Source organism: Spea bombifrons, chromosome 5 (assembly GCF_027358695.1).
Source record: "Spea bombifrons isolate aSpeBom1 chromosome 5, aSpeBom1.2.pri, whole genome shotgun sequence".
Classification (NCBI taxonomy): Eukaryota; Metazoa; Chordata; class Amphibia; order Anura; family Pelobatidae; genus Spea; species Spea bombifrons.
In genome coordinates, this window is record NC_071091.1 from 62800152 (window position 1) to 62902680 (window position 102529).

General features: G+C 39.6%; 2 protein-coding genes across 2 annotated transcripts; one reads left to right on the forward strand and one right to left on the reverse strand.

The window, feature by feature from the left end:
* Positions 1 to 523: 523 nt before the first annotated feature.
* On the forward strand, positions 524 to 63882 carry BMP6 (bone morphogenetic protein 6). Its single transcript, XM_053466563.1, has 7 exons — positions 524 to 1578; positions 45420 to 45612; positions 47754 to 47905; positions 49998 to 50195; positions 59928 to 60004; positions 62420 to 62530; positions 62715 to 63882. Exons 1-7 carry the CDS (start codon positions 1122 to 1124, stop codon positions 62862 to 62864), a joined length of 1338 nt encoding a protein of 445 aa, XP_053322538.1. The 5' UTR covers positions 524 to 1121; the 3' UTR covers positions 62865 to 63882.
* Positions 63883 to 65780: 1898 nt separating this feature from the next.
* TXNDC5 (thioredoxin domain containing 5) lies at positions 65781 to 75741 on the reverse strand. The gene is made up of 10 exons (XM_053466791.1): positions 75498 to 75741; positions 73194 to 73343; positions 72604 to 72709; positions 71634 to 71730; positions 69160 to 69275; positions 68816 to 68902; positions 68433 to 68564; positions 67792 to 67874; positions 66805 to 66934; positions 65781 to 66503 (listed from the first exon to the last, which is right to left on the reverse strand). The coding sequence occupies exons 1-10, from the start codon at positions 75668 to 75670 to the stop codon at positions 66381 to 66383; spliced, it is 1197 nt and encodes a 398-aa protein (XP_053322766.1). The 5' UTR covers positions 75671 to 75741; the 3' UTR covers positions 65781 to 66380.
* Positions 75742 to 102529: the final 26788 nt, after the last annotated feature.

Genomic DNA, 102529 nt, shown 5'->3' on the forward strand with positions numbered 1-102529 from the left:
TTGTAAGGTTATTTGTCCATATAAGTAGCCTCACATCTATCCTATATGCAAGTACAGTAGCTCAATTTTCTATCTTTGAATTTGCTTTATGGCAAACTTCTTACTTAAGGTTAATCTTCAGTGTTGATCATACTAGGCTGACAACCTAGTTCCCCTTACAGGCAAACTGCCAAGTGACTGGAAATCACTTCAGCTGAACAAATTTACCATTTTCCCTACAATACAGCTGTAGTTTCTTCTGTGCTAGGCATTTAGACCTTAGAATGCATGGCACAGCCTACATATTTGAGAACATGCATCTCAATTAAAACTTAATTAAACTACTTGTTAATAATTCTTGCAGCCCTTATATTAAACTACTAACTATTTGGAAGCTGAGCCATTTTGGTCTTGGTGAAAATTAAAGTTTACGAATTGTCATGTAAAAAAAAGCTGATAGTCATCCGTATAGAGCATCTATTTTTTTCATTTTAAATAGTTCTAGAGAAAGATTACACTATGCAGAATGGCCAGTAGGTGTCTCTAGCAGACTCCTACTTTGCCAGCTCCATAAATCTCTCTGCAGAAGAAGTGAGTCAGTAGATGCGATGGAAGGGAGTGTAAGTCACAGAAACATCTATGAAGTTTTCTCTTTCCACAGCAAGGGCTGTATGACACTGACAAGGAGAAGACAGCCTCTGTGATGATGAGGGCTCACTCCTGAGACTTCATCATCCACTTCTGTGCAACCCTGCCCTCAACCAGAAACTAAGCCTTGGTGACCTGCAAGGGTGACACACATGAATGTGTTGCTGTGCTGAAGAGATGATGAGTGTTTTGGGCAAAGGGGAAATTTGACATGCCCACATCTGAACTGGAATACAGACATACCATAAAGGTTGCTGGAAAAACTGGCTCACTGGGAGACTCCACAGGTATATCTATACAGGCTAACAAGAGACAGGTGGCATACTTATCATTTAAAGGTCTGATGAGACAACTCTATCAATCTGAAATCCATTGGTGGTGATTATTTTTGAGACATGTATGCTTAGGAATTCCACTTGTGCCCCTAGGAACCGAAGTGCGGCAGGGGTGGGACGTATCTTGGTGCTAGGTGCACGTGTTTTTTGGTAGGGAGTATGCAGAGGGCATCACTGCCTTTCCTAGGGTTGCTCTTGGTCTCCTGCTCCTTGCTGTTGTCCCTGACTCTGGGGACCCTTGTGGACAGCAGCAGGAGATCCAACATGGACAGTGGATTCGTGTACAGGCGCCTGAAGAGCCACGAAAAGAGGGAGATGCAGAAAGAGATTCTCTCCCTCCTTGGTCTGCCCCACAGACCTAGACCGGTGCATGGACTTAACCTCTCCAAACAGAACCAGGCAGGGAAACTCAACTCGGCTCCTCTATTCATGCTGGATCTGTACAATGCCATGTCTGGCCAGGAACAAGCAATAGACACTAAAGGTTGGATACAGAGATCAACACCATACAGTCACCAGCTGAAGGTCAAAAGCCTCCTGAGTTCTCCCCACAGCAGCTTTCAGGACAGTACATTCCTCAACGATGCGGACATGGTCATGAGCTTCGTCAACCTGGGTGAGTTACCTAGATGCACCTCTTGGGATGTTAGCATCTTTGGTTTCTAAGGGTTTATAAGAATGTTGAAGTTAGCTTAAAGTCTAACAATTATATTGAACTGATTTTCTGTAGTATTTCAGGCTTATATTTTGTGTTTTCCAGGTGTTTTATGTGAAGTTCTGTAGATATGGTCCATAGTTCTGTTGGGCTCTGTAGAAGTAAAACAATTTGGAAAAACAGAAAGTTACAACATAATTTGCATGGAGATGATACTGCAATCTTGGGTTGATGACCCTGAGGCAATTGTACACTATTACACAAGCAAATACAAGTTTATTTGGTGCCAAATGAAGATTGCAAAAGTTGGGTCATTCCTGAGGATTCCCTGCTTCAACTAGAATAATTATGTTGAAAAGGGTTAATCTTGAATGACTTAGAAAAGACAGGATGCATGTGTAAATACTGTTAATTGAAGGTTATGTCTTCCAGAAAAACTCTCAAATAGTGAATCTAGAGTTTGGATTATAGATATTAGAGGTTACAGGCGTGTAATTTGTTTTATTAATCTCAGCAGGGAACCTTTTTGGACATCTGTGGAAATAGAGTAGTTGGCTTTTTTCTTCATAGAAATTGTTGACTTTTTTAGCTCAGGCAGAAATATAAAGTTTCCAGAGAAATTGTGTAGTTAGTAATGTTTAAAAAATAATGATCTGAAACCTAAACACTTTTGGTACTTATAAATGTATCTGTGAGTTTCTTTCAGTTTAAATTAAAGAATGGTTAAGGGGATTAGAAGCAAATAAAATCCAAATGAGACAGTGGCTCATGCCCCTGTTTTCAGGGGAGAACAGGCAGGGGAGCAATTGGCCCCTGGGCTGATGTGATTCAAAGATTTTGGGGCACTTCCTGAAGCGTTATTGTGTCTTTTTTACTTGCTTTGCATAGAGCCACCAGGGTTTTTCCAGTAACAATGGCTTTAGGACATATGTATTATCATTGACCGAATCCTTTCTAAGTCCCTTTATGTGTTGAATGCATATCCTCCAAATGTACTTTAGCCTACTTTATGACTAGGCCACATTGAAGGAATTTCCCACCTTGGTAAATGGTACCAGCCCTTCCCTGCATGTACCTGAATTCTCATGTTTGTTGCCACCTTGCATCATTGCCGGTACTGACTTTGGTTTTTAAGTTTGTAGAACCATATTTGCGTCACTAAGGAACTCTAAATGTGACATAGTTTGAAAAACCTTTGGTTTTTTTTCCATGCAGAAACCTTAACATGGTTGACAGTTTTTAGAATTACTGTGTCACTGGTATATATATTCAAATTGATGCTAGATATTTACAGTGAAGGAAAAAATTAATTGATCCCCTGCTGATTTTGTAAGTTTGCCCACTGACAAAGACATGATCAGTCTGTAATATTAATGGTAGGTTTATTTGAACAGTGAGACAAAATAACAAAAAAAATTCATAAACATTCTTAAATAAGTTATAAATTGATTTGCATTTTACTTTGTGAAATAAGTATTTGATCCCCTATCAAGCAGCAAGATGTCTAGATCACAGGTGTCTTTTATACAGGTAACAAACTTATATTAGGAACACTCTCTTAAAGGGAGTGCTCTTAATCTCAGCTTGTTACCTGTATAAAAGACACCTGTCCACAGAAGCAATCAATCAATCAGATTCCAAACTCTCCACCATGGCCAAGAGAAAGAGCTGTACATGGATGTTAGGGACAAGATTGTAGACTTACACAAGGCTGGAATGGGCTACAAGACCATCACCAAGCAGCTTGGTGAGAAGGTGACAACAGTTGGTGCGATTATTCGCAAATGGAAGAAACACAAAATAACTGTCAATCTCCCTTGGTCTGGGGCTCCATGCAAGAACTTACCTCGTGGAGTTTCAATGATCATGAGAACGGTGAGGAATCAGCCCAGAACCATACAAGAGGATCTTGTCAGGGATCTCAAGGCATCTGGGATCATAGTCACCAAGAAAACAATTGGTAACACACTACACCGTGAAGGACTGAAATCCTGCAGCGCCCGCAAAGCACCCCTGTTCAAGAAAGCACGTACAGGCCCACCTGAAGTTTGCCAATGAACTTCTGGATGATTCAGAGGAGAACTGGGTAAAAGTGTTGTGGTCAGATGAGACCAAAATCAAGCTATTTGGCATCAACTCAACTTGCTGTGTTTGGAGGAGGAATGCTGCCTATGACCCCAAGAACACCATCCCCACCGTCAAACATGGAGGTGGAAACATTATGCTTTGGGAGTGTTTTTATGCTAAGGTGACAGGACAACTTCACCATATCAAAGGGACGATGGATGGGGTCATGTACAGTCAAATCTTGGGTGAGAACCTCCTTCCCTCAGCCGGGGCATTGAAAATCATTGAAAAATTGAACGTCAGCCTTGAAACCTTAATGACTTGGAGAGGATCTGTAAAGAAGAGTGGGACAAAATCCCGCCTGAGATGTGTGCAAACCTGGTGGCCAACTACAAGAAAGTCTGACCTCTGTAATTGACAACAAGGGTTTGCCACCAAATACTTAGTCATGTTTTGCAAAGCGGTCAAATACTTATTTCACAAAGTAAAATGCAAATAAATTTATAACTTTTTTGAAATGCGTTATTCTGGATTTTTTGTTGTCTCTTTATAGACTGATCATGTCAGTGGGCAAACGTACAAATTCAGCAGGGGATCAAATAATTTTTTCCTTCACTGTATATAAGAAATATTCCAAGGAAAACCCTGTATCCTGAGCAGGAAAGCAGTTGTGTTTGGGCACATAAGGTTTGGAAGGCTAGAATTGTCATATTTCCCCAGCAAATCCCAGTGCCTAGTGGTCAGTAAACATGACATAGCACACACACTCCACTTTACAGGTGTCTCCATGCTTATCTTGGGTTAGTCTCAATGAAAAGGATATTTTGTAAAAAGAAAAATCATTTTTATCAGAGCTTTATTAATCAAGATCTTACCTAGCAAATAGTGTGCTTAGTATTAAGTTTGGTCACCTGTGACGTATATTAAGAGTCGTCGTACATACAATGTTGTGAAAAAGTATTTGCCCCTGCTGCATAACCCAACTGCCCTTGAGCTTTGGGTCACAAACTGGTGGCCGAACATTCCCCTTCAGGATTTTCTGGTAGAGAGCAGGATTCACGGTTCCATCGATTATGGCAAGTCACCAGGTCCACCAGCTGCAAAGCAGCCTCAGACCATCACACTACCACCACCTATTGTTATTATTTCATTATTGTGGAATGTCGAGTTAGCTTTATCCGAGATGTCTTCCAAAAAGTTCCACTTTTCACTCATCAGTCCGCAGAATGTTATCCCAAATGTCTTGGGGTTCATCAAAATGTTTTTTTGGCAAATGCAAGAAGAGCCTTTAGTGTTCTTTTTGGACAGTTGTTGCCTTGCACCCCTCCCAGGTTCAGTGATACTAAAATGTACACTTATGTTTGATTTGAAACTTCAGAGAACCTCAGGGTGCTCCTGGATGGCTGATGATAGAAGATGGAACAGTAGTCCTACATACAATGGAAAACATGCAAGGCTAAGCTTATTAATTTCACCTCACTGGAGTTCTCCATAAAGTCATGTCTCACCTAAACCAAACTGTGTAGCACCATCCAAGTAACACATCAATTAGTCTAATCCTGTTTGACACATTGATGCATGACTCTCTGCTTCAACTGCATTTCAGTTTGACACATCATCAAATGAAAAAAGCCATGCAGTACTAATTCCAGTACTAATTCTATGCCATGCTGAAGTGATGTTTTTACAATATCACCATCACACCTGACTGTGAGTAGATTTATGCTCAGCATTCATGAGGTCTGAGGCAGAGTGTGGTTATTAGAGTCTGTTTTAGAAGTGTTTCAGTGAAACAGAGCCTTGAGAGTTGCCCCTGAAGTGATGGAAAGTTAGGTTTGTTTTTCACATACTAAATTTGGAAGAGGATTTCATCCTCATTGATTTGTCCTTAAAACAGATTAATCCTCCTCAAATCTGCATTGTTGTCAATAAGCTACTTATAATTATTTCACTAAGCCAAAGCAAAAACAATTGCATTGATAATAAAATAGCATCTACACATTATAGGTAGTTTATGTAAAATAACCTCTTTAATGGCTACCATGCAGTGGTGTAATCTGTTTTAGGCAGGCTAAATCCATATTAAGGAGAGTAGGTTGGAGGTCGGCAGCATCTTTGTAACGTAACCAGGGGCAGATCTCCCTATTGGGTAATTTAGCGAAATGCATTTCCTCCTTCCAGCCATCAAATGTCAGGGGAGTTTCTAGGTGCAAAATAATTAGAGAGACAAAAACCTTCTGTACATGGGTAAGTGGAAATGAGTGCCGGTACTTACTGATCTAGTATATAATGAACATATGGGTCGGTAACAGCTTAAACTGTTGCTTAATGTGTTATACATCACAGTATGTACATTCAGAAAATACTCTTTTATTGTGTTGCCATGTAAGTAAATATGTACTGTGAGTGAGGTGCAAGTCATATTTTATTCATTTATTTATCCATATTTCCTTGCAATCATCAGTGTTACATAAACATAAAATTACATTCCAGTATTGTTCTTCCACATCCTACTGATCTACTGGACCAGACCTATATGGGTCAAGTTATATTATTGTCATAGATTACTGGGATTATTGTAATTATGCCGATTAGAAATAAAGATTACAAGCAATTAGAGTCAATGTAATAATGATTCTGAATAGTGTTCACACCTGTAGGATTTTGGGATGCAGTGGCTGAGGAAAATGCATTTTCAAGGTGTAATGTAATTTTTTAAATGCCCACAGCTAAAGGGGTTAGGTGACAATAGTTATCTTTTACAGCCTAATTAAAGACTCTTCTTTTCAATATTTCACTGCATTCTCGAGGCATTTTTTTTCCAGGACACACATACGTTTCACATTTTGCTGACTTCCACATGAAATATGCTGCCATGCACATACATGGCAGCATATATGCTGCCATCACACATACTGCAGGGCAAATAGCAACAAATGAAATGTATAGAAAATGGGTGACTTGGCAACTCTTTGTTAGCACCTTAAAACGATGATCTATGAACACGCAAGGCTTAATAGTATGCCTGGTGGGCAGAGAATGGCTGATAGCGTAGTGCAGGCTTGCAAAATTATCCGACGTACTGAAGTACATTTTGGATCACACTGGAAGCAAGATCATCTCTCTCTGGGGGGAAAACATAATCTAAGTAGCTACTTAAAATCCTGTTCACTTTTGTTTACATAGAGATTTAACTGTAGGGTTCAACTTCAGCCTGCAGAAATCTGTAGAGTATGCTCCCACGGCCTCTGCAGTGCCTTCTGAGCAAGAACACCGGGAGCTGCGTGCTGATCTCTGCTGGCCGGAGTGGCATAGATTACAAGTTATTTGCCTCTAGCTCTGTAGAACAGGATATGAGGGAACAATTGTGTCATGAAAAAGGTCAGGGCATCCTTTTTAAATGCTATATTTAGCATGATAACTTTTTTTTATATAGTTTTATGTAGTTTTCATCATTTTAGGAAGATTGCTGTTTCTGGATTCTACATAAGTTCTCCATAGAGCATTTTGGAAAGCTTAAGAGTAACCTTAGATGTGGGAGAAATACTTAGGTCAGTCACAAATTAATTAGACAGATTTATGGGCACTATCCAGGTACAGACATACAGGAGTCAACCAGCCCTGCTGAGCAAATAGTTTGGGAACATTACAACTCATCTGCAAATAACACATCTTGGCTATCTTCTCTTTGGAGGATGGAAAAGCATAGTATGCTACATAGTAAATTAAGGTGTGAATCTTTATTGCAAAAGCTTCAAAGTGTTTGGACTACCCACATGTCCAAAATGATGATGTCATATACCTTTAACTTACAGTATCTGTGGTTATTAATTGCAGCCTATAATGCTGGAAAATAAGACTGCACATCTTGAAAAACCACATGCACGGCAATTTGACAATATCTCCATGTGTCTTTCATGCAGATATGGAAAGAGTATCGCAGACTGTAAACGGTATACCACACTTCACAGGGAAGCCACATGGAAAAAATCCCCTTACGCATAAAATACAGTGCTGTATAAAGTGGTTTTGCATTGATATAAATCCGGTGTACATTTAGCTTAAATAATTTTAGTTTGCCTTTGGGTAATTTTCCCTGCTCAAATACCACACTTCTTTATAATTGTTTATGGCAATGCTAATGAAGTCAGTTCCTCAATAGACTTTGCTTAGCCAGAGTGTCTGGCTGGGTGATTGAGACAGAGCCATTCTATTTGTTTCACCAAAACACTGTATAAAGATCAGGGCTAAGATAACACAACTTGAACACATACACACGGATTATATGCAGCTGCCTGAAAACATTATATTACAACATGAAATGCTGGGGCTTTTCCTTTCAGGAACCGATTCTAAATCTGTAATGTACAGCAATATGTATGTTTGAAAAATATAGGGATTTATAAAGAGTTGCAGACTGGATGGAGTGGCTCTCAATGTGATTCAAATTATATTCGGATTTGCACATACTATGCAGGCAATTTTTTCCCAGGTCCCTACTGATAAGAAAACTGCTGAACAGAAGACAGATGCTGACCTTCCTTTTCACTGGAGTATCAGAGGGTGATGACCTCTATGCCAGAGATTACATTATTGTAATGTTTCCTGCTTTATATATTAGATTTGGTTTCTGGTTTCAGATCGTATCACATCTTGCTCACACGATACCCATGTTGTTGACATCCTCAAGTAAAGCTAAATAATGCAGCTGCAGTTCTATATTTTAGAAAAGCTGGTCAATCAGACAGGCTGTCTGTTTTGTGCTCTATACTGTCGTTAACTCTTTGAGTGTCAAGGATTGAGTAAAATCAGACATAGTATTTAATGTTAACAACTGCCTGTTGCGTTTGATAGAATACCTACCTCTTGCGTTAGGCATAGCAGACATGCCCCAAATATGCACACTGGGGCATTGAAAAGAAGATAATGGCAAAGAGACATTCTAGTCTAGGCCCAGTTGTACTCCTATCATTAATGCGTGAACTAATACAGAGCTAAGTCATATCCCAGCACTCTGCGCAGGAAGATATGAAACAGTACCCATATGAGTGCTACTGAGCATGAGTTCGGTAGAAGGAAAACCAGGGAGAGAGGTCTCATTCTCCAACTCCAATAACTAAAGAATGCATGCGCCACTACACACAGAAAATATTTAGCTAATGCATGTGGCTTAATTTGGGGCTGATGAAAACAACATTAAGGACTCTAGCCTAACATGTGTTGCCCACAGTACTTACTATAGGGAAATGTGTTAAGTGTTGGCCATTCTTAATTCTGGCAGTTTGTTATTTACATTATTTGCATTTTGTTTTCACACACTCCCTAAGATGGACTTCCCTAAGATTAAATTGGCTGGCTGAGTGGGCAGGGGGGCGATTTTCCCCAGGCCAGTCAAACCCACGGAGATGGGAGTTCAATGGGGTCATCCACTGCAATATTAAATGAGCAGCTACAAGAAGAGCTTGGCAAGGAAAGGGTGTGGTGATGTGTGAAGTGAGGTATGGTAATGTGTGATAATATGTGGGTAAATTTGAGTGTGTGTAAGTGTGCATGTGCTCAAGTGTATGTTACGGGAGTGTTCAGGTGTACTTGAACCCCAGGCCAGAAAGCACCAGCACTATTCTGACTACAACAAACCATAAAATATTTTCCAGAGCGCAACAAAGCTACTTTAATCAAGTACAATAAATGTTGTTTTTATATATAGTGGAAAGCACGCTAGACAATTGTTACTGGAGTGTTCCAAGTACTCGTTACTTTTAACTCAATAAGCAGATTGCAAAAAACATATTTTCTAGGAAGATTCAAACATCCAAAAATAAATATAAAAACTAAAAACAAGCACAAAATATCTCTTGCAACACCAATACCAGATGTCTCAAAATGCTGATTAGTATTTTTGGACTCAGCTGCACCAACTTTATTGTTCTCATTTGCACGTTTTTTTCTTGCTGTCGCTGACAGCCTTACTAAGAAAGAATGTATATTAAAGTACTCTAATATACATTCTTCAAAAACAAAAAAAAACTTGCTTACTTGAGATAGAAGCTAGACTTTTGAATTTGGATTTATATGAATTTTAATTTTAACAAATTTTGTTAAATTCACAAATTCATACAAATGTTTGAAAACGAGGAGGGGCCCCAAAGAAACACATTAAAGGAAACAGAGAGCTTTGAATTTTCATTTGTATTTCATTTGGTTTTTACTCGCTCTCACATGCACTCTAACCTTCTCTGTCAATGTCTTACCACCTTCTCCACATCTCAGATTTTCTTTCACCCTGCTTCTTATTCTCTGCATTATCTTCTTTCTTTTGTTTCCGGTGTTCCACTTCTCCTGGCCTGGTATAGTTCCGTGACAGGGTGAAGCCCTCGTCCACGGTAGGCTAGAGTCCTTAATGTTGTTTTCATCAGCCCCAAATTAAGCCACTACACCAGGTGCAGACAGGTCCTAAGAGAAAAGGGAAGCGTTTATACACTTCTCTTTCCGAGAACAAGAAGTTGAGACACAGAAGCGGTTGTAGGAGTAGACCAAAAATGATTTGGACACATTTTTCCCTTAGTTTTTCCAGGCAACGAATTCAGTTTCCTGCTCATTTGTTCTCTATCACTCTCTCACACTCTTATTTACTCTCTAGTTCATGCTCTCTGAATGTCCCCCTACCTTCTCCAGCTGCTTTTGCTTCCATGTCTTGCAGTTATGCTTTTTCTCTAGCATTCTCTTCATCTTCTTGTTCTTCTATCTTCCGTGGACATGACTACCTTATGAACGTCCCCAAAAAAATGAGATGTTTCCAATGACATCCTCCAATTGGGAAGTGGATGTAACCAAAAGCTCCACCATTTTTGTGGATATTCACAAGAGGGCATTTTCAGGCAAAATGGCTGCGCTTCCATACCCTCCGCCTCATTCCTCAAATCGTTGGAAAAGATGTCACCGAAAGCTCCGCCATTTTTGCGGAAGTTCACTGGGAGGTCATCTCCACAGAGATGCAGACAATGCAAGAAGACGGAAGACAAAAGAGACAACAAGAAGAAGCAGAGCTGTGAGACGCGGAAGGGTTGGCGGAGAAGGTAGGGAGGCATTCAGAGAGAGTGAATGAGAGTGTGAGAGAATGTGAATGAGCCCATGAAATTTAAAAAAAAATGGTGAAGGGTTTGCTTCATTTTCAGACATTCCTACAGATATTGAGAGAGAGCGAGTGTGAGCGAGAGTGTAAGAGAGTGAGTTTGAGAGAGTGAATGAGTGAATTTCCAAATCAAGTGAGTGCTCAGAATTCATCTGAACTGAAATTGCAAGAAAGATAATTTGTGTTCTGAAAATGAATGGACCAAAACGGAACAGAAAATTTAGTTTTTGGTCTGTTTGCACAAGTCTAAAAGGCACACATAAGAATGGGTTAAATTCCATAAATAGGGTATTGAGAAACAAAGTTTAGGTAGAAAATAAACATTTCCATAAGTATGCTAACATTTTTCCCCACTTCTGGTGCACCCTCATCATCATTCAGTCTAAATATGTTTGAAGTTGAAGTTTGTTTCTTTTTAGTTTACATTATTTTATTGGGGAAAAGTGAAGGAGACACCTGTAACTTCACAATCACTGCATATCAGCAGGATCTAGGTTTTTTTCAAGGATGCCAGCCCGCTTAAACCCTTTTTTAAACCCTTTTTTTCCCCGATGTGCTAGATTTTCAGTGGTTATTTTTAAAACCCTTTCTTTTACTATGCTAGCAAAGAGGGGTTTTCTCTAATCAGTGGCATATTTACCATGACTAGGGAAATTATGCAGCCACCCTTCTGCAGACACAGTTCTCGCTGCAGAGCACCAGGGTATGACATCAAATACTGGCACTCTGTGTTTTAAAGATATACAGTGCCTTTTATTGCATGCTATGGAGGCTGCGCCAATTTGGCAACAGTCCTCTATAGTGTAATCGCTAAAGAGAACAGAGATCTTGTAGCTGACCTATTAAGCAGCAGTGCACCTACAGTCACCTAGGCTAGAATATGCTGCTGTTCCTAAATAGGCCTTAGGGGTTCATACCAGCAGAATTGCATTCATCTTCATTGGTGAAAACAACCAACTTTCTTGCAAAGTTAAAAAGGATCTTAATTTTGTAACATTTTTGCAAGTAGAAAAATCAAATTGGCTTTTCCGCTGCTAGCATGTAGCTCTGATGACAATTAAGGAAATACCCTTTTAGCTATTAGCTAGTACAGTAAATGATTTTCAACAGTAGCGTACCTAAAGGGGGGTGGTGCGCCCAGGGGGCTACTCATCAGAGGGGTGCCGCGTCGGTCACGCAGAGTGTATGAGGAAACTCTTTTCTTGCACAGGGGAAGAGTTTCTTCACACAGTGCGCGGGAGCCACAGCAGTAAGCTGCTGGTCCGCGTTAGGCGGCCATAGGGCCGCATAGATGTCCGCGCAGCCTCAGCGATGGTCGGCTGGCCCCCGGACCAGTGATCTGCAAGAGAGGTAAGGGGGGGCGGGAGAGTGAATGGGAGAATTAATGAATGAATTGAGTAAGTGTTTAGGGGAAGGAATGGGACAGGCAGGCTGTTTAGAGAGGCAGAGGTGGCACAGGCAGGTTGCGTCAGGGGCAAAGGTGGCACAAGCAGGCTGCTTCAGGGGGACAGAAATGGGACAGGCAGGTTGTTTATGGGGCAGAAATGGGACAAGCAGGCTGTTACGAGGGCAGAGGTGGCAGGAGCAGGCTGTTTCAGAGGCAGGTGTGGCACAACCAGGCTGCTTCAGGGGCACAGGTGACACAGCCAGGCTGCTTCAGGGGCACAGGTGGCTCAACCAGGCTGCTTCAGAGCAGATGGCACAGGCAGGCTGTTTTAGGGGCAGAGGTGGCACAGGCAGGCTGTTTTAGGGGCAGTGGTGGCACAGGCAGGCTGTTTTAGGGGCAGCTGCGGCACAGGCAGGCTGTTTTAGGGGCAGCAGTGGCACAGGCAGGCTGCTTCAGGGGCAGAGGTGGCACAGCCAGGCTGTTTTAGGTCCAGCGGTGGCATGAGGAGGCTGTTATAGGGAGAGAGGCCTACCACGTCAAAGTCTGACTTACCGTATTGTGAAAGGGAGGGTTCTACATACAGGTTCCACCCCAGTTGCCAAATACTCTAGGTACACCCCTGATTTTCAAATAAATCCTTGGAATGCTGTCACCACTGTATTTTATAAAATAAATCAAATGCAGACAATTATTAATTATAGGAATTACTATTTATATTATTTATATTTAATTAAATGATACACATATTTACTAAACTATACTATTCGGTAATGAACATCCTTTATGTGTTAAAGTGTATTTGGGCTCTTCTGCATATGTCCTGTGTTTTAGTTTTACATTTTTATTGAGTTATTGCCTGTCCCCAGTTTTCTAGATCCATTTTTTATCATCCAAAAATTTGCTATTTTTCTACAGATCTCACTGAATCTTTTTTTTAGCAGTCAGTGTCTAATTTCTATGCCTGAGTAGCTGATTTTAGACAGGTCATGCAATTGCAAGCAATGCATTAATCACCTTGATGGAAGCCAATTAGGGTTAGGTCGAATCATCGACTCTATGCTATATAGTATAATAAACAAATATTTACACCTAGTAGGGTTAATTTTATCCGGTTTCAAATGCCCCTATTTAGATTACAGTAAAAGGGTTAACGGTGTCTACACTTCTCAGTGGCCATTAGAAAACTCATACTAAGCAATGCATTCATGCCACTGAATGTAATACTGTAGCACCTATTCTGTGATACAGAAAAACAGAAGACATCCAAAGTAAATTATGTGCGAACACTGAGTGCTTTTCCAGAGTGCAGTCTATCACTCACTTAAATACCATCTCACTAGGATGCCATTTTATCTGGAAAAATCCAATGTGCCTGGATTTTACTCAAAGGGCCAAAATATATTTATGCACACCTTATATACTTTCTAGAACCAGTCTGGCGTTAAAGGAACACGTCTTATCCGTGTCACGCTTTGAGTCCCCTCAGCCTCTCTTCTATATTAAAAAAGTTGGGCAATGCTGGCTCATTGTGTGTGTGTGTATGTGTTTTGTATACACAAGTATTTTTATATTGATAGACTTCGTGTCAGACCAAATGACATCATGAAATATGGTGACATTCAAGTGATGTCAGACAATACTCTAGGTAGTAGGAGATTTGTGCAATATGAAGACAAAGAACAGGAAGTGCTTGAGACAAGTGTTCGTAACCTTAACGTGTATTATTTTTAGTCTCAGCACATGTATCATTATAAATTGAAAAAAAGAGGTTTGAGAGTTTACGTGCACGACCATTACTTACATGTTTCATTCATACAGCAACTCCACAAAGAGTTCACTCTTTAAATCTTCAAAACAGAATAGATCTGCAAAGACCATCAAGGATCCATATGACATCATAAATCACAGTTCCTCATCTTCCAGTGCTAGCTTTTGGCCATCATTCTTCTGTTTTATGTTTTTCTGTGGGTTTATGAAAAGGACAATTCTTTCTGTATGCCTTTCCTTTCCTATAACCATTTCGTCACCCAGAGGACCATTGGAACTTGTGTGATTCAATGCTTTACAAGACTTTGACTGCAGCAGGAAAACTCTGGAGTCTTTAGTCAAAGTTGATACCTTTTATTGGGCCAACATAGAAAAATATATAAGGTCACACAAGGTTTTGGGACCTCAAAGGTCTCTAAAATCAATCTGAGGAAGAGACCTCTGAGCTCCCAAAAGTTTATGTAACTATACAGCTTTTTCTGTGTTGAGCCAATAAATGGTATCAACCTTGAGGACAGACACTATTTTCTCTTGGGCTAGTAAGGTTGTATCCATTGCCAATATGAGCATAATAATCGTTAAGTGTAGTTAAACACAATCAGTGAGCAATTAAAGTTGTTTTTAGAAACATCCTAAAAGTACCAAAAACAGACATAAAACTGTTAAACAATAAGCTCATCTAAAACATGACGATTATGGTTGTTTAATATATCTGATATTACAGGGTCTGGCTATTTTTTTAGATTTATTGTTACAATTTATAGCAGACACGGAGGCTGTTAGTTTACTATCATCTATTCGTTTTCTAGCATGCCACCTTGATTGAGATTTTTGCTGTCCTCTGATTGGCTGAGTTTAAACATTAGTTTTGCTTTTTATAAGCAACTATATAAGCTATAGGCTTCCCCTTAACAGCAGCGGACCAGCTGGTGTTTCAAGTTTCCCATCGTGTAGTTGCATCATAACATATTAATACCATTCAAGGTACTATCTGGCATAGAGGTCTGTGCAGATCTCTGATGTAGCTTTTCTGCTTACATCATATCTTTGTGGTTTGCATGAAGAAGACTGGCACAGGACAGGCAGATGGGACTGCCTTTGGTTAGGCTTAGTTCAGTGATTCCCATAAATCCATCACTGGATATGGAGTCCTCTAACCACATAGTCATTCCTCTACTGTAGATGGTAGCACCTGAAAGGCCTGAGGTTGCCTATTTCTTTGGTTTTCATACTTTTTTTATCTTTGATAGTTGCTGATTGCTTTTGATAAATTGCTCAGATTTTATTTATCTTAAAGAAGATTAACAGCACATATGCATGCTGCCTCGTCTTTAATGTGTAAAGTAACGTGCCATTAAGGTACTCTGTTTTTTACTATGTATAGCTCAGACTGGATTTAGGGCAATGTTACACCTTCACTGGTTCACCACATGCCATATTTATGCTCTGGAATATTCTTTTCGAGAATGTTCTTTTGAGTGTTATATTTGAACTCTTTGAGTCTCATCAGATCAAAGGCTTTCATAAAGTCCAAATAAATAACGCCACCTAACTGCTACTTTATGCCTCCATTTAATAATTTGGTTCACTTGGCATGAGCTCTGTTCCCTAATGACTTGCTAGTGAGAGCTAAAGTTACTTCTCTGAAAAGGTTTGCTGTATATTGATTCAAGGCATCCCATGTGAGACAGACCAATATTCATGTTCTATATTTTCTAAGATATATTTCTGATGTCACATTTGCCAAGTAGTTTTTGGGTAGTGATAATAAACTGTATTTCTACTTTTTTTTTTTTTTTTTTTTACATATACTGAGATAACAATTGCTTCAAGCCCCTAAAGGCAGATAGTTGTTGACATGTAATGTAAACAGGGCTGGCCCTACAATGGAGCCGACTGGGGCAATTTTTTTTTTTTGAAGCGGAGGAGAGAGAGAGAGGGGCACCGAGTAGTTTTCGCTTACCCGCTCGGCGCCCCTCTCTCTCTCTCTTCTGCGGCGAGTCTCCCTGTTCGGTCAATTTATGGCGTCGGCGAAGTTTAAAATGTCGCCCCCCCCCCCGGCGGCGGCATTTTAAAATTCGCCCCAGGCGGCGTTAAGTCTTCGGCCGGCCCTGAATGTAAAGGAGTTGGGTGTATCTTAAAAGTTTTCTTCTTTAGGATGAAGGCTCCCTCTTTGGTCCTTTGATGTCCATTATTTCCAGGATCTCAGGTTGTTTTTGGCTTTGGATGTAATATCGTTGTGTTCTATAGCCTTGCCTACATCTATGTGTTTAGATATTGTATAAATTATATACAATATTCCTTCTATAAATGCATTAATTATGTACACAATAGGTCACAATGGCACAATACCCCTCTTTGGCCATCTGTAATGTTGGAATTATGGTTAGCCCGTGCTGTGCAAGGAAGTAACCAGGTATGCACCTCTTGGTCAACCCATTGAGTTGCAGTAGACAAAGCCCTTTTCTTCAAAATACTTTGCGCTCTGCATTACTGTCTACACAGGTATGACATTTATGGTTCAAATGGAGGGCATACATAATAGACATGTTTCTCTATTTCTATTCTATATCATAAGTGTCCGCTTGCAGTTTCAGAAGGATTGTTTTGCCTTACCTTTTATCACACAAATGCAACTCTCAGAGGAGGAGGCCCCTGCTGGCGACCAATAGAGTCGCTCTTATGGACATTTAACTCCTGACGGCGAACCTATGGAAATCCGTCAGGAAAACTCCTTTTAGTGAATAAACCCCAAGGAAAGCACAGTAAAAAAAAATCTCCAACTAACTTCATTATAACCTGAATGCAAAATTAACATTTACTGAAACAAAACTTTGATTAACCTTCAAATCCTTGTATATCATTCTAAAATTGTGTGTGTGTTTTCTCATCGCACATCTGCAAGGCATTTTCTCAGCTGCTATTCCCCTCAAATTAATCAAAATCTTTTTATATTTTCTTTTTTATTTGAACAGCAATAATGCATTTTGTTTTTGATTATCGCTCCATTTTTTAATATGCCTACTTTAAATTGAATAAATTGTTCTGAACATCTTGCCCTTCTTTGTGGAAAGTAAAAGCTGGATTGCATAATTTTTTAGCTCCCAAAAACAGCTGTATAAAACAGGGAGGAGCAGTAAATCGCACACATCTTGTCCACGTTCACCAGTTTGAATAATTCTTCCTGCAGGTGCAAAACTGTGTACTTATCTTGTCAACATTTGCATTACGCTTGCCTGGCACAAGTCAGTTAGGTGTTAGATATTATGTTTACTGGTGCCAAAGAGGTGACATAATGTCTATTGAAACATAGTCACTGGTGACTGACAGGGAACATTAAAAACATAAACCAGATCAAAGCCTGCAGAGCACTAGATTCCCTCAATTACTGTGTAGCAGCAGCAGCAGGGACGCAGGGGAGCCATATTTTGGTCTGTGAGTTAACATTAGACACAAATAAGCCAAATTTAAGTCGTATACTGATCTACTTGTTATGAGGAGCTCTCCAGTATAAGTGTTATGGCAAGCCTTTAGTCTTTCTATGGTGGACCTCCAGCAGACGTCTTTTCATAGGGACCCAATGGAAACTCATTTTCATCTGGATGCTCCGGAAATTAAAGCTTATTACCGGGCATTTGAGCATGTTTAATCATCAGGCGGTGGTGAGGTGGGCAACATCAAGACTCCCTGCATGATTCCACTCATTCCTCATTTCACGTTTTTTGGGGGCTAGCCTCATCCTTATGTGTGCAATGTTGTTCCTCCTTAGGCTCATACCTTTCCGGCCTCTTATAAGGCGCATGAGAGGAAGGGCTCAGGTATACTCATTGTTATTGACCATGAATGTGAAAACTCACTCCATAAGAGAATCCAGTTGGCCTGACTTGGACCTGTGAGCTAACTGTCGTATTTCTGTACATTAACTATATATAATACAGTACCGTACATGAGACTTTTCAGATATTTGTGTAAATGCAAATTATGTTTTTACAAAATGTTTATTGTATTCATGTCACAGCTTGTGTTGCCACCTGTCTCAGTTTCAGTGGGACAATCTCATAATAAAGATGTAAGCTTAACTCTTTATGTCCTGAAAACTGCTGGACTGGTGATAGAGACAGAGTTTAGTAGGGACACGTATCGGCACGCTATGTGACCCTGTGGTAGTAGTGCAGCAGCTTGCATTGTGTGCAATCTACATTGAAACCAAGCTGGGGTTTCAGGCAAACGTTAGGGTATTGTAAATGTCGGGCTGTGTTAGTGTAAGTGTCTGGGTGTGTTATGGATTGCTCATAAGCGTGCGTTGGTGTATTAGGTTGCATGCTTTAGTGTAAGTGACTGTGTTTGCGTGTGTTTCTGGGTGTGTGTGCATTAGTGTAAATGTGTGTGTTAATGTGAGTGTCTGGATGCGTTAGGGTGTGTGCATTAATGTGAGTGTCTGTGTGTTTCTGTGTGTTAGTGTGTGTTTCTGTGTGTGTGTGTTAGTGTGAATGGCTGGGTGTGTTAGGGTATGTGCATTAGAGTGGGTGTCTGGGTGTATTGATGTTAGTGTCCGTGTATGTTAGTATATATGCATTATTTTGGGTGTCTTGGTGTGTGTATTAGCATGGGTGTCTCTGTGTGTATGTGTCTTAATTTACTTGAAATTTTCTAATTTTTTTTTATATGACATTTTGATATGACATATCTTTTAGATATCTCTCCCCAGTTACTCCATGTTAACCTGACAGATTATTTCCTATGTGTATCCATGACACACATACAGTTTAGCTGAATATGTCATACCTATAGTGATTAATAAGGTTATTTCCTGTTATTATAATCTGTGGTAATTTCAGTATGGGATTGATTAGGACATAATGAGATTATTCTGAACATTGAAGAGACATAGAAGAGCAGACACAGACAGCAATAAAGTAAGCCAGAACAGGCAAGTTAAAAAAGATAGAGATGGAGAGTATGGAGTATGATGTTTGGGAGCAATAAATACAGGGATTTTTGAGGAGAAAGGTAGACACTGACAGGTAGAGGATGAACGGCATAAAGTGACAGACAAAGGGTGCAGACAATGTGTTAGAAAGAACAGAATAAAAGTGTAAACTCCTTACTTCCTCTCTTATTTTCTCATCCCACTCTTCTCATTTTATCTTCCCTTGTCTCTTTTCTTTCTTGTCTCCCTTCCATCTCATCTCACTCCTCATTACCCTCACCTCCCTTCTTTCTTTTTTCTCTTCTTTCTTTCATCTTCTTTTTTCTTTTTTTGTCTCCTCATTTCTTGTCGCCCTCCCTATCTCTCTGCCCTCTCAATTGTCTTTAATTTTTTTCTCTCTCCTTTCTCGCTAATGAACAAAACAGAATTTTTGGCTGTCAAGTATAAACCACACCCCTGAATGAAAATTTAGTGAATATGTTCTTTACGTATAGGCCACAGACCTTGGTAATAATTCCTCTCCTTAATGGAATAATCATACAAATCATAAGAAAGATAGTTATGATAGCTGACTACACTATTATACATATCATTTGGGTTTGTAATACAGTATATATGCATTGTCTTAGCACTGCTTATTCAGTTCTCTGTGTCGACAAATTAATCCTCCGGGTCGTGGGAGTGGGGTCCCGACACACCCCACTTCTCACCCATTTCCCCTTTAAATGAGGGTGTTTCCTGTAATGTCAGCAAGAATGTCCACCGACATCAGCAGGAGGGCCCACTGATGTCAGCGAAACCGCCCACCGACTTAAGCAGCACCGCCCACTGATCCGTCAGCGGGTAGTCCTGGCTGCGTCTCGCAAAGGTAGGCTCCAGGTAGCCGGAGTTCAAAATTTCCCAGGTATGTTTATTATTTAATATACCTTTCTGTAAAATGTAGGACTTGTCAAAGTGACAGCTTTAACCTTTGTAGTATATTGCTCACATGTGAGGCTATGCATACACTGTTTAAGCAGTTTTATAATCCAGTGACATTATTAAGAGTTTTGTCTTAAGACCAGAAACCTATTACCCTGATTATAGGCCGCACTCTTATATTTTGGTGCCATTTTTAAAGAACATTTTAGCATTCGTAGAAGGATGAAAGGTGCAGAAACGCTTCTCTTTCTCCCAAATCCAAAATTAGCCCTCTATGGAACACTAGAGCAAAGTTGGGTCACCCAACACAGGTTCCCGGTAATAGTACTTGTGTGAGAGGGAATGTGTATGCCAGAAGTATAGGCTTGGTGGCTACTTGGTTTTGCTTAACCCTAGGCCAAAAAGTACCAGCCTTTTCCTGATTCATACCTGCAACTAGCATACACCTTGAATTTTCAGTGATTTCGCTGTTTTTGCAAGTCCCAATAGAGTTCCCACTGTGCACCCCACAAATGTTACCGCACCCAAACGTTTCTGTAATTTCATTTACGTGTTTTTGATGCTCCATTCCTCCTCTGTTGCCACATGCTGGTTTTTACGAGGAATACATTCTTACAGTGGGATGTAGTCGGATTATGTCATTGCTGCAGGACTTTCCAGAGCTTTGACATTGTCTCTTCAACGTTTCCATCACGGTTAGCAAACGGGACCTCCCATTGTGTAAAGCAGGGCAAGCCAACTGGCAGACCCTCAGCCACACACTGCCCTTGAGAGTATTCAAAACTGCTCTTGACATTGACGATGAGTCAAAACAGGCAGGCGAGGAAATAAGTGGGGATTAAGTATAATGAAGAGTTTAACCTTGCGCATGCCAGCTGGCACAAAAGTTAAGAGTAAAGAAATGTTAACTGTATACAAAAAGAGAGCTAAAGGAGAATATTCTTTATAGGAGAATATCCTATATAGAAGAGTAGGTCTAGATGTGAAGCTCATTTTTGCGCATCATGGCTTTTTAGTTGTGAGTTTGAGTAATGATTTTAGCATTAAAAGTTATAACCAGCATTCAAAACTGTTGCTGTAAAGTAGTGAACTGTTATAACGGTTTGCTATTGCACTCTTCATCTGTTCTTGAAGTACAAATTGTGATTCTTATCCATTTGATAACCATCAAATCTGGGAACCCAAGCACTAACCTGACTCATGCTGTCATTGAGAGGTCCACACTGTGATGGCACTTACTGTACTTTCCTATTATTATCCTGTAAACTGTAAAGCACTAAATATATGTTTAAGTGCTAAATAAATACATTTACATGTAATACATTGCAAAAGGTTTAAATATTCCACATACTACAGGATAGCATTTTAAATGTTCTGGTCAACGACATGGGAAATGTAAATGCTGCATCCTGGAAAAAATGGCTATTATCAGGAAGTAGGATTCCAATGCATTTTTTACTGAGGGATCAGAAGAAAGGTGGAAGTCAGAAATGAAATGACATAGTAAGAGAAGAGTAAATTAAAATAATAAGAATATAGCAGAAACGTTATTTCCCTTTAAAGTGGAAAACATGTTGAGATTGCTAGAATCTGGATTAACCAAGGTGTACATGCAGCAATTGCCCCGGGGAGGACAAGAGCCCTGAGCCTCCATCCTATTGTAGACCTACTTGATTTGTAGTATCCTGAGCTGCCCCACTGCTGCCTGTGAGTTCTGGATTAATTTGAGAAAATGTCAGCAGATCTGAATATTATAGCATACAGCATGTCTGTATATTACATCATACAGCAAGTCTGTATATTACAGCATACTGCAGGGCTGTGTTTTATCTGATACATCAAGTGTGGAGCCAGCTCCTCTTTTCCTAGTGGAAGGAGTAGGAGGGCTTTAGGAGACAGTGTGTACTCTCTGCGTTACATTATTATTATTTTATATATGGCCATCATATTCCACGGCCCTGTACAATGGAAATAGGTTTTATTACCTGTAGCTACTCTAGATCAGTTTAGAGGAGCAAAACCTCTGTGTTGTGTGGTGTATTTAATGTTATGTTGTGCCCCACATTATATGTTTGGCAAATTGTAATGTTATAAATGGGACAGTCTTGAGCAAGAGTTATGTGCCAACAATCCTGTCCAATGTCCCAACCGATTGGCACTTCATTGACTGCACACGCGCAGTGCCTGGTTTACACATGTGCATATATACGCAAATGCCAATGCTTAGTATAAACAGGGTGTAACTTTAACAAGGAATGTAGAAGAATTTGCAATAAACCTTTTTTTTTTACATTAATAATGTTTTTTTTGTGTTGATGCAGAAAAATAGTTGGAAATCACTGCCCCTCCCACCTTGGCTTTCATTACATTGCACATAATTACCAGAGCACCAGTTTACCAGTTTATTCTGTAGCACTATTACAATAGGGGAGATATTAAAAATACAAATACATTAAAACTGATAATATACAAAATGAAAAACAAGATGAACAATACATACTAGTACAGAAGGAATAGAGATCTTTGCTCTTATGAGTTTACAATCTATTTGGAGGTTGAGGGGGAATAGCGCAGAAGACAAGGGACTGCTTGGGCAAGGATGATTTCATTGTTGCAATGGTCACGTCGAGGAGTCAGCAGCCTGGAGATTCTTACTATGGAAAGGATCAGATGGTTTCATCCAGGATGTAGGTTGTTATGCATCTCTGGATTGGATTGAAGTGGATCTTCTAGTAAGTGTTTAGAAATAGAGGGAAGTATGAGAGAACAAGGCAAGGAATTCTAGAGAACAGATACATTACGGGTGAAATCCTAGAAATGTAAGTGGGAAGTAGTATAAACAGTTAAGGAGATAAGCAAGTTGTGGACAAAGCAAAAAGGGTGGTTAGAAGAGTATTTGGAGATGAAAGCAGAGGTATAAGAGTTGTTAAGGGTCCTGTAGCTAAGACTCAAGACTAAGAATTTTTGTGGATAGGAGAGGGAGCCACTGGGGGACTGGCACAAGGGACTGCAGATGAAGAGCAAGATTTCGGCTGTTTGGCAGCGATGTTGAATATATTGCAATGGGGAATGATTGGTCCTTTGGGAAGGGGATCAACTTGTAGAAAAAGCATTTTTCACTTACCTTAAGACGCCACCCAGCAAGAACCATCAATGGCTCATCTTTGACTTAAGGAAAGAGGCTTTTCACAAATAAATAAGTAAGCCTATCATTTCAAAATAAAAAAGACAAATATATATCAATTCATCATGCTTGATGTCAGTGGATTCTACAATGTCCGCAAGGTGCAGGAGTGTGTATATATTCTTCTGTACACCAGTGACTCCAAGTGGATGAAGGATGCACTGAATGTAAATAACTGACCTAGGGACGAAGGTGGATAGCTAGGGATTTTATTTCATTGTAACATTTAATATGACTTAACCCCCGCCCTCTTAAAAGGCAGGGATGGAGGCAGAGGCATGGGATGGTGTCCCTACCTCTCCCAATGGTTAATCCTATTTTGGCGCCGCCTAGGCTCTGCAGGTATGCACATATGGGATAAAAAGAAGGGATGTTACTGGCTGGAATTTCTATTTTCTAATTTAAAGGTGGTTTTTCTTTAATGAAGGGGAAGAGAGGAATGTTATTCACATATGCATCTGAAGCTTTCTTCTTCACCTCCTCAAGTCAACTCGACTTTCCCGCAACGTCATTTTTTGAAAGTGCAAATGCAAAACAGCCTTAGTAAATATGCCCGCTGATACTCTTTTTCTGCCAACTTACATGCTTTCACTGTTTATTGAATAGGTCTGGCTTTCTTGTTTTCACACATTATGTTTGCTCTTTTTGAACTCATGTTTGGATTAAAACTACATTAGATAAAACATATTAATTTGTGCTGTGCCCTGGGGTGCCCACAGATGTGCTAGAGGACATGCTATTCCCTGTTTTGGAGGCTGTGAGTCATATTGCTGTTTCCAATATAGTTATGTGAAATAATTTCTGAGTCATATATTTTCATCACATACAACATGTTTAGGAATCAAAACACAGCAGGTCGCCCCACACTTAATGATTAGATGGTATTTTTTAACAAAATCCTATAATATCATACGTGTGTCCTTTGTTAATGAACTTTCACTGGCACCTTATTAGTGCGTTCTTTGATTGCTTACCACTAATTAGAGTGTTGACGTGTAATACCATTTCACTATTCCTGCACTCTTGGTGCTATAGAACTATAGAGTTGAGCACCCTAGTAAGTTGATTTGATAAAATTACATTAATTGATGAGTGGTATACCGATGACATCAACAGACATGATTAGATCATTTTTCGGAACAATTAGGTCCTCCATTTCAAAGTGAGAAGGAAGGGCTTTATAATGATTGCTGTGATAGATGGTCCCTCACTTTGCCAGGTATCCTGTGCAGTAACCTACTTTGTGTAAAGGGTTTTCTCGAAGCAGTAAAATGAGGACACATTATTAAACTGTGTGAAGACCTCCACAGTTGTTGGAGGTGACTTGAGCCTAATTTCCAGAAACTGAGCAGGTTCTGCTGTGGCAAATGTGTGATGCTGCCTGCTGATGACCATGAAGCCACTGGGTTGAGTTCAATTAGAACCCTTCATTGCCTGCTACATGTATATGTGTATATATATATATATATATATATATATATATATATATATATATATATATATATATATTTGCATGGGGTGGGGCTAACTTGTTCCGTAGTTAAGGGACCTACGAAGACAATTCACCCTGTTTGTTTATGTATCCCTTAATTTCCACTGCTAGTCTGTGAACTAGCATTCAACATAACATTTCTTTTCTATCCTAGAGTAAGTAAAAATATCATTAGTAAAAATAAATGGTGAAACAGAATCCATTACTTTAAAATGATTACATATGATGAAATAAATCACATAAACTGGTATCTGTTTCTTTTTCATTTTCACACATCTAGAACATTTCGTGATTCGTCATCAATTTTATGAACAATATTCCATTATTGTTCTGTAATGAATTTTGCCAGTTATATGACCATACTAATTATTGAGCACAATATTGTTATATATTGTGACCATAGTATAGCCATTATTCTATATATGCTGTACATATGCAGACAGTAGTATGAGGACTGTCAATAGATATGCATATCAATCCTTGGTTGCCACCACTGACCAGCTTATTATTGGGTCTATGGATGTATTTTATAAAGTATATATTATTAAGTCCACGCTGAGTGCCAAAAAAGTAATTGGAATCTGTCCACTAGTTCAGTGTTAATTTTGACACAAATACAGCTGTTGCGTGTTGGAACAGGGTTGGGTAGAATTAGTAAAATGCTGTTAAAAGGCATCACAAAACCTTAAGTGACACATGCGCATGCATCATGGGCTCAGCAAAGACTCAAACATTTTTCCAGAAATGATTTTCTAAACCACAGGATTAATACCCAAAAAACCCTCAACAAACAACAATGGTTTAATGGAACCCACAATAGTAACTACTCTAGTTAAGATTGAACCCGAGGCTCGTTTTAAATTCCATCAGACTTCTGATTGGAGTAGTGAAATTAGCGAATATTTTGGATTTTCAGTGAGATTGGCTACATCTCAAAATGTGGTTGGGGATCTTCCAAGGACCAAACTGCAGACAAAATGACATATATTTGCAATGGCGATCTGTGTCAGCTAGTCAAATGTAACATCAGGCACGGGAGGCACCCTGACAGCAGACACAACAAACTGACTGAAAAGCTGCACTCACCCTCAAACGCCAGGATACACAGGACAGCGGGGATCCCACTCCTGCTATATTCAAGGAAACAGCATAAAGAAGAACAAGCGGTTGCCAAAATACAGTCCTGGGATCCAGGTTCCAATGAAATGCTATGTAACAGACCTAATGTAGCAAATAAAATTCTTCTCTTTATTTGTAGTTTAATATGAAAGAAAAGTAATGCACTGGGGCCCCTACCCCTCACAAAAAAAGCATGTTGTGAGGTGCTCACGCTCTTCTTACATGTAGACACATATATAAGCATTCTTCTGTTTTTGTTGCTTAATCCTCACCTCACAACATGTTTTTTTGTGAGGGGTAGGGGCCCCAGTGCATTACTTTGGGCTACCTGTTTTGAGTCTAGATATAATGTCACGCAGTGGGTGCCCATACACACACATATACACATACACTGCCCTTACAAGTGCCTGCCCGTACACACACACATACACATGCAGAATCTCCCCTTGCATTTGCAAAAAGAACAAAACAAACATTTAGGAGGACCATTGTAATGATCCGCCTGGAATCCTGACTTCTGGGTTTGCTGGACCCCACCTGCTGGACCCTGCAGGTTTAATTCCCTGTGGTTGCAGATGTGTTCTATTTTCTCTCCCGTTATTACTACTACTTTGCAAACCTAACAAGCCCCTGCTTGCATGCTGGAGTCTTGAGTCACCTCACCCACTACCCCTCCATCCCTGCATCTCAACTCCAGCCCGTTCTGTCCCTGGGGCCCATTGAAACCACACAGCTATCAAAAGCAATACAGTTAATGTGATGACCAGAGTGTTCTTTTAAGGTCAGGTATTTACGATGAGGCAAAAAATGAGGAGTCATTTGCTTGACTTTGCCTGTTTCTTGATTGTGCTCTCTGCAATTTATCATGCTCATCTCATTGTTGCCTAATCTCTGCAGACCCGTTACTCCTCATAGCAACTTGACATTCTTCGCATTGACTTCTTAAACATTTATCAACTGCACAAAGAGTTTATACAGCTGTGGCAATAATAATATATTTTTTTTAATTGATGAATAAGATCCTTGCAAAAAGGCAAGACTGCTTATATTGGAATAATTTACTATTTTATTGTTTTATTTTATTTTTTTCCAATATTTTTCCTAAACTTTCCAAGGTGTGTCTTAGTGATGTCCCACTGCTTGAGAGAAGGATAAATTATTTTCACTGGCCATAGACCAAAAAAAAGCATAATTCATACTTTATAGATTGTTTAGACCATATCTATGACTTCCACTGCTGAGGTTCTATTGTTGTCTCTAACCAAACCAAATGTTATTTTTGGGGCAAAAGTAGATGTTACTTCAATGAGATAATGATGTAGTATTTTAGGTCTTAATTCATATAAGTAGAGCAGATCCATGAGGAACAGTTCGAGCTTAATGCTACAATGAAATATATTCCCTATGTATACAGTATAGTATTACCACTTTTGTGAATAGTAACCAATATTAAACTTCCTTGCTAGGAAGCTGCAATAGACATTTTACCACATGTAAATATCATATCTACATACCTGTAGGAATAATAGTCTTAACTGAACAAACTTTATAGTAAACTACATAAATGTCATAGGAGTGTCTGGGTGCCATCAGAAGATTTATTGCCTGGCTAAAGTTGAGTCTAATGTCAGATACGAATAACATGTGTTCCCATGCAAAGTCTATACACCACACATAATAAACAATGGGGGTTCATCTTCTGTACCTAGTAGGAATGTTCTTAATGAAAATCAAAATATGGTTGTAATAAAATGTGCCCTATAAGTCAGCTACTGACTAAACATGTTTAGACATGTATATTGTAGTCTTGTTTAATGTTACTAACTTGTTGTACTTGTGCTATTTACACAATTACAGTAGAACATCTCCTACTGAGTGAGGAACATACTTAATATCAAGCTAAACAATATCAAGCTCCTGGCCCTATTTTAATCTTAATAATGAAGTTCACTTCATGGACTACATTTTACTAAATACAAATTGCATACTGCAGGTATCCTTTACTGCTGCAATGAGCTCCTCCTCCAGCTACATATACTAGAAACAGGAAGCATACCACAGTATGCTTCTTGCACATGTTCAATAGAACATCCATTCTAGTAAATGTCCATTGAAAGTAACAGCAGCAATGACATGTGACTTCCGTGGGAGTGCTATCGAGCATGTGCAAACAGTCACTTTGTTGACAAATTTTATGGTGCTTTAAAGTCGTTACTATTAAAGTTGAATGCCCTAAAATAAAATAACAATTTAGCCTTACTCGTATTTTTACAGGAACACTTAATTGTCATGTGGCACAAATACAGATAGGTTAATGCCATAGAAACAAAAAAGAAAAAAAGTTTGGTTTCCATGAGATTAAATCTTTAGTGGAAAAAACTTAAAATAATAGACCGACTAAGGTTTACATAGTTATTATACAAGGGTGCAGAGAAAACGCTCCTATAAGAAGTGTGTCAACAGATTTAATCATCAGTTATGACATTCATACAATGGTCTCCAACAGCCAATGCAGCACCTTAGCTGCAATACGATTAAGAATTTTCCTGATAAAAGAGACACACTTCTGTCCAGTAGTTATTTGGATTAATTCAGTGATGGGTAATACGTTCCGCCATCCGCTGCATTTTCCAAGTATACAATTATTCTCCACATCATAGCTGGTTTCCATTTCTTGTTTGCTCTTAGGTTGTTCACAATGAAGAAAATCTCTAATATATTTTGTACGAAGTTGAGTTACTAATTGAACTTTTCTTAAAAAATTGTCAGGCTACAAACTCCCATCACCATCTGCAATAAAATTATGAATGTGGTCATGTTACAGGTTCAAGACATCCACAATTTGGATATAGTTTCCAAACTGGTTTGAGACTTCTCTCGCCATGCTATCCAAGAGAACCAATGTTCAGAACCAACTCTGCAGAACGAAAAAATCAGCTCAATAACGAAAAATAATTTTCATAATTTCCATCACTTGTTTATGTTTTTAAATTATATTGTTGAGGTAATAAAACTGACACATGCCTTGGTTAAAAAATAAAGTAAATCTCCTAAGACATACTTAAACATGTGTTTCTCCTTTTGTTGTAGCTTTTCCAATTAACCTCATTTGAAGTCACACTAACTGCTATAATGACTCCAGAGCGTTCAGTTTTGTTTCAATTTGTAACAAGAAACATTACTGCAAATACACTAAGCTTTGTGCCGAGTATTAGTGTGAATCCCCAGGCTATGTATCAGTCAAAGGTTCTTTTAATATAGATTGTTTCGTTTTCATGGAAAAGTCACAGTAATGTGTTTCCAAATCAAATAGTGAACATAAAATATTATTATTATATATCATATTATTATTATATATATAGTATATTAATTATCATTAGTAATATTATTATTCTAATTAGTACATTTAAATACATTACCTGTTAATAGGCCACAAATTCACATATAGAAATCTGTTACTCCAAGTCACCCTTCAAACCACCAATGCAATATCTATCGTTTGATCATTTTAATATTTGAAGGTGTGAAGGACGCCAAAGCTGATAATGAAACCTACAAATCTGGCAAATAAAGACATCACTTTAAACAATGGAATTAACCAGTCGTAGGTGTTGTGAAACAGACGTCTCTAAACAGACATAAAAGTGAACAGTTGTATTTGTCTCTAAATGATTGCAAGTAAACAAACAGTGTTGAAATATGAATTTCGCGATAATGTCCCTCTGGACAAAAAATATCTCAGATTCCTCTTGATTTCTGCTGGTGTAGGTGGATGGTGGTGCTACAGATGTTATTCTACTTTCCAAACATCTGCAGTTCCTTTCCATTTTTTTTTTTTACTTTTGTGTCTCTATGGAATCATTTAACAACAGAAACGTTTTCTCCATCAGACCCTGTGTATCATTTAGCTTCTTGCCTACTACTGGCACCTGTTAACTGTCTGAGTTATCGATTTAGCAAGTTGTTATTGACATTGTGAGAACATTGTGAGAATTTAATCGCCCGTAGGACCTTTCTTCCAAGGAGAATATTAGACAGACACATCTAACAGCTCATCGTTTAGACAGCCTAGCTTTTTACTGACCTCCTCCACAACAAAAAGATAGTTAAAGAGTCAAGAGCAGGAAAAACATTTGCATGTCAACTGGCGGCCATATTTAATTACTTGGATACTTACTGGTTTAACTCCAATTTCAGCCAGCTAGATCAATTATGTGGCTGATTTTGTTTAACGCTCTCAGTCACTCATTATTCTACTTTTCGAAAATTCTAATTGTCATAAAGCATCTAAAAAGTAAATAGAACCAGGTGAAAAAAAATCCAAACTACGCTTGAAACTCATGTCAATTGCATAACATCTGTTCTGCTGTTATAGATGATTTAGTTGACTTGAACTAGCAATGCCATAATTGCTTTACAATTCTTAATTATTTCCCTTCAGTTCTCCTTGGAGATGAAGGATGCTAGCAGTAATTGATTGTTTGCTGGGAACCCAGCCCTACTCCCGAGGTTAGAGATATGTATTGGGTAAATGAGGAAAAATAAGCAGCCCTTAGAATGTTCACTACCGTGATGTCCAAAATTAAGAGACACATTCTGGCTGCTGGAAAGGCCTTTCCCCCTATTTCTTTCTCTTTTTCTTTCTCTAAACAGTTTCAAGTTCTAGTTCATTTATGATTTGCCTGCCAGCTGCTCTACTCTGTTTCTTCTCCTTTTCTGTAGCTTTGACAGAGCTGATTTCCAGATATCTGTTTTTTAGGCTAGTATTGATCAGAGTGAGCAGGATGTGGCAAAAATGTAAAAAATGTATTATTTCATAGAAAGAATTTCAAATGTATTTTTCATTATAAGTCAAAGGTTGAAGTTGTGACCCTTTCAGCATTGCGAAGCTGCATGTCTTTTGCCTTTACTGCTTATATTTTTCTCTCCAATGTGTTGTAGCAAGCACAACATATTATAAACCTTCTGAATGTTTAACAGAGTCATCTTGAGCGACAGGAAAAGTGGGATAGAGAAAAATGGATATAGCCATATTAGTCCAATACAAAATGGAGTCTTTAGTTGAAGTTGATAACTTTTGTAGGGCTGCTGAAAAATAGATGGAAGGTTACACAAGCTTTCAGGAACACAAAAGTTTGGGTTTTTTCCCGATGGAAAGAAATATGAGTAATAGAAAAGGTCTGCATATTTGATGAAACCAGGCAAGTGCTCAGTGAGCCATTAGCCGATGATGCTGCACACCTTACACCTTACCTTTACTGCCCCATGTGCAGCTGATCCTGTCTTTCTGTGTGTGGCTGCCAGCTGGCTACACATGGCCCAATGTCACGAGGATTTATGAGCATAATGTGTGCTGTCATTTAGCATTAAAGAGCCAGGGAGCCTAGTTTAACCTGTTAAAATGTAAGGATTGCAATTTAAATGTAAGAGAGTAATATATAACAAAGCTACAAAAATTGGACCGGCATCCCAACTGCGAAATGTATGTCTCGACCTCAACCTTAAAACTCAAGAAACTCCAGCTGTTTTCCCCAAGTTAATGTGAGAGAATGTAAATTGCAGTTGTCTGGTGAGTCTGGCAAGTCATGTCTGGTGGGGTGGTGGCTAGTAATGTGCCCTCAAAGGTTATGGAGACCTCTCTATAGAGAAGACCACATAACAGAAGAGAAGGTTCACTAGTTTTCTTTTGGAGCACATTAAAATACATTTGTTTATATGGCAATACTTCCTTAATGTTTACTTGTTTTAGAAAACCTGTGTAATTGGAAAATATTTCTTCCTACCTTTAAAACACAGTTGCAAACTACGAACATACCAAGTTAAGACAAAAATGTCACTTTTGTGCAGTGACACCTAGTGGTGGAGTGCAACCATTCGTGTCCTTTTTTTATTTCACAGAGCATTTTGACATTTTGTGGAAAGTGTCATTGTTGTCATCTACAATCTCATTCTTAGCAATTAACATGATTCCACTTTAAAACTCTTGATTCAAGATTTGTGTATACTTGTTTTCATTGAACAATTATCCATAATGTGGAACTTCTACCAACTTTTTCATTACTAGAAACGGATCTAAAATACATTTTCAAAATATTGTGCTGTTTTCTTTTTGAAAGCCTTCTAATGTTTTTATTGTATATAATGTTTTCAGAGAGATGCACATTAGCCAGTTATATGGGTTCTAGCTCTGTTATCTTAACCCAATCTACTAGACAACCTTTTTCACTCCTTATTATACTACATGTGGTAAACATGCTCAGTCTTAATCCAGCAACTAGACACTCTGACTAATAAAAGTCTATGGTGGAATGTACTCCATTAGGATTCACCATAAGGAATCAAATCATTGTGGTGTTTAAGCAGGGACAGTCACCCAAAATATTACATGATGGACTACAATAGAATCTACCAGGTTTGCACAGGGCCGGCCGGAGACTTAACGCCGCCTGGGGCGAAGTTTAAAACGCCGCCCCCCCCTGCGACGCCGGTACTTACCTTTAAACAGTCCTGCGGCGAGTCTCCCTGCTCTGCCACGGTGCCGGCTTGTAATGCTGAGCGCCGGAAATTGACGCCACTTCCGGCGCTCTGCATTACAAGCCGGCACCGGGACCGAACAGGGAGACTCGCCGCAGAGGAGAGAGAGAGAGGGGCGTCGAGCGGGTAAGCGAAAACCACTCGGTGCCCCCCTCTCTCTCTCTCTCTCCGCTTCAAAAAAACAAAAAAAAAGTGCTTGGGGCAATTGCCCCAGTCTGCCCCATTATAGGGCCGGCCCTGTCTGCACACACCATGCAACTATGTAAAAAGAAGTCACTGGAAAGGTAAAAAGCTGAGGGGGAGCAGTGAGAGAGGTTAATATAAAGAGGGTAAGAGAGTGTGACAGTAAGGGAGTGAGAGTGTAAGGCAGTTAGGTAAGGAGTAGGTATGTGTGCTGTAGAGAGTATGTATATGTAAGTGATTCTGTGTTAGCATGATTGTGTATGTGTACATGTGTACACATTAGCGTTAGACTTGGGCGCCGGGGGGAAAAACCGTCATATTCCACGAATATTCGCCCGTTCTTGTGTTCGATTCGGCCAAATCAATGAAGTTGCACTTCATTGGTTGAGGGCAGACGAGCCCCCCTGACGACGACCAATAGAGTCGTTCATACAGACTTTTAAAATCCTGGTACGGAAACTCAGCCTGTTGAGACCACTCATACGCAGGGGAGCCCCTTGCCAGCAATCAATAGAGTCGCTCGTACAGACCTTTAACTTCTGACGGTGAAACTCTGCTTGGGAATGGTCTCCGTGCTCCAGGAGTTAAAGATCCGTATGAGCGACCAATAGAGACCCAGGCCAAGTTCTGCCGTCAGCAGTTAAAGGTTTGTACGAGCGACCCTATTGGTCGCCGGCAGGTAGCTCCGAGATATTTCACCGTCAGGAGTTAAAGGTCCATAAAAGCAACTCTATTGGTCGCTGGCATCAATTGGTTGATGCCAGAGGAGGCCACTGGCAGCTTGACAGCACTTAACTTGCTTCTGTGGAATACAAAAGTCTAACATCTTGTATATGCAAATGCCAATGCTGCCTGTGTTGGATCCTGGGGATTCCCAATTATGCTGCCCGAATACTGTGTGTGTCGTTGCTCACCTATGCTCCCTCCTGTTTTATCCCATAATACTGTAGGCACAATGGCACTCATAGCATTATGTGACATAGCGAAGCGTCTTATTGGTAGTTTTTTATCACTCAGTTCAGGTATAGATCTTGTGGGCAATGATTTAAAATATCAAATATATTTTCTATACACCTTCTAGATGGTTGTACAGTGTACAGGTCAAATCTTACTTATGCAGGTAGAACACTTTAGGGGTTAATCTTTTTGAAAATGTAAGATTTTGCCACAGGTCACTGAGACGCCTGACAAAAGGAACACAGAGTAAGCCCCACATGTGTTTGACAATTGTGATCTGTTTTTCCATTCATAGACTGGTAACAGAATGAAACAACATTTTATTTCGTGTAAGGATATATAAAATTGAGCTTTCACAGTTGTGGCCACACGAACAGTGCTGTTCCTTGCCGTAACTGTATGTTAACCCAAAAGAATCACTCAAGAATGCGCAGCACAAATGTTGTTTTCCTTTGTGGTCTTGTGAAGGCGGAAAAGGACGAAATGTGGTTTGAAAATTAAATGCAGACAACCACTGCTCTCCTCTGAGGTCAAGAAGAAAAACATTTAACCCCCACGCACACAAGTGTAGGTTGTTCCCTTTGTCCAGTGTTAATAGCTTAAATGTGGCTAACAAAAAACATCACCCATTGATCAGTGGCCATGTACAAAAGTGTCTACCACCAGTACTTGCATCACCCAAACTGTAACAGGGGGTATGACTAAAAATGATGCTGCGCCCATGTTTCTATATATCAGATTTTTTTTTTTAATTCTAATGTTTCCATTGTTCTTTTAAAAGATTTTGTGGTAGATATGACATTGTATGCATATCCAGTCATTTATTTTTGTGGCACTTGTTCCACTCAAAACACATGCAGTAAATCACCGTTAAGCCATACAGACTAGTCTGTAGCCAACACATATTTAGTGAATTCCAGTTCCAGAACGCTGAAGTATGATCCTGGCCTATTCCACTGTCCAAGATATGTAAATTATTTCTGGTTTTCCAGTTTTCACTAATTATGCAGGTATTATAGCCACATTGGGTCTATTATTCTCTCCCTGGCTGCTCCAGGTCTTTAGCCAATTTCATCTAGATTTGTTCTCTGTTTGCTGTCCTGCAAAAAACCTCAGAGCTTAAACTTTATTTTGAGCATCAGGTGCACATTTCAGAATTGTCCTACTCTGGGTGTGAGCTGGAGAAATTCAGCTAATATTCTATATATTTTCCGAGGAAATTCCTTTTATACCTTTCCATGAAAACCTTCTAGGAAAATGACGTGCTGGTCCACCAAAATAGACCCTAGAATCTTGAAAAAGGCAGTATCCACAAGTGCTGGCTTTCATGCGCACAGGAAACTTTTCTTGCGTTTTGGAGATGGAACACCCTTATTAATGGTGTTAGCCTATTAACCTGATTGAGATTTTTCCGTTTTCAGTGAGCAGGTGCTGTTCTGCTAAAAAAAAAACAAACACAAAACCTAGCAAATCTGTCTTTTGTGCTTCCTTGAATCTTTTATCACATAAAACATGAAGCTTTAAGTGTTTCCAGCAAAAACTGTACATAGTTAAAGGATTGTTTCTGGGACTTGGACATTCTGTGGGTTTACTTACTAAAGTGGAGGTTTACAGGTGAAGAGACTTGTGTTTTTAAATTATCAATTGCTTTACATTTTCAGCTGTCCTTGACAAGTTTGTCCTGCATAATTCAATCAGTAAGATGGCTTTTATGAAATCCGGCATTTTACAGGACTAACCAAGCTCTACATGTAGAAGTAACCCCTAGTGAAGACCCAGGCGGCACTTTTGAAGGGGCGGCACTTTGCCGCCCCAAGCCCAAGCGGAAGAGAGAGCGGCGCCAAGTGGTTTTCGCTTACCAAGTTGTCAGTACCCGCTCGGCGCCCCTCTCTCTTTCCTCTGCGAGCCCTCTAGCTCGGTCTCAGTGCCGGCTTGTAATGCTGAGCACCGGAAGATGACGTCATTTCCGGCGCTCAGCATTACAAGCTGGCACCGAGACCGAGCGGAGAGACTCGCCGCAGGACGGCTGAAAGGTAAGTGCAGGGGGGGGGGTAGATAATGGGGGGGCAGCAGGGAGGGAGAGGAAGGGTAGATAATGGGGGGGCGGCATTTTAAACTTAGCCCCAGGCAGCATTTTGTCTTGTTTCTATTTATCGACGGGGTTCAAAGTTGCTCAAGTGTGCAAAATCAATTCAGTGTGTACTTTTTGTTTTCTTCAAGTAAGTTAGACTTCGTACAGTTAGCATTCCATCTTTAACGGGTTAACACAGAAAAGCCCTAACACTACATTGAAAGAATCCATTCCAGGTATTGTACAGATTTCAAAGTTAATGCCTTTTCTGGCTTTGTTTGAATGAAACGCTATCAAGTGGTTACAGATGTACATCATACCATACTCCATTCCTGAACAGATCTGTATTTGTCTCCCTTGTCTAGAAGTGGCCATGATTCTGCAGGCTTACAAAGTGAAGCCCTCCCTGGCATTATGCTTTCAGTGTAAATAATCACCAACCAGACTTACTATAATTTCGCAAAACCTTTCATTAATACCTTCTCCTTCCACTCATATTACACATTTCAACTCCACTTGCAGTGGGACAGCCCTTCAATCTCCCCAGTTCCCAACTTTATAGGCTGGTAGAATATTCTCTACTCGCTTATTATTATGGACTAAATGTATTACACTTTGGTAACAATTTTAATATGGAACCACAAATACACCATGGAAATAATCTTAATTGTACTAATGAATATGGTGGATAATGTGAATGGCCAGAAACATGTTTCCAGTACACATACCTTCAATTACTATTTTATGTGATGTGGTGCTTAAAGAGCTGCATAAAATCTATGACCGTCACCAAACTATTTGGTTTTATTTGCCATAAATCATGAAAATGCATTATACACTAGACTTGTGCATTCGGATTTGTATGAATTGCATATTTACTGAAAACCAGGCCAGACTCCTCAGGAAACGGATGAACGGGAAGCAAAATGCTTTCGCCAGAAATACATGGGCCCACATTTACTCACATCGGCTCATACTCTGACACACTCTCTTGTTCACACTCTCTCACACTCTCTAAATGTTTTCCTATCTTCTTTGCCGACCACTTCCCCTTCTGCCTATCACTTCTACTTGCATATCTTCTTCATCTTCTTTCTTTTATATTCTTGCTTCTCTTCTTTCTTCTATCTTTAATCTTCTATCTTCGTCTGCATCTCTGCCTACATCCCCCAGCTGGAACCGTCTGCTTCTGGTACCGTCCTCTCTCCAATCCTCCAGGTTAATTTAGGGCAATATGGCGGCGCTTACAGTGAACTCCTCTCCTGGATTCTCCAATCAGGGGAGAGGATGTCTCAGGAAGCACCTGCATTTTTCCCTAAGGTGAACTTCCCCTCTCCGTTCCTTCAATTGATTTTTTGGGAAGTTCCCGCTGGGATATGTCCGCGGAGATGCAGAAGACAATAGAAGATTGAAGATAGCAGATTGAAGATAGAAGAGAAGGGAGAAGATAGAGATAGAAGATGAAGATGTAGAATCGGTAGTGGTTGGCAGACGCAAAAGTAGTTGGCAGAGAAGGTATGTGGGGGCAGGGAATTTGTTGCCCAAAAAAATGAATGGGGCAAAAACTAACCAAAAAAATTGTCCGAATTGTTTGCACATGACTATGGTACACTTATTACTAAATTTAGTGTACTCTGACACATATCTCATGTTGGACTGTTGTTATTGTACCATGACAATAGACTAATAACGAGATGGCATTTGTTGAATTATGATTAAATAATGGTTAAATAAAATCAATTTTCTTAAGCATTTCTGAATACCCTATTCTTCATTTTTCCATTATAACATTTTCCATTTTTTCCTGTTGTTTGAGGCTATTAACAAAAGAATGTATATCCTCAGTAACATTTGTTTGAACAGCTGCCTGGATGAAGTACCAGAAATTACTTTCAGAGGAATGTCTCTCTCTTTTTATTAATATACTATAGATTTATTTTGACTCAGCAGTGAGCTCTACAATTTTCCTGTCTGATTTAAATTTGACACTAACAGAGAATGTGGGTTATCATATTCAATATGCCAAGTAGATATTCTAGACTTAGTCTTTATTTATTAATAGAGGGATATGAGGTTTAATGGTAGCTCTGGTTAATGTAAGCTTATGCTTATCATTCATTCTTCATGAACACAATTCTGTTGTAAAATGCTGTATTATGAGTGCTCAGCACAAATGTTTCACAGAACATATTGAAATGTCGAAATATTTTTGCCACAGAAATAACCCTACATTAGCTTTCATGAATGTGTTATTTTAGTTCAATAGTGAAAAAAATAGCTATGATGATCTAGTATACACTTTCTTGTGATTCTGGGTTTTATTTGCTAAACAGAGAGTTTATACACTTTTCTGTGCCCGTGGGTTTCATTGATCAAACAGGGAGTTTTAGGTGATACTGGGCGCAATAAAATATCCCACTGTATGCAGGTAAAGTTTTCATTCTGACTACATCTCACTGCTTTGTAACCCCCCCCCAAAAAAAACTATTATTTCTACATATGCCAAATTTACTCACTATTTTGTGTGTATAGTATTATAGTGATGTCATAAGAGTTCCTTCATTCATTCTTGGCACATCTCACTATAGCCCACTGGATTTTGAACTAAGTAAAACTGTATGTAAAAGTTGTTTAGCTGAGAGCAGAGTTCACGTAATAGCTTGTATTATGGATGCATTCTCTATTTGGGTGCAACTGAAGCAGGTTTCAACTCACATGGTCCACTATATAGCAAAAATCTTCAAGAGCATCAGAATAGACTGTACTATTATTATAGACGATAGAAGCATCTTTGCCAAACAGCTTAACATTTTGTTAATTAATTGTATCCCCCATTTCCACAGCAAAATGCAATAAGAAAGGGCAAAGAGGGCAAAAATTGTATGGGGGAATATTGAATGAACTGGACTGCCTAAAAGAAAATGCATATTGGCGTCCACTTTGCAACATGCTAGAATAGTAAAGTAGGTAGGGCCGGCCCAAGACATTGTGCTGTCTGGGTCCAAGGATGAAATGCTGCCCCACCACCATAACCAAGCCCATATCAATTATGCTATATCATGATTACTAAATTCTCATGCTCTCTCACATAGGGCCGCCATCAGCGGGTAAAACTATTACAGTTATAAAAGGCCTAGCTGTCTGTGCCATCTTTGACCCCACACAGCTTTCATGTATGCAAGCTTTGTCCCCAAACAGCTTAAATGTTCCATCTTTGCCACAAAACAGCTTGTCAGTACCCCCAAACAGTCTGGCTGTGTCATATTTGCCCCAAACAGCTTGTTTGTGTCATATTTGGAGAGAAAACCCTAGTAATGTTGGGGGGTGCAATCTGGGAAGGGGGTCTCTCACACTCTCATTCACAATCTCGCAATGTCTTCTCCACCGACTGCTTGTTATCCTGAAATAACATGCCATGGACCCACTGAGACCCAGGTAAGGGCCGGCTTTGTTCCCCCCTGCTCTAGCGTATGTCAGCTAAAAAATTGCATTCCTGAGATAAGACATCTGTTTATTCTTCTTCCTTGTTACTTGAACTAAGACAGAAATCCTGCTAAATCCTCCTATTGAACATTTTCAATTTCTTGCAAATAAAAGTCCATAGGAGTCAAAGGGGAATATTTACCTCATTGTGATATAGCTGAACATGTTGTATTATAAAAGAAACAAACAATAATTTACTGTTACTTATTTATATTTTTAATGACATTTAAATTAATATTTTTCATGCTTTTTTCCTATTTAAAGGAATATTTCAATATAGATATATATTTGGTGTAGTATTGCTTGCAAAATGTTGTAAGGGGTGAGTAATGCATCAATGCATGCAAAGATAAAATATACAAGACATTTTCATGATACACTCATCCATAAACTCTATAAATGATAGATCAGCTAAACAGAAGCAATGTATTTCCGCTCATTAGGCATTGGAAATTAGGAAGAAAAATGCAATTGCAAGGTGATGAAGCCCAGTGTATGGCCCCTATTACAGAGGTTTTGTAGGATGTGCTGAAACAAGGAGCTCGGTATAATTACAGTGAGGCATTAAAATGCCCCAAATGAGTAATAAAAAAGGCATATCACATTTCCAGGGTGGAAAACATGACTTTTCTTGCTTTTAGCAAACATAAAGCAGATATAGCATTTGCAGATAGTTTAAAATTATAGTTAACTGATCAAAATACAGAGGGTAAAAAGTACAATGGAAAGGTGGGTAGTAGATCTGTGGGCCTAGAATAGAATAAAAATGGAATTTAATGGTTTTGATTAAAAACAGGAAAAGTTTTTCAAGCAGCCAGGGTTTCACAGGTTTTGGGAATTGTTCCAAAGAAACCATATACAGCATGTAGATCGTAAGCTTTCCAAGTTTGGGTACTGCAGGCTTTTATTTGTCTTTACAATCATATGGTGGTTTGGAACCCACCTTTAGAAGAGCAGCACACTGAAAGTAGTCCACTAATGGGTCCAAAAACATGGTGCTAGGCATGTGACTTTTGGGCTCTTTGGCAAAAAAAATAAACACACACTTGCTTAGTTTTACAAACCTATCGGGCTCCACTTATATGGCTATGCAATGTATCTCTGGTAAATGCCTCCCTCCTGCTTACAGCAGCTTGGACAGCATTGCGGTCAGATTATCCAGTAAAAGGCAGGTATCTCCAAAGCTTGTGGCCCATAGGCATAAGCCAGCACTTTAGTCAACCTAGCCATGTCAATTCAGATGGACAACCACTATAACAATATTAAACAAAACGTTTGCAGACTTTTTGAATATTTCCATCCCTGACTTCATTTTAGATCATTCTGACTTAATTATAAAGGCCTGATACTAGAGAGCATCTCTTGCAAGAAGGTTCATTAAACTATGAACTATTCCTCCATTCTCCCTACAAACATCCCATAGACAGTTTATATGCTAATAAATACATTTTCAGGTGATCAATGAACGTCCAAAATGTATGAAAAAGATGGATTATTGCTTAAATTAGTTAGATCACAGATGATAATGAAACATTCAGTGTGGAAATGAGTTGTCAGAGGGCCTCATTTGGCTCTTAGCATTTGTGGAAACTCTCTGGACTTGACCTGGAGTCTCAGGGTGAAGCACAGCTTCCCGGGTCTCAGGGTCACTCTCCTCTTTCCCGGGGGGGGGGGCGCTAGCTCTTCCCCTCACAGCCAAACACCTTGTTTGCACCAACCCTTTGCAAATCTACTACCCCAGAAAAGGGGGGAGAGCTTCTGGTAGTCTGTCCCGGGAAGTTCCCAGGTATGGTTTTAAGCAACACATACTCTTTGATTTGTTCAGTAAGCACCTGCACAAACACCTTTAAAATTGCATACATGGTGCAATACTATTGTATTTGTCAAACAATAAACCACCATGGAAACATCTTTCAAAATAATAGGTTCTCCCCTTCAAAATCACTGTATCATTTGTGGCCTCTGGATATATTGTGGTTAAAATGTTGGCCATGTCATTAAAAATGGGCTTACATGGCATGTTTTGTACTACCCTTAACAAAAAGAAAACCTTCCTGCCAAAAATAATAAAAAATGCACTGTTTTCAAAAGACTTTTCTCTTTTACTGAGGAAGAAAGTTGCAGAGCAAGGCAAAAACTATGCATTCCAGGGCCCTGGACAGTGACAGAGAAGTAGGAGGATTTGTGGAATGTTGGCTGTACAAGGAGAGCGTTACCGGCGGTAAAGAAATGGCGGTGTATACACCAGCGAAATAACTCTCGTGGGTTATTTTAGTTAATGCTGGAGAAATAAGCAACACCTACAGTAAGCCAGAAAAAATGACATGCAGTCAAACATTTTCCTCCTGTAGAGACCTCGCTTGTGAGTATAGGGTAGCAGAATGTTCTGTTTGTTATCATACTAACATAATATTTTTTTAAATCACAATTTTGTTGTAGGCCTTTGTAGTAGAGTTGCTAAAAAAGGAATGATTGTAACACAAGACTGACTCTAGGTAATTTGGTTGAATGACATGTTTCATTAAAAACACTACCCAAGCTATTCAACGTAAAAAGAGACAGCATATACTGATTTGAGACTTTTGTATATACCCACACGCATTAATGTTTTAGAAGGTATTCAGCGTTAACAGGTCCGCGTGTCCTCTTACCTGTCCATGGTACTGACGTAGGTCATTTGATATGCATTTTCAATTGCAGCCTGGCTTGGTATAGAATTAGAGAAAGAATCATTGCTACCCCCCTTACAGATGACATTTCCCATATCACTGCACAGTGTACTTGGTTCAATGGTCACAATTCCTGAATCCTTGTAATACTGAGATCTGTCAAAACAATGAAAAAAAAACTTACCATAGGAAAATTATTTTTTCATAGCCCCCCCCCCCGAGTAAGTATAACATAATTATAATAATAATAAACTAGAATACATGTCTGAACAGTATTACAGGGCTAGCACAATAAATGTATGGGAAACTTCTGTACCTTTTCATCTGGGTCTTGATATCTATGGCCCTGTGTAGAAATTCAAAGATGATTTTACAGATAAATAGTGCCAAGAATTCTGCATTCTGGAGGGAGTCAGTTGTGGGAAAAATCGCCCTTTGCTTTTCCCATAATGAGGATTAGGTAAAACCTAAAATATTACAACTAATCAATGTAACACTGGCATTTTCTGTCTTAGAATTTCCCATGTGCAGAGCTAAGTAGCAGAGAACTAATTTAGTGGAAAATTATATTAATACCAAGACAGGGATAATGTGTATGCACAGATAATTAAAGCGAATAGAGACTAAGTGAGAAACTTGAACAAAAAAGCAAGTATGGCACAGACGTCAAGGACAACTACTGTATTTATTTAAATGCAGTCAGTTTCACTCATTACAAGACTAATATGACATCGGAGAAGAGATACTTATGTGTAGCCTCCTAGCTTATTCAGTGCTGTAGGATGTTTTCTTTCTTTGCTTCTAGCATATACCACACAATAAAATATGAGGCCCCAGACAATAGGGGATGCCTGGCAGCTTCTGGCCCGGGGGCAGGTAAAGTCAAGTGGCCCCATCGGCCTCTTGTGCCCACCACCCTCCGGTAACTCACATACACAAATATTTACACATACACTTTGTTACATACACACTAACATACATCTACTTACACATACTCACTAACACACACTCCCTCTCATACACACTAACGCATACACATCCTTTCTAGCACACACTTACACACATATCTATTGGTCCCTTGTGCCTGCCCCACCCATTACTCATATACGTACTGGCTCACATATTTACACACACCCTCACACATAAACACTTACACTAACACACATACACACTTTTACACATACTTACACTGGCACACACACACTCACTAACAAACACTCTAACACACACACACTCATGCTAACACATACACTCCTTCTTGCACACACTTACATATACACATCCATGCTCACACCTGCACATTCATGCTCGCGCACAAACACACATGCACATTCATGCTCACACACACAATTATACATACACTCACTCTAACATACATACTCACTCACTCTCAGCATGGGTGTCCTGCAGGGAGATATTTTCAAACTGTATTCCAAACTCACACTGATAATGGCCACGCTCCAGGTGTCCCAAATGTCTATATAATGTTCCTCCAGGTGCCACAACACTTCAGGACTCACTTTAAGTCCGAAATCAGTGTTCCACCATTCAAACGAGCAGGCGCACATCGAGGAGGAGTGGAAATGGGTATAGCAATCAGCAAAGTAAAAACAAAATAGAATAATTATATGTGCGTCCTTGGACAGCAACAATAACAAAAAAGTTTCTGTAGGGACAGGCTTGACCCGTTTCGCACCTACATGCTTACTCCAAAGCAGTCTGACTTATGGGTAAGATGGGTTAGAACACCCTTTAAATGCTAAAGCTTAATCAATCCATGTGATTTAAAACAATAAAAACATGTTTCTAATCAATACAAAACGATATAAGCGTGTTTCTTTTAACCCTTTTCTTTTAATCAGTGTGTAAGAGTTTTAAATATATACCAATAAGTAATAGACAATTTGTCCTGTATACATCACTTATTACATATGTGCAATAAATAAATATAAAACAATAATACATTAATTCATACTTTAGTACATTTGAATAAATCAATTAATTCATAAATAAATATTACTAAACATATATGAATACATAATTACAAATGATTACATAAATATATAACATATATATATGACTGAATAAAAAAATTGTCATTAAACTCTCAAAGGGACAGCTTGATTAATGGCTTCATAAGTCTGGAATCACTTGCATAAATGTTTAATAGATATATTTGTGTAATGATAGAATATATTATCAAACTGACCTAATTCATTTTTTTACTGGGTAACTGAAATAATAGGCCAAAGAGGAGCAGTAGACAATGCCTTCAATCTGAATTTTGGTAAAACCGTTGGCACTGGCTCTCATAGAAGGCTCAATTAATTGTGGTCCTTTGGTTAAAAGAGTTCATAGGATTGTTGTGCAATGGATGGTTGGGTAAGTAGCTCCCTCTGCAGCGACCATGGACTAAGGAAATTGTTAAGTATTATATATACTTATGTTCTGTTTGCCTATTGTACAGCAACTGACTGGCTTACTGTAACGGTTTTTACAATGTTAAAGTAACAGTAAAAGAGTGTACATAGCATGCAGGAAACCCCACAGAAATACCTAAAATGTAGTTTAAAATCCCCGGCTTATGCTAATATCATTCAGAAGGTAGCGGGGGTAACACTGTATTTTAGGAATTCTCACTACAGATACACAGCTCCTGTTTTGGTTTTTACATGTTATATTTGTCTCCAGGGCTCCAACTAATTTGGATTGAAAAACAATATTAATTTCACTGCCAAAAAGTGGATGAAATGCATCTGTGTGCAGAGAATTGGGAAAGTATACTCTGTAAGAGGAGATATCATCTATTCCACACTTAATGGTTTAACAAACCGTATTTAATACATATATCATAATCAGGGAATCAATTACCTAGCAATGTTGTTGGTGATCTGTGGGGTCTATAACCGATGGGAATACACTTTTTTGCGGTCTCGTCTTACATACATAATAACCATATGCCTATGCCTTGCATGCTTAAGTTTTCCTCCTTGTATTAACCTGTATAACTTTTGCTGGAAGGTTGTTCCACTCATCTATTGACCTCTCAAAACTCAGATTTCCATCTGTACCCAAAAAAAGCAACGTCAAGTTACACTTGATGTTACTTTTAAACCCCCGAATATGTTATTTTCCAATTATTACCATGCATTGAGATTAGCAAAATGTAATATTGCATAGTAGAATTAAACAAGGACATAGTTATAAATGGCTAGGCCTAGGGTGGCGGATTTAGAGGGCCAGGAATCCGTCTTCTACAAAGACTGTGGCAGATAAAGCCTCCCAATGTCCTGCTGCACAATGGGCCAGTTACAGGATGAGCTCCACAATCGGCCTACTTATACTATGGAGGCTGTGCCATCTCAGCACATCCTCCATAGACGTGCGCCATGTCTTAAAGGCATGCGGTTATTTTTTCTCATAAAGATGGAGGCCATATACAGATTCTTGGTCTATTATTGCATGACTTCATGCTGCTCAAGTTCCATTTCCTAATATAATTGACTTGTTTTATGTTAAGGATTCCAAAGGATGGTGTGTTTAATTAGCGTCATTTACTTTTACATTATGGAATAGAAAACTTTTTCAGTACGTCTTGGTGGGAAACAATTGTTCTTGTAAAGAAGTCTGATACAGCTTTAGCTTTAATGCCTTTATCAATGTTGCTCAAACCTGGAGCACACTGGATTATGAAGCTTATTAAATTAATAAATGTGTACAATATAACTTGCAAGATTCCGGGTAGGATAAGGGACATGTGAAAACCCTTTGCTGGCTGAATGTTATCTCCAGCTGGGAAATATTGTCTGTGTCATTACTTTTTCTAAATATGTTGCATTATCTCTTCCATTTTGTGTTGAATTTTTTAATTACAAAAAAAACAAACACGTCTTTTTTTTTTTGTAGTTGAATACGACAAAGAGTTATCACCCCGACTACGACATCATAAAGAATTCAAGTTTAACTTGTCCCAGATCCCAGAGGGTGAAGCAGTGACTGCTGCAGAGTTCCGCATTTACAAGGACTGCATTCTGGGCAGCTTTGAGAACCAAACTTTCTTAATCAGTATTTATCAAGTATTAACAGAGCACCGAAACAGGTATTTGCAAACGTAACGGTAATGATAGCAATTTTCAAGAATTTATTTAGCAACAGTTATGATTTGAAGAATTAAATGAGTTTTCATTAAATCATCATAGACATCAAAAAAAACATAAAAAAGATTCAGTGGGCTTGGTGTACTATTGCATCCTAAGTAACAATTTGAATGTTTTTTGTGATTGAATAGTATATCCACCGGGTCCATAAGGTATTAAGTTGGGTCAAAGTATTCCCATACTTTCTGAGGTATTGTAGTTATATATGATTTGAAACCAATTAGAGTATTTTATAAAATGCTGATCATTAGCTTGAATAATGTATACATCGTAAATGAACCAATTATATTATTCATATTCAGCTGACTATAATTGATAAGACTTCCCATTAAGCCACCACATTTTCTATCAGGCATGCAAAACATAGGGCAACTTGGCCAGCTACTTGGTAATGATATGTACTGGCACGTTTTGGAATTGTTATGTATCAGTTTAATTAACAAATACATTTATTTTCTAAATGTATCCAGTTCTATAGTAGAAGCACTTGCAGTATTAATATATATATTAAAAATATCACATATATATTTTAAATATATTTTAAAAATACCACAACATATGTAGAGAAATGCATGTAGAAAGCCAATGTTTAATTAAAATAAGATTATAAAGACTCTGTGTTACTTGCTTTGAAGTAAGGGACATAAAGGGGTTTAGCAGATTACATTTTTTAAAAAAAACTGGTTTAATTAGCGTCCCATTGAATTGCTGGCAACGCGTGACAATTGTTTTAACACCTGGGTAATTGAAGACTTTAAATTTCAGCCAGAATACTTCAAGATGTAATTAAAATCTGAGTGGAATAGTTTTGCTATGTCATGTGTTAAGATTTTTGTATGCTAGGGAAATCAAGGAAATTGAGACTATTATATATGTGGCTCAGGAAATCAGGCCCAGTTAATGTTCAGTTCGCACACATGTAGGGAAGGGTGATTTATAGTGTCATGAATGAGAAACCTGGATATAAAGCGCCTTTTAAAATGATTATTATATTATTTATTAACAGTACTTATTCACATTGTGAGCACATATAGTTTTGAGGTATTTTTGAGGTCTTGTAGATGATTTTTAAATATGGTGTGATAATATTCACCCCTGTATTATATTCCATATACTGAATATATTTTAACGTATCCAAAGCCTCACTTATTGAGTGGGGGGGTCAGTATCTTTCCATACCCTAGCAATAGCCAACATAGCAATAGCCAACAATAGCCAACATAGACGACCCGGCTTTCATACCCTCTCCGGAGGCACTATTGCTTCATCCCTCCAATTTTTCGTTTGCCAGATATAAAAGAACCTTGTCAATCCATTTAATTAATGCTGCTAAGGCTATAATTACGAGATTTTGGAAATTGCCTTATCCTCCACCAGTCGGACAGCACCTTGGAGCATGTCGGTTTTAGTTTTGTTCTTTGTTGCTTTCTTACCTAGGTAACTTCTCATTTGAGAGGTTATCCTAAACCTTTCATTCTCTGTAATAAGTTTGATAATTTGCAGGGTTTTTCTTTTGACTGTGTTATTTTATCTCTGACACATTTTGTTTACACCTGCATAAGTGTTCTATGTGAACTAGATGGAGATTTCGCTATTTTGTCAATCTTGCATACATTGTACTTTGTACATATGATGTCTTCTTTCTGTAATCTGTACCATATTGTTTAAACATTGTGCTGTACTGTATACAACTGCTAAATAAACAGAAGATTGATCCAGTAAGAAAGAACCATGTCTGGGGGAATCCCCAAAATGGACACCTTGAAATGAAGAAGCAAGGAAATATTCAGGGTACTAGTAAAAATCTGACCACAAATCTCTTAAATGAACCTTCCCTAACAGTAAGACTTGAACATAATGGGGACTCCCCCGGTGTAGCTACTCTCTTGGGAACAACCATATACTGTATCTGTAATACTTTACTGTATGCTGGTTCTGGAGGCACTAGTAATAATAATTGGATGATGATGTAAAGCACTGTGCTGTATATATATGCCTCCTAGTAGAATATGTGGCCTGTGTTTATAGAATGAAGTGCATATCAGTAAAACATTCTATTGTTTTCTCTCTCTCGTTCATACAGTAGGGAATCTGATTTATTTTTGTTGGACACCCAGACAGTATGGGCTTCAGAAGAAGGTTGGCTGGAATTTGACATCACTGCAACGAGCAATTTGTGGATTATGAACCCTCGGCACAATCTTGGACTTCAGCTTAGCGTGGAAACCACAGATGGTGAGCTGTGGTTAAAATTCTAAATGTCACGTTCTAGCTGAGACTAATCAGGGTGAATGGCATACTAAAAACGTAATATTTTTGCCAAGATCAAAGCACAATATTATATTATAGGCTTGTATTAGGATAGTTAACATGCCCATAGGGTTAACAATTCATGAGAAGGCATGAATGAGAAAACATACGATTCCCACCACAACTTCACTGTTATATTTAGGGGCTTTTTATCTCCCGATTGCCCAGCATGTCCCTACCTGCAGGTTTATAGTTCCCTTCCTTGTATAATGCTGCAGACAGACATGTTAAAATCTTAAGTAACGGAATTTAACAAATTAGTTAAAATATATCAGGGCAGGTTCTCCAACATGTAGCTCACAAGCAACTGAATGTTTCCCTCTTGCTCAGTAGATGGCTCTACTATGTCCCTTGCCAGAGAGTTTATCACATGCCACACCAGAAGCAGGCAAGGTTTGTACATATTTATCCTGATGCAACCAACCAACTTGCAGTGCGAGGGAGTCAACAGGTCTTAAGCTACCCACTAAGGTGGTGCAGAAGTGGTGCCCTTTTAAACTGACCATAATATGCAAACAACATCTGTAGTATAGTATGTTACTAATGAGACTACGCAAGTTGCTTAATATACACTAGCTCATCTTTCAAGTAAAGTTATGTTTTTAAACGAGCACATAAGTGAGTATTAATTTCACACAAGGCACAGTCATTTAGATCCAAAGCTTGCAGGTGGGGGTCCTAGCACTTTGTGTTACACAACTGTGTGAGGAATTTAATTATACACTTTTTTAAGTTTGAAAGCACATGAAGTGAGGTCATACAGTTTCTCAGCCCGATGCAAATCAATCCTCTCCCACATTGATATGTAACAAGTAACTTTATTATAACTTTCAAGTCTACTGTAAACCCATTACTGACATTGACTGGTGTCAAGGTGCTAGACTGAAAAATGTCAACCATGACATTACCAGCTTTTGTAAGTGATGAGCTGTGTGATCTGAGAAAGCATTATGTATCATTTGAGTTGGTCCTTCAAAGTCTCAGAAAATGGTGCTTTGGTAGACTGTGCTCTTTTTATATAACCTCTTCTGGGCAACTGATAAAGCAGTCGGGGTTGTATTGGATGTCTATGGTTATTACATGAGCAGTCATGTGATATTTATTTTTGTGCAATGACTCATCAATTACAATGGCTTTTACAGTGCCTTGATAACTCATTACTAGTGCTACTTTTTGGGTTATCACAACCTGGCATATAGTCTTTTTAAACTTTTAGAACAACCCATTAATCAAATTCTTCTGCAGTAAAGCAGAGAAAGGAAATTAATTTAATACAATTGTGTGATAAGTTTCAGATAGAGTGTGTATCCATGGAATCTCGTGCACAGAACATTGAAGTGGTAGAAACAAAGAAGCTGATTCCTCAATTTTCTAATTCACCTCCTAAAATCTGAAGAACAAATATGTGGCATGTATGACAAATCTGTTATAGCAGTCAGAGTCTAAAAGTCCAGTAAATAATTACATTTCACTAACCTTTGGCTTCCTGAAAACAAACAGTTCAACTAGTTATCTAAAATCATGTCCTAGCAGGGACAGGTCTATGCAGCCAGAGAACAGCTGCATATTCCAATACTCCACTTTGTGTGTGTGTGTGTTATACATGGGGTCTGTATGGTGTTTAAAGGTTGAGAACTTAGTATGAGGCAGGATAAAGCATCCCAAAAAACAGGCCAATATATTTGCCAATTAAAAGAGGCATCTTGCACTACTACATCATATGTATTTCCAGCATTTGATGGTGTGCCTTCCTCTGGCAGGTAGTATCTACTAAACATGGGCAGCATGCCCCTCACCTTGCAGCACCTCGGACAGCTGCCCCTCTTGCTCCAAAGAGGTTACATCCCTGCAGCATGTCATGTCATATGCCCTTCACTCAGACTCACTTGTGACATACGTCTTATTTTAATTTCTGTGCGTTAAATACATTCTCAGTAACTCTGGCTTTGCTACTTGTATTTGTCATGAGGCTTTACTGTCACTTCACATACATCATTTTTTATCATTTTTTTTCTAGGTCAGAATGTTAACACCAGAACCGCGGGGTTGGTTGGCAGAGATGGCCCTTATGACAAGCAGCCGTTTATGGTGGCCTTTTTTAAAGCAAGTGAAGTTCACCTAAGGACAACAAGATCGACCGCAAGCAAACGCAAAAATCAAAATCGAAACCGCTATACTCAATCACAAGATGTGTCCAGAGTATCCAGTGTAACAGGTAATAAACCTTCATACTTTGGATGAATTATTATTCATTTAGATTTGGAGATTAAAATCAGTCTTTGAGTTAATTAAAATAGATGGTAATATAATGATAATATAATGTATAATGCACAATTCCACAAATATGAAGCACATTGCACAATGTCATCCAGAAATATAACATTTATGAGATGCCATTACAACATTTTTAAGAAAATGAAAATATAGAGAAATAGACGTCTTCTAGTAAAAAAAAAAAAAAAAAAAGGAAATCACTGTGAGTACTAACCAACCTTGATTCTGAACTATGGTACACTGAAATTATAAAATATTTAGAAGACGATCATGCGGGTGAAATATGCCTAAAATAAACATGTGGAAAGTGTATATACATAACTTAATGGACATTAATTCTACTGTTTTAATGAAGCTCTCGGGAAAATATACTTATATATTTTTAGTGATTAATGTTAAGTGTATATTGCATTACTCTGAAAATCACTATAGAATATATAGAAAAATAACTCAAAAAAATATAAATTTACCAGTTGTACGATAGTGGTCAATGGAGTTCCTTAGGAGGAGAATCACCAGTGTTTCCCATGATGGAAATCTTTTTAAAGGAACACTCCAGCCATCAAATGCCTTTTTAATGCGTATGATAGCTGAGGGGTCCCTTTAAACTTACTTGTGGTCTCCATTGCAAATGGATACGTATTTGCCCTTTTTTCCACCCCCAGCTGTTTTCCCTGGAGGAGATGCGTTCAATTGAAATGCTGGCTCGAGAAATGCTGAGAGACTTCCTGTGCGCATGCGCAGAAATTCTTCCTATTGATTTCAGTGGGAGCTCTGTTGTGCCACTGATTGGCTACATCTGCAAAATCCCACCATAAGCATTTGCTTCTTGGCCCAAACTCAGCTATTTTCCATGCAGGAGATGTGTCTGCCCAAATGCATCTTCTGGCACTTAATATACTTACCACCATTAAGCTCCGGTCCTTGTTTAGCAAATGTCAAGTGCAGAGTCTAATAAGAAATCAACACTCCCCTGCCCACTGATTGACCATGGAGGAGGCAGGGAGCTGCAGCTTTAGAGTTGCGGTTTCCACCTTACGTGAGTTTCTTTTTTGAAGAATGCTTGTTAAGGTACTCATTAAGAAATATTCTTCTTTGGTGTGGCTGACATGGACAGCCCCTTTAATTTAAAAACCACTTAGTGCAGGTTATGCTGATGACATCTTTATTACTGATTGCTTACACATAATAGTCTTAAAATTATTTTCCTTTACCATGTGTAATATTCTACATTAGCTGGTTTGGTCCTTTTTATTGTCTTTTAACTTGCATAGTGCATAGTTGATACACTCAATGAATTTGTATCTATATTCCTTGGTGAGTTACCCTATATATATACTAAATATTAATTAGGAAATATATCCCATGACACATATGAGCTCTGCTGCTTGTAATTTATTGCATCGCTGATGCGACGTCCATCGTGTAAGAAAAATTGTTCTGTCGCTTAAATATTTTTATGGAGTACGACGATTGCTTTGCGGGCATAAGAATGAAAAGTATTTGGATCTGTGTGTTCACAGCTGAAGAGAGTAGTCTTTTGAGATTACTACTCTTTAAAAAGCAATAACAAACAATTGACATAGGTGATGTGTAATTCTCTAGGGTAAAAGTGCTCCAGCTGTGAATTTAACTATCCAAAAAAGTTTTCTGCATCACAAATTGCTGGAAAGCCCTGACAGTTCAGTCGTGACTACATATTAGCATGAATCACCTACTGTTGCTAATGCTAACTACATAAAAACATTTTAATGAAGCATGTAGAGCTCCAGAGTAACCTCATATAATGGTGCATGTGCTACAGTCTGTATTTTCAAAAAAAGAGACTTCTTTTGTATGCACACTGCATGTGAATTCAATTTATCCTAAGCGTGTAATCTCCTAATTATGGGGAATTTAGTATGGAAAATGTAGCTAGCACGTTTCTACTATATACATAGTAATTGCAGTAATTCCTGTACATATCGTCCTCAAAGTTGATGTGTTAGAAGCAGGACTGGGTCAGAGAATCTCCAAAACTGCAGATCTTGTGGTCTGCAATGGTTAGTACATATCAAAAGTGGCCCAAGGAAGGAAAAAGGGTGAACCGGCGACAGGGTCATGGGCATCCAAGGCTCATTGATGCATGTGGGGGGCAAAGGCTGGCCCGTGTGGTCAAATCCAACAGATGTGCTACTGTAGCTCAGATTGCTGAAAAATCTAATGCTGGTTCTAATAGAAAGGTGTCAGAACATACAGGGCTGCATAGCCGCAGACCAGTCAGGGTGCCCATGCTGACCCCTGTCCACTGCCAAAAGCACCTACAATGGGCAAAGGAACTGGACCACAGACCTAAGCATTGTTGCAGACCATGTACTGTACATACTTTCAGGGACAAGATATTCCCTAATGGCACCGATTAGCCATAGCATTATGACCACCTTTCAGCAGGATAATGCACTAAGCAAACATTGTTCAGGAATAATTTGAGGAACACAACTATGAGTTCAAGGTGTTGACTTGTCCTCCAAATTCCCCAGATCTCAATCCAATTGAGCATCGGTGGGATGTGCTGGACAAACAAGACCGATCCATGTAGGCCTCACCTCACAATTTACAGGATTTAAAGGATCTGCTGCTAATGTCTTAGTGCCAGATACCACAGCGCACCTTCAGAGGTCTGGTGGAATGCATGCCCCCGAGTCAGGGCTGTTTTGGCAGCCAATGGGGGACCTACACAACATTAGGTAGGTGGTCATAATATTATGGATGATCGGTGTATATAGGCCAGTCCCACAGTTGTATTAATGCTCGCTGGTAAAACTGTGGCACAGTTCAGCTGTCCGTAAAATCCAGGCGGGAAAGAGCTAAGAGTGGCACTTCTACTGCCTTATAAACCCTTTGCCCTCAACATTATTGCACTCAGCTGTCCGGTGAATGAACATGCCCACACTATGCCCACAGCAGTCATATTTCCCCTTCCCTAATGGCCCCGGCGAGGCTATGACATGCATAACTCACCATGTTTTGGGCTGTCTAGTGAGATTATGGATGCTTTTTTTAAGGTCCCCGTAGTCTATCCTGTAATGGATTTACTTAATCCTCAAGACCAGACTTGTCTTAAAATCACTGCTACACCTGCTCATTAGTAACTGCTAAAAACACAACCAGGCAGCTTACATCAAACAAGACCACCATATTCTGCATCGAATCAGTAAGTAGCTGAAACATGTACATTACGACTGCATGTTACGCTGGATTCAATTCCCACAGATGAACTTAAACTGGCCTGAGCTTTATAATTAATCGCCACATATTTATCATGGGTTAAAAAGTAAGCAATGTTGCCTAGGGCATAAAAGCACATCTGGTGATGATTGCCTAAAACCAAAGGCCTTCTCTGATTTTTCTCTCCCATCTGTAAGCAGCCATAACTATTTAGATGCCAGAAGACAGATCCCTGTATTACAGTGCCATAGTTTCTACTTTGTGTTGGCTCCTCTGGGGTTAAACTATTGTTGCAATCGCATGCTGCCTTAATTTTTGAAAGATTATATTTAATAATAGAGAATTAGAATGATAATGACTTGAAAGTACAATAGAATGCTTTGTCAATATTTTACAGATGTGTGACCATGGCAATTCATTGTTTCCATTACTCAGCAACCACAAACAAGAGAACATGGAGATTTTGCTTTAAAATGTTCATTAAATATAGTAATTTTTCATTTGTTAAAGTACATAGTACCATAATGGCAAAGACTGAGGCCATGGTATTAAAGGGGTCTACTACTGTCAAACATGCACATGATGCTACTGCATCGTCTGCCAGCCGTCCAAGGTGGCAGCGTACCATTTATTTTATATTCACCAGCCCCCTACCAGTCCAAAGACTCTTTCTTTAATTTGTTTAATTTTGCAGACTTGCTTTTCAGGACATATATACTTATAACATTGGAGAACTCTGTGAATGTAGGCCAGAGTTCCAAATTAGAAGCATGCGTTTTGCCATCATCTGTGGACAATTTATGTATAAAGAAATGTAACAATAGTATCTTCCAAGCTTTAGATGTTTGACTGTTAGGATAAAATACTTCAAGGTGTCTTCATTCCATGATCAGATTGTAATCAATGAGGTGTGTTCACTAAAAAGTCGAGTAGTCAGCCAAGCTTAGGGTTAACTCAACTGACCAAAATAAACTGAGTTGTTTACCAGAGTATGCAACTTTAGATTTTGTGAGTTTCCAGCAAGTTCAACTTGATCTTCCATATCCTCTCTTGAAACCTACAAAATTATGATAATATAACCTGGCACATATCTTCAGTATGTGAAAAGATGGTCATGTGGGAGATATAATTGAGGACTGTGCTGTGATAGCTCAGTGTGCCGGTGCATATATAACAAAATAACCAATATATTATATTTGAAAAAACATTTATGTACGATGGGACCAGAATTTTTAGCATTCTTTTCCTGCATGATGAATCCACCGCTTCATCTTATGCCTCCATTTTATTTTTTACATTACTGTCCCCCTTCTTGGAAGCTGATTACATCAGGTAGCATTTGTAAGGATGGCCTGAGATCAAGTGAGGAGGGTCCAGAACAGGATACTTAATAGACTTGTGCGTTCAGATTGGTACAAATTGCAAATTTTCCGAATTTTGGCAAATTCAGCGATTCATACAAAGGCACGAAAATGAGGCCAGACCTCCCACGAAGCAGATGAAAACAAAGCAAAAAGCTCCGAATTTTCCTACGAAATTGCAGGCCCTTTTACTCACACTCTCATTCACTCTCACTCCTTCTAAATATTTCCCTACCTTCTCTGCCGACCACTTCCACTTCTTCCATTTCCGCTTCTGCACGTTCTTGTGTTTCATCCTCTCTCATCTATCTTCTCTCTTTCATTTTTTCTCTTTTATCTTCTGCCTACTATCTTTGTCTGCATCTCCACGGACAAAACCTTGTGCAAACTTCCGCCCAAATGGCGGCGCTTCCGGTGAAGTCCTTTTGCCCGATCCTACAATGAGGGGGGGGGGTCACAGAAATTGCGGTGATTTTGCTGGAAATTTACCTTAGGGCGAAATAGCCACTTTCAGTGTCGTCCTCTCACCCGATTGGAGGATCAGACATAACTTGGAACGAACTTCCACCAAAATATTGTAGCTTCTGGTGATGTCTCTCCCCTGATCTTCCAATCTAGGCAGAGGAAGTCAACGAAGGCGAGATTTTGGCGTAAGTTCACATTAGGACGCCACCATTTTGACCAAAGTTTGCGCAAGGCTATGTCTGATCATCCAATTGGGTGAGAGGACGTCGCCAACCTCGCCACCATTGGTGGTGCTTTCAGTGATGTCCTCCTCCGATTGAAGGATCAGGCGAGAAGGACGTCACTGGAACCCCCACCATTTTGGTGGAATTTTATGCCAGGTTATGTCAGGTTATGCGGACGAAGATAGAAGATAAAAGAGATAAGATAGAAGACGCAGATGTGGTTTAGAGAGAGTGTGAACGAGACTCAGATTGTGAATAAAAGTCAATGGGGGCACCGGGCAACATTCCCAAATTAAAAATGCCGGAATTGAATGGGCAGGGGATGTAATTCATTGCCTGAAAACAGGCCAAAAACAAACAGAAAAATGAGTCTAAATCATTTTGGCCCATTTGCACATGTCTACTACTGATTGATATCTTACAATAGTCTCTTTTAAAACAATCCTGAAAAAAAAATTACATTAATTAACAAACAAAAGTATAAGCTGCTTTGGAGTCCTACCTTTTAGTATTGAGGTTTAGCTTGTGCCTGGTTCAACAAGCTAAGCTGGCCATAGATGAATCCTGACACTCCGTACAGTCAATTGTCAATTTCATTTTACTCAAATGAACTGCTGTAAATAAACATTAATATTACCTGTCCAGTACATTTAATCACCGAATTAAATTGTTACCCTTTACTTTTGAAAATGATACTTCCAAATCCTCCCACGTAGTAGATTGTAATTTATATACTTATTCATGAAGTTGCTTGCACCATTCTTCATTATTGCATGATGTGGGAGTTAAATAGTTAATAAAAAATGTAAATTAAAAAGCAGAAAACTGGTAAACGTGGGCCAGTTATAGTTTTCCATGGAAAATCACACTTTGTAAATATTTATATGTTCTTTGCCAGCACTAAACTTAAGAAAAGCTGTAGGAAATCTTAAATTGCTTCAGATGTATATGTGGGAGGGAAAACTAAAGACTCATGGGGTCGGAATTTGCTTTCTTTAAAATAAAACACCAGTGACACTGTTAAAAGAAACAGCTGTAGTCTGTCACCAAGATAGTTTCCTAATTAAAACCTTCATATTGATAGACTTCCAAATATCAGGCCCTGATAGAGCTACAATGAAATGGAAATGAATGACTTTATAATTCTAAAACATCAATGGTTGTGAATGGAATAGTAAAACCTCATGATGATCAAGGCAACCATTTTGAAGTAGGCAGAATTCCTTCATGAGGGTATAATGGTTTACTAACAGATTTTCAGGATACTTGCGAGGGCCAATTTTTTTTCATTTAATCTATAATTGTGTAAAAACTGAAACCCTTAGATGCCATCATTAAAAAAAAAGTCAGAAAGAAGTACACTCTCACTCACACTTACACCTCACATTCATAGTCCCTGTGTTTGACTCCTTTTGTCTTCACACTACTGTGTGGCTCCTCTTGCTGCAGTGTTACAGTACCACCAGTAGGTGGCTTTGGACTGTTACAAAGCAGTTTGATACAAGGTGTGTGTGTGTGTGTGTGTGTGTGTGTGTGTGTGTGTGTGTTTGCAGTGGCAGATTATCCAGTAAAGTACCAAAAATTGAAGCATTTTAGGTCCTTGCCTGATGAACCTAATGGCAAAATAATGCTTATTAATGTACTAGAATATGCATTGTTCATTGGTGGGGCACTAAACTGTACCGTTAACCAGCATTGTTCTTCCTGTTATGGTTTTGTGTAATTATATCATTTATGTAGACAGAATGTTACCACCTTTACTAGTGCTTGGGGAATGCTTATAAAATGGTTTGGCCTCAGAGACAATGTTCCTCTTTCTCTCTTCCCATTTTTGTCCTAAAGTAAATTTTCCTTTTACCCACTGAGGTCTAAGTTTGGTTTAACATAGAAAGAGAAATGTATTGAAATCTAATACTAGTGTTGATTCCTCAGATTTACTTTAACTCTGCACCTCCAAAGTTCAGAACAAATAAAACACTATGTAATTTACATGTGAAATCCTTACCCGTGTCCTTACATGCACTTCAACCTCTGTGGCCTCCAAAGTGTTTCTGTTTAGAAAGGACTATCTCAGGAACCCAAAGCCCTCTGCATCTTTCTCTACGTGTTTTTGAACCAATTATTTTGGGTAACTGTTTCTTGTTTTGATCTCCAACTTTTCTAGGAGTGCAGAGTTTGTTGGGTATCAGCACAGCTGTATCTATTACCAGCAAAATTGAAAAAATACATATAACAATATACATGCATACACTCAACAAAATATTCAGTGACAAAAACTCTTCTATCTGTGTCGCGTGTGTTGGGAGCAGCCCCACTACTGTTGTGAGGTAATGTGATGTCACCTTATGTGACCTTGTTGAGCACCCGTCTCATGGCCCAACAGTGTTAAAAGACATGGTTATAGTACTGCTTAAAGAATTCTAACCTTTCCCTGCTTCCCATTATGTTTTTTTTTTTATTTCTGTTTTAATGTGTCAGCTGAAGCATCTGCTTGAGTAGGTAGACAAAATTATTGGTGTCTACAGCCCTGGACCAGAGCCGAGAAAACCCCAGAAAAAGAGCTCTGCATGTTTATTCAATGGAAAATGCACATAATTCTGGTATTCAGTGTAAGCCACGATGCCCAAATGCTATTTACAAAGTATGCACTGGAATGGGATACATTTCTCAATTTAAACCAATAGACATATAGTAGGTCAATTATAATGGGTGAATCGTAACTGTTACACATAACTGTTCATCTCCAACCCTAACTCCACACACCTGGTATAAATCAAGAGAGAAATGAATTGTGTCACCTTAATAAACTACTTCATTCTCTTAACTAATCTGGAATTTCAGTCATTTGAAGTCAGTCATCAAATTATTTTATTAATATTTTGTAGGTGATCCTAAAACTAAAATTTTTACCTATTCTATGTGTCTATAATGATATGTTTACGCCCTCAAACATCTCCATACATGAATGAGGACCAAGCTATAGTAACTGTTCATTGAAGTACAACAGTGTGTTGATTAACAAACAGAATCGAATATATATTGGCTCAGGTGCACACAAAGCAGCAGAGCAGTGCAGGTGTTGCCTTTGAATAGCCATAAAAGGAAATGTTTCTGATGGAACATTGTTTGATGACATCAGATGTTCTAAAAATATGATCATTTACAAAGTGCTGTATTTCTCAATCAGTTTCCATGAAACATAAGATATCCCTCAGGTGCATACCTTAAACTGAAAAGCAGAGCTTCTGTTTTAAAATTACTCTCCTGATGAGAAGACTGTGTCTTTTGGTTTCTGCTACGAAGCCAAAGCACAGAAACGTGATCTAAGCAGCCAATGTTTTGTTAAAGCAGATGTTTTTACACTCAGATGTGGCTTTAGCCTCAGATTTTATGAATTGCTGTGTATTATATTGGGGACTTGAGTGAGTCTCTGGTAAAAGTCTGAACTGTAGTGTCTTGATTTCCTAAGTTCTACATGTGTTAATAGTATAGCCCAGGGATGTGGAACTCCAGGCCCTGAGGTCCAGGAACAGATCAGGATTTACGTAATTCCTTGCTTAGAACACTAAATAATTAATGAGTTCAAACCATTTAGATTGAAGTGCAAGTGCCAATTCTGGGGTATCTAGAATACCTGACCTTGTTCTGGCCCTCAAATCCTGGACTTCCAATATTCCAGATAAAGTTAGATTGCTGACTCTCAATTTAAGTCCTAATTTATATATTCATGAAATATGGTAGAATAAGTCCTACTATACCATTAAACCTGTCCAAAATAAACAATCAGTTCTTTTTCCTGGCTTCTGTTGTTTAACTGATTACCAGTAAAAATAAAATCTATGCTATTGTCATATTTGGTGACATGCATCCATATGTTGGGTTTTGACCACAATACTCTTGATCCTAAAAAGTGTACAGTTTTGTAGCAAGTAGGCATATTTTAAAAAAAAATCAGTGCAAAGTGTTGTTTTTTTGTTTTCTCTTTATTATTAAATGGAGCCTTGCAAAAGGAGAAACCCCCAAATGATTTTCAAAGGATGCCAACCTCAACGGTCTGCGTTCTGCCATCTAACATGTCTTCTTCTACATTAATCCATCTCTATCCCCTGTATCTTCCTCTCCACCTTAGTTTACCACAAGGGCCCGTTTGTAATTGTGGGGCCCAAAGAGCTGCCACATTTGTACACAGTTAAAGATAATTCTAATGATATGATATATAGGGACAACTTATAGCCATACATTGCTGTTTAGTCTTCAGTGTCGATGTTCAACACAGGAGATGCCAAGGTAGTATCATTAAGAAAATGGAATGCTTCTTTATATGTCTATTTGCTGTTAAAGGTAACTTAAAAAGTGCCAATGTCTTTATTTTTTAAAATGGTATTATTGATATCTATGTACTTTTTTCTCCACTAGATTACAACAGCAGTGATCTCAAAACAGCATGTCGGAAGCATGAACTGTACGTAAGTTTTCAAGATCTTGGATGGCAGGTGAGAGGCGTTTACTATAGCAATACTAAAGCCTTGTGATTTTATTTTCCTTAATGCAAGGATGCAAAAGAATTTTTACCTGATTATTCATCAGAAAACTAAATAAGTATATATATATATATATATATATATATATATATAATATTAACCCCTTAATGACAAAGCCCGTACATGTACGGGCTCAAAATGCATTGTTTCCAATGGGTTTAGGGACCGCCCATTGTCCTTAAGGGGTTAAATTATATAATGAAATTGAACATAAATCTAAAACAATGTCAGGAAGCCATAAAGCAGCCACCACACTGGAGGCTGGACCTTCCGTGGAACTATGTCTCCTTTGATTTCCACATAGCTGTTGGACAGCCAAAACTGCAACTGAGCATCTTGGTAGTTGAAATTGATGAATAGATGAAGACCTGCTTTGATATCTACCTCTTTAAAAGGACATGTGCCAAAGTTGCAAATTGAATGCACTCCTTCTGTAATTGAAGAGACAGATTTCATGGAGAATACAAGAAATAAGAAAGCAGAGGCACATTAATATTACTATATGACCTTAATAGTAATTTAATGAAGAACATTAAAGCTAGATGGAAAAATTTTAATCTTAGAAGGATATACTTATTTTAGGGAAATTATAGACAGGAAGATATACCCCTTTGTTTGAACTTGGTTTCATGTGTATGAAGGGTTATTGGTCTTGAGAATCCGTTCCATTTTTTAAAAAAAAAGGTAAATTAGACATTTTGTTTTAAATTTGTTGATAGTCATATGTTAGGGAGTTAAAGGGGAGTTATGGAGAACTTATCCAAGATAAAGACAAAACTGAATCCCATAGACAAATTCTAAAATTTTAAGCTAATCAGCTTTTTCTGCTCCGACATGCACAAAATATTTAGCATAGTATATATGTTTACAGGGCATTCTATGGACATTGTCCCCCATTTTCCCTGGACCAGTAAAGGGTACATTGTGATATCTTTCAGAAATACAACTGTTTAAACAATAGAAAATTGTCCTTTAGTAGGACATAGAAGTAACAATTTCTTAGCTGCTTTAGAACATAGCTTTTTATATAGGTGGCCATCCTTTAAATCTTTTGCATAAAAAAGATTAGTACAGATCAATAAAAAAATCTTACATACCAAGGAATTTTGCGACTCAATAAATAAGAAAGAAGCATTTCCATATGTCATTAAAATATATTTGGAAGACCTTAAAGATCACAGGGGCCAAATGATATACAAATCTATCATATTGGATCTGACTATTAATGTAGGCATTGCATTTCAGTTACACTATGCATTAGGAAGAGTCAGCCTCAGTGAGCCCCACCGATGTTCTCCAGCAAGAAGAGCTGAGATGGCTTCACATACTACTTGGTCAATATGTGGAGGCTTCTTAAAGCTTACTATCATTTGCATGGAGGACACCTATATTTATATACATAGAAATTACAGGTTATATAAACATCTCATTCAGACCTTGGCACTGGATCTCTGTCTTGCAAAATAAGCTCACTACGGTGATTCAACTCACCTTCAATTGCCTGGTATATAATCATATATTACCTAGGATTTTATGTTTTCTTTACGTAAACATACCCCAAAATACCTCTGCAATTATTTTCAGGCATATACAAATTGAGGAGTCTACCATGGGTTACTTCTAAATATATATATTTATTTATATGGAAAATTAGGGCTGGTCTGTTTAAAACAACATACATTTTGTTTCTGCACAGCAGGAAATGGCCATTAAATATAGACCATTTCATAACCTACATTTTAGGTAGGATAAACTGCAAGTGACCCCGACGAGATACATTTTAGGTACAAGAGTTAAATACATAAAACCTTCGTCTCAGTTCTGCATCAAACTGATGTCTACAACCTGCCTATAAATTATTTTTTTTTCTATTGGGGTCTCTTATTTCAATTAGCGAATTCTGAACAGGGGTCTTAAACCTTTCTCTTTTTTTTTATGAAAGCTAGTAATAGTTAACAAAAACATTTGAGATGATATAATCATGTATTGAAAATGGAAATTACATTTTACACAATAAGATAGATTAATAGAAATCTTAAAATATATGATTTTATGGTTTTCATTTATTTTAAGGCTGTTTTCTTTGGAAGGGGTAAGGCAGAGGGTCGAAATGCTTTAAACCGATTCCATGACCTAAGATATGGTTTGCGCAGTTTTGTAGAGCAGTGGTCTCGAATAATGTATTTAAAAATAAAAAAGGAGATTAACGATGATACTGACAGCATCCCTTTAACAGCCAATTACTTACAGCTGTTAGCCTGTTAATAATTATAACAATTATAACGCCTATAATTGCTGTGTTGTAAATTTTTCTGACCTCAAAAATACTTAATGCTGTCAGTGACTCAAGTCTCTGTATGTTTTAAGGACTGGATAATTGCACCAAAAGGCTACGCAGCAAATTACTGTGGTGGAGAATGCTCTTTCCCTCTGAACGCCCATATGAATGCCACAAACCACGCTATTGTACAGACTCTGGTAAGTATGAAAGTTGTAGTAACAAAACTGATAAAAAAAATAAATAATAATATATATATATATATATGTATAGAAATATAGTCGGCACACTGTTTGATATAACTGTCTTATAAGTTTAACTGCCTGATGCTGTAAATTATCAATGTAGAGTGTCTGATTGATCTTCTTTGTTTTTGTTATACAGGTTCATCTAATGAATCCAGAGTACGTTCCAAAGCCATGCTGTGCTCCAACTAAGCTCAATGCCATCTCTGTGCTCTATTTTGATGACAACTCCAATGTCATCCTGAAGAAGTACAGAAATATGGTGGTAAGAGCATGTGGATGTCATTAAAGGTCAAGGAACAAGCCCGCCAATCATTTACTCCAGATGGATTAAAGCCCAAACGAGAGGGAGGAGAGAATTCAGTCAACCCTGGCATTCCAATCAGGCACAGGCAGTCTTTATACGGCACTTGCTTATTTACAAGAACGTCAGTTGTGGTTTGCAAACCTAAATTCGCCTTATTGCCATGGTGCAATAAACACTATTCCACCAGGGGCATGTGAAGGTAAAAGATTACACCAAAATGAGTTTCTGCAAGTTTTTATTTGTTAGCTTGGATCAAGCTGTATTTCACCTTGTTTAAAAAAAGAAATAATAAAATAATATATATACGATTATATATGTATTAACACCTATTGGTGCTTTGGTGGTCGTGACCTCAGACAGTCCGAGGGTTCGCAATGTTAAAAGAAAGTATTTAATTTTCAGAGATATTTGAATTGGTTTAGAACGTGATTATAGAGCTGGCAATAGTTGTCGCTGATGTATCTGTAAATATATGTCTTCCAGACATCTGCTACTGTTACTGATTAGTCCAGGAGAGTGGGAACTCTTTTCCAAGGGTATAGTAGTCTTTTATTAAAGAGCTTGAAGGCCTGGGAAGCATGCAACTCCTTATGTTTTTCGTCTGCCAGGCTATGGGCTAGTTAAATGTCCGCATGGATTTTGTACTTAATTCGAATGTAAACATCCTTCCCAGGGACTTTCATTATCAAAATTTATCAGTTTTAAGCATCTCATAATACTAGGATCAACTTGGCTGTCTGCCTAACCAGCACTCAAAAGCCTCAAGAGCCATTCTATTGATTCACTGTAAATGTAAAAGTCTAGGCCCCAGCCTAACCCGCTGTGTCCTGTTTTACACACTCCTTTGAAGTTTGATCTGCTTAGCTGTGGTCATATTCATTTTGTGTAATACTGTTCTTATAGCCTGTTTTTCCATGTGTCTCACATTTAATTTCTACTCAGACTGTCAGAGTGCAGAAAAATGTCTTTAAATAAAATTATTTTTCACACCATAAACAAAGCATATGTACATCAGCATCATGGACGTCTGTCTCTAAAATATTAATGCGCCACCTGAATCACATGTCTCCAGCAGTAATGTGCCAGCACAGAAACATTTGGATTTGCTTATTTTATAGCCAGGGGTGGCTTGGCCACAGGGAATGTGGCTTCCAGGCTCCATGAAGTATTACAACAAATCAGAACCGACCAAAACCATTTAATTTAAAACGAAAATTATAAATTGTTTACTTTTGTGAATCAAGACAATGCTATTCTCTACCACTTCCTCACCTATTTTGTGTTTAATGAAAGGACTGGACACTTTACATTCTTCCTCAAATGTACAAATTTTCATTAACAAAGCCGTAAGCATAATATAACAGATCAGCAAAGGCTGGGGTTGCACAGCTCGAGTGCCATGAACTAGCAAGAAATTCTGTCTGAAAAATAGTTTAGAGAGTCTTTGGATAAAAGCATTTCAATTAAAGCTGGCTCAATTGTGGCTTGTTCTCATCCTTGAATGACTGGAGCTGTGCAGCCAGAGACTTGCCAGCTTGTTAAATGTAAATACAAGCTGCATGGCTTCTTTACAGTTTTTGTGGTATTCCCACACTCTATGATCAGAAGTATGTGGATACCTGACAATCATACCTATATGAGCTTGTCAGACATCCCATACCAAAACCATGGGTATTTTTTTAGCTGGTCCTCAAATAGCCTCCGCCAAAAGAGCATTTGTGAGGTCAGGCAATGATGTTTGACAAGACATCAAACAGGAGAGGAATTTCATGAGACCTACAGCAAAGGTGGCATGCTATGAATGCCACTGAGCTCTTCACTACATCCCGTTCTCATGCCAATGTTTGTCTATGGTAATGGCATGTGCTTGATATTAGCCATCTAATCTTAATTGGGAGGGGAGTCCACATACTTTTGGTCAAAGTGTATTTTCAAATGCACGGAGGATTCTGTATATTGCCCCAAATGCATTTGTCACTTTCCCCACACCCAGCTAACATCTCACTGCACATGATATGGTTACTGCCAGTAAGCTCCAGTCTTCAGACTCCTCTGTGTGTGCGCAACAAGCATTACCATTTAAACGGGAGCGCTTTACTGCCAGTGATTGGCTGTTTGAAGCAAGAAATGTCAAGAGTATGAGGGCAGCTACAACAAGAGGGTTACAGCTTCTAGGCAAGGTAAGTTTTTTGTTTTGAATACATATTGCAACAGGGTTGAAAGATGACATCTGCGTAAGCAGGAGATTGGAAAGAGCAGTTTACCCCAGTGACTAATGGGTTAACTGCTGGTCCAATTAACACAGGTGCCCCAGGTTTAAATCTGCACTGGGAGATAAATGCCTGGAAACATAATCGGGTCTCTTACTGTCCCCGCTGCACTACACATGTCCTAGCAGGTACCTTACTACAATATGAAATTACTCAGAGCAATGGGGTGTAAGGGACATTAAAACTGCCCCTTTAAATAATAAAAAAAAGCCCAGATTGGGCAGTCCCGGAAGGAAGTGAACAGGCTGCTGTCTACAGTACATTATAGTTGGTGAAGCAATTTAAGATTTTGTATGCTGAAGAATAGATGGGGCTAAACACATTACAGTCCTTAGCACAAGCTCTAAAACTGATAAATACAAGAGCATATGCATGGAGCAGGGGAATTGGGCACTTTACACTTGGGAAAAGGACAATATAGGACATTTCTTGGGACCCATGATATACTACCTCCCTGTAACAGATGAAGCATATCATGCTGCTATGCATGTATTTTATGTGGAGCCACATGATAGCAAAAGCCATTTAAACTTCAAGGATAGGAAACCATGGCGTGTGAAATGTACAAAGCAAACTTCTTGAATGCATTGGTTATCTTCAGAGACAATGTACACACCTGGAGTCTCCATTTGTAAAGCTGCTTTTATTGGGGCAGCTGTGCTTCCAGCCAGCTGGCAGGTGCTGGGAGAACTGAACAGTACATAACAATACATCCGAGACTCAGTGAAAATTTCAAAGTTTTTAAAAATCGTTAACTTTTCCATACAATTTAAGTGAGATACGCAACATATCAAAATTTTAAACACAGGATTGAAAAACCAGGAACAAGTGGTTGCCACCCCACACCTCCCAACAAAACACACTAAGGCACTTCACATCCTGGACCTAAAAAAGGGGAAACCCTTAATGAGTTGAGAAAGAAAATACAAAGTGACGGTTTGGTTGACTTATTAGGAAATTGAACACCCAAGTGATTACTAAAACAGAAAGCTTGTCCGTAGTAGTTGCAATTTAAACTACATCCTGAGGTGTTTTGTAGATGTCTTTTGGCAGTTTTTTTAAAAGATAAAACCAAGAGGCTACATCTTTCTTCCTTCATGCCCGGGGACTCATGTGTAACTCCAAGAAGATAAACTGGTAGATGTGGATTGACCCAAGTACGGCAAGAAAATAATTCAGTAACTGTTTGGCCCAGCCAGGCAGCACAAACCCATAGGGTTCAGCAGACTCAGAGCTCATCTCTTGAGTGACGCAGAACAAAGTTCTGTAGAGTTTCAAGATCTCTGGCTCCCTCGTGCTCATCAATCTTCTCCCCTGCACGGAAGAGAAGCAAAGAAGGATATCCCCGCACCTGCGAGTGAAACAGAAATTAAGTTTCTATTTTGTAGAGGACAGAATAAAAACCGGCATACATACTTTTTCATTTACACACAAGTACGCATATGCATGATACATAGCAAGCCAGTAAGAAGGTGAAATTAAATGTTAGAGCAAAGTATAGTGTATTTCTTCATCTGGCTTGAAGCCTATGCTAATAAAAATATGTATCTAATTTTATTCTTATGGAAGAAACTACCTTCATCACCTACTTCTTTCTTATTTCCAATAAAGCTAAGTGTTGCCAATTATATGGTACACAAATCAAGACTTACCGAGAATCTGTTGCAAAGGGATCGCTCAGCTGTACAGTCAACCTTGGCTACTTTAACATCACTCAAACCAGAGAACTCTTTCTTAGAAAGCTCTTCCCATGTAGGAGCTAGATTCTTACAGTGGCCACACCTTAAGACATTAGGCAAAGAATATTATTTAGGTGTTAAAGTTCAGCGTGCATAAGAGTTTACACATGGTATACAGTCTCTAAAATAGGTAAATATCCAACAATTTCATTACTTCCCGGAAGTTATCTAGCCATTTTAGCAGGATGCAGATGTTTTCATATATAAAAGAATTTTTTGGGATTGAAGTTACTGGTCAGTTTAAAAACCCAGATATATAGGTCCAGGTTTCCTCTGCATGTTGCAGTGGTGCCACAGAAGACAGTGAATGGTTTTACTCAATTTAGCAAACATAATCCAGCAAATTCACAGAACAAAATGGTACAAAGGCCTTGGAATAATTAAATTTGTCCCCAAAGTAATACATTTAAAAAAAAAATGCTGAATGCATTGTAGAGTCAGTTTTGTGAACTGTGTTGACTCATCAATAAAGTCTTCTTATATTCTGCTCTTTGGGTATTGCACGTGCCTCATTTGCACTTCAGCACTCCTTACGCTACTCGATTAGAAAGAAAAAAAAGTGCACGTTTGACCATGTGAATAAATGATCATGGAAGCCAATTCCCTGCCGAGTTTGCACTTTGGTAAAGTCCAGGGATCCCCATTCTAGTCATCAGGCACTAAAATCAGCTGGAGTAGCAGAAGCCAATCACATACATGCAGTTTTGCTTCCTGGTTACAGTAGAGGCAGACAACTTAAACGAGACCCAATCTCCATGCATTGGAGTCCATGGAATAAGGGCCTCGAACATCAAACAAAAACGAAATATGAATTGCTTTAAGTCGTTTAGGCATCTCCCACAATACTAAACTAGGAATTTAGTAAATGCTACCCAATGAGTTTATTCACTGCTCACTCACCATGGTGCATAGAACTTGATGAAACTTATGCCTGTAGCAACTGTCTGGTCAAAGTTGTTTTCTGTAAGTGTCAGGACCTTGGACTGAAAGGAAAAACGTTACCTTATAAGTTGACAACACTTAAAAGTTCCCTCTTTCATTTGTTAATGCAATGTGTCTTTGGGTAGTTGCTTTCCCCCCCAACCAATGCAAACAGAAAGTAAATGCCCTGTATTTAATTCACTGTTGCATGAAGCCGCTGGAATATGAACATTCCTGCATGCTTCGATACACTAAGAAAAAGCAGTAAAAACATGAGTCATGAAATGTCCTGTTTTTAATTCTGGGATCTGACACATCATGGATCACACACACGCTTCAGTTTTAGAGAGGTGTTTATTTTTACCTCTCAGTATTAACAGATTCAATTCAAGACATTTGCGAACAGAGATGCTTCGAGCCAGCCTAGCATTTTGCATAAACACCTCCTAAGAAGTCTGAATTCAATTTTGTAATATGGACATCTTGCATGGCCAGTAAGTGTACTCATCCAGTTATTAGAGCAGTTAACAGATCCTTCCAGAAGACAAGTATTTGTGCACATAAAACAGGTGCTGTGAAGATGTAAAAAAAAGGCTTATACAATGGCACTTTCTACTCACTTCAACAACTGGAGCTGGCTCCTCTTTTTGAGGTGGAGCACCATCATCTTCCTTGTCTTCTGCAGACTTAAGCTGGCTTTCTACGTATTCTTTAAGGGAATCCAGATCCCGCTTTCCTTTATACTGGTCCACCTGGAAAGGAGTAGGCTCAACAGATTATGCAGGGATCAGTGCTAAAGTACTACAGCTAAAGCGTCACAGGGACGATAACAGCATTACTGCCCTAAAACCCACATCATGTGGGAAAGGGGCCCAATGATGAGCTGGTATCTACTGGGGTACAAGAAACCACCTAGTGCAGGTGAGATGCATTTAAGAGAGCGAGGAGAGAAGACAGACAAGCACACCAGTTGAGAGGTTTGTAATCTTAGTGTTTTGCCTACCTTTTCACCATTTCTAAACCAGAGCAATGTGGGATATCCCCGCACTTGGTTTTGGGAGCACAGCTCATTGTGCTGAGTACAATCAACCTGAGGGGAAAAAAAAAAAACATTAAAAACGTATATGTTTATTCAATGTAATGGAGAATACTGTGAGCATAGCTGGCTACACTTGCTTTCTGAAGTGTGATAAAGATTTAGGCAAGCTTAGTATTAGTGCTGAATGAGCACAGCAGATCTTGATATTTAAAAGAACACAAAAATGATCTGTGGATGTGAAACAAAGCAGAACGTAGCTACAACATAGCACAAGCCACCCATGGCTCAGGAAGCTCCCACTTACGTACCTTGGAAATTTTGACAGTTGGAGATTCTTGAAATGAGGATGCAAGCTGTTCCCACGCAGGGGCTAAAGATTTACAGTGTCCACACCAGGGAGCAAAGAACTTGATAAAGTGGTTTCCTAAAAAACAAGATAAGTTTTATTTTATTTTTAGGGAGGTTTTACTATTGTTTGTGAAAGTTTAACATCTAGCACTGCTCTGCCCACTCAACACAAATATGACCATATTGAGGAAAGGTTTAACCTCATTTGCTCATACTTCAGAAATGCTGTGCCATGTTTAAGCAACCTGAATTGTCTGTATGAGGTTTTGTGGATGTGGTTATCCCGTCAAATCAAAATCCCCACCCAGGAGTAGTCAGCATTGGTCTGACAGTAAATGCTGTTGGTATAGTAACTAGAGACTTTTGGGCTTCTTCACTAAAGAAGATCACAGGAGAGTTTCTATTTCATCTCACTGGCAAGATACTTGTGCAAGAGCTTAGTTGTTCCGGTGAGGGGAACTCTGATCTCCGACACCCGGGGAAGGTCTGCGCGTCTACATGCTGCCCCGGGGAATCTGGATCTTAGTCTCATAGTCAGACATATTTGAGGTCTGATTATAAGACGACCCCGATTATAAGACGAGGGGTATTTTTCAGAAAAAAACCTTGTCTTTTAATTGAGCAAATACAGTAGTTTTCTTTAAAAGCCAAGCAAGTCTTAAAGTAAGGAAAGGTTACTGTACCTCCCCTATTGGATAGGCTGACAAGCCACCAGCATTCTATTAAACTTAAACCCAAGAGCCTTACAGTCAATGACCCTTCTTGTAACAATTCCTAGGATGGAGATAATCTCATTTGCAGTCCACAGCTGGCAATAAATGTTAAATCAGAGTAAAAAAAAGTGGGCAGCATAAACACCACTAGTGTTAAACAAAGCCTTCCAAGGTGTTGGAGTCTCCATTGGGATGAAGCCCTAAATCAGGGGTTCTCAAAATGCGGCCCTCCAGCTGCTGCAGGACTACATCTCCCATACTCCTCAGCCAGCCCCTTAGCTGAAAGAGCATTATGGGAGATGTAGTCCTGCAGCAGCTGGAGGGCCGCAGTTTGAGAACCCCTGCCCTAAATATTCCCCACTGCTGCAGCTGGTAGCTTAAATACAGCAGCTGGGATGGGCAACAGGGATATGAAGGAGCTCAAGCAGGTACCAGGTAAAGTGACCCAGAAGCCATTATGCATGCATTTCTCATAATAAAGATAGATGCACACTTATTACTGGCTATAGGGGGGTCAACGTTTTATATGAAGAAAATATTCCTCACAAATCTAACAGATTCAGAAAAACAGGGCATTTAGTGTAAAATGATGTTAACAGCGAGATTGAAAAGAAAAACAAGAAAAAAAATCTTCATGGTAGCCCTTTAAGGGAGATGGGGCAAGCCAATTTGCTTTTCTTGGAAATCACTCTCACCACACGCGCATTTCTGTATGGAAAACCAAACCTAGCACAGCCAGTTGTGTAACTTGCCTTGTTCCGTGTCCAGTTGGCTACACCTAGTAGCCAGACTGCCTAACTTTAAAATGCTGAAATGCCAATCCAGATTAATTGGTGTAATGTAATAATATACAGATGAGCTTTTCAACAACTCTACAACAGAAATACTATGCCAGCTTGTCTCCTCACTAGAACTTTAGCTTAATAAAAATGTTTTGACTGGATGGTACTTATATGCACGGTTAAGCAAATTTTCATGATCTACTGCTTAAACGTGATGGACCTCACGGAAACTCTGCCATGCAGAATACCGGTACAGAGTGCTTCTGAACTCTTACACCCAACCAGCGTCAGAGATTACTTATAATTCCATAGGTGATAAACAAAGCAACAGCCACCTCTTTACTGCTAAAATAACTCACCTAAAACCCATATGAATTAGTATACACAGGTTATGACAGTGGCTAATGCACACAAATACTTTATAACTAATGATTTTTGTTGCTGCTGATTAATAAGTGACAATTGGGAAAACCATTCCAACTATGTACAGAAAATCCATTAGTACACTACTACTAAAGGCAAAACCAAAGCTCTGAACATGGAAAAAGACGCCAGTACACAGAACTATAACAGCGAGTAAGATAATCCATCCACTTGATAAAAGCACGTCTCACAGCACGTATGCCAAAAACATTAAACATTATAGCCTACACGCCTAAACAAACAGTGTGATTGTAAACTTGTGCAACTGTACCTAAAGCCTCACTGGCTTTTGAACTGGGTCCTAGCATTCCTGGATTAATGTTATTTTTTGTATGGGGGTAACTTTTCTAACACACATAGACTGTCAGATTTTAAGAGAGCAAAATAGCGAATATGAACACCAAAGCTGGGACAAGTTTGCACGTTTCACGTCAGAGTACCTATATCATAGTCTGATCCTAAAAAAGAAATTCTTTGTAATGGCATCCCACCCCCTTGATAATGTGATGCTGATACCTTCAGCTATGTGATCTTTGAAGTTTGATTTGGCGAGATCATACAGGCCATTCTTGGCATCTGGGGCTTTCGGTGCTGCTTGTTCAGCTTCTGGTTGCTAGGGGGAAAAAAGATAGAAAGAAGAAAAAAAATTAAACATTGGATAGCTAGAAGAGCAGTCTAGATTATAGCCATCTAAATAAAGGCTCAGAAGCAGGACTAAGACTTAGCTCAAGTTTTGCATGTTTTAATAAACAGTTTTGCCTAGTTTCACTTGGCAAGTTCCAGGGTACATGTCTTCCAGCAGAGGTAGTAAAAGAGTAGACAAGTGACAGAGACCATATTTATGAGCAGGAGATAATATAAAGGGTGCCTCTTGGCCACTGAATGTGTGGACTATCTTAGTGTCTCTGTAGACTTATCTGTGTTTGGATGAAAAGCAAACAACTCTTAATGGCACTTTCTTTCTGGGATAAGGCATTATGCCAGACTTTATACAGGCATCTGGTCATGTTTTCGTTCCCTAATCAGAACACATGCACCTCATGATTTGAGAAGCTTTCTCGAGGTTGATATGCAAATAAGCACCTGCTCTGGTAGATAAGCATCTCAGTTTCAGTCTAGCAAGGAAAAAAAACCTCTAAAATCAACTGTACACAAATATAATGATGTGAAATCTCAAATACCAGATCCATATGTAACAAATATTCTAGAAAACATAATTTACATATATAACCATATTTAGATTACACAAACAAGGCTTATACATTTATTATCTTTTATCCGGCATACAGTACATGCACGTGTATAAATGAAACTCAGCACTAGGAATTGCCAACTGTTTAGCTAAAAATTTAGGGAAAGCAAATGTCCTTGCTAATTGCCATTTGCAATAGTTTCTCCAAACTTTGAAACAAATCATTTCTTAGATATGTACACTCTTCCCCATAGAACCTGTACAGCAGGAAGAAAGGATTTCCTTCACACATACTTCTGGTTCCTCTTTTAATGTACGGAGCATCCAGTCTTCCAAGGTCTGAAAATCCCTTGCTCCCTGGTACTTCACAGCTTCTTGACCCGGTCTAAATAACTTCAGACTGAAAGAACAATGAAAGGAAACATTAGCCACCAGAAACACGATTAAAAAGTGCACTTGGCAACAGATATACAACAGCAAGACAATAAGACATTTAACTATGTGCCACCATCCTTCATGTCATAGATCACACAAAACCAGTCGGCCATCTCTTCTGCGGGAGCTATAACAGAAGCAGGTGAAGTTCTAGATTTCAGCAATTTTTGACAATCTTAAATAGGAGTTATTAAAATTATGCATTATTGTTTATGATTGATACAGCCAAAAGCAGAGTAATGTTGGCTAGACATTAATTTCTAATCACATATGATTCGGTTTTCATTGCATACACAGTGGCAACAGATCTCAGGACAGGCTCTGCAACCCAGTCTTCAGAGTGGACATTTTCGAGAAATCTTTGCTCAACATCTGCAAAGCCACAGGTTTTAGTTCAATAGAAATAATGCCTACTCCTATATCATGATCTCAGTTTATAGGTAACTTACGTGGGGTAGCCACGGACACCGTTTTCAGAGCAGATGGCACTATCTACTGTACAATCCACTTTTGCAACATAGACGGGAGTATTTTCCATATTGTTATACTTGTCACCTAGATCATTCCATGTTGGCTGTAGACGCTGGCAATGCCCACACCTAGGAACAAAAGATCACTTTTTATTAGCATACTTTTGAGGTTACAGAAGAACATTCTGTTTATAGAATAAACAAGATACTCATCAACAGCCCTGACACACGTGAGGTTCCCAGATGGTCTAAAGCAGACCTCACCCCACACCATGCATGCGTGCTTTAATGTGGTAATTTGGACCTATAGCCGTAGGATGCATTAATGTCCGCAATTAAAGTATTTAAGAACATGCACTCATCGCTGGTGAGGATGGTTGTGCAGTGGAATTTCCCTTTAAGATTAGTTAGCTGTTGCGATGCTTGTTTTTCGCATTTAAAGCACATCGTATAAAACACAAAGCAAAAGGTGCCTAAAAATATATAAAGTGGTATTTCTTGTCTTTTATTCAATTTTTAAAGGGAAATTTCTGGTATGCAAAAAATCAAGTGAAACAATTGTCAATTAACAGTAGGAGTGCAAGAATACAAGGGGTTTATATCTATTACAGATATAGCACAAATACAAGCACACTAGTTACTCCTAGCTATCCTCATAAAAATTCATGTTAAAATGCAGTTCCAACGATCGGCATTATTGTAGGATTCAATATTTAAACAGCGCACAAAGTTGTTCTTTAAATGTGTACATGTGCCTTATGAGCCAAGATCTACTTTCTTGGTCTCAAGTAACATCTCGCTGAGATCCCGCCCCCGATCAGCCCTAAGAGTCCACGCAGCAGTATGCTGGAGTCCTGAGCCACGTCAGCACCTCACACCCATTAGCTCATCAGCTAAGGAAAACTGAACTTGTACCATTCATCCCAAGCAAGGGAAGGGGCTGCTGACGTAAAGCTGAGCAACACAAAGTGTTCAGTTTGTTTGTGATTGACACCCCCCCCACAAAAAAAGCGAAAACAAAAACATACAGACAAGTTCATGCCTGCCTATATACACCGCAGATCAATTTAATATGTTACAGGCATTTCTATAGTACTAGGTTATAAGGATCCTTCATTCATGTGCAAATTGGAGACAATGATACCAGGCTGATGTAGCATTTAATGCACCAGAGCTGTAATCTAAAGCTTCATACAGTACAAAACAGACACATAGTAGAAATGAGGATAGGATCCAGAACTAAAGCCAAGGCCTAGCAAGAAAGTAACGCGACGTTAATGAGAGGTGAAACAAGGGGACGGTTATCACACCATAGTCACGCTAAATAGCCAAGTTATTTTGTGAACTTGCTAAAATATATAACAAATCCTACTTAAGACAGCCAGGTTTAAAGGAAAATTGAGTAATATGAAGTCAATGCTGATAACACTGAACAGCAAAATATGGCATCACAACTAACATCGCACACTATATCCTTCAACAGGCCGGCACTAAATCACAGCACAAACGTGCCATGCCCGGAAGTGTTTGGGCAAATGACTGGCATGTGGCAGTACTTGGAACCGGGACCATCACAAGATTCAGTTGCTGAACTTGACACAATAGTTACACAACCCTAAACAAGCAGGGGGGGGGAATTAACACCTAAGGACAGACTTGCGATAAACACACACATTTTGTTAAAATGAATGAAATGCTGTGTTTGCTGGGGTTATCAGTAAGGTCACAATCAGAGCCTGGGCTGTGTGTACAAGCAGTGATACCATAGAGACTGCTGAACCCTTACAACGCTTCCAGACATACACCGAGCCAGGGAACCGATAAGCACAGTATGTATGTGTACAGAGTCCATGCAGATTACAGGGGCCCAATTTAAAGGAAATACTACAGAATATATGTAATAAGGATAGCGCTTTACTTGAGCTACAATAAAAGACAAAGCTTTGCAGACTCCAAAGTACAGGCATGCATTCAACATACTATACAGTCAGGGTACATATATGAATATAACATATAGAAGCTGGGGGTTCAGGTTTCATATAGCAATGGCTGTGTTTGCTGTAGGCCCCAAAATGCGAACAGGAGTAAGTGGGCCCATCCCACTGCAGCCCTGTCCCAGTATAAGGCCTGCATTCCTCAAGTTCATGGTTATGTGTGTCAGCAGCAGCCACACGCATGAGAATCAGACACCTATGTACAGACTAGGCCCTGATGCATAGGGGCTGCCTTCAGTGACAGTCAGAGAACCAGCCCAAGCGAGAAGACTGTATGTGGCGGATTTACCAAGGTGCGAAGAACATAATGAAGTGCGGCGACTCTTTCAGTGCGTGGGTGAACATCTCGGCCGAGTAGAGGTGCTGGCTGTGCGGATCTTCCTCCTCCTGGTCCCCAGGCTCCCCGGATACTCCGGCCAACAGCACCCACAGAAACAGCGCACACCGTACCCGCATCATCATTACCGGTAACAGGGACCAGACAACAGAGAGCTCGGCCTGATCCGGCAGGGAGAGGGGAGGAGACCCGGGAGGAGGGGTTTATCATACCACGGGGACAGGAGAAGGCGGAGGAACTGAGGCAACTTCTTGCCCGGGTGCCGCGCTGGGAATCACTCAGTGGGGCTTCCCGGTTTCGCTCAGTTAGCCAGGTGGGGGAGGATTGCCTCAGTTTGTGTGAATTATGCAACAAGGGTTGCGTTAAAAGCGCTTTGGTGAAAGGATAACGGGCGCTGATAACGCGAGTTCCCTTTCCTTGTCTCATAAAGCGATAATAAATGTCTTGGAGGAAGTTGGGTAACGAAACAAGCAGCGCGGGAGAGCAGGCGTGAGGAGACTGCCAGAATAATAACCGAATTAACCCTTCCTGATACACTGGGTTCTCACAGCCTTGGCATGGTTGCCGTATAGTTCATCAGCCATCACGTCCACTTTTTCTGTGTCAAATTCACGTTTATTTGTGCAGGACACAGTAGCGTACCTAGCGGGGGGCGGGGGGGGCGGTCCGCACCGGGTGCCGCTCATCAGGGGGGTGCCAACTTGCCGGCACCCGGCACCCCTCCAGAGACGGACAGTAATGTCCGCCGCTGGAGGAGCAAGCTCGCAAGAGAGCGGTATCGGAGGTCTTTAACAGACCTCCGGCTCCCTTGAGTGATTTAAAGCCGGTTCCCTTGAACCGGCTTAAAATCACTCAAGGGAGCCGGAGGTCTGTTAAAGACCTCCGATACTGCTCCCTTGCGATCTGCGCGGCAACTGCTGCTGTGTAGACGGCACTGTGGGCGCGGCTTCAGTGCCGCCGGGATCTGACAACAAACCCCGGCGGCACTGAAGCCGCGCCCACAGTGCCCTCTAACCCGGAAGAAGACAGAAGAAGAGGAGCGCAGAGGAAGACTGCTGTAAAAAGAAAAGACTGCTGTAAGAAGAAAAGAAGTAGAAAAGAAGGTAGGAAATCATTCATTAAGACTGAGTGACAGTGAGAGTGGATTGGTATGTGTGGAATGTGTGGATTGGTATGTGTGGATTGGTATGTGTGGATTGGTATGTGTGGATTGTTATGTGTGGATTGTTATGTGTGGAATGTGTGGATTGGTATGTGTGGTATGTGGGATCTGTGGATTGGTAAATGTGTGGATTGGTAAATCTGTGGATTGGTATGTGTGGCATCTGTGGATTGGTATGTGTGGCATCTGTGGATTGGTATGTGTGGAATCTGTGGATTGGTATGTGTGGAATCTGTGGATTGGTATATGTGTGGATTGGCATATGTGTGGATTGGTATGTGTGGAATCTGTGGATTGGTATGTATCCCAAATTTAGTTTTTATTATCAAATTGTCAATTGAAAGCATCTCCCTTTCCACATTCCCCACACAAACACGAGGCTTTCCATGGGACAATTTGCCCATATTGTACCTCAACAGTGTAAGACCAGGGTAAGCGTGACCTGTGTATTATTGATTTAAAAAAATAATAGCAAAATAAAAAAGTATAATTTATATTCTGACTTTTCAGTAATATGTGATATGTTCTTTATTAACCTACAATCATAATATAGCATAATATAGCATATGAAGGTGAATTCACTGCCATTAGTATGATCCAAATACAATGAAGCAAAGTGACATCAGATTAATCTTGGTATGGTATTGGTATGTGTGGAATCTGTGGATTGGTATATGTGTGGATTGGTATATGTGTGGATTGGTAAGTGTGGAATCTGTGGATTGGTATGTGTAGAATCTGTGGATTGGTAAGTGTGGATTGGTAAGTGCGTGAGAGTGATGGGTGTTATGCTGTACCATTTCCAATGTCTTTTTCATTATAATTATGCTCTAAAGTACATCATAACTCCCATCACTCTATACTGTTCCATACAGTGGCAGAGCTGGGAGACAGAGGCCTTGCACCCCCACCGCAGGACTCCTGAAAGGTAAGTGAACTTCAAAGGGGGCAGAGGGTAGATAGTTAGGAGGGGGTAGATAGGGAGAAGGGAGTGAGACGGAGGGATAGGGGGTAGATAGGGAGAAGGGAGTCAGAAGGGGGTGAAAATGGGTAGATAGGGAGAAAGGAGGGTAGCAAAAATATTGAAATAGAGTCAGAATGAGAGAGAGAAAATGAATGGATTAATATGTGGATGAATTGTGTGAGAATTAATGAATTTGTGAGAATGCATCAATGAATATGTGTAAATAATTTGTGTGAAAGAATAAATGATTGTGTGAATGAAAGTGAATTAGTGAGTGACTGTAAAAGTGTTTGTGTTAATCATAGGTGTATAGTTGATTTGTCAAAAAGGCAAAGATGGTATAAGCAGGGTGTTTATGGGACAAAAATGGCACAGGCAGGGTGTTTATGGGACAAAGATGGCACAGGTAGCGTGTTTATGGGACAAAGATGGCACAGGTAGCGTGTTTATGGGACAAAGATGGCGTACACTCGGCTGTTTGGGAACAATGCTGACTCATGCTGGGCTGTTTGGGGACAAAGATGGCACGTCCAATGTGTGTGTAATTTGGGTGCTGGTGCAGGTTCTATGTGGGCAATGTGGACGCTGGCTTTGGGGTGTGCAATCTGTGATCTATGCCTGTAATTTAGGGTGTTTTATCTATAACTTTAATGCTGAGTTTTTATGTGAATTCCAATTGATCAATACCTTCAAAGCTGGGTTTGTGTGTTAATGTGTTGGTCTATATCTGCTATGCTATGTTTCTATACATTATTTATGTTTACCAGCAAATACAGGATTTGTATGTCTTATTCAGTTGATCAATACCTGGGGTGCTGTTTCCATGTGTTGTTTATTTGATCTATACCTTCAGTGCTGAGTGATTTCCAGTTGATCTATACCTGCAATGCTGGGTTTGTGTGTTCTGTTGATTTATACCTGCAATGCAATGTTTCCATACATTATTTATGTATACCTGTAAATACAGGATATTTATGTCTTATTCAGTTGCACGTGTTGTTTCCATGTGTTGTTTATTTGATCTATACCTGAACTACAGGGAGTAATTAAAAGAGAGTTGTGGTTTAGTGACGTAGGTGACAAATGGACTTTGGGGATGATTACGGGGAGAGGACCTCCCTATGTCACGGTGCAGTCAGAAGAAGGGAAGGCTGTACTGACTCTCACAGTCTTCCCCTGATCTGCAGTTGAGGGCAGTACAACATAATCCCTATCACTATACATCGATCTAGACATTTACAATAATGCAGCATAACCCCTACCACTATATACTAAGCCAGACACTGAAGTGGTAGGCCTACACCACATCAATGGATTTGTATATAGTGATATGGGTTATGCTGCATTATTGTAAATGTCAGGCTCAATGTATAGTGATATGGATTACGCTGCCCCACCGTCAATGTGTGCTCACTATAAAGTGATAGGTGTTATCCTGTATCACCGGCAATGTGGGCCTCAGTATATATTAACAGTTATGTTGTACCACCGTCAGCACGTGCCTCAGTATATAATGGAAACAGTTATGTTGTACTACTGTCAGCGCGTGTCTCAGTATATAATGATAGCAGTTGTGCTGCACAAGTGTCAATGTCTGCCTCAGTGTATAATGATAGTTATGTTGTACTACTATAAGTGTCTAGCTCAGTATATAAAGATAGCGGTTATGCTGTACCACCATCAATATCTGGCTCAGTTATAGTGATAGGTGTTATGCTGTTCCACTGTAGTATCTGGCTCAGTGTATAGTGATAGGAGTTATGCTGTTTCACTGTAATGTTTGCCTCAATATATAATGAAATTACTTAAGCTGCACCACCGTCAATGTCTGTCTCAGTATAGAGTGATAGGCATTATGCTGTACCACCGTCACTGCCTGGCTCAGTATATAGTGATAGGTGTCATGCTATACCACAGTCAGTGTCTGGTTCATATGGTATATATAATCATGAGTCGACATGGCAACACCACTATATATCCAAATGCTTAAATAAAAAGAGAACAATGTTATGGTGACTCCTGATTATAATATCAGAATTTTTTTAGTTTATAGTGTCTTTAGCTGCTTAGCCAGTACTTAATTTGTAATGTTTGTCACTCATTTGTTAGGTCTTCTTAGAAACTTGTTGTGTTTGTTGTTTTTTTGGGGGGTTATTAAAGAAAGCACTATTATATGTTCAGTAAATGTTATTTAAACATATTTATTTTACTTATAAGTTATTAATTTATTTTTTCAGATTTCTTGTTGTTTACAGTTGACATACAGTTTACAAATTGGTGCAATAAATATTCTTGCCAACATAATTTTGTAGATGTCTTTACATTGGGGGGGGGTGCCACTTACAGGATCCGCCCCGGGTGCCAAATACTCTAGGTACGCCCCTGGCAGGACACGTATGTCTTTCTTTTAAAACCGTATTTATACGTAGAATATTTATTAGTACTAATATGTGGAAAAAGGATGTATGTGTATTAGTGTGGATGTGTGTGTGTAGGTGTATACACCAATCAGCCATAACATGATCACTGACAGGTGAAGTGAATGACACTGATTCTTGTTATCATGGCACCTCTCAGTAGGTATATTAGGCAGCAAGTGAACATTTCATCCCACATGTTTTAAAAGCGGGCAAGCGTAAAGATCTGAGTGACTTAGACAAGGGCCAAATTGTGATGGCTAGATGACATCTCCGACACTGCAGCTCTTGTTGGGTGTTCCCAGTCTGCAGCGGTCAGTACCTATCAAAAGTAGTCCAAAGAAGGAAAAGTGGTGAACTGGTGACAGGGTCATGGGTGGCCAAGGCTCATTGATACATGGAGGGGGGTGAATGCTGACTTGTGTGGTCAAATCCTACTGACGAGCTACTGTTGCCCAAATTCCTGAAAAAGTCAATGCTGGTTCTGATAGAAAAATGTCAGAACACACAGTGCATTGCATTTTGTTGTGTATGGGGCTGCATGGCCACAGTCCGGTCAGGAGGCCCATGCCGACAAGTGTCCGCCGCATCATGTGGCTGACCGGGTGTGTGTTGCTTACCTGGAGAACACATAGTTACATAGTACATAAGGTTGAAAAAAGACCTAAGTCCATCAAGTTCAATCCTTCTACATAACCTTCCTACTCTTGGTCCAAAAGGCAAAAAAAACCCTAATTAAGCTACTTCGAATTCTGCCATCGGGGAAAAAAATCCTTGACTCCAAAAGGCAATTGGATTTCTCCTTGGATCAAGAAGCTCTAAAATATTACTGAAGAGCTCTTTATATTGGCCCTGTATATATTTATATAATGTTATCATATCCCCTCTAAGATACTGTTTTTTCCAGTGTACATAATTTTAACTTTTTTAGTCTCTCTTCATAACTAGTATCTCCCAATCACCTTACTAATTTTGTAGCCCTCCTTTGCACTTTTTCTAGTTCCATAATGTCCTTTTTAAGGACTGGTGCCCAGAATTGTACCGCATATTCAAGGTGAGGTCTTACCATTGACCTGTAAAGAGGCAAGATGATATCCTCCTCCCGTGAATCAATACCTCTTTTTATGCATGCCAAAACCTTATTGGCCCTTGCAGCTGCTTGCTGGCATTGCGCACTGTTGTCAAGTCTATTGTCTACCATTATTCCTAAATCCTTCTCATTGGTATTTTTCTGCAATGATATTCCATTTATAGTTTTTACCATAATGCATAACTTTTATAACATTTATCTATGTTGAACCTCATCTGGCACTTGCATGCCCAGTCCCCAACTCTGTCTAAATCCTCCTGCATCCAGATTAGTCTGAATTACCCTGCCTAATTTTGTGTCATCAGCAAAAACTGTGACATGGCTCTCAATGCAGCCTGGGAGATCATTTATAAATAAATTAAAAAGAAGAGGACCCAGGACAGACCCCTGAGGCACTCCACTTAATACCTGCATACAGTCTGAGAAACATCCATTCACAACAACTCTCTGCATCTTATCTTTTAGCCAATTTCCAATCCACATACAGACATTTGCCCCTAAGCCTTTTTCTGTTAATTTGTAGAGTAGCCTTTTATGTGGGACCGTATCAAATGCCTTAGCAAAGTCCAGATAAATCACATTTACAGCCACACCCAGATCTGTATTTTTACTAACTTCTTCATAGAATGCTAATAGGTTGGTTTGATAAGACCGGTCTTTCGCAAATCCATGTTGACTTCTACTAATTGGATTCTGGATCAAGATATGTTCTTGAATGTATACCTTTAGCAACCCTTCAAATCATTTCCCCACTACTGATGTTAAGCTTACTGGCCGGTAATTGCCTGGTTGAGATTTTGATCTCTTTTTAAATATGGGCACAACATCTGCCTTGTGCCAATCTAATGGAACTATGCCTGAACTGAAAGAATCCCTAAAGATCAGTAATAATGGTTGGGCCAGAATTAGGTTTAGCTCCTTAAGTACCTTTGGGTGTATACCATCCGGTCCAGGGGCCTTGTCTACGTTAACAGTATTTAATTGCTTGAGCACTTTACTTGCGTCAGCCAATCCCATGTTTGCTGTAATGGTTCCTTAAAATTAGCCAGCAGGGGCTCCGTCATTGGTTCTTCCTTTGCACCAGGATGCAAAGGATCTGCTGCTAATGTCTTGGTGCCAGATACCATAGAACACCATCAGAAGTCTTGTGGAGTCCATGCCTCAATGGGTCAAGGCTGTTTTGGTGGCAAAAGGGGACCTACACAATATTAGGCAAGCAGTCATGTAATGGCTGATCAGTGTATGTGTATGAGTTTACTAGTGAGAGTGTTTGTGTACTGGTGCAAGTGGACATTAGATTATCCATTGGCATGAGTGCATATGTGTAAGTGTGCTAGTGTGTGTATTTTTGCCTTTTATTCGTTGGTTCAGCCCCCATTTTGTTTCAACAAAATCTGTCTCTCCCTATTAATAAAGTTGGACAGCACCGATAATTTTTTTGCTCTACTGCTAGTGTAGCATATCAAGAGTTCTTGGTGATATCTTCTGTATCTAGAGGGTGCTACTGATGGTGTAATGGTGACATGGTAAGGAGTGATTGAACTGTTTTTACTTCCTTTTATACCATCATTTAAGGTGTCGTGAACTGTATGTCAGTGCCCCTTCTACTTACAAGCTTTGTGAGGACCTCTAATATACATATGTATTTTTTAAAATATTAAGTGAGAGTAGAGACTGACAGCACATTCTAAACCTTGCTGATAGACATACCCATTCTACTCGTTGCTTTGGCGACCACTTTTATTAGTATTTAATTGATTTATATAGCAACATCATATTCCTCAAAGTAGGTACCCGATCGTACATTTTATAGTTCTATACACTAAATAACTACTTTACTGAGAAGTCAGATTGCTTTTTTGTGGCAATCTCTTCAATGCAGGGGTTTTGCCTTCTGAATGAACAGCAAGGTCGGTTACTATGTACTGTGTTTACAAATTAAGGGGGCACTCCAGACATCATATGCACTTCAAATTATTATTTTTCTCATGGAACTACATGGAGTGATTCATCAAAAGCATTTGCACTGTTCCCCTGCCCCAAGCTCCTTGGCTTGTAGCCAACTTCAGTGCAGAAAGTACTTTATTGTTGCAGGAAGTTTAGAATACACTGTACTTTCTAAGATGACATCTCACTACTAAAACTCAATCTTGTAGAAAACTACTGGGCATTTCCTCTGCTCTATCCCCAATTCCTAACTGCATCGCAGTTGATACTCCTGCAGCCTACTCAACAGCCCGAGTGTTACTCTTGGCTCTACCTAATGCTGATGCTACCACTGGCTCCTCTTACTCTCCAGAATAAATCTCGTGTTTTGTGTCAATTATTCTCCCAACCACAAGTGTCTAAACTATTCCCTACTTCTTTTTAAAAGTAAGCACTGACTAAAATCCACATGTTCAGAGAAGTATACAGTCTATCCTCTTCATATTCTAAAGTCTGCATTTAGGGAAAAAACTTTGCTATCCAAGCCAACTTCTGTCTTGTTCTCCCTTAAATGTCTAAAGTGTGTGTTGTATGGCTACATAAACACATAGCTGACGTCAAGTCCGGTGTGCTCCAATACATCAGACTACAGTATGCTAGGACAACACATACACACAGAAAATCTAAGTATAAGAACATAAATCTTTATTCTGGCATTTAAAATATTATTGTTTTCATATTCCCCATCGCTGTACAAAGGGCATACCTGGGACCTGCTCCGCCGGTTCTCCAGGTCAAAACCCGAATCCTCCGGGTCGCCAGAGCGGGGACGAAACACGCCCTGCTCGCCGCCCATTTTTCCTTTAAAAGGGGGTGTTTCCCGCTGCCATCAGCGGGAACGCCGCCGATGTCAGCGGGAACTCCCATTAACGTTAGTGGGACAAGTAGTATATAACATAACAATTTGACAGAACAACAGGGGAGGAGGGCCCGCTCAAACAAGCTTACAATCTACTAAATGCTCAAATAGTACAAAAGTAGATGCAAAAACATGACAAAGTGAAAAATGGTATACCACACTGATTAATCCTGTTTTTAATGGAATAAATGCATTTGGTAGCTGGTGTTAAATCTACCCACAATTTTTACTTTTTTGTTTGTCAGTGTATTATTTTGAGATATGTAGTTTACCCTTACCAACAAAACAATTCATATTAAAGTACTTTGGAAGTACCCCGGGGGGCAGTTGCCTTCCCCTACCCAACTTTCTTGCAAAGCCCCAGAAGAGGGAGGACCTTGGGTAGTCTACCCTGGGAAGCTCTGAGGTATGGGTAATAGGCATACCTGGGAACCTCTTGGCTCCGGCTACCTGGAGCCTTCCCTTGCGGGACGCGGCCAGGACTGCACACTGACATCAAGACCCCGCTCCTGCGACCCGGAGAGCTCCCAGGTATGGTAATAGGTTGGACAGCGAGCTGCATAGGATTACATGCTGTAGAATGTCTTCTTTTCTTTATAGACCAGGAACAAGGCAGATATCTAGAATCCCTTTTCACCTCAGTGAAAAGTTAGTCTTGCTTGCTAACTTGAATAAAAGAACTGAAACTGCATCCAGAGCAGTGGATTTCTTTCTTGATATATGCTCCTCAAAGCACTTATAAATTTGTGTATGTACTGGGTCAAGAGGCACTTGAGCGCATGCTAGAATACAACTGGGAAAGAACGCTGGCTCACATTCACTGAATACAGACAGCTGCAGTCTAGAGGGAGATGTACTAATAAGGTGCTAAAAGGGTCAAAAATGACCCTTTGCTCTGGCAACAGTTAATGTGTGAAACATTCAGACCCCTAGTTCATGCTTCTATATTTTCACTGTTGCCAGAAGTCCCTCAGTGACCGGAAGCTTGGCCACAGAGGTATTAACAGCTGAGGACAATTTGTGGCAAAGGCATCTGCTAATTCTGGTAATGATTTTGCACCCAGGTGGCTATGACTCAATATTCACAGCTGCTTCAATTTAAAGCCAAAGGAGGCTAATGCTTTTATTTATTTCATTAAAAGGTTGTGCCTGTGAAATACATTTTGCCCCAAGGCATCCTGATTTGTATCCTGGAACATGAACACCACATCCTTTGTTGGGCACATATCTTGTTCCAACTGACATTTTGGAATTAGGACATATTAAACATGAGTAGTCATGTGGGGTTATTATAAAGAATAACTGTTGCAAAATGGCAAAAACCAAAGGCATTGTGGGTTTATAGGCAAACCTCATTGTGTTTAGCAACTTAAGAGGGGCACAAAAGCCAATACATCTGTAAGATATTTGAGCGTTTATCTTTTAAATCTTTTATATGTTTTTTTGTGTACACACTATGTGTGTTTACTGTCACTTAAAGTCTTAAAGTAGAATGCATATTACATTTTCTATCAGTTGCCCTCCTCTTCCATGGTTCGCTGATTCATGCCATAGATTAGCGAGAATCTCCCCCATGCGTTTGCAAGTGGGACACCAAGAAAAATTTAAGAGACTATAAAGCTATCATATGCATTAAAGTACATGATGGCTGGAGTGTTATCTTAAAATTAATTTGACCTTTCTGTCTGAATGTTTTTGTGACTGTGATTTCTTGATTGGCATCTGATTTAAATCCCCTTTACAGACAACTCCATTGAACACTGTAACCTTTCAGCAATTCTGTAGAGGTCAGAGTAACAAGCGAGACCCATTCCAGATAGAGTTCAGGAAGCGGGACAAAACAAGCAAGTACATTTAATTTGCAAATCATAAAAATACATGATACATAATATAACTGCCAGATTCACTATCATCTTGAGATTAGGATTTGAATGTTGAAATTGGAGGTTGATCAAAAACTTTCAGTACAACATTTTTTATGTTAAAGGGAATGTATACCTCAACTAGGGGAGGGGGGGGGGATATGTTTCCAGCACCACAGCCTTTTTATATTTTGGTTTATTAGAAAAAGATGGCTGGCAGAGGAGCATGGGAAATGTGGTTTTGACAACTGGAGAGTTTTACATTAACCAGTGTTAGTCTAATCGGAGGCTGGAATTCCAGTTCACGGGAAAATATGTACCGCTCCTTAACAGAGGTTATGTATAAATCAGTTGTTGACAATGTCTGACTAATAACGTGTGTTGCTTGCCCACTTGCAGCCCCTAACGGTCACTCTAACAGGTTGTTGATTTCTGGCTACAAGTTTGTTGTGTCATCTGGGCCTCCTTTACCTAATCATACTGTGCAGGCTTGCCATTTAAGTACCTTCTGTTTACATCATTCAGGGCCTTTACCGCTGTGTGCCCTGCCCGACTTTACCCTGCCTGTACACAGAACCCTGTCTGTGGAATGTCCAGACACAGGGCCCTGCTCTCCAGCCTCATCGCTGTGCCGAGAGCTGTCCAGCCACAGCGCCCTGCCTGAGGGCTGTCCACAACAAAATTTTCATTAATCCGTGTGAATTTCCAAAAACAAGGCAAGACCCCATATACGATTCGGGGAAAGGACGTTCTGCCATTTTGCCCATAGATAACCCTGCGTAAACTTCCACAAAAATGGGGGAGCTTCCAGTGAAGAGAGGGGTACAAAAAGATGCAGAACAAGAAGATGGGAGACACAGAAATGGAGCTGCGGGACACAGAAGCGTAAGTGGCTGGCAGAAAAGGTAGGGAGACATTCAGAGAACATGGGAGAGAGTGAATGAAAATAAGAGTCTGAGTGCCGGACAACAAATTTCGTTCCTGAATCTTCCCAATTTTCATCCCAAAAATGAATACAAATTTTGTTGGCCCATTTCGACATGTCTGATGCAAACACCATACACTAAAATGCAAACTATCTACTGACATACACTCACACTAATGTCATACAGTAACACACACAACACCATGCGCTATTACACACTAACATCACACTCATGCACACACTATCCAACAACGTACATATACACACTGGCTCTAGCACTATACATGCTCACACCGACTAACACACACACTGACAAAATACATACACACACATACACATCACTACAATAACACCCGACTGACTTTAACACTACACATATACACACACTTTGACTGTAACACTATACATATACACACACACACACTACTCCCCTTCCAATGTGAGCAGTCTGCTGCTGCCTCTTTCCACCATGGGGTCACACAGGGCAACTAGATGCTATACACCTCTGGTGCCTGCCTCAGCAACCCCCTGCTTGCCAGGCACCAGGAAGGGATTTATAGTCATCATGGTGACCTGACACAATGGATTTTTATTCAAAACACAAACACATTTTTATAAGCTTCCCCTTCTGTCTTAAAACACAACCCCCCATATGCATTTGTCCCTTAGTTTTTTACCCAGCTAGTTTCTGTGCATGAGATATATTCGGCCGAGCACATCTCCACGCACAAGATATACTCTTGCTTAGGAAAACTGTGGCTGAAGATCTATTAAGACTGATGTGGGCATACATGGAAAGGAGCTGCCATTTATTTTCCTGTCACTGATTGGCTGCTATAACCAAGCAATTAGTGGCAAGTATGATCAGACTACGGAGGAAGATGGCAACTGCAGCTGTGGGGCCATGGAGGAGGGTATCTACAAGTGGGTCCTGACTCCTTTTCCCCATTGAAGATCAGACCAGTTTTCAAAGTATTTTTTTAGCTAAATAGGTAAAAAACACGTTACAGCTTACACTTTACCTGTAACTATATTTTTATTTCCGGGACAAGTTATTCAGATACCTAGAAACCAAGAAAAAAAACCAGATACCAAGAAAACTAAATTATTCTTGCAATATTTCCTCTTAAAAACCAAAACAAATAGGCATTAATTAAATGATTTGCATAAAAGTCCCCACATTTTTAGTAAATGTGTCCAATATATATAGTTGTACATACATCTAGATTGCACATGCAGCAATGCAAAAAGTGAATTTGACAAAGTAGGTAACAAATTAGCAAAAGGTGCCATTTATAGTACATTAACTACTGGGTATTAGCCCCAGATATTTTTGGAACCTAGCAACTCCCTTGTATATAACCCTCTATGCACATGATGCCATGATCTAAAGAAATTCAAGAATAGATGAGAAACAAAGTATCTGACATCTATCTGTCTGGGAAGGATTATAAAGCTTTTTCTAAGGCTCTGGGACTCCAGTGAACCACAATGAGAGCCATTATCTGCAAATGGAGAAAACCAAAATTCCTTCAACAGCAATGTTGGCTGCTGCATTCCATGCGCTTGGGCCCCCCTGACTGACAGAACTCCAGGGCCCAATCGCAGTCGCGACCCTGGATGTTCCGCCACTGGTCTGATGTAACAAGGGACCCCATCAAGTTTTCTCACTGTGAAGGACTGGATTGGCTATTTAGGCATTTAACTTATTATGCACAGATGAAAACTTCCATTCCTGAGCTAGTTTGGGTCAAAATATGCACAAACACAGAGCTACATGATTTGCATGCCCTGCACCCACACAACAAAGCCTAGGAGAATACAAAACCTACTACTTCTATGTTTCTGTCCTGATATGTTGCATATTTGAGACTGAGCTGCTACAAATACTTGGGTAAATTATTATTTTCTATTGGAGCGCACCATATCACTTTTTTGTTTGCAAAGCTTAATATGCCACAGGAATTACATCTTCGCATTGCCAACTCAACAAGAAAAATCTGACACATAATTACCAAAATAGCAATCCAAAAATGACTGCAAAGAACATTACTTGCATAATGCCCAAAGCTTCCATTTTTTTCTTTCAGTGGAATGTGGTTAACCCTTTGACCTGTTGTTTCCTGAGCAGGCCGTCATCATGTTCCGACAAGCAGCGTTAACTTCCTTGTTCTATTGGGCACTGGACAAGTAGGGTATGCAGGGATAAACATAAACGGCAGCCAGGAACAACAATGGACTCAACAGTCAGGCCAAGTGCAGCTGGCAAGAGGCCCTGTACAAATAACTTGGTAACAGAGCTCTGAGTGACTCAGCACTGAAAATGCAGGGACCAAGCCTGCCAGACATTGATAACCTGGGGGTTAAAAGTATAGATATTACAATATTTACTCATTTCTGAGCAAAACGTAAAGGAAGGTGGAAGTTGTTTAAATACAGGAGCAACAGGGCAGGCTAAGATTGTACTGTACAGTACTAAAAGCCCGGTCTCCATGAACAGTGAATAGATTACAAGGGTTCCCAGAGAGTCTGAGATTTCTACATCAGAGTTTAGAGAGTTCCTTAATGGTTAAAGACCTGCTCCTGATTTACCTTCTTGGGTCTTAGACATCATCTGCTGCTGAAAAGGACTCTGGGAGCCAGATATCACCAGAACCTTACCTGTTTCTTGCAAGATATTACTTAACTACAGTGCTTAGGGGGCCAACGTATCCCTGCTCTGTCTACTTGAGAATGTTCAGAAAACCACATTCCCCAATAGGTGCAACTCCCTGCAGTTGGCTCTAACTCCATTTTTAGGAACTGCTAGGTCCTGGACAACTGTAAAACCAATGTATATAGGTAATCTATTATATAAAGATACAAGTATCAATATAGAAAACACTAACATTACTTTGAACTACCTAATAGCAGAACAATATATATAACAAGTAATCTGGAATAAAAAAATAGGTTTACATTAATAAGTGGGATAAAGTGGATGTCCATCCCAGAACACAAAATAAGGCATCTGCTTTGTTGGATTGTATATGTAAATATGGTCATTGCCAATAATAATTTATGTGGTTTACTGTACACTATAATACTCATGACATTCCATTTAGGGTGTAAAATGTATCACCTTCTCACTGCATGTAATAGTGTGTATTTGTTCAACTGCACAGAAAAGCTCATTACAGTAAGAGTTCAGAAAAAGACACATGGGGAAAATGACAAGAATGAGGAAATGTTTTCTCCTTACTTGCAGGGATTTCTACTTCTTCTGTAGAGGGAAATACAAATAGGACATTGGACAGTATAACTCAACACTGAATGGAAAACAAAAAAGGATTTACCCATCCCCATTAGCATCTTAAGTGGGTTACTTTTAAATATCTGCAAAAGTGACACATTAATTTACATTAGCAACATCTTTATCCAAGAACTTCTGCCAGAGTCCTCTAACTGTATTGATGGTTTCAAACCCCTTCACTCTATTGAAACAGCTCTAACAAAAGTCTCCAATGACTTGCTCTCTGCCAAAGCGAAAGGTCACTTCTCTATTCTAATACTACTGGATCTCTCTGCTTCTTTCGATACTGTTGATCACCACCTTCTTCTAGACTCACTTGCTTCTATAGGCATTCGAGATACAGCTCTCTCCTGCATCTCCTCATATCTGTCTAACCGTTCCTTCTCTGTCAACTTCTCTGGCAAGACATCATCACCCCTTCCACTTTCGGTTGGTGTCCCCCAAGGTTCAGTCCTTGGCCCTCTGCTGTTCTCTCTTTATACTTCATCTCTTGGCAAACTAATCAACTAATTTGGCCTCCAGTATCATCTATATGCAGATGATACCCAAATCTACCCATATTACCAGCTGCTTGTCTGCTATTTCTTCATGGATGTCACAATGCTACCTGAAACTTAATCTTTCTAAAACTGAATTCTCTATCACCATTAACAACACGACTATCTCTCCTACTAACTAGGCCCGATGCCTTGGGGTCATCCTTGGCTCTAACCTTTCCTTCATCCCTCACATTCAGTCCCTCGCCAGATCCTGCCACTTGCACCTAAAAAACATCTCTCGTATCCGCCCATTCCTCACTCAAGAATCCACAAAAACTTTGGTTCATTTACTTATCATTTCCCGTCTTGACTACTGCAACACTCTTCTGGTTGGCATTCCACTGTCTCAACTCTCTCCTCTATAGTCTGTCCTAAATGCCGCTGCTAGGCTTATCTTCCTTGCACGTCGCTCCTCTTCTGCTTTCCCACTCTGTGAAACACTACGCTGGCTTCCAATTACCTTTAGAATTAAATTTAAAATCCTGGTACTGACACATAAGGCCATCCATAATACTGCTCCTCCATACATTTCTGCCCTCATAAGCAAATACTCTCCTACTCGATCCCTACGTTCTTCCCATGGGCTAAGGCTCTCCTCCTCACTTATCACCTCTTCCTTTTCCTGTCTACAAGATTTCACTCGAGCTGCCCCATATCTCTGGAATCTGCTCCCAAGGAACCTTCAGCTTTCTTCAGAGATGCATACATCTTAACTGCTAGAACTTCCTTGTCATCGATACAACCACCACACTACCTCTCACCCTCTCTCTATGCCTTATGTTTGTCACCCCATTCCCTCAAGATTGTAAGCTTGCGAGCAGGGCTCTCTCCACCGAATGTCTTGTCATAACTCTTGAATTTATGTATTGTATTAAGCGCTGCGTAAACTGTTGGCACTATATAAATAAAAGATAATAATAATAATATATCTGCCACCCATATAAGGTCCTTCTAGTTTATCATCAGCTTTTTCTGACATCTCCCAGCTTTCATTACTAAATTCAGGGCAAAGTCTACAAGCAAACTTGTACTTTTCAATGGAGACCACTGTGGGGTTTTCACCAAAGCAAGAGTTGTTAAGAGAGTTTGCAGAAGCGGAGAACATACTATTATGTCCTGATACTTTAGGCATTGGCAGGGCTAGATCTCTGCTGGCACATGCGAAATCAACTTTGTCTCCCTTCTGCTAGCTGGGCCAAATGTATGGCCCCAAGTTTAACAATCAAATATGACAGTGCTTAAAGCGAGCACTTAAGGTGATTAAAGTGTCCAAACATCTGTCTACCTGTCTGGTGATGTCATGACTGATGTCACCTGGGGATCCTGTTACATAGATAGAGACCTGTAGGTGTTTGTAGAGACACCAACTGAGTCATCAAGCAGACTTCACTGCTGCTGCCCTTGCTACTATTTACTTAATTTAATTATACCTTATTATAGATCAATAATTGACACATGCATTACCTATGTAGATTTATGTTAGTTCTTTAGCAAAATGCCATGATATATAATTTATGGGTTGGCTTTCCCTGTTGAAACATAAGTATGTATAAACTGAATTCTAAAATTAGACTATTATTTGAAGTGGCATTGTCTCTATTTATGTATCATTAAATAATGAATTGAGTAAGGGAGATTGAGCCCTAGCAGAGGCAGGGCAAGCATGGGCAGATACATCTATCTACCTTATGCAGTCCTAAATTTAGAAGTTTTGTTAGTAGTGTAAATGTACAACTTAAACCTGAGACGGGACTATGTGTACCCTGGCTGGGCACTCCCGCCAAACTGTGCTTCCATCTGCCCACACACCAGAGGTTAACCCCTAACTCACATCATCATGTGGCTGCTACAGATCCTTATGCCACAGGTTTCATCAATCATAGCCATAACCATCAATGAAACCAGTCCTAATGTTGGCTATTTCTTCCTATCAGTCAGTTATATGTACCTCTTATACACAGTCGCTTCCCACTTAATCTCATCAAAAAGTACCAACACGAGTTGTAATAGTATCAAAACATGGCAAACAAACAACAAATCTTAACAAAACTTCGGAGACTTTGCCGTTCATTTTTATTTGATTTATTGGGGGCCCTCCTAGTTATTGGAGATTCACATAAATGCACAAAATTGACAAATTTTGTTAAAAATAAGATTTGTACAAATACCAATGCAAAAATCTAGTGACCAATATCATACAGAAGTAATCGCAAGCAAATTGCCTATGTCAATGAAGAAACCAACTGATATAACAACTGCCAGGTTTCGATTAATTTCCTATTAATTCTAGGATACTAGATGGTGTTTGTGAAAGAAGCACTATGTAAAGCTTTTTCCTCTTTGTAGGCATTAAGTACCCTTTTCTGTCTGATAAGGCTGCACACAGGGGATATCAAGGCACAGGACTAGCCATGCATTGTGCCCATTTGATGCAAGCATGTAACCCAGGACTGGGTAGCACAAGTGTAATGTCAATGCAGACAGAATCATAATGCCAGGTACAATGTGTGGCCAGTTGCCAATATGAAAACACGGGTGAGGCCAATGTAGAAACTAAGGAGTGCCTGCCGATAACAGTTTATCCAAATGTTTGCATGTTGTAGTGATGTGGCTTCAAAGAATCCTTCACAGATAAACAAAGTAGATGATAAACTTAGGTAAATAAATACATGTAACTGGTTCTCGTTAATGGAAATATCCACGCCTAGTGTTTTTGGAGTAAATATTTTTCAGGAAACAAAACATGGTATGCAAAGAGCCGTTTTCGCATTCTACTTTTGTTCATCAAAATGACACAACAGATTTTGCACTTAAGAATGTGGACAACAGTCAGCGTCAACTAAAGCAGAGCCTAGAAAATGGTCCATCTTGTGTCTGTCTCATATTCTTGGACTCTCTCTCCCTAGCCCTATCTTCTGACTCTCTTCCATACACACTTTCATTTCTCTCTGTCCTTCCTTTCTTCCCCTTCTCCTCTTCCACCCTGCTTCTATCTCCCACTTTCTTTCATCCCACCCTCTCACTCTTTTCTTTTCATTCCCTTTCTTTTGCTCTCTTTCTTCTCTCTTCCCACTCATTTCTTTTCTCTCCCTCGTCTGTTTCATTTACTCCTCCCCTTTCTTACCTCCACAACACTGTGCAGAACCCTCCCCAGGGACAGCATTATTCAATACACACACACACAACAATTTCTGGCAGCCCCTCTCACCTCTGCACACAATATGGACTTGCAATCCACTTGCAAACAGAAGATCAGCAGAGCCATGGTGTGAATTCTTGGTCATGTTGGGTGGGACATACAGTGATGGTCTAATCATGGTGCGATTTGCTTTAAGCCCAGCATTACGTCAATTCAAACAATTGCATAACTTTTATATGTATAGAGATGCAATGGGGAAGCAGGGATACCTATTATTTGGTAGGATAGATTTGTAGGATAGATTTGTTGGGAGCGTGAGGCGTTTGTCTCGGGTGCCGGCGCTTCACGCTGAGCGCCGGCGCTTCACGCTGAGCGCAGGCATATGACGTCATATGCCAGCACTCAGGAGTGAAGCGCCGGCACCCGAGACAAACGCCTCACGCTCCCAACACAGGAGTTGAAGGTAAGTGACCTACAAAGGGGAGGGAGTGGGTAGATCGTGAGAAGGGGGGGTAGGGGGGAGTGGGTAGATCGTGAGAAGGGGGGGTAGGGGGGAAGTGGGTAGATCGTGAGAAGGGGGTTTTGGGAGGGAGAGGGTAGATCGTGAGAAAGGGGGGGTAGGGAGGGAGAGGGTAGATTGTGAGAAGGGGGGTAGGGAGAGGGTAGATTGTGAGAAGGGGGGTTAGGGAGGGAGAGGGGAGATTGTGAGAAGGGGGGTAGGGAGGGAGAGGGGAGATTGTGAGAAAGGGATAGATGGGTTGGGGGGGCCCTTAACAGATTCTCGCACCGGGGCCCTGAGGTTTCTAGTTACGCCCCTGTTTTAAAGATGTTTGTTAACCTACCATTTGGGCACTTGTATACATCACCTTCTGTTTCCTGTTTTTTTTTTTTTTTTTTTTTTTTACCAGACCCCCTGTTTTATACATCTTGTCGTTTTGGGTTACTGCATTGGAAAGTGATCTAGGGTAAATTTATTATAAAGATGGAAATGAGCAGCTAATCAGGATGTAGTGACCCAGAGTATAATCTATAATCTACAAACACTACTATGTATAATGAACTGCAAAATATATGGTTTAAAAATGCATTACCTCATGCTGAAGTAATCTTTTGTTTTGAATAAATGGAAAAAATATTTGATCTGTAAAAGTTTTTTCATTTATCATCTGGCATATGTTCTTTACCATTTTGGTCTGGCTCTAAATAGTTGACGTAGAGGAAATAACCTTGTGGATACTTGAGCCAGTTCAGTTATCTTGTTGGGTGAAGATCTAGGAAATAAAAATTGTAATTGTGGAGTTTCTGTAAAAAAAAAAAAATAATTTGGCCTTTGATGACTATGTAACAAACTCTGCCAAACCAACCCTTTAAAGTACATAATAATATCACTTCTGGACGTCTGGTGCAGAAAGCCATAACGTCATCCTACCTTTATTCAAAAGACCTTGCATGTGAATTATTTTTTCCGGATTCCTGGGAAGTCTGTAGCGTTTAAAAAGAATATCAGGAACTGTTTAACAACACATTTGTGGTGTAGATTATAGCTTTCCAAGTCTTCTAGTTCAGGAAACGATGGGAACATATTGTTAGTGCACAGCACCATTTGGTTTAGAAGGAAAGATACACATGGATTTTAAGGAAATATATTTTTTAACACCCTGGATGTCATGTCTAGACACATTTCTGGCAAGAACAGGTTATGTAGCATTTTGAGAAACATGCTCTGTGATTTAACCCCTTAATGACAAGACTGTTTCTTACTCGTAGTACATTTTGGGACAAAGGCTCTTTTAACATTTTTCAGTGTTGCTGTTTAGCTGTAATTTTCTTCTTTCTCATTTCGTGCTCCCACACACATTTTATATTGATTGTTTCAGGACAAACAGGGCTTCCTTTAGATACCATTATTTTTTATCATATCTAATTTACTATTAAAAAAAAGATAAAATATGGTGATTTTTTGTTGGAAAAATCTTTTACTCATCTGCAAAAACTAATGAAAAAAACCTGCTAAATCGATTCTACTATTGGTCCTGAGTTTAGAAATACCTAATGTTTTTATGTTTTTTTTTGCTTTTTTCTGCACGTCATGGGGCAACGTTTGGCCATTTCAAAACCATTTTTTCCCGAAATCTGGTCCGTGCAGTAGCGTACCTAGCGGGGGGCGGCGGTCCGCACCGGGTGCCACTCATCAGGGGGGTGTCAATTTGCTGTGATCACTCAAGGGAGCCGGAGGTCTGTTAAAGACCTCCGATACCGCTCCCTTTCGATCTGCGCGGCAACAGCTGCTGTGCGCCGAGGTTTGTTGTCAGATCCCGGCGCACAGCACTGAAGCCGCGCCCACCGCTGTCCGTGCCCTCTGACCTGGAAGAAGACAGAAGAACTGAAGAAGAGGAGCGAAGAAGAGGAAAAGAAGCTGAAAGAAGAAAGGAAAGGTAGGAAAGCATTAAGTGAGAGTGAATTGGTATGTGTGTGGATTAGTATATATGTGTGGATTAGTATATATATGTGTGGATTAGTATATATGTGTGGTTTGGTATATGTGTGGATTAGTATATATGTGTGGATTAGTATATATGTGTGGATTGGTATGTGTGTGGATTGGTGTATATGTGTGGATTGGTGTATATGTGTGGATTGGTATATGTGTGGATTGGTATGTGTGTGGATTGGTATGTGTGTGGATTGGTATATGTGTGGATTGGTGTATATGTGTGGATTGGTGTATATGTGTGGATTGGTATATATGTGTGGATTGGTATGTGTGTGGATTGGTATATGTGTGTGGATTGGTATATATGTGTGGATTGGTGTATATGTGTGGATTGGTATATATTTGTGGATTGGTATATATGTGTGGATTGGTATATGTGTGGATGGGTATATGTGTGGATGGGTATATATTTGTGGATTGGTATATATGTGTGGATTGGTGTATGTGTGGATTGGTATGTGTGTGGATTGGTATATGTGTGGATTGGTATATGTGTGGATTGGTATGTGTGTGGATTGGTATATATGTGTGGATTGGTATATATGTGTGGATTGGTATATATGTGTGGATTAGTGTATATGTGTGGATTGGTATATGTGTGGATGGGTATGTGTGTGGATTGGTATGTGTGTGGATTGGTATATATGTGTGGATTAGTGTATATGTGTGGATTGGTATATTATATGTGGATTGATATACGTGTGGATTGATATACGTGTGGATTGATATACGTGTGGATTGGTATGCGTGTGGATTGGTATGCGTGTGGATTGGTATGCGTGTGGATTGGTGTATGTGTGGATTGATACACGTGTGGATTGGTGTGCGTGTGGATTGGTGTATGTGTGGATTGATATACGTGTGGATTGGTGTGCGTGTGGATTGGTGTGCGTGTGGATTGGTGTGCGTGTGGATTGGTGTGCGTGTGGATTGGTATTGGTATATGTGTGGTTTGGTAAGTGTGTGGATTGGTAAGTGTGTGAGAGTGATGGGTGTTATGCTGTACCATTTCCAATGAATTTTTCATTATATAATTATGCTCTAAAGTATATAACTCCCATCACTCTATACTGTTCCATACAGTGGCAGAGCTGGGAGACAGAGGCCTTGCACCCCCACTGCAGGACTCCTGAAAGGTAAGTGAACTTCAAAGAGGGAGAGGGTAGATAGTTCGGAGGGGGTAGATAGGGAGAATGGGTGAGATGGGGGATAGGGGTAGATAGGGCAGAAGGGAGTGAGAAGGGGTAGATAGGGCAATCATACTCCTATCATGCCAAGTCTGCGAGTACATCCTGGAATCTGGGTATGCCTGGGCATGATAAGAATGTGATTGCTGTTAACAATCATATATATATATATACAAACCAAAGGGAGCGGCTGCACACTCAGAAATATTGTTAATAGACACAGGCTTTTATTTGCCCGGGTGCTCCAAAAATAGCCAGATATATGTTACCAAAGAAAAAATGGGCACTCACGGGTCTTTGCCTTGAGAAAGGACCGGAGGTGGTCCGAAACATTGGCTGTGCTGATTGAAATAAACTACTGCAAAGACCCGTGAGTGCCCATTTTTCTTTGGTTACATATATATATTTAATTGTTTTGTCCTATTTTGGTGTGTTACTTACTTTAAATAAAAGTGTTAGATTTTTTTTATGGTGTGGCGGGGTCATATTCGGTTTCGGCCAGGTAAATGCTGCATTTTCGGTTTCAGTCCAGAATTCGTTTCGGGGCATCCCTAAGCCAGACAATGAAGTGGTAGGCCTACACCACATCAATGTTTGGCTTAGTATATAGTGATAGGAGTTATGCTGCACTATTACCAATGTCTGGCCCAATGTATAGTGATAGGGATTACGCTGTACCACTGTCAATGTGTGCCTCAGTATATAGTGATAGGTGTTATGCTGTACCACCGTCAATGTCTGCCTCAGTATATAATAACAGTAATGCTGTACCACCTTCAGTGTCTGCGCCGGTATGTAACGGTAGAAGCTATGCAGTTTTAAAGTGTATGTGGGGGGTGCCACATACAGGATCCGCCCCAGGTGCCAAATACTCTAGGTACGCCCCTGGGTCCATGTGCCATTTCGGGTATCTATGAAGCCGGCCAATGCAATTTACCCCATCAAACCATATATTTGTATAAGTAGACACTCCAAGGTATTTCAAATGCTGGTAGTTTAACACTTTCCATGCACTAATTCTACCACCAGCCTTTGTCAAACTTTATAGTAGTAAATCTTTTTTGTATTTTTTTCCACACACATTGTACTTCAGGTATGAATGTACTCCTGGTATATGTCACGCAACACCCCAATATGTGTTCAGCAACATCTCCTGAGCACAGTGATATCCCATTGTTTTTTTGGGTTATTTGGGGGTAAAAGGCCACCTTTGTGAGGTGTGTATTTTTTTTGCCATTTAGACATCTGGTCACTCTGTGCCCACGTCCCATATTTGGGACATCTTTGAAGCCGGCCAATTCAATTTACCCCATCAAATCATACATTTTTTAAAACTAGGCATTCAACCTGCGGGAGGATAGACCCTCTGTGAACTCATTTTTCAGTTGGCGACGCCATCTTGTGAATGGCGGCAACACCATTGACTTGATGGCGCTTGTGGTTGCTTTATTGTTTATTATGATTATGTTTTAGCCGGCCGTCGACTCGATGTTTGATGATCAGTGTGACGTAGGCCATTTTTGTGGGGAGGGCTTTCCTGCTGCAAAGCCGCTGATCGTGGAGATGCAGCTGTTTAACAGCAGCCCGTACATGTACGGACTTTGTCGTTGTTGCATTGCACCGCAAGCCCATACATGTACAGGCTTTGTCGTTAAGGGGCTGGTTTATAAGTCAACCATATCTTAAAGTGGACATAGTGTGAAAACCGCCAACTATACTACACAGTTCTCAGAGCACTTCTTTTAATGTAGAGCGATGTTGTCAATACATCACTAACTATTTTAAAATTCACTTTTGATTACATGAATTCAAGCAAAAAACCCCCATAAATTTACGATGTCACACATGCTCTACACAGAGTAAATGTTAAACCAAAGCCTCTCTTGGTTTAACAGCTTGGTGCTATAGTTAAAGGACAGCAATTGTTTGCCTCTCCGCAACCAGAGTAGAATGCTGATCCCCTTTTGGTAATCCAAGTTGCGCTCTGTCTAAACCAGGGGCCAAGGGAAGACTGGTATCATCTGGCCTAAAGGAAAAAATATTTGGGACACAACATACATATGCTAAAGAGGGCAGCATGGTAAAGGGTTCCCATAATATAAAAACAGAACATATCCAGACCTTGTGTAAATGCAGTATAAAATCCTTGTTAATCTAGAAACTGTAGTTTTAAACTGCAAATAAAACACACAAAAAGGCTTCTGGTGTTATCCCTGAATGTTTACATTAGACCAGACCAGGGGGCTGCCACTAGCATGGCAGCCTTCTAGATGGCGGGGATGACAACATATGAAAAGAAACTGCGGTTCTAAAAGAATATTGTGTTTTCCTATAGTTAAGGGTGGGGTGATGATTGGTTGTTCCTTTAAAGCATTACACAATGGTACGTTCATTAAATAACACCATACAAACAGTACTAGATTAATGGCATGGGGTGGGGAAAACAAATACACAAAGGAATGTATGTGTGCGGTATGATTTAATTTGCATTTGTTTAATGTCACAGAATACGACTAATGGATTTCATTCTACATACACACAACAATAAGCGTGTTAACACACTATAGACTTGCGGAGAATTCATGTTATGAACAAGTCTAGGAATAAAGTGTGTAAAAAAAAAAAAAAAAAAAAAAGACCAAAACCCCTTTCAGTAACTCACACGTATAGTCACGTTACATTATTTTGTACCTTTGCATTAACATGACAGCTAGTTCCATTTGAGAACATTATTATTATTTTATATAGCGCCATCAAATTCCCTAGCGCTGTACAAAGGGTAGACAGGACATAACATGTAGTATGTCACATAACAAATTGACTTACAGAAACATCAGGTGAGGTGTGCCCGGCTCAAACGAGAAGGAGTTAGGGTGTATTACACAAGAGGTAAAAGTGCCAGTGCAAGGGATGGGGCAGCCACACTATTGCAGGAGAGGGACTAGGAAAGGTGAGCTAAAGGAATATGGGGGGCGTTAGTGTGCTATGTTGTAGGCCTCCTTAAAGAAGTGGGTCTTGAGGGATTTTTTTAAGGAATGAAGGGGAAAGACGGATAGGCCGGGGGAGAGTATTCCAAAGGATAGGGGCAGCCCTGGAGAAATCTTGTAAGTACGTATGAGAGCTAGAAATCAGAGGAGAGGATAAAAGGAGATCATTGGTTGAGCAGAGAGACCGGTTATGAATGTATTTAGAGATGAGTGAGGAGATGTAGGAAGGGGAACCGCTGTAAAGGGCTTTGAAAGGAAGAGTCAGGGCAATGTGTTAGTAAAGCCATAGGAGAGGAAGATAAGTCTCGCAGCAGCATTCAAGGTGGATTGTAGAGGGGTGAGACGGGTAAAAGGGAGACCAGCTAACACAGAGTTGCAATAATCAAGGCAGGATATAATAAGGGCATGGACAAGAGCCTTAGTGGCATACTGTGTTAAGAAGGGACAGATGCGGGCAATGTTTTTGAGATGGAGACGGCAGTTTTTAGAGACAGACTGAATGTGGGGGGTGAACCAAGGGTGACACCAAGGCAGTGAACATGAGGAGTCAGGAAGATGATAGCACCATCAACATTAAGGGAAACTGATGAGGGAATCTTGCCATTGGAGGGAGGGAAGATGAGAAATTCAGTTTTGGAGAGATTGAGTTTCAGTAAACGAGCAGACATCCAGATAGAGACAGATACGATAGATAAACAATCTAAGAGAGATCGAGAGAGGATAGATATATCTGGGTGCCATCAGCATACAGGTGGTATTGAAAGCCAAAGGATGACATTAGTTTGCCAAGTGAGGAAGTGTAAAGAGAGAACAGAAGGGGACCTAGAACTGAGCCTTGGGGAACCCGACAGAGGGGGAGGGGAAGTGTTACTGGAGACGGAGACACTGAAGGTATGATCAGAGAGATAGGAAGTAAACCAGGAGACAGCAGAGACCAAGAACATTTTTGTTTGTAGAGGAAACTAGCCCACTACTAGATATAATGTCAAATGCACATTTTCCAGGGCAATAAAAGAAAATCCTAAGTAATTTGCTGGTTTAGAATATATTGATGAGCTGCAGTATATTAGAGACTGGAGTTGATGCTCTATAGATTTGGGCGCCGACGGAAAGTTTGTTTTTGTGGAAAAAAAGTATTTGTATTCAATGAAATTAGTCTCTCTCTGCCTTCTTTTTGGATTAAATTTGTCCAACATTTTCGTTTTCCGAAATCCCATTCGTCCTTTTGGGTTGCCATGGAAACAAGAAATAAATGCGTAGAAGTTGAATTAAAATGGCGTGTTTCTTCTCTTAGCGGAGTTAAAATGGCGGCTGTGCGGCGAACGAACGAACAAAGATTTTTGTATTGCGCACGTTCGTTTTTCGTTTCTTTCTTCCAATGTTGAATTTGTTTGTTCGTTATTTGGAAACTAAAATTTGGCACAAAAATGCATTCATATGAAAACTAATGCGCAAGTCTAGTCTATATTGCTAGGCTTTTGTCTTCCTTCATGAATGATAGATATGTACTTGCTATCATGTTTAGAAGAGCGACATAGCCATGGGAAAAAAAAAAAGTTAGAGAAGTTCTTTACATAGTAGTTTTTTTAATAATGTATTACAGTTCCTTATCGGCCATCCAGACCAAGGTCAATGGAATTTTAGAGCAGAGGTATATATATGAGATTTTGTCTGCTGATAGCGTTAGTTTGGGGAACATTCAATATTTCAATTCATTTTGAGGCCCAAAAATGTCAACACATATACTTGTGTATATTTCAGCATGTTCTTTCATTCAGGCAAAACCTACGTATTTAGATAAGGTTTCTATGTGTCACCTAAATACTATTGAAAATATTTTTTAATGGCTCCCCTGTGCTGCTTTTGTGCCCAGGTGGGTTTTATTATAATCCTCCCATTATCCATTTCCTTTCTAAATATGAATGATACAGATCTGCAGTAATATTAGTATGCTGGCACATTACCCACAAGGGGAACAGTTCCAGACTGTGCATGTTGCCAAGTTAAAGTTTGGGTATCAGGGAGAGAAATGGCTCATTACATAGCATGCCTGGCATGGCCTCTACTATATTTAACACATT

What these genes read in the sequence shown, in the direction of transcription:
- BMP6 (XM_053466563.1), top strand. Translation starts at nt 1,122, where the DNA reads ATGCAGAGGGCATCACTGCCTTTCCTAGGGTTGCTCTTGGTCTCCTGC. An exon ending in TTAACAGAGCACCGAAACAG is followed by an intron (nt 45,613 to 47,753) that starts GTATTTGCAAAC and finishes TCGTTCATACAG; the next exon opens with TAGGGAATCTGATTTATTTT. An exon ending in ACGCTATTGTACAGACTCTG is followed by an intron (nt 62,531 to 62,714) that starts GTAAGTATGAAA and finishes TTTGTTATACAG; the next exon opens with GTTCATCTAATGAATCCAGA.
- TXNDC5 (XM_053466791.1), bottom strand. Translation starts at nt 75,670, where the DNA reads ATGATGATGCGGGTACGGTGTGCGCTGTTTCTGTGGGTGCTGTTGGCC. An exon ending in ATCAAGTTCTATGCACCATG is followed by an intron (nt 66,935 to 67,791) that starts GTGAGTGAGCAG and finishes TAATGTCTTAAG; the next exon opens with GTGTGGCCACTGTAAGAATC. An exon ending in CCCTTTGCAACAGATTCTCG is followed by an intron (nt 66,504 to 66,804) that starts GTAAGTCTTGAT and finishes TTTCACTCGCAG; the next exon opens with GTGCGGGGATATCCTTCTTT.